This window comes from Xyrauchen texanus, chromosome 23 (genome assembly GCF_025860055.1).
Source record: "Xyrauchen texanus isolate HMW12.3.18 chromosome 23, RBS_HiC_50CHRs, whole genome shotgun sequence".
In the NCBI taxonomy this organism is placed as follows: Eukaryota; Metazoa; Chordata; class Actinopteri; order Cypriniformes; family Catostomidae; genus Xyrauchen; species Xyrauchen texanus.
In genome coordinates this window covers 4,912,291-5,056,469 of record NC_068298.1, presented here as the reverse complement: position 1 = coordinate 5,056,469, position 144,179 = coordinate 4,912,291, and the positions used below count along the sequence as shown (strand labels likewise).

General features: G+C 38.5%; 7 protein-coding genes and 1 pseudogene across 10 annotated transcripts; 4 read left to right on the top strand and 4 right to left on the bottom strand.

Annotated features, from left to right (window-relative positions):
- Nucleotides 1–30,542: 30,542 nt before the first annotated feature.
- On the top strand, nt 30,543–37,100 carry LOC127663028 (neurite extension and migration factor-like). The gene has a single exon (XM_052154419.1). It carries the CDS (start codon nt 30,543–30,545, stop codon nt 34,182–34,184), a length of 3,642 nt encoding a protein of 1,213 aa, XP_052010379.1. The 3' UTR covers nt 34,185–37,100.
- Nucleotides 37,101–42,128: 5,028 nt separating this feature from the next.
- Nucleotides 42,129–55,504, top strand: LOC127663031 (E3 ubiquitin-protein ligase RNF12-B-like). The gene is made up of 4 exons (XM_052154424.1): nt 42,129–42,261; nt 43,206–43,413; nt 48,528–48,632; nt 50,453–55,504. Exons 2-4 carry the CDS (start codon nt 43,245–43,247, stop codon nt 52,300–52,302), a joined length of 2,124 nt encoding a protein of 707 aa, XP_052010384.1. The 5' UTR covers nt 42,129–42,261; nt 43,206–43,244; the 3' UTR covers nt 52,303–55,504.
- A 979-nt stretch (nt 55,505–56,483) lies between these two features.
- Nucleotides 56,484–59,889, top strand: glod5 (glyoxalase domain containing 5). 2 transcript variants are annotated; one of them, XM_052154454.1, is made up of 5 exons: nt 56,484–56,554; nt 56,632–56,692; nt 57,960–58,118; nt 58,331–58,486; nt 58,564–59,889. In XM_052154454.1, the coding sequence occupies exons 2-5, from the start codon at nt 56,639–56,641 to the stop codon at nt 58,684–58,686; spliced, it is 492 nt and encodes a 163-aa protein (XP_052010414.1). In that variant the 5' UTR covers nt 56,484–56,554; nt 56,632–56,638; the 3' UTR covers nt 58,687–59,889. The 2 variants fall into 2 exon arrangements, with proteins under 2 accessions (XP_052010414.1, XP_052010413.1); XM_052154453.1 differs by having other exon boundaries at nt 56,495–56,525.
- Nucleotides 59,890–77,083: 17,194 nt separating this feature from the next.
- On the bottom strand, nt 77,084–82,674 carry LOC127663040 (cis-aconitate decarboxylase-like). Its single transcript, XM_052154437.1, has 6 exons — nt 82,604–82,674; nt 82,192–82,255; nt 81,087–81,274; nt 79,981–80,073; nt 79,280–79,485; nt 77,084–78,011 (listed from the first exon to the last, which is right to left on the bottom strand). The coding sequence occupies exons 1-6, from the start codon at nt 82,619–82,621 to the stop codon at nt 77,084–77,086; spliced, it is 1,497 nt and encodes a 498-aa protein (XP_052010397.1). The 5' UTR covers nt 82,622–82,674.
- A 6,950-nt stretch (nt 82,675–89,624) lies between these two features.
- Nucleotides 89,625–104,330, bottom strand: LOC127663259 (uncharacterized; annotated as a pseudogene).
- Nucleotides 104,331–104,710: 380 nt separating this feature from the next.
- On the top strand, nt 104,711–107,148 carry LOC127663048 (glutamine amidotransferase-like class 1 domain-containing protein 3, mitochondrial). The gene is made up of 5 exons (XM_052154449.1): nt 104,711–104,754; nt 105,234–105,354; nt 105,685–105,856; nt 106,279–106,480; nt 106,696–107,148. Exons 2-5 carry the CDS (start codon nt 105,247–105,249, stop codon nt 106,886–106,888), a joined length of 675 nt encoding a protein of 224 aa, XP_052010409.1. The 5' UTR covers nt 104,711–104,754; nt 105,234–105,246; the 3' UTR covers nt 106,889–107,148.
- A 1,291-nt stretch (nt 107,149–108,439) lies between these two features.
- On the bottom strand, nt 108,440–111,123 carry LOC127663047 (L-threonyl-[L-threonyl-carrier protein] 4-chlorinase-like). The gene is made up of 6 exons (XM_052154448.1): nt 110,975–111,123; nt 109,723–110,023; nt 109,542–109,633; nt 109,085–109,224; nt 108,853–108,957; nt 108,440–108,757 (listed from the first exon to the last, which is right to left on the bottom strand). Exons 1-6 carry the CDS (start codon nt 111,096–111,098, stop codon nt 108,665–108,667), a joined length of 855 nt encoding a protein of 284 aa, XP_052010408.1. The 5' UTR covers nt 111,099–111,123; the 3' UTR covers nt 108,440–108,664.
- A 167-nt stretch (nt 111,124–111,290) lies between these two features.
- LOC127663044 (TNFAIP3-interacting protein 1-like) lies at nt 111,291–127,285 on the bottom strand. Of its 3 annotated transcripts, XR_007972956.1 has the most exons (8): nt 126,922–127,285; nt 125,037–125,187; nt 122,764–122,907; nt 117,648–117,779; nt 117,365–117,571; nt 115,926–116,051; nt 113,037–114,008; nt 111,291–111,336 (listed from the first exon to the last, which is right to left on the bottom strand). XR_007972956.1 is itself a non-coding variant. In XM_052154443.1 (7 exons), exons 1-7 carry the CDS (start codon nt 127,020–127,022, stop codon nt 113,781–113,783), a joined length of 1,089 nt encoding a protein of 362 aa, XP_052010403.1. In that variant the 5' UTR covers nt 127,023–127,285; the 3' UTR covers nt 112,931–113,780. The 3 variants fall into 3 exon arrangements, 1 of the variants encoding a protein (XP_052010403.1); XR_007972957.1 differs by lacking the exon at nt 115,926–116,051; XM_052154443.1 differs by lacking the exon at nt 111,291–111,336 and having other exon boundaries at nt 112,931–114,008.
- Nucleotides 127,286–144,179: the final 16,894 nt, after the last annotated feature.

The window sequence follows — 144,179 nt, the reverse complement described above, 5'->3', positions numbered from 1 at the left end:
CAGGGCCAGAGCGAATTGCAATAATTGAGGGAAACATGAATTCTGCTTTCTACCACAAAATCTGGAGAATGTCCGGTTATCAGTCCGTGAGTTGAAGCGCAACCGGATTATGCACAAGACAGTGATCCAAAGCACAGGAGTAAGTCCACCTCTGAATGGCTCAAAAGAAGCTAAATTAAAGTTTTGGAGTGGCCTAGTCAAAGTCCTGACTTGAACCCGATTGAGATGCTGTGGCAGGACCTTAAACGGGCAGTTCATGCTCAAAAACCCTCCAATGTGGCTGAACTAAAGCAGTTCTGCAAAGAAGAGAGGGTCAAAATTCCCCCACAGCGTTGTGAAAGACTGATCTCCAGTTATCGGAAGCGTTTGGTTGCAGTTGTTGCTGCTAAAGGTGGCACAACCAGCTATTAAGTTTAAGGGGGCAGTTAGTTTTTCACACAGGCGATATACAGTAGGTGTTGGATAACTTTTTTGCTTCAATAAAAATAATATATATATGAAAACTGTATCTTGTGTTTACTCAGACTGCCGTTAGATCTCGTTAGAAGATCTAAAACAATTTAGTACAAAACTATTTAATATGAAAAATACACAAAAACAGGAGAAATCAGGATGGGGCAAATACTTTTCCACAGCACTGTACGTGCTGTGCTTTATATGCAAAATAGGATTCTCATTGGCCTGATCAAAGTGTCACCCTCAAACAGACATGAATGTTGTGTTTCAGTGATAGGGCAATGTATGTCAGCTATAGGTTGAATAATCAACCGATGTTTGACCACTTTGAGATTATCGGCTCATCGGGATGTCAAAAGTACCAGTACTTCGGTACCAAGTTGATACTAAAATAAAAAAGATGAAACAATGCCAATGTTTCTTTAATAGTTGTAGTACAGAACACAGATTTTTGGTCTGACTGACAGACAGCTGCTTTCAAATGCTCACACACTTATTAACATGTGCTGTTAATACAGAAATTGACAATTAATCAAATGAAAAAAAGTGATATTTCTTAGTGTGATTAAAAAAACCCGTCAATTTAATTAAATACATTCAAGCTGCATGATTTGAAAGAATGAATAATGTTCAACATGATAAGCTGCCAATATTATAGACATAACATAACACAGCAGAAATCAAATGAAATGAAAGCGTTCTGTCTAATATCGCTCTCAAGCTGTTGGGGGTTATTTTTGTCTTTCCCATTTATTTATGTATTAATCTAGTTTATGTTGTTGTTGTTCAAAGAGCACTATCAATCTTGGATCCTTATATAGTCTTTCTCGCAACATAAACAGATCAGTCAGTGAGGTAAAGTATGCTAGCATGATTTAGGTGCAAAACAGGCTTTCCAAAAAGGATGGAGCCAGTCAATGAACAGACATGCTTTATTGTGCGTGCATCAAACCGTACTATTTGAGTAAGGTTGCAAAAAATATTCACTATAGGCGTGTAAATGCACACAGCAAGCCTGATCTCATAATTATACGTAGAACATTTTTCTACGTACAATATAGAGGTTTTGAACACATAATTGTTTTTAACATTTTTAGAAACAAATCCATCATAAATATATTTGAATCCCTGAATCCATTATAAATATATTTGTATAAAAAAGTGGACTCTACTTAAATCTTTTATTTTAATTTTTTAAAAATTTTTCAGAATTCCACGTTTTAAAGTTTAATTTAATTTTATCATCAAACTGGTGTCTAATCATATTCATTTTTAAAACTTTGTAACGTTTAAACGTTTAACAACTAAAAAAAGAACAATTACAATTTCAACAAACCATTGCATTAAACAAATATGTGTAGTACATCAGCACTCTTGCTTGTTATATTGCTTAATTTCTATTATTATTATTATTTATTATTAATAATATCACTAAAGTGAATAATACTTTTTACTATACATTTTAAATGCCAGGTGCCTAGCTTTTATTTTGATGTGTGGTTTTGACTTCTTCTGGTGGATAGACAGTTCACTAAATGGCCCAGTGTGATAATTAAAGTGCAAATGCTGTGAATAAATTATATAAATATATAGTCTGCATGTGCTGGGTGCTTCACACTGGATTAGTGCTCTGCTTTGTCATCTCCTACAACGCAAATGATTCTCAGTGTCTGTAGTTTACAGTGGTTGGCTTCACACATTCATTTAAAGCACGCAGCTCATGCAGACAACACCTTTCGTGATTTAATAATCACACTAGTATATTTTACAATTTTTATTTGATTAATTGCACATTTCAGTTTAAAAGAAGTAACAGAGCACAGGCTCAAATAAGGGTGTGAGCATTTAAAAGCAGTCGTGTGCCAGTCAGACAGCGTGCATGAGTACTCAATACTACCGGAACTGGGCAAGGAGGAGGCGGGAACCGGCTGAACAGTCAACATAAAGTTTAATGTAAAACTTAAAACAACATAAAACAAACATAGATATATACAGCACGGCCGCGTACATCTCCCTCTCTCGAACTGGCATCTACAGCCCCCCTTTATCTCGCTCTCCCGCTGATCATCTGATTCAGTGCCGATCTTCAAATGTGTTTAGGCTATTATTATTTTTCATAACAAATAAACAGTTTATTTTTTAAGAAAGACTACCTAACCAACCACTAACCACTGAGGAGCCAACTATGGTAAAGACAAGGGCAAGTATGCTACAATGTAGAGTAAAAGCCTGGACCTTTATAAATTATGAAGAAAGTCTTGTGTAATATATTTCCTGTTTTAATGATGTTTGATATCAGGATATAAACTGCCCTGGTTTTGCTTCAAATATTCCACAATGATTACTAAATATTCCAAAGAGTCTGATAAAAGAAAAATAATATCTGTTATGAAGTAGGATACAAACATATTTACTATAAAAGTACAGTCCCAACATTAAATGCAATAAAATATCTTAAATATGAATTGCAATTATGTAAAAGAAAAACTACTATGTGATGGACGTGTACTTCTGTCACCACCGAAGACAATTTTTGACCCTAACAAGTTAACAAGTGCTAAATTGATGAGAGCAACGGCTGTTTTCCCCTCATCGTGCAATGAATGATTAGAAATAATATTTATTTTTATCTTTACTCGCCATTGGCTAATAAAATACATATTTTAGTCCAATAGCACAAAATTTGGTTGCATATGTGAGTGATTTACTCGCCATGATAAGGACTGATATATTTATACTAAATAAATATATTAGGAATTGTTTGACTCTTTTATAGATATGTTAGATCAATTAACCCTACCCATAAACAAAACCACTTTTCAACAATATATAATTCGCTAATCCCACCCAACTCCTAAACTTAACCATAACCATTTAAGCATATAAAAAATGTAACTGGCAGATACATTTTATCAATAGTTTATTCAGGAAAAGGGCCAAATTCAGTAGCAAAGTAGTCCAAATGACGATGTGCTGCATTTTATGTGTTCCCTGTTGGCATACAACAGCTTTGTTGAGGTATAGATTGAAATGTAAGTTATTAATCGCTGAAAATCTTGTCCTGATCCACTTCTTGATGGCGCTGTCATATATAATCTAAACGGATACATAATGGAACTAAGGCTGCCCCCGACCAAATATTTTCCTAGTCGACTAGTAGTCGTTAGTGTAAGCCATTAGTCGAATAGTTGTCGCACATTTATGATATTAATTTAATTAGTTTATATATTTTTTGGGGGCATCAGAAAATGGTTTGAGTTCCAGGGATGAGAAAGAATGTTATAAGTAATATTGCTGGGGAGCCTGTGTAGCTCAGCGAGTATTCACGCTGACTACCACCCCTGGAGTCGCTAGTTCGAATCCAGGGCATGCTGAGTGACTCCAGCCAGGTCTCCTTAGCAAACAAATTGGCCCATTTGCTAGGGAGGGTAGAGTCACATGGGGTAACCTCCTCATGGTCGCTCTCAATGAGGCACGTGGTGAGTTGTGCGTGGATCGCGGAGAGTAGCATGAGCCTCCACGTGATGGTCTCCGTGGTGTCATGCACAGTGAGCCACGTGTTAAGATGCGCGGATTGACTGTCTCAGAAGCGGAGGCAACTGAGACTTGTCCTCCGCCACCCGGATTGAGGTGAGTAACTGCGCCACCACGAAGACCTACTAAGTAGTGGGAATTGGGCATTCCAAATTGGGGGGAAAAGAGTAACATTGCTAACACTGTTCTACATTACAGAGAAATACTAAACTATAATAACGAGCCCGCCTGTTGCGTGTAGATGAGAAAAATTACCTGTGCATGAAATACCTGCATTTTGAGCTTGCAAACTGGATTCAGCCTTGTCACATTTGGTGGTTGGTGGGTGCTAGTTTCACACCCTGGCCACTGGTTAATATATTTGGCGACTTCCCAGATCCATGGTTTTGCCATTTGCCAATATTGTCGATCATTGTCTGTTTGCAGTCAACATTGGGATCTTTGTAAGACATTGTTTATATCCGATTAAATCGTCCAATTGCCAAGCCCTGATTTATACTATGCTGCTGGTTATATTGGATATATTGGATGCAGTATAGAGTACATCTTATTATATTATACTGGATATCTGATTAATAGAGAAATCATTTATCTTGTGTGTGTGTGTGACTGAGGAGAGACCATTGATCCCTCTCAGTGGAGAACACAGCAAGAGCTCTGACATGAGATTACACACACACACACACACACACACACACACACACACACACACACTCACTCACTCACTCACTCACTCACTCTTTCTCTCTGAGCTTGTCGCTGGCTAATGAATGACAGTGAACATGGAACATGTGGGCAGAATATCTGTGTTCTTGACTCTTAATTTAGATCTGAGCTCTGCCTGCTTTTAAAGGAACAGTTCACCCATAAATGAAAATTCTGTCATCATTTATCCACACTCAACATGTATGACCTGGGTGAAGAACCTTAATGCAGCTCTTTTCGATACAATGACAATTAATAGCTCAAAGAATCTACATAAAAGCACCATTAAAGTCCATACGACTCATTTGCTATATTTGAACTCTTCTGAAGCATACGATAGCTTTAAGGAAAGAACACATTGAAATTAAGTCATTATTCATTGCAAATCTTCCCCACCACTGTAGCTCTCAAATCTTATTTGTAGTTCTGCACACAGTTAGTTACGACACATACAAAAACCAATAGTTTTAGCATCACTGATGTCAAACCTGCAAGTGTGAATAATGGACATCCTTCAACAACAAAAAAAGTCTCCTTTCGAGTTCCACAGAAGAAAGTCATAATGTTTGGACCATAATGAGTGTGAGTAAATGATGACAGCATGTTCATTTTTTAGTTAACTGTCCTTTTAAGAGCAGGTGTAACCAGACCTACTCGTCTGCTTTGAGCGGAATTTGAACCGGGTTCTCTGGCATGGGAGGTGGGTGCGCTAACAAGTAGACTAAAGGCTACAGCCTCTAGCGTCAGTCGCTAGTGTGCCTCATGAGGCTAGGGGAGTGAGGTTTACACACTGCACAGCTATCTACCAGCTGGCTACCGTTACACTCACCCCCCTAAATCTCAATCCCATCCGGGTCACGGCACCACTGTAACCAGTCCTGCTCGACCTGCTCCGAGTTGGAATTGAACCGGGGTCTCTGGCATGGGAGGCAAGCGCGCTAATGAAGAGAATCAAGCCTACAGCCTAGCATCACTCGCTAGTGTGCCTCTTGAGGCCAGGGGAGTGAGGTTTACACATACCACACAGCTATCACGTACCAGCTAGCTCCCGTTACATGGGTAAAACATTTTCATTCATGTAGATTAGGATAATGGCATATACTGTAATTGTCTTGTACAGTTGTGGTTAAAATGTGTGTGTTATATGTAAATTTAAAGTCATGCAGGGTGGGCAAATTTAGCAGAATGCAGAATCTTCACCCATGTCAGTGTTTTCGGTTTGACGCAGGTAGCAAATCCTTTAGTACTGTGCAACCTTTTGTTTCTCATCTGCCCCCCGTTCTGCTCTCACACACACTGCACTCCCCACACTCCCTCCTGTCATCTCAAATGTGCTCTGCATAAACGCAGTCAGCTGCTTCACTATCACCAGAGAAAGAATCACAATTAGCAGTGCTTCCCTATCACTATGCGGCATCTCTCCACCTACCACAGCATGGAGTTTTACAAAAGCATTTGGCAAAATTGATCTCAACTGATATCAGTAACACAACTATGATGCCTTAAACTGCTGTCTAGGTAAGCAGCTCACTATAGATTTTGGAACAGGGCTGTAGAGTCTGTATTCAATTCAATGTACCAGTTATTCCACATGTACAGAATTCATGTCAGACCATGTTTCAGCTGACTACATATGTATAAGCACTGCTGGCTGTTTGTTCTCACTGTGTCATTCTCAAAACGGTGATTCAGATCGTTGCCGTGACTTACAGGGTGTTTTTATGAGCTGTCTGTCACAATAAGAGCTGCTGGATGAAAGGGGTGAGAGTGTGACAGCACAGGAGAGAAGAGATGAGCATTCTGTTACAAAGAACCAAACAAGGTCAATGGCTTTGTTCAGACAAGCACAGAGATGCGACGTTTTGGTGCATTTGACTAATCTATTTAGCTGTTTGTAGCATTAACCGCAAAAAACGATTTAATTTAAATAATTTGCATTTAGCGCTTTTTTTCAATACACACTGGTAGGGATTAGAGGATGGATACCCGAACCGAGCCCGACGGTACCCGACGGGCCGGGCCGGGTTCGGACACATATTTTGAAATGACGGTCGGGTTCGGGTTGGGTTCGGTCACGTCGGCGCGAATGCCTTCCAGTTGCTAAATAAAAGCGGGCTTTCTACACAAACAAACGTACATGTCATTAGTAGAGGTGTGCGATATATATCGTTTGCGATAATATCGTGACTGTTGTTTAAACGATATGCACAATCACAGGGTTGCCAACTCTCACGCATCTGGCGTGACACTCACGCATTCAGCCTCAATCTCACGGTGAGGCTGAATGCGTGAGTGTCACGCCAGATGCGTGAGAGTTGGCAACCCTGCAATCATATTATCGAGTATGTCACTCATGTTCAGAAACCAATCAAAACGCTGCATCAATTGTTCACGAATTGACGGCGCGCAAGGGTGCACACGTGACACACGTGCGTTCAGAGCGTGCGGTGCTTGACAGAAGTTAAAATGAGCGAAGAAACTAGGAGAGAAGAAGATATTCAAACACCAGCAAACTCACAATCCACGCTAGATTTAATTCCTAGACGTGGTTCGTCATCACTAGCATGGAGGTGGTTTGGTTTTGAAAGGTCAGATGTTAGTCAAAAGACGCCGATCTGCAAAATGTGCCGAAAATCGGTTACTGTCAAAAGCAGTTCGACGACCAATCTTTTTCATCATCTTTGAACTACCCACCGCACTGAATATGATGATTATGAAAAGCTTTGCGAGTCAGCCGAACACGACACGCCTGCAGCTCACAGGGTACAATTTAAAAAACACACGCAACAAACGTTGGTTGATTCATTTACCAAGAAAGTTCCTTACGACAGAAAAAGCGACAGATGGCAAGATATAACAAACGCTGTCACCAATTACATTGCCAGAGACATGGTGCCAATTCAAGCGGTTGAGAGAGGTGGTTTTAAACAGCTTTTAAAGACTTTAGACCCAAGATACACACTGCCTGGATGAAAATACTTCAGTGAAACAGCGCTGCCTAAATTGTATGAATCATGTCGCCAAACTCTGGCGCATGAAGTGCAGAAGGTTTTACATTTTGCCACAACAACCGATTTGTGGACAAGCAGAACGTCAGAGCCATACCTCTCCCTGACAGCACATTTCATTGATGAAACTTGGCAACTCCAAAGCTACTGTCTGCAGACATCGTACTTTCCAGATGACCACACAGGCGACATAATTGCTCAAGGTCTATAAGATGCGCTGGCATCATGGTCGTTGCCCGAAGATCGCATGGTTTGCATGACAACAGACAGCGGGGCTAACGTTGTCAGTGCACTGCGGATTAACAGCTGGCAGCGGCTTCCTTGTTTCGGCCACAGGCTTCATATTGCCATTGGTAAGCAATTTTATTTTTTGGAATGATTAAAAATACAAATAAAATAAGCAAAGTTGTTTTAGAACTGTAATATAGCCAAATAAAATGACAGGATATATATATATATATATATAGATATATTAGTAATATAAAATAATATAAAGTGTCATTCATACCTTCACACTTTGAATGTTCAATGGATGTTTTATTTTAAATGTTTTCCAGAGAGGAGCATGCGGGACCCTAGAATAGACAGAGCGATTGGAGTTTGCAAGAAAATGGTTGCTGCTTTTTTCCAGCAGCTGGAAAAAGAAAAAAGCTCTTGCTGATGCACAAGAGCAGCTGAAGCTTCCTCAACACAAACTGATCACAGAGTCACCAACAAGATGGGGCTCAAGACAGCGCATGATTGAGAGGTTTCTTGAGCAAGAAAAGGCTCTTCGTCATGTTTTAACTGCAGACAAAAAGCACAGGCACCTTGTGCCAACATGGCAAGATGTTGAGGTGCTGGAGGCAGTAAGCAAAGCACTTGGTCCTCTGCTAGAGTTTACTGACGCTCTGTCAGGTGAGCAACTTGTAACAGTTTCTTACTTAAAACCTGTGTTGTCCTTGTTCAACACTGAAGTTCTGGTGGTGAAGTCTGAAGACACAGAGCTTACCAAAAAAATCAAACAAACCATTTTGGAGTACCTGAACACCAAGTACTCTGAAGACTGTGTGGAAGAGCTGTTGAGTTTGGCATCCACACTTGACCCACGGTTCAAAAACCGCTATAACAACGATGGCAGGATCAAAACCATTAGGACAGCAGTGACTGCAGAACTCATAGCTATGGTGACCAAGGAAGACAGCCCTAACCCAGGCCCATCAACTGCTTCTGCTCAGGCTTCAACAGCGAAACCTGAAGCAGGTGACGCCACTGAGCCAGCAAAAAAGACAAAAAAGTCTTTTGGCATTTATTTCAAGAAACCACAGGAATTCAGAGGCGAGTCTCTGCACATTGCTATAGAAAAGGAGATCCAGAGCTACTTAATGATACCAGAGGTGGACGGTGACGTAAACCCACTTGACTGGTGGAAAACACAAGAAATAAATTTCCCCAGACTTGGGAAACTAGCAAAAAAGTACCTATGCATCCCTGCCTCAAGCAGCCCTTCTGAGAGGGCTTTCAGCACAGGAGGAAATATTGTTACATGTCACCGTGCAGCTCTCAAGCCAGATGCTGTGGACAGGCTGGTGTTTTTATCACACAACTTGAAACACATGTAGATCCAAAGAAGCCCAGTTAATGGCAAAAAATGTTCAAGCTGCTGATAGCCTGTTTCCTCTGTTTCAGTGACTTTTACATTATAGTCTATTTTACCTTTTAGTCTTTAAATCGTAGACTTTGTTCACAGTAGAATCATTTGTTTACATGTATATTTTTTTCTTTAGTGCAATATTTGACAAATCTGAAGGGTTTCTAATTTTACAGCTGTTACACCTGTTTACTTTTCGTGCAATATTGGACAGAACTTGAAGTCAGTAATTTAATTAAAAGGATACTATGGGCTAGTTTTTTGTATTTTTGACAAAAGTTTGCATTAGATACTTTTATTATGATGTGGTATTCTGCACAGTTCACCTTACAGCAGAGCAGTGATTTGTGTTGTTTCTACTTGAATGCTTCAGTTTGAAATAAATACCCTTTCCAACAATGTTTCAATTAGTAATATATCAATATACTATTGACAATGTAAAACGGAGCTAGTAAAAAAAAGACATTTACAAACACATTTTTGAATAATGCAAAATATCGTCTGATTATCCTTATCGGCAAAATCCCCAAAAATATCGAGATATCATTTTTTGTCAATATCGCACACCCCTAGTCATTAGTATGAGAAAAAAAACGAGATTTTTAACTGTGTCGGGCTCGGGTCGGGCTCGGACATAAATATCTTAATGACGTTCGGGTTCGGGTCGGGTTCGGTTACTGCCCTGTCGGACGCGGGCCGGGCTCGGACAGAAAAATGCGGCCCGATCCGCACTCTAGTAGGGATGTCAATAGTACCGGTATTTCAGTTCCAAGTCAATACTGAAATAAAAAATATGTAATGATGTAGCGCAGCCTTTGTAAAATTATAAAGCCAAACGTAAATGTGTAAAAACTTCTAACCGTTTAATGGGGACAATATTGACTGACTAGTAATTCCAGGGTCGACTAGCAGCATCAGTACCGTTTAGTCGACTAGGGACGTGCGAGAACGGTTATCTGAGTTACCGTAGACTTTGTCAGTTCAAACCAGTCTGGCCATTCTCTGTTGACCTCTCTCATCAACAAGGCATTTCCATCCACAGAACTGCCCCTCACTGGATGTTTTTTGTTTTTGGCAGCATTCAAAGTAAATTCTAGAGACTGTTGTGTGTGTGATCAGCAGTTACAGAAATACTCAAACCAGCCCATCTGGCACCAACAATCTTCCATGCAATGATACGGGCCAGGAGCTTCAGTTAATGTTCACATCAACCATCAGAATGGGGAAAATGTGATCTCCGTAATTTGGACCGTGGCATGATTGTTGGTGCCTTGTTGATGAGAGAGGTCAACAGAGAATGGCCAGACTGGTTTGAACTGACAAAGTCTACAGTAACTCAGATAACCCCTCTGTACAACTGTGGTGAGAAGAATATCATCTCCGAATGCAATTCTGAGATGCGGGTTGGCGCTGATTTGCTGCGCGAGGGGGACCTACACAATATTAGGCAGGTGGTTTTAATGTTGTGGCTGAACGGTATGTGTATATCAATATATATATATATATATATATATATATATATATATATATATATATATATATATATATATATTAGGGCTGGATGGTTTCTTCGATTATTTTGAAATGAGTTTTGACACAATTAAAAAAAAATAAAATATTGAGAAATCGAGGTTTTGCATAAAACACTGCGAACACTATTGTTAGATATGTTGTAAATCCAGTGCATGTGTCCTTCAAGTGTTTCTCAATCAAGTATACTAAAAATCTGTTTTTCCCAAAGTTCTGTGTTTTCCATGTTATTCAATTTTTTAGAACTCAATTTGATTAAAGTTGAATTTAATTTAATCAGCAAAATAGTGTCTAATCAAATTAATTCCTAAAACATTTAACAAATCAATATAGAACCATTACATTTTAGCATAACATTGTATTTTTTGTTTTACTTTTATTCAGTACAACATCACTCTTGCTTGTGATGTATTGCATATTTTGTATTAATATTGTTTTATTGATAATAACACATTTATATAATTACTATTATTATTTATTATTAATATTACTACAGTAAATATTACATATTACTATACAGTTGATACATATTTCTGTTGTAATTTCTTCAATTTCAGGCATCTATTTTTTGACGTGTGTTTTTGAGGAAAGATTCACAAGTCCAAAGATCTGTTTTCTACATGGCCCAGTGTGATCATTAAAATGCAAATGCTGTGATACAGGTCCTGTCATCTCATGCAACACACACAACGCTCATAAATCTGTGGAGTTATAATCGTTCTTCTTCACACATTCATTTGAAAGCACACATGCAGACCATGAAACGTGCTGCAGAAACTCTGGTATCACTTGCTAGCAGAGTACCAGTACTTTTGACATCACTAAAGCTGCGTTCACACTGCCAGTGACACTCAGAGACAAAACGACCTCATCTCATTCATTTTCAATTAGAGCTGGCGACTTCCGGCAACACGAGTGACGGCGACCATTGGGGACCCTATGTGGGCGTGTCCAGCGACGCAACAAAGTTGAGAAATGTTTAACTTTATGCAAATGAAGAGATGATGAGCCAATACGAGAGAAGATGGTAGAGCTCACATAGTCCTAATATTTTAATAATAATATTAATTGTAAAGAAACAGTGCTGTTTAGACTCTCCAGACACCCCACTAGCGACCTAACCGCCAGCCACTGGCGACATGCAGCGACAAAGTAGCTGGCAGTGTGAACACAGCTTAATACCTAACAATAAACAAATACAACCATTGTAAAGTGTAATGTGTTAGCAATAAAATTCTTACTGCTATATAATGAATTATAATTATGTAGATCTATTCTTAAGAGCATAGAAAGTATCGAAGAGTTCTGCAGAGTTGGACTGCACAGCATTCAAATAATTATAGATTTTCCACCCCACTTATGTGTCTGTTTATTAAATATTTATACTAATTTTATTAGGCTTTCAGCTAACTGTACAAATATTTATTAAGAGAATTTTACCATGCTTAAGTCTGCACATTTAGGTCCTTAGATTTTCCCACAAAATTAGATTTTGAGGCTAGTTATTGGGCTTCACTGTGCCACCATAGGGCTGCTCTCTGATGCGGTCCAAGTATCTTTATGGACCGAAGGCGAGGCCTACATTGTCACTCTCCCTCAGCAGTATTTCCCAGGCCTGCCAGCTTCTTTGTGTCAAATCTCACTCCAAGTAGGCGATTGGCTTGAAACCAGAGGCTATTGACAGTAGGCTGTAGTGGAGATTCATTTTGAGTAGCCAAATCTATTCTTCTGTATCAAGAACCGGTGCCAAGTAGAGCTCACCTCCCAAAGTATAACACATGTATACTCACACAATTTGAGATTTTTTTTTTTTAATTGTTAATTGTCTTTAATGACTTTTCATGAAGGATTGTGGGTGCCAGCTTGGGCTGATTTTATGCCATGTGGGTTGCTTTCTGGGAATTAAAAGATGTTGCAACAATTGCAATGCAACTAGAGACTCTTTCATGTTTTGTGGATGTGTGAAGTCAAGTGTTGGGGAGTAACTGACTAAAAGTAGCAATGCTGCCTTGCCTCCACAGAATTATGAATTCCTATTTAAGTTCTCAGGATACAGAGTTAATTGGTATAAATCTGAAGCTTTGGCTCTGACAGCGTAATGCCCAGTAACAGCTGTTCAGCTGGGCGTCTTCCAGTGGCCCAAACAGGGCATTAAGTATTTGGGCATTTTATTCCTAGCAAATTTGTCTGATTTAGTTCATTAATTGAGTTAATTTGGACCCCTTAATAAAAAGGTTTTCGAGCGATGTGGGGAGGTGGGCTTCATTACATTTATCTATGATTGGGAAGGTTAATGTTATTAAAATGAATTGTATTCCAAAGTGTAACTACCTGCTACAATCTCTCCCTGTAGATGTACCCCTCTCTTATTTCAAGCAATTTGATAGCATAGCGAAATCCTTCATTTGGAATGGTAAATGTCCCAGATTACATTTTAATAAGATTCACAGGCTGATTGACAAAGGTGGGCTAGGCCTACCCAAGATTTTGTTTTATTATTATGCATTCAGTCTCAGACATTTGGCTCATTGGTCGCTTCCTCCTGAGAGAGCGCCCCTCCCTAGTTTTGTATCGAACAGGAAGTTCTTGCCCCTATTTCGCCATTGCAAAGCCTTTCGATCAAACTAATCTGAGAAGTTAAGTTACACCCCGTTATCTCGCATTTGCACTCGGTATGGACAAAAGTGTCCAAAGTGTTTAATTCTGATTTTATTGAAATGTTGCCTCGAGCATATGGCAGAATCCAAAATTATATATTAATAAGTTCCCTTTCTGCTGGTCAGAGTGGATTGTGAGGGAGGTTAATATGCTCAGTGACCTTTATGAGAGTGGAGTGTTGAGATCCTTTGAAAATTTGGTTCAACATTTTGGGATCCCCAGATCTCAGTTCTATAGGTATTTACCGCTATGCCACCTGCTCTGTACTGTTTTTGGGAGTAGCATACACCCCCCTAAAGCGGCAGATACTCTGGGAGAGGTGATGACTGCTTTTGGAAAAGGTCATGAGGATTCAGTGTATTACTCCCAGTTAATTCAGAGTCTGGGGGACGGAGCTTTTACTTCTGTCAAGAGATTATGGGAGAAAGATTTAAACTTGGTATTGGAGGAGGGAGTGTGGGCTAGGATTCTAAAACAAATGTCAAGTCTACATCTGGAGATGCAAGGGTGCGCCTTGTGCAATTTAGGATTTTACATCGATTCTATTGGACCCCCTCTAGATTATATAGGCTTGGTTTTAAAGACACACCCACCTGCTGGTGATGCCAATCAGAAGATGGACACACAACCCATGTTTTTTGGTGGTGTGTTAATATCCAAGTATTTTGGTTGAAGGTTCAGAGTATTATATGTGGCGTATTGGGCACTCAAATTTCATTTTGCCCCATACTCTGTATTTTGAGCGATGGGGCGGTCATCAATATGGAGGATAAAGACATAAAAAATTGGGTTCTGACCAGTGTTATGATTGGTAGGCAGGTTATATTAAGGGGATGGAAGTCAGATGGAGCGCCCTGATTTCCGGAGTGGTATGTGGAGATGGGGTGGGTGACAGCTTTTGAGGAGGTGTCAAGTAGAAGGCTGGGGTTTTGGGATTTGTTTGATAGGATATGGGGCAATTATTTAGCATTTTGGGGGTACTCTCGTGGAGGGGCTTTTTAGTTTTATTTATGAATGATTATTATATATAAATATAAAAAATAATTTGTGTGTGTGTGTGTGTGTGTGTATTCTTATATGTAACCACAGGGGTGTTTGTTGGGGTTCAGGGTGGGGTTGGTGATTGGGGAGGTGTTAATTCAATGTTAATTCAATGTATATATGTTGTGTTTTCTTAGTTATATAGCTACGATTCCAAAAAAAATTGAATTGAAAAATAAAAAATAGTAATGTTACTAAATTAAATATATTTTCAGTAACGTAACAGTAGCTTCCTTCAAGATGCCACTAACTTCCTTTCTTAGCAGTAGCAGTTTAGTGCAACAAGATGCACAACTTTAGAGTTATATCGCTGTGACAGGGCGGAGGGTGGGGCCGGGTCATGATGCTACACAGTGGGACAGAGAGCGAGATTTATGGGCAGCTGTCCGACACCTTTGTGTGTTTGTCTTTTTGTTTAGTTCTTCATTAAACTATTATTTATATTGTCAAGCCGGTTCTCACCTCCTCCTTTCCATTATCCCTTTACACTGGTACACAAATTGTTTAATTTGTAAACAAATAATAATTTATTATTATTACTATTATTAATGACTTTTATTTTGACATTCTGAACTCTCCAGGAAGTCCTGTATGTGTCTGTTTGTAGGCAAGTTCACACTAATTTGGTTCTTATTCAAATTCTAGTAAAATTCACCTCTGGTGCCGTTCTAGATGCATATTATAAGTGAACCGAACTATTGAGCATCTACATCTGAGATGTTGTTCAAAGTGGCGCTAAATATTGCACACCACGCGAAGACTAAATATATCCGCAAATTTATGTGTGTGTGTCAACAGAGTAGCGGCATTCACTAGCGTGCTGGCTTTGTGCATGCAGTTTATATATTTACTAATTAAACACTTTTACCTTTTGTTATTCACAGAGCTATCACACGTCTTCAAGTGGCTTTGAATAAAATGCACGAGTCATATGAACTGCTTCGATGTTGTTTTTAAGGTTCTTTTATGGCATTTGTGGAGCTTGACAGTAGGGTTGGGCGATGTCCCCTAAGTTGGCAGTTGACGATGTTGACAGTAAAACATCGCGATGGACGATGTTATCGTCGGTGGGGTGGGGCGGGGGTGGATATAAATATGTGTTATTCATATTCAACTTGTTTCTTTCATTTGATTTGACATTATGGATTTATGGCCAAGGAAATTTTTCTTTAAAAGTATAACCAGACAAAAGTTATTTGACGTTCGCTGGTCTGGGTTTATCTTAAACTGCCGCTTCAGTGTATACAAGAGCTATGTGACAATGAGCACGATTTTCTGAGACACTACAACTACTAATAATTAATTACTAAAGGCTATTTTCTTGTAGCCTACAACATAAAATATTTTAATCTAAATGTACAGGGTAAGACATGTAAAAAAAAAGACAAGAAGCTAACAATGTCAAGATCAATATTTGTGTAGCCTGCCTGACACGGTATTTTCACAGACTAACACGTCACGTCTCTGGCATAAACTACAGTATTTAAAATAGCATATATGCATTAGTTATATTCTCAATTTAATTTCCAGAGCAATCCCTGCAAAGTTTTTAGGTTAACTATAGAAGAGACTAGGATTAGTGAGTCACACTAGCAAGACTTGCAAAAGGGGGCGTGGCATCACGATGGTGGCTCTACATCGTGATGTTGGTCAGCCATCACGATGGACGATGATATCGTCCATCGGCACAACCCTACTTGACAGTAACAAACATGATTACCCGATCTGTCTAAAAATTTTAGTATTGGAGCCGATACCAGTCCAGGTATCGGATTGGTGCCATGCCTGATTGGTGGTACTTCATCATGCTGATTAATGATCGGGAGAGTGGTGGCTCAGTGGTTGAGGCTCTGGGTTACTGGCCAGAAGGTTGGGGTTCAATCCCCAGCACCACCAAGATGCCACTGTTGGGCCCTTGAGCAAGGCCCTTAACCCTATCTGCTCCAGGGGTGCTATATCATGGCTGACCCTGCGCTCTGACCCCAGCTTAGCTGGGATATGTGAAAAAAAGTATTTCACTGTATGTATGTATGTATATATATGCAAAAGAATTTATGTAATGAATTTTGACATTATGAATTTATTAATGTGTGACCAAAATAAAGGCTTCTATTCTATGATGCCACCCTTGTTGTTTTTGTGGCAAATAAATTCTGCTTAAATAATTTATTCAGCGTCTTTCTATTAGTAACTTGTAATGTAGAGTTAGTTGTTAAAGTAGTTTACTATTATGATTAGTTTTGACATGCTAGTTTCCAAGTAGCACTGGTTAAGACTCTCAGAAATATAGCATTTCCAATTTATAAATTATGTGTCCTGTTCTTGAAGAAACAAAAATGTTCTGCCTATGAAAAGCAAATGACCCCCCCCTACCCCCACCCCCCGCTGTGTCACAGATGGTGGGAAGACCTTTGTAATGCTAATATAATATCAAACTGTGCGGGGACAGCTTAGCAGCACTTTTCATGTGCCAATCGCCTTTTTCCAGTGAGTGATTTAACTAGAGTTGGGTGAAAAATGACCGCCCTTGGATACAACTGAAAAGACTTTGCTGCCAGTGGGTTGATTCACACAGTATAACATGGAAAGGCCTGATTTTCCTCACTGCTAAGTGCAATTAATTATGTCAATGTAAGATATGCACCACAATGTATAACATGTCAGACTGACATGTTAAATACTTGTTTCTTAAATGAGGTTAAAAACAAGTTAAGCTCCGTTGACAGCATGCTGTCGATTAGCACAGATGATAATTTCGTCCCTCAGTTTGTAATAACAAACAAAAATGGTGTTTATAGTAATGCATTTACAATGAAGGTCTATTGGAAAGATTACTGGTGTGTTTAAGAACCAAAATGTGAAGCTTGTGTTAATAAATGTGTTGTTTTGTCTAAACTTGTCAAAATCGTCCTGCAAGCGTCATATCATATCTCTTCAATCTTATTGGAGCTCATTACTGAGATCATATTTTTACATGTACTAAATAAGATCACATTTGTTGTGATCAACCGTTTTAATTTAGAAAGAAGAGTAGTTTGTTGCCACTCTCTTGACACTTGAATATGACTGAATATGATACAGGAAGCTTGTTATCGCCCACAAGCTTTGTGCCATAGGGGTGTAAATAACAATATTCATCACAATGCCATTTTATATCAATTCTCTTAGCCAGCGATCCGATGTTTACCGATACCTCAAAATCTGCCACAATGCAATTTTGAGTCGATTCAGGGGCCTGTGTTCGATATTACGATATTATGTGCCTGTAAAGAAACACACACATGAGGGACATGTCCGTAAACTCTGTCTCTCTCCCGCACAATCCTCCGCAGTTTGCCTTTATCCCTCTCGGAGGCTTAATTAGCCTGATAAGGGACCGGGTGTGTATGATCACGACCCGGCCCCGCCCTCCGCCATGCCACATTCCTCCCTCGTTCTCTCAGGCACGGGAGCCCCCGGCATGACGTAAACCCCCCTCCCCCTCCTTTCCCTGGGGAGGGGCGTGCCTCTTGCCCCGTCTGCCAGCAGGTCATCCCCGTCTACCTGGACTAGGGAGGGGACAAGGGGAGGGAAACTGAAATGATTAAATGGGGGGGGTGGGGGTACTTCCTGTAACAGTGTAGTACCCCAATAACATTTTAATGAGAGGGAAAAGGCCAACGCGGAGTGGCAGTGAGAGGAGAGAGAGATGAAAAAACACTTACTCGCCAGTTCTCCGATACGCCGTAGCTTGTTTCTCGGCCACTCCTCCACCCTCTAACGGACGACAGCCGCACCTCTTCAGGCGGATCGGAGGCAGTCCTACAGCCCCTGGCGGACGGAACGCCACGTTCTCGGGGAACAGAAGGGGTCTCCCCCGCCCCTGGCAGCGGTTCTCCCGCTCCAGGCGGTCGGCAGCGAGCCCCTCCCCGCTTCAGCGGCTGGTAGGTGACTCCTCCGCCCCTGGCAGCGGCCCTTTCGATCCAGGCGGTTGGTTAGGAGCCCCTTCTCCCCTCGCGGTTGGCGGCCGTCGTCCTCTTCCAGGCGGCCGGGCTCCTCGTCCCCCGGCAGATGGCCGCGGCTGCTCCGTTGGGGTGGACTGTAGTGGCGAGAACTCTACTACGGCGTATCCCTCCTCCTTCCCGGATTTTGGCACCAGTGTAAAGCAGTCAATGGAAAGGAGGAGGCGAGAACTGGCTTGACGATGTAAATAATATTTTAATGAGAAACTTAAAAGACAAACACACACACATGTCCATAAACTTTCTCTCTCTCTCTCCCGCACAGTCCTCCACAGTCGGCCTTTATCCCTCTCGGAGGCTTGATTAGCCTGATAAGGGACCGGGTGTGTATGATCATGACCCCGCCCTCCGCTCTGCCACAGTGCCTATTTTACATAATGAATTGCATTTATCACACAAATGCAACCACAATATAATTTGAATATTTAATTGAGCTCACTTAAAAGTGCAAAACCAGTATTCACATTGGGATATCCACAATAAAATAAGGTCTTCAGTTGTTGAAAAAAATTATACAGATAAATAATATAAAAAAGTAAACGTCACTCACACAAGTGATCATCCATCTTTTGATGACAGCTCATTGCCTTTTGGAATGAGGGAAACACTACAGTGACAATTTGTCATCTCTACAACAGTCAAGCAAGTCTTTTAGCGAAATGTTAGTAAGGATGTTGATGTTGAGATGTGAAAAGTCTTGTAATTGATGCTGGTGCAGGGCAGGTGTTTTCTCAGTCCCTCATAAGTGCGTTCAGAATGTCGGGACTGTCTAGCCGTTTGACATGGTTGACTTGCTCCACAATGCTGTTAAATAGAAAATTCTTATGTAGAATTCAATGGGGTCACATGCACCACGATATCGAGGGAAGCCTGATGTAATCGTGCATGTGAGCAGCTTTGTACTATCCTGTCACCAGAGCTCGCATTTCGAGGGAAGACAGGTTGACGGGCGCTGAAAGAACGAGCAAATCTCGATCTGCTTCAATCACCCCGTGCCCATCCCTGTCCCACGTGAGAAGCATATTTAGCTCTTATAAAGTGAGATGAATATAATAAGGTTGCTGAGCCACAGCCGCCCCATGTACTCCCCCAACACACCAAGAGCAGGAACATGCATTAATAAAGTAAATAGGGTCAGTTTAGATTTCACATTGACTTCAGCTTCAGTCGGAGATGTGTGCCAGAACTAAAGATTTCAAAAGGCGACTAAAAGCTTTGCATTTCTCAGTAGTTTAATATTAAACTGATTTTGATTGAGTCGACGTTACTGTGGCCTGTTGGAGACAAACAGGCAGAGCCGACCACATACTCTACCAGCGATACCTTTTCTGTTTTCTCCTTGTCGCTTGCAAAAGGTTCAAAAGATAACAAGGAAAGCCAGGAACGGCACGTTAGGAGTGCGACACAGAGATACAAAAGGTTGCGCAGGCCGTGTCAGCAGAAGCAGGTGAACACTGAGACGACAGACGTTCTTCGTGCTCCTTGAGCACATGTGCCACATCGCTTAAAATCACTCATGTAGCCGGTGACTGTCAGTTGCGCCGCAGCCGATACGTGTGTGGCGAGTGTGCGTACGCTGATTTTCACAGTCTGGGATTAGTGCGTCACTCTGGTTTTGTTACTTTTCCTGATATTTTAATCATAAAGGGGGGCTTTCGTATCCTTGGTGGATGAAGCCCATTGCCTGTCAATGTAATAGTGCATGCTGGATTATGGGGTTATTTCCCTGGAGTGCAGATATTAGAGAGCATGTCACTCATCCGAGCTCGCTCTATCTGGCTCTTGCGTTGCCAGGGAGCCTCCTTGCACCAGAATTTCCGCAGCTGCGTTCCGTACCCTGTGCCATGCCGTGGAGAGCAGGATGAAATATGCCATTTGGAGAATTGTTGTTATTCCTATCACACTTCAGACGCATCGTCTCCAATAATATTCCCTCTAATTGGCAGGTTGCGGACAGACCTGCTCCAGCACACTTGGGGGTTTCACCGGGGTTTATTAAAATGGCTATTTCTTTAATTATCAACTCTAATATATGTGTTAGTCAGTATAGAGCGCTGCTTGAAAAAGTCACAGATTGCAAATGTCAGGATTACCGGTAAACATTAATTAGTGTTTTTTTCTAAGTATAAAAGATAACACATTTTATTTACCTTTCTTGACAATCAATCCTGCTGTTATTATAAATATAGAGGCGTAGTGAATAGTTAAGCAGTATATGAACATTTCTGCATTGCTTTGATATATATAACAGCTTTTGTGGAATAAAGATTTGATATGGAGTACATATGAATTAAGGCTGGGTAAAAATATCCAATTTCCAATAAATTTGGTGGTGGTGTAGTGGTCTAAGCACATAACTGGTAATCTGGTAATCAGAAGGTTGCTGGTTCGAGCCCCACAGCCACCACCATTGTGTCCTTGAGTAAGGCACTTAACTCCAGATTGCTCCGGGGGGATTGTCCCTGTAATAAGGGCTCTGTAAGTCACTTTGGATAAAAGCATCTGCCCAATGCATGAATGTAAATGTAATGATTATTATATCTCTTACATAAATAGCAAATGCAAAGTTTGAGCCCAGTTGTACCAAGCTAGATTTATTCCCTGGTTAATTTACAGCATAAGCTGAGACTTTTTTTCATTTGTAAGCATAGTGGACATTATAAACGAATTACACCTAAATGAATCCGAATGGAATTCAATCGATAGCTTTAGAATCAAATCAAATCAAATCAAATCGGAAATCTGTATTGATCCCGAGCCCTAATATGAATGTCATGATTTAACCATTTTCTAAAAACACTTAACAATCCCATTTGTAAAGCATTAAATAACTACAGTACATTAGCTACACTGAACAAATACTTTTAAAGCTTTTTTTTCACAGCATCATATAATTAATCTTGGTTAATGTTAATTTCAACATATACTAATAGATTATTTTGTTACTGAAAGTTGCATAGGTACACATTTGTTATTGCAGGATGAACTAACATGATGAACAATTGTGTTTTTAAACTCACATTAACCAAAATGAATAAATGCTGTAAAAATATAATGTTCATTGTTAGTTCATGACATCTAATGCATTAACTAATGTTAACAACTAGAACCTTATTGTAGCGTTTTTTCAGTCTAAAATGTATGATTAGTTTTTATTAATATTAGTGTTGCAATAAACAGTGTTGCAACCCTGGTAAATATAGTAGCTGTGCCGACTGCCTACATAGGTAGTTGCCTTTAAAGACAGCATCCTAACTGAAATGGCACTATTTCCAGTGATACTTTGATGTCAGGTGCCTAACAAAAGACTTATTAGACAAGGCTTCTACCAGGTCAGACGTCGCTAGAGAAAAGCTCTAGTTTAATGAAGAATCTTTGTCTCTGGAGACAAGATGATAGATTTGAGTGTCGGGCCAGAAGCTGATGATCAATTATAAACAGAGATGACCAGTAACCCGTCATGGAAAAATTGACACATTTTTTTCGGGGCAAATTTTATCACTGTCACACACTTTCAGTGAAGCACATTTGACCTTAAGAAAGTCCCTAGAGTACATCGGCAGTACACTGATGTTAGTTGAACATTAAACGTAATGCGTTTTCCCCCGGTTATCTTAGGCCAGCAGAACCATTTGCGTTGTTCTTTAAAGGAATAATTCACCATGAAGATTCGGTCATCATTTACTCACCCTCATATCTTTCCAAACCCAAGTGACTTTGTTTTCAACGTTGTTCACATTGTTCACACTGCTCTTTTCCATACAATGAAAAAAGTCAGTGACCAGGGGCTGTCAATTTCCAAAAAGGGGAACACGTAAAGTGATGTTAGGCAGAATCACTATCTCAGTCACCATTCAATTTCATTATATGGGGAAAAATGCAATGCAAGTGAATGGTGACTGAGGCTAATATGCTTCCGAAATCTTACAGGTTTGGAACAACATGAGGGTGAGTAAATGATGAGAGAATGTACATTTTTGGGGTTTTGGTCAAACTTGGGTAAATGCAATAGCAGGAATACTGATGCTTGCTGCTTTAGTCAGTTCCACCATTTAAAACAGCTTCTTTAAAGTGTTACAAAGAAGCTGCACAAAAAGAAAGCTGAACAAAGAAACGGCAGTTTAAAACAAATATTGATCACATTGAGCAATAATGCTTCAAAGCGATGTTGTGTGACACATTGTTGACATTGATTGAACACCTGAGCCTGTTTAATAAATCTACAGGACGTAACATGTTCGTGTAGGATGGCTGATCGCTGCCGTTTAATTGCTCCTGCACTTGATTAATTGTACATGCGATCAAACAAACACAACATTAAGCCTGGACAAGAAGTATGATCATTGCATTTCAGATTTTGACCTTTTTATTGCGCAGCAGGGCTCAGGACCTGTGTGAGAGCGTCTTTGGCCAGTGCTTACTTTCTTACAATCCAGCGATTTAAAAAAAAAAAAAAAAAAAAGGTGTCTAATCAAATGAATTAATTCAAACTTTAATCAATTTTAAATAATGCAATTTTGTGTCAAATTAATTGTTCTATTTTTATCCCATGAAGTGCATCTATACAGATGCTCACCGAACATTGATGTTATTTTTGTCAAATAATTTTGTCCTAACAGGCCACGTTCTTGCATTTTGTCATAAATGGCGCATTTGTTTTTATGTCAACTTCTGAAATCGCATCTCGAGATCCCTTCGTTCTGTTGTGTTTCGTCCAGCTGTCAAGAACGTGTCCCATGTGATCGCCTCTCGTTCTGTGGCTGCGCTGCTTTTGAGGTGTGATGAGGCACACTGACTGCCCCCTACTGACACGGCTCGTAAAAACACGAAGTAAAATGTACAAGCTAAATAGCTCCAATGATAGGAAATAAGTTATAAGTTATTACGTAATTAATATACGGGTCAAGAAGCATGATTAATTACGTTGCATTTTTTAACGCATTATTTTTATGTTATCACAAATTAAGTGCTGCACAACAGGGCATCACAGTAGAAGTTTAAACATTAATAAAAACATGTGTTCAGTACAACAGCGCTCTTACTTGTGAGATTAAATATAAAATCCTAAGGATAATGTAATTATTATATATTATTGTTATTACTAACAATTGCACATTCGAATGCTAAAACACAAGAGGCCATGTGAACGCTCGTGTTTTAGCATTCAAATGTGTATCTTAAATTCAAAATATTTTTGTGTTTCGAATTTTAATTAGACAGCACTACTGTGCACTTAAAAGTGGATAATGGCTCTGCTCTTTGTCATCTACAACTACACATACACTGAGCACGCATGATTCTAATGATGTGATGTTTTAAGCTTTGAACGGCTACATGCGTTCACTTTGAAGCGCACAGCACAAGCAGATTACATATTATTTTAATGACATATAAATAAGCCCTTTGCGGATCACGCTATTTTAATTTGATTAATTGTGCATTCAAACCTTGTCGAATTCCTTGAAATCCTGTTTTTATATTTAATTAAGTTTTTATGACCTGATTTAACGATTCCATCTGCATTTTCTGTTTCTTGTAAATCAGAGGGCCCTAATGTTTTTATGTCTTCAAACTTAAACATTTCGATTTTTTTGTGATGTTTTGAACATTGTGGTTGCAAATTGTGCTGATTTAAATGTCACCAAGTAATCCGTATGTTGCTGGCTAATGTTGGAAGCATCATATTCATAATGGAATTAAAGGTATAGCTGTTTATAGTTCCGGTATAGTCAGAGCGTATTTAGCAGAGATGGGACACTTCTATTAAAATGAATGGGAGAAACTGGAATGCTCAACCAAGACACTGGCGCCAACGGCCAACGGATGTAGAAAGGAAGTCCCACCTTACAGGTTAAAGAGCCAATCACCTTTTAGATGCAGATGTTACCTGTCAATCAGTTCGCTAATGCTCATGTGCATAAGCTATACAAATGGCATGTTTTAGCGTAATATGATATGATACCAATTTTGTCCAATTTTATTGCTGATTTGAAATATGTCCTGAGATTTCAGTCTTTCCCATTTCAAGTAGATAGGAGCTGCACTGTCACGACTGGAAATAGCCTCCCGAGCGCGTTCCAAACATGGCTGACAGTGGACTGACTTGCTAGAAAGACTTTGCTATAGTGTTTTGTTATTTTACAAAGAAAACATTTAATGCTAACGTTTTTTGACACATCTAAAAATCTAATGATAAAAATGGCAATTTATTTATATGGTGGAGCTATTGAAAAAATTGGCATGCAATTAAAAATCTGTTGTAACCACATATACCGTATGATTGCATAAGGTTCGGATTAGCAACATGATCAAGATTGCAACAGCTGTTTTCTGTCAGTAATCTTTGTCGCTACAATGGTTTGTCTCTGGGCCATTATGAGCAATGCGCTAGGGCTCCATTAAGTAAATACAGCAGGATTTGGCTCATTAAGTCTGTGACTGCAGTCCTCTGGGATAGTGACAGCTTCAGCTATATGACCTTTAGACACCTAATCAACTTTTAACACCTCACTGGATCTCATCAGCAGAGAGACCGTTAGAGGAAGAAGACCAATCGCCTGAAATCACCCAGTCTGCTTGATACGAGCGTGTCGGTCCCTGAGGTGTCACTTCAGTGAGAGAAATCTGTTGAGCAACTATATCTGCAAATCAAGAGGCTTTTTATAGGAGATGAGAGAAACAATCTGATCTGTAAAACAACTAAATAAACAAATAAAGGACCTGAACTGTCACAGGGTTGTGTGCCGTTCAGAATACACTACGCCACCACGAGGACTTAAAGAGCGCATTGGGAATTGGGCATTCCAAATTGGGGAAAAAAGGGGGAGAAAAAAAGATCTCTACAATACAAATACATTAACAAATGAGGTATTTCCAGAAACACAATTCAACATCCTGTGGGAGGCATGGCCTATTCAATTCAAATGCACACTCAAGAATTCAAGGGAAACCAATTCTTACAACTTGCCAACTCTGGAACAGTGACAAGATTCCTCATGATCTGTGAATTAATAACAATGTATATCCCATAGAACCGCTTGCGGGAAAGGTATGAAATTTGGCACACAGATAGAGGAGAGTCTGATGTGTCATCTACCTCAAACCCTCTAGCGCCACCAACTGCCCAAACTTGCACGCACGTTTATGTTAATAACTTTTGAACCATAAGTCCTAGAAACTAAATTTTTTCCACTAATTCCATGGCTCAAGACGATTCGACTGCACCCTATGACGTCATGTTCCATTTAGAATTTTCGGAAAAACCTAATTTTTCAAACTCGTCCTAGGCCTTTGTCTGATTTGCATGAAAATTGGCTTGCATCATCTAGAGGCAAGCACAACAAAAATGTTTTCACAGAATTTTGAAAAGCCATGCCGTTTTCCAATGACACTTTAATGAATTTGACGAAGAACGCGCAAAACTGAACTTGAGGCTGTATCGCCGTAACACTTTGAGGGATTGGGACGAAACCCAATTGGTCATTAGGCCCTGAGGTTTCCTGCAGCGTTTTGTCGCACCGCCCCCTACTGGTCATGCGATATGAAAAAAGCTAATTTTTGCTAATAACTTCTGAACAGTTTGTCATTAAATCATTAAATTGGTTTCATTAGATTCAGTAGGGTATAGCGAGTCCAGTGATATGAATAATTCCTATGTAGGCCATTTTGGACGTCGGCCATTTTGGATTTAGTCATAAAATGCTGTATTTTACGAACAACTTGTCGTATCGTTACGAAACTCAGTATGTGTCTTTGGCACCATAATTTCAGATTATAACTGTTACTGCACTGTGTTTGATATTATCTTGCTTTGAGTAGTTATTTTTCTTTTATTAAAATTAATACAATATAATAATAATAATAATATAATAGCAAAATCATTGCAAGGTATTGTCAATATTCTATATATATATATATATATTCATATATTCACTGTACACACTGCTATAAAAATCTGTTATGATAATAATTCAATGATAAATACTGTTATTGTTACTCCACCCAACATCTATAGTGCAACTTGTCAGTAGATCAGTTCATGATCACCTAGTTATTTTTGCCAGAGAGGAAAAAATCATGACGAGGGAGTGCTTGAAGTAATTACCATAAACAAATATGTTGAGCACTATATACAAAGTTTGCAGGGGATAACAACTGTAATATGGGTGTTAAATTGAGCCTAAAATAGTAGATTGTTGCATCCAGTTGCCGTGGTGATGGAAGCGCTGGTTCTTACTTACGTTTTACAGCTTTGAAGTTCAAACTGTAAATGTCTTGTTTTTGTGATACAATTAGTTTAAAAGAGAGAAATTGTTATCTCTTGATCTGTTTTACCTATTTGGGTACAACAGAAACCTGGATTTTCTATTTGCAGTGAATTTGTGTACTGTAAATATACTATATAAAGGAATAGTTCATGCAAAAATGAAAATTCTGTCATCATTTACTCACCCTCATGTGATTTCAGACCTGTATGACTTTTAGCCTATGGTGGAACACAAAAGGAGTTTTGAAGAATATTCAAGCTGCTCTTTTCCATACATTAATATTGTTGTCACAATAGTTTTCATGCTTTACCTTGATTGCTTTTGTCTCTGTTTCCAAATGTAGGTAAATGGGTACAAAGATGCACTTCTCAAGCAGATCATCCTCCCATTGATGGACAGGAAACAGACCCATGTCATCCTGCAGGATTTGGGCTCAACAGAAACCAATGAACTGGACCAGACGGGTAAGAAAACCAACCTAAGTGTTTTACTGCAACCTCAGTAACGTAGCGTCATTTCTTCTTCTTCATTATACCATTATGCCACTGATGTTTGATGAAAGGAATGTTCCGGGTGCAAAATAATTTAGATTTGTCGCTTATTTTGTAAAAACAAACAAAATCAGAATGAGCTTTATTGCCAAGTATGCATACACAGCCCTATTCAGCATTAATCTGCAGTCAAGGATCACTGATTTGCTTGTTCACTGTGCTCTCAGAGCAGGTATCTCCTCTGTGCTGTAACTCAGGTCCTGTCAGCTGCTTTGCAAGCTTTAGTTTATCATAACCAGACTCCTCTAGGTTCAAGCTCAGGGGTTTCATACAGCCACACTGTCACAATTACACAGATAATGTAAGTACTGCAGGATGCCCCAGTCTGAGTGACTGAAAAACAGATTCATTGAGCTGTGGATCACAGGCGATTTAGGTGGAGGGCCAATGAATCATCCAACAGTTCCTCTGCTCTCATTACCAACACCCGGTGCAGATAAATTGATCTTTCGCCTCCATTCACAAATGCCAGAGACCATTAGGGACTGGACTTATGTCTCTAAGCTGATGGTTCTCCTTTGATGCTACAGTATTTTCCTCAACTCAGGTATTTATGTGCTTTTGTGGAATAATTCAAGATGAATGGGTGGAGGGGACACATGTTTACTGCCGAAAAATGTGTTTAGTCAGCCGTATGACTTAGTGTTGCTTTTGAATAATTGGCAAATGGGCTGGTCCATATTGCTGCTTATTCTGGCCTTAAACCACCCACTTGAAGGCCATTCAGACAGCCAGCATCTTAAAGGAAGGCTCCGGGTTTAATACAAGCTCAGTAGACAATGTTTCTGGCATAATGTTGATTGCCACAGAAAATTCTTCTACTTAACCCTGTTTGTTTTTGTTTTGTTTTTTAAGCAAATACATGGTTATAGTAAGGCACTGACTGTGGAAGTGAATAGGGTCAGTCCATAAACATTAAAGGGACAGTGCACCCCAAAATGTATATTCTCTCATCATTTACTCACCCTCATGCTATCATTGTGTTTGACTTTCTTTATTCAGCAGAACACAAACAGAGATTTTTAGAAGAATACTTTAGCTCTGTAGTTCCATACATTGCAAGTGAATGGTGACCAGACCTTTTGCAGCTCCACATATCACATAAAGGAAACATGAATGTGATCCATAAGACTCCAGTGTTTAAATACTCATGGGAACAGTCAGGCCAGTGTGTCGGAAACAAAATGAAAGGAATTCGTTTTGCTTATATCAACACCACATGATGCTTCATCACTCGAGTCTATGGCCGCCCATAGAACCGCTTGCGGGAAAGATATGAAATTTGGCACACAGATAGAGGAGAGTCTGATGTGTCATCACAGCAAATTTGGCGTCTCTACCTCAAACCCTCTAGCGCCACCAACTGCCCAAACTTGCACGCACGTTTATGTTAATAACTTTTGAACCGTAAGTCCTAGAAACTATTTTTTCCCCTCTAATTCCATGGCTCAAGATGATTGGAAAAGGAATTAGTTTTGCTTATATCAGCACCACATGATGCTTCAGTGAGTCCACTGACATGAGCTTTATGAGATCATGCAAGCCTAAACCAAGACATAAGCACTGAACACAGTTATGCAAGTTAAGGGCAGTATATTACAGGGTTTGGTTCACAGAAATCCTGCCATTATTAGTTCACCGCTCAGTCATCAATCGCTTTCACTGCATCTTTTCTACATAGAAGTGAATGTTGACCGAGGCTAATATTCTGCCTAACAAGTCCTTTTGCGTTCCACAGAAGAAAGTAAGTAATTCTTGACTGCGCTATTCCTTTCATTTGTACTTCAAGTGGGCTCAAAATCCTATTTTTCATTATGGACATTTCTTTCCATAATGAGATAGGCAGGTGGATTTCATGTTGGTTATTTTGTTTCCGACACACTGGCCTGACTGTTCCCTTGAGTATGTACTCTGTCTGCCTCGGCTGCTGTAGACTAATTATTCAAAGCAAGCAAATCTATCTCTCTGTGCAAACTAGCCTCCTGTCTCTAATAGTCTGGTAATTTTTCTCAACTGCGAATTTGTCTTAATTTTTGTTATTTAATCTGCTGATTTAAAAATGGAAAATAAATGGACATACTTTAAAAGAAATATCCTTTGTCTAGTTTTTCAGTATATTTCAACAAAATGAAATTACTTAATTACTGCTGCTGATTTATTTTATTTTTTTGTAGGAACAAATTACATTTTGGACTACATTCCATTATTCAATCACATCATAATGGATAAAGTGAATTGCTGGCTTTCATTTCTTCCCAATTCATATTCTGTATCAACATTGCGGAGCTTAAAGGAATATTCCCGGGTTCAACAAAAGTTCAGCTCAACTGACAGCATTTGTGGCATAATGTTGAGTACCACAATACAAACAAAATTACAGTTACATATGAGTCAACATTATTATGGTAAATGGTCTGCACTTATATAGCGATTTTTTTTAACATTAGAGGTTACCAAAGCACTTTACACTGTCCCAATCACCCATCCACACTCACATTCACACACCAATGGCGGCAGAGCTGCCATGCAAGGTGCTAGCCTGCCATTGGGAGCAACTTGGGGTTCAGTGTCTTGCCCAAGGACACGTTGTCATGTGGAGTCGTGTGGGCCGTGACTCGAACCACCAACCCTGCGATTGGCAGCCAACCCGCTCCACCACCTGAGCCAGAGTGCCAGAGCCCCTAGTAATTATATATGTTGCAATCAACATTATGCCACAAATCCTGTCGATTGATCTTAACTAACCCCGAACATTCCATTAAATACAATGCAAATGGCATTTTATGATGTCTTTTAAAATAGCACTGTTGTATATAATGCATTATTGTAGTATTAATCCTCACTTTCATCAGTGTTAATATGGGCTTGTCTGTCTTTGTCTAGGATCACATAAGGTGAAGAGTTATCCAAACTCATATGGTGCCATAGATGTTGCCTTACACATGCCCTCCAAGTCTGCTAAATTAGCCTACACACTGCCACAGCATTGCATTGGCCTTAATGGACCAACACATCCCATGGCTACTGTCAACAAAAAACCTATGAGAGGACCACATCACTGATGAGTCCTCAAACCACAGAATATCCCTTGCACCCTGCACTACCAAGGCCTTGATCCCCCTGGGCCTTTCAGAGACGTCCGCATCTAAACCTGTTTCACTATGATAGAGCCCGCAAGTATCCCTGGGCTGACACAGGACTGTCTGATTCAGCAGAGTCGCACCTGTCCGGGCTGCTTCATTGAGACCAAGGATGTGTCTAATGGAGAGCCCAGTATCAACCTCAAAATGGTTGACATGAGCCGGGAGTACAGCAGCTGTCCGATCTCTGATATCAACATGCAGTGCATGAGCACAAGTGAGACGGGTTATGGAGACCAGCTCCTATCAGATCAGCTTTTGAGCTTTCCTGTCCCCAAAACCCAGTTGCTGGAGAAAACTGACACAGAGAAAGCAGACTTAGATGATTCAGCATCCAAAATCCTGTATGAGGGCCTGCTGTTAGACAAGTGCAATGGAGAGGATGGCTTGCTCACCAATCCAAATCAGGACTGGGGCTACTTTGAGTCTTTCATTAGTGAGAGTAAAATGGAATTGCTGGATCTCTGCTCTAAGAATGAGTTATCCGTAAACCTCTTCTCAGAGGAGGACGTGGACAATTACATGTTTGACGATGATGACGATTCCACTCTGAGCAGTGACGTTTGCTCGCTTAAGATCCGTTACGAATCTTTTCAGGACAACATGAGGGAGAAAACCAATGTCCTACAAGAGGAGACTCAGTTTAACTTTTTCCCAAGTGTCCTGGTGAGCTGCACAAAGAAAGACAGTGGTGTGGTAAAACGAGTTGATGAGCTACCACTGAAACCAGAGGAGATTGGATTTCAAAATGGCAGCAAAGGCGATGGAAGTGACAGCTCCACAGAGCAGACCCCTGATTACAGCCCTAAAATGAACTACTTTATAGATTCAAGCAACTCCGCTGATGACTCGGGTGAGTATAGTGATGACAGCTCCTCCACCGTTTCCTCGTTTGACACCTTCCAAGACAACGGGCCTAGAAACTCGTCCTCACAAAAGAATGCAAGCTGCTCCAACCATCTAAACTACGGATTACGGGCCAAAAGAAAAGTTAGGTACAGTGATGACTACTTGTATTACGTCGACTCTATTGAAGGTGAAAAAAACATGGAAAAGCGAGACAAGCCACCTATTGGTCCAAAGCAAGAAGTGGATGATGACTGGCGCCCTAAAAAGAGACGAAAGTGCTCTCGTAAGGATCCACCTGTAATAATCAAATACATCATCGTCAACAGGTTCAAAGGAGAGAAATGTATGGCCGTGAAGCTCAGCAGAATCGATTCAGCCGATGAGACTGTAAGCTTAGATGAGGACACAATCAGCAAATATGAGAAGCTTGCACCTCTGAAAGATTTCTGGCAGGAGAAAGAGAGAGAAAGAGAGGAACAGCTTAAGCTGGCAGCAGGAGATAAACTCAATTCCCAACATCGCACTTTTAGTTCCAGTCCCCCCAAACGAAGAAACAAGCCAGCCAACAGGCTTAGGATTCAGAGAATTCAAACTGTGGAGCAATCACCCAACACGCAGGGTCTCTTTGCCTCTGATCCCAGGCAGGAGGTTGCTTCTACAGATGAGACTAGCTCCATAGGAAGGCCATTAACAATAGCCACCAGCTGTGCCTGCACATTAGACCCAAATTACATCATACACACTGGCGCCCTGAAGAGCAGATCCCAAGAGAGGGAGGAAAGGAGAATAGGAAATAAAATATTCAAAATTAAGAAATTCAGAAGCGAAGCCAGGATTAGAAGCAAAAAAATGAGAGACCTCACAGAGAATAGTGGGAGCGTGACAGACCTGACAGAAGTTTGCATGCTGCAGAAAAACACAGACGCTGTAGGAGGTGCTGAAGACAAAAAAGGCAGCGCAGCTGCACACTGTCCCCATTTGCGTGAGAATCAAACAGCTAATAATGCTGAAAAATTTGCATTTGTCTCTACAGCCTGCTCCCCCAACAAAGGGGCATCGTCTGAGAATGTGGCCACAAGTGTCCCTGTTATCCCTGGGGGCTATCTACAAACATTACTAGATGCTTCGGATTCTTCTGGAGGTAGCACTGGCATCTCGTTTTTCCCTCAGCCGTCCCATTCTCAAATGGATCATTCTTTGGAAAAGAGGCAATTCGACTCAATTCAGCTAGCACAAAGCTGTGTACTTTCTCCACCATCAGAATCTGAGCTCCAACAGTCACCCCAGAATTGTCCAAATCTTGCCCAGATGTGGCACCCCCAACTTGGCTCCAATCGGCAATTTGCTGCTGCAAATATTGCAGACTCTGCAATTCAACACAATAGCTTCACTGGCGAGATGGCCATGCCAATGGTTGAGAGTCTGACAGTATCCGACTACAACCAGATGAGTCTAGAGAGCAACAGAATGCTTTATGAAAACAATTACTTGCCCGAGCAGCCATTGCCTCCTGATGCTGAGTATCAAGCTTGTCAGGGACAACCACAGTTTCAAAGAGCCACACTGCACACCAACAATGGCAGGCTCATCAGTTTCGACTCAGTCGGCTCACTGTCAGCTACTTCTAGCAATTACAGCTCTCTGAGTCTCAAGTCTTGCGAGAAGGATGGCGAGGAGGATGTGAACGAGAACTTTCTGGCCCACTGCAGTCCCAAACTAGTGATTCAGCAGAGTATTGATGCAATCATCCCCCTGAGGGAGTCCACAGACTTGCTGGATATCTCCAACTTCACTCCAGATAAATTCAGACACACTTCATTTTCTGAGCTCTCTCCTCCAGAGACACCCAGTTTATCCCCTCAACTTATGGCCCATGAGATGGTGAAGGCCAATGACCTCCAGAAAGGGGTTAAGATGTCATGCACCAAAGATGTGAATTGGGGATGCAACATGAAAGAGCAGCACAATTTGGCTGGTTACTCAGTGGATGGTCACGAGTATCAATTGAAGGTTTTTAATAGCGGAGACAACCTAAGCCTGGACAAGAAAGAAGCTAATCAAGCTGACTTTAATGCAAAGGGGACCAAGTCAAAGAAGAAAAATAGCAACAAACAGACTGCAGGGCAATGTACCAAAAAAAGTAAAGCCCCAAGAGCTCCTAAAACAGACAAGGGTAAAGTTCCACGTCAGACTTCACGAGTATCTAAAAAGTTTAAGGCCTCATTGGATGAGAAGGGTGGTAAAGGCCAGGCTGAGGGCGCAACTCAACCGCTGAAAGACAGCGGCTCTGAAGAATGGACTGGAAGACAAGTCCATGATGAGCAACGAGAGTTTGAAGAGCCATCCAACATCTTATCAAACATTGTCTCAGGGATGGCTGAGGTGCAGCGATTCATGATGGCCTCTGTCGAGCCAATTTGGGGTCCTGCTACAAATATGTGCCTACCCTCAGAGGCGAACAGCCTAAATTTAAAAACTCTCAAAATCCTTGCTGGAACTTCATCTGACTCTAAGAAGAAAGGCACTGGAGCATCTGGGGGTACAAAGAGCAGAAAAGGTGGGACAAAACGTGGCAAGAATCAGGCAAAGTGCAACGCCTCCCTTCCCTTTTTCCCTCAGTTGGCTCTCGGATCCAACATGTTCGACAAGCCTAACCTTGGCGCTTCTGGTATCAATGGGCCCGCACACAAAAAGATGTACCGCCACAAAACAAGTGCAAAATTCCCTCGGATTGAGAATCTAAAGGGCAAGCAACCTGAACAAGACCCAAATAAGGACAAATCATTAATGGCTTCTTTTGAGAAACTGAGGTAATATTTTATATCTAGCTGCTGATGCACGTTTCTCACTTTTCTCATTTCCTCCTGAGTTCCTGTGATACCTGACTCGAGATCAGAGATGCATGGCATTACTTTATCCTTTTAGTATCCCTACCTTCTTTTTGCCCCACTGAAGATTTTGATATCTTGCATGAGAAACTTCTTGTACTTGCAAACTACCTATAGATCCATTGTGCAAGGCTTGATTGAGATTTTCAATGACCATGGCTGCATTTTTTTTTTTTCTTCTGCAATCTTGTTTTTGATGTCTTTTTTTGTTTCTTCCTCACGGATGTTGATTCGTTTTTGTCTGAAGAAAAGGAAAAACTTGAATAAGTGCAAATTCTCTTTTTTTTGTACCTTTTTTATTTTCTCAAGTGAATCTTGCTGCCCTTTTGTAATTAGATATCTCTCTTCAAACATGTAGCTTATTAAAAAATTGTCTTTGTGTGAAGCAAGCTCCCCATTTCATTATGTATGCAAAAAAAGGATGCCCTTTTTACTGCTTGACTTTAATTAGAAAATGCTCAGCCCCTTGTCTAGGATAATCAACATCCTTGGTATTCCCCTTAATATCAATACCACACAATGGGACCATTTTGTATCAGATTAACTTTGTTCTAATTACTTTCTTACTGTTGGAATGTACTTATTTTCTCTCTATCTACTATGCTTTTTACAGGAGTTGTACTGGAAATTGTCTTAGAGGGACATTTCTATGCCATGGAAATCCCAAAATGCTTCATTCTGTGTCTTTTATTTTTACTTTAATTTAAATAATAATAATGATAATGATATATAGTATAGATTACAACAATATATTATTACAAATCGATTATTATTATTATTATTATTATTCAGTGTCACTGTACAGAAATGCACTGTTTAAAGCAAAACATGGATTCTATCAGTGTGCCAAATGTAAACTCTCTGTGCACATTAATTATCTGTATGAAAACTAGTCGTTTAATTTACTACCCCGATCAGTGCTGGCTGTTCTCTTTCAAGACTTAACAAGAGCTGGCATTTCTCTTTGGTTTGTGTTTTGTTTCCTTTCGGGACCCTATCGTTTGAAGAGCACCTGCAGCTGACAGTGGTACAACCACTCAACCAAAACTACTAGACTGAATTTTCTTACTCGTGTCACCTTACTTGCCAAATTCAATGTACCTCAGCACCGCTTCTGCTTATAATGAAAGAGAGAAGCAGAGATAGACTCTTCTTAACATAGAAGAGAACATGGAATATGTTAATAGAGGGTGGCATCAGATGGTAATAGAACATCATGTACTTTATTTTGTGTATTTAATTTGAAAGAGTAGTTTTGATGGTTGAAAAAAACTATAATGATTGTTGGATTTTCCTGTATCCCACATTTGAAAAATGTTCAGCCTCTTTGCCTAATATGAAGGATATGGTGAGGTTCAAAAGTCCACTTTGAAAAGTTTTAGGATTTCTAAAAAAATGTAAACAAATAAAAGTTATGACATACAATGAATGAGAAATGTATAAGACTCTGGACTATTTCTAGGTCACCAATCAAATGTATGCGAATTATTAAAGTGATGATCCTTGAAAACGTCAATTATCACGGGTTTTGCTGAAAGGGGGAAATATACACAGCCAATCCCAAATAGACTTTTGAACCCCACTGTAGGTCATAACATGTTTAAAGTAGTATCAACCTGTATGAACTTTGGTAAAATGCTGTTTTTCATTTGTTATTAGTGGCACATCATTAGAACATTAGCCCTACAGGTTAAGGTTATCACAAAAGCTCACGTTACTGTTGTACGAAAACATTTCAAACTAAATCAGTGCTTTTTAAAGCTTTGACTGCTTTGGCATTTACCACATTTTAATAGATGACACCTTTGATTTCAAATGAGTTGTTCTAGTAGAGTATCTCAGGTAAAGTTATGCCTTACCTATAGCTTTCACCTTACAAAGATTTCACTCTTCCCACTCTCCGCCGCCATATTTAGGACCAGGATTATGCTGATGTGGAACTGCACACGGGCTGTACGCCCATCTTGTCTGCCTTCTCTCATGTCTGCCTGTTGTAAACTGAATGTACTTCAAGTTTTTCACTATGTGCCACTGTTTAGCTGCCTCCTCCTACTGGTGCTAAGAGGGTCATTTTATTCTCCCACAAATTATGAAACAAGGAATACAAGAAGTGAAAACCCTTCTCCCTCTCTTTATGAATGTACAATATATGGTTCTGTTTGATGTATTCACAACATTGTCATTAATTGGAATTGCTTTTGCCTTTCCGTTGGAGAAATTATTGAGCTTTATAAATATTGTCTAGAGTTGATACCAGAGGGATTCTTAATTAACTCTCAACATGACAAAAATATTGTATATTTTTCTCCGTGCCAATTTGTAAGATATTTTGTAAGTGTTTATTTTTCTTAGAAAGTGCTGTGAAGTATTAGTGTGTGTGTGTGTGTGTGTGTGTGTGTGTGTGTGTGTGTGTGTGTGTGTGTGTGTGTGTGTGTGTGTGTGTGTGTGTGTGTGTGTGTGTGTGTGTGAACCTTTTTTATGCCTCTGTAGGCAGTGAAAAGGATGTATAATGACAAGGTTTTGGTTTTAAAAACCAAAATATTAAGGAACACAAAAAAGTTAAAAATCTACATTTTGTTGAAGTTTTGTAAGAGGGGAATTATCTTGTCGTGAGAGTGTTTGTGTTATTGTGGAAAACACATATAGGCAAAAAACGAATGGATAAAAAAATGTGAACTATTTGCTGTTTTATAGATTTTCTTGTAAATTATTCTTGTATAATTTTATGTTGTATCTGTTGCAAAGGTTTTAAATATTTGTGATCAAGCCTGTATGGTGAAATGTAATATTGGTAACTTGCTGAGTTTTGTAATAATGTTTATGGAGTACATATACAAATTAAAATGAGATTTTGAATGCTGCTTTTTGAAAGTTGGTAGATTTCTTCGCTCACTGTTCAGACTGTTAATGTATAGTGTAGATGTTAACAAAAATGGGTAGTTCATGCTAGTAAATGAGATCTGGCCATTGCATTTACATTTATGCATTTGGCAGACGCTTTTATCCAAAGCGACTTACAGAGCCCTTCTTACAGGGTCAATCCCCCCGGAGCAACCTGGAGTTAAGTGCCTTACTCAAGGACACAATGGTGGTGGCTGTGGGGCTCGAACCAGCAACCTTCTGATTACCAGATTACCAGTTATGTGCTTAGACCACTACACCACCACCACACCACCACCACACCCACCATTGGGTTTCCTTTGCCATTTTTAAGAACAGTTTGTGCGTGTTCAGCTCTCTAATTTAATGAAATGTACGTTTTCCCATTTTGGTTTTATGTGTGATCTCATCTGTCATCATTATCATGGTAAAGTTGCCAATCGAGAGAATAATGAGTTTCAAGAACCGATGCAGATCTTTGTATTTAGTATCAGGTAACAAATTAGATTAGGTTAGACCAATGCAATCTTATTGTTTCATCAGCATATCCTTGAGAATTTTATTTATCTTTATAGCCTGATTTATGAATGCATATAGAAAATTCCCTTTTTTTTAAAGACCATTTATCATCATGTGTTCCTTATAAAATATGAAGAGCTTCTTTCACGTTTTAGTTAATAATAATGAATCAAAACGTTTAATTGCTCCCGTGCTGTGACGAGTTTCAATCCTCCGAGTAGGAAGAAATCAGCTTGAAAGTCATCTTTTTGTATTTACTGCAATAGTGAAGAAGTAGGAAACTAGTCTATTTTGGATATGACTGCATGTTATTGCTGCATGTTAAATCTGGAATGTTTTGGTAAAAATAATTGCCAAGGATGGATCTCAGTCAGTTCTCTACATGAGGATATGAAAGTGTCACTATTTTCAGAGCTCTGGATTAATCTTAGCGGGAGTCTGTGACTGACACTGCCAGCCAGGTGCTTCATTTAAGTCTAATAAAACGAAGACTTCATTACCTTATCAGCGAGTTCAGAGAAGAACATTTCAAATTAAAATGGTTCTGTATTAACAGGCATGGTCAATATTTTAAACATGACTCAGTTACTGTAAATTGCCTGTGAACTTGTGGAGAAAAATGTGTTTCTGTTGCATAGTTTGATCCATTGCTAATATGTGCAGAATTTTCCCACTGAGATTACCACAATTTATAGTCAGCCAAAAGAGTGTACGACATTTTAAACATAACATAAAAAAGCACATGGAAGCCGGAAATGTCTTTAAATCTTAGATATGCCCCTGGAAATATTTGAACTCTTAAATTGTGGGAAAATAACAACTTTTACAGATCTAAAGCAAGGAAAAATTTGATCCACCCACACAAAAGTTTCTGTCTATGGTACTGTTTTGAGAGGCTATCATTTCAAAGTAGCTTCCTCTACACTGTTTACTAACATACACCGATCAGCCACAATGTTATAAGCTGTGTGTGAAAATCCCAGGAGATCAGCAGTTACAGAAATACTCAAACCAGCCCATCTAGCACTCCGACCGGTGCCAAAAACATCCAGTGAGTGGCAGTTCTGTGCATGGAAATGTCTTGTTGATGAGAGAGGTCAACAGAGAATGGCCAGACTGGTTTGAACTGACAACGTCTACAGTAACTCAGATAACCCCTCTGTACAACTGTGGTGAGAAGGATATCATCTCTGAATGCTATTCTGAGATGCGGGTTGGCGCAGATTTGGTGTCATGAAGGGGACCTACACAATATTAGGCAGGTGGTTTTAATGTTGTGGCTGATTGGTGTATGCAGGGGCGGATTATGATTAGCAAAGACCCTGGGGCCAATTTTCTTTTAGGGCCTCTATGGTCCAATTATCTTTTAAAGTTGAGATCTACGTAATCTAGTTTCATTTATTAAAGACTGTTCTGTTATGTACAGTCAAATTAGTTCAAACACACAGCACGGATGTGGTAAAGAAGACGCAAACATGTTTGCTGAACAGCCACTGTTCTTAAAGAGACAGTACCATTTTAACATTTGTTATACATAATGTAAACACCACAAATGATGCATGCAAAGTGCATATATTTACGAGGTCCATAATAAATTATTATCAAACACTTTAAAGGGATAGTTCACCCAAAAAAGAAAATTCTCTTATTATTTACATATTTTTGTATTTATATGCCATCCAAGATGTGAATGACTTTATTTCTTCTAACTGAGCACAAATTAAGATTTTTGGAAGATTATCTCAGTTCTGTGGGTCCATACAATGCAAGTGAATGGTGACCAGAACTTTGAAGCTCCAAAAATCACATAAAGGAAACGTAAAATTAATCCATAAGACTCCAGTGGCTAAATCCTTATCTTCAGAGGCACAAGAATCGATACAATAAGTATGGATGAGAAACAGCTATCTTTTCAATTAATCTGATTGGTTTGGGTGCGTTCCATTCAGAAGTGATCATCCCTACACTCAAAAGGTCTTACCCACCATTGTGAGAGCTTCGAATGGCTGAAAGATGTGGGGCTCAAAAATAGTTTTTATTAATGTACAAGAATACATTATTATTCTTCCATAGAAAAGGCCTGAGAAGGCATCATTTAAGCCTTTTCAAAGTGTTCTGAAATCCCCTAGACAACATAACATTGGCGGAATATTTAAATGAGCTACGAATCTATTTTGGAATGTTAGTAATTTCAAACGTCAGCTGTCAAAATGTACTCAAGTCCTTTAATCTGCTTTAAGATGCTTTCTTTATTTCTTTCTGTAAAACCAGTACAAATTTCTAACTTCAAGCATTTAAAACATTTGAAACTTTCAGACAAAGTTTTGTCTGACCAACATTATAGTTTGTCTCGACAAACTTTACGTAATCTAGTTTAAAATATCAATATTTTCTTTTTTCGCCCAACCACCTAAGCCACATAGTTTTTTTAATAATAGGGCAAACATGACAGCCCTTTTATACAAAGAATAAAGCAAATAAAGCCTATCATATTAAATAATAGTCTGAAAATTTGAAATATCAGTAGCAATATAAACGTTTTTGCTAATTTTACTATGTCAAAATAAGCAAAGAGTTCACATAAAAAGATGAGTGCTTCAAAACATGTTGGTAGCTATTTAGGAAATTAAATTATATTACAAGGTCTTCTACTTCCAGTACAGCATTTACCATGGAGACAGTAGACATCTCATACACATCAAGATGATGATATAGGGCTTTAGATAGTTATGTATCAAATATGATACGTGCAGCATTTTAAGTTTAAAGAGTTGCTCAAAAAATGTAATTAGAAACAGGAAGGCAAAAGGGTCCTATAAGAGGGCTGGGGGCCCTCATAATCACAGGGCTCGGTTGAGGGGGGCTTGTAAGCTCTGGGGCCCACAAATTTAAGCAAATATAAACATTTGTTTTCAAAGTTGATGGGACACCCTTGCAGCCCAGGGCCTATGGGTGTATGTAAAACATATTAAATGTAAACAAATGTAACATTAAGGCATGATCTGGACAGCTGCTTTGCATATATACATATAGAGTGAAAAGAGCTGTTTAAATGAAATTAACTTGACATAACTCGACCATGACTCAGTCTGGTCTTTAAACAACCCGAGAGGGATGTAGACAAGAATTTATTCATCATTCTGAATGTATTGCAAAAAAAAAATAAATACAATAAAATGTATATAATGTATAGTCATTGTTTTACATTAATTTGAATCAAGTTCTCCCATCATGACAGATAATGATTGGGTAAAGTATGGCGTGTTCAAAACAAATGCTGTATAAATAAAGTCAAAGAAGTTTCAAGGCCTACACAAAATCCATACAGAAACTGGTAAGATTTAAAGTTTTCCATTTCTGCACAAATCTTCTGGAATCTGGATAGATGTGAAGATTAACAATTTGATGAAAAACTAAGACTTGATGAAAAATGTATTTACTCAAATACTATATTCATAAGAGAGAAAAAATTCCGCCTTTTTAATAATAAACAAAAATTGTATAATGAATTCATAAAGTATGTTGTTCATACACTGAAACGGAATAGCAAATCTATCTTAAACGAAACTATTTTTCTTCTTTTTGTTTCCGGTGTCTATTACAATTTCAAATTAAAAGTTGCGCTCGTGATATTTTGCCATTTGAAAAAAAAATAAAGCTATTGATATTAATTTAAAAAAAATTATTATGATAATTTAAAGAGATAGTTCACCCAAAAATTAATATTCTGTCATCATTTACTCACCCTCATGCCATCCCAGATGTGTATGGCGTTCTTTCATCTGCAGAACACAAATTAAGATTTTTAGATGAATATCTCAGCTCTGTAGGTCCTTACAATAAAAAGTGAATGGTGGCCAGACCTTTGAATCTTCAAAATCACATAAAGCCAGCATAAAAATAATTCATAAAACTCCAGTGGTTAAATACAAAGCTCTAAAAAGCACATAAAGGCAGCATAAAATTAATCCATCCAAACGTAATCAAGCTTGAAATCATGATCGCCAAGAAGACTGCTGATGTCAAGATTTATAGTAAAAAAATATTTATATTTTGGTCTGTTTTTCACCAAAAATTTGATTGTTTCAGAAGACTTGGATTAAACCACTAGAGTCTTATGGATTGATTTCATGCTGCCTTTTTGTGCTTTTTATAGCTTCAATGTTTTGGTCACCGTTCACTTGCATTGTGAGGACCTACAGATAAATTCTGCATACATAAGAAAATCACTCACATCTATGATGGCATGAGAGTTAGTAAATGATGAAAGAATTTTCAATTTTGTGTGCACTGTCCCTTTAAAAATAATATGACATATTCTGTACTACCATTTGTAATATGGAACTTGCACATTAACGATAATAAGTGTATCATATATTAATACTGTATTTCTCATGGCAGCAGAGGGCGTCGACTTTAAATCAGGACTTTTAGGTTGTGTTCTGTTTGCCCACAATCCCTCACACCGGAAACAGACTCGCTGTGGAAGAGACGCTTGGGAAAATGAACTCCTGAATAGCTGTCAAGATTAACACAGAAAAACGTCTAAAAGACACACACGAAACTGTGACTACATACGCGAATTCATCGACACGTATAATAAGGTAGTATTCTGGGTTTGTTATTATTTCTCCTGTATACGCGCTGTGATCGTCGAATTGGTTTAATGCTGTCCGTCTGCTGTTTTTATCTCATAGCCGTGCTAACGTTAGTTTAGCGTTAGCATGTCTAGTGTTTCTCTATGGGATTTGCAAGCTAACTGAAGCTCGTGCTAAAGCTATCGTTAGCATTCTTGCTTTGCTTCAGTGCACTATTGCGAGAGGTTTGTCGTCGCACTTTGGGAAATACAACGTTAATGTTATATTGCTTGCATTGTTTTAGTGTCGTGGTTCATTCATAAATTATTTTGTATTAATGTGGCGTTTACTTTGTTCATTGTGTGTACTGTCAAAGGCACATTTTAAAGGGTTGTTTTTCGCGAACTCTTTAGGTTTAGCCTTTAGCCTGTTTGGTTCACTGATGCCATTTTGTTTTCATTCTCTGTCACGGATTTGAGCTCATTATATCTCAGCAGAAACGCGAAAGATCACTGATTATCTTCGATGTTACGATGCTGTTTTAGCGATTAAAGGAAATCAGCGATTGTTTTCGTGTTATAAACTGTTTAATATGCAGTCTAGCGGCGTACATATCAATTAATCCTATCGGTCCTTACTAAAAATACTGTGGCAGTACCATGGCACAGAAATGCTTTCAGATGGAAAAACAATGCAATTTTCTTATCATGATAAATATATCGTACTGAATGAGTACCGTATTCAAATCGAATAATCATCATAATAAAGCCAGGTTACCTGCCTATTACACCACCTTAGTTATTGGTATTGGCAAAATTCACAATCAGTCAAACTGTAGTACTATGGCTAAAAACATGTTACCATGCATGTCAAAAGTCATGCCATTAACATGGTACTGCTCTGTCGAACTGTCTGTATGTTTATGCATGCATAAGAGAGTGTTGACTAATATTTTTGACTCTTGTGTACAGTTGGATCTGACATCTTGGCCATAGTGAATCTGAGCAGTGATGGAGGGTCAGGATAATGCAGATCAAGGTGGCAGTGAACAGTCTGAAATACAGCGCTTGAGACAGCTGGATCGTCTGGCCAGAGAGGAGGCCTTCTACCAGTTTGTCAACAATCTGAGTGAGGAGGACTACAGACTCATGAGAGATAACAATCTGCTTGGCACCCCTGGTAAAACCTTTTTATTTATGTATATATACACTGGCGGCCAAAAGTTTGGAATAATGTACACATTTAGTTGTTTCGGAAGGAAATTGGTACTTTAATTCACCAAAGTGGCATTCAACTGATCACAAAGTATAGTCAGGACATTACTGATGTTATAAACAGCACCATCACTATTTGAAAAAAGTCATTTTTGATTAAATCTAGACAGCAGCATCACTCCAACACCTTATCCTTGAGTAATCATGATAAATTGCTAATTTGGTTCTAGAAAATCACTTGCCATTATATCAAACACTGCTGAAAGCTATTTGGTTCGTTAAATGAATCTTAACATTGTCTTTGTTTTTGAGTTGCCACAGTATGCAATATCTTAAGGTCAGTATTAGGTCAAAAATGGCAAAAAAAAAAAAAGTTTTCTCTAGAATCTCGTCAGTCAATCGTAGTTTTGAGGAATGAAGGCTATGCAATGCTTGAAATTGCAAAAAACTGAAGATTTCATACAAAGGTGTCACTACAGTCTTCAAAGACAAAGGACAACTGACTCTAACAAGGACAGAAAGAGATGTTTAAGGCCAGATGTGCAACTAAACAAGAGGATAAGTACATCAGAGTCTCTAGTTTGAGAAATAGACGCCTCACATGTCCTCCGCTGACAGCTTCATTGAATTCTACCCGCTCAACACCAGTTTCATGTACAACAGTAAAGAGAAGACTCAGGAGGTCTTATGGGAAGAATTGCAAAGAAAAAGACACTTTTGTAACAGAAAAACAAAAAGAAAAGGTTCGAGTGGGCAAAGAAACACAGACATTGGACAACAGATCATTGGAAAAGAGTGTTATGGATCTTAAACCCATTGAGCATTTGTGGGATCAGTTAGACTGTAAGATGTGTGAGAAGTGCCGACAAGACAGACACATCTATGGCGAGTGCTACAGGAAGTGTGGGGTGAAAGTTCACCCGAGTATCTGGACAAACTGACAGCTAGAATGCCAAATATCTGCCAAGCTGTCATAGCTGCACGTGGATGATTTTTTGATGAAAAGTCAGTAGTAGTGTAAAAAGTTCTGAATTTTTTTCAAGTTGTAATAGTAATTTTTATTATGTAATAATAATAGTAATACATTATGATCAGTTGAATGTCACTTTGGTGAATAAAAGTACCAATTTCTTTCCACAAGAGCAAAATCTGTACATTATTCCAAACCTTTGGCCGCCAGTGTATATAATAGCATTATGTTGTGAGACTAATGGCAAAAGTGTTCATCACAGGGGTTCTTTCCTGTGTAAATTATATTGAATTTGTGTTTAGCTTGTGAGCAATGAATAATGGAAGAACAACGTTAAAAGAGCACTTCACTTCAGTGTCAAACTATTTTAATTGTCTCACTGTTGTTTTACATTAATAAGCCTAAAAGGACTATATTTGTAGTAGATGTTGAGTTTCAGTGACGTCTTTGCGCTGTACAACTGCTATAAGGCGGCTTATTAGAGCAAAATTATATTCAGACTGGCATGTGATGTTTTGGTTAAATATTCCTTAAAGGATTGTTCCAGGCTTAGTAGAGGGAAAGCTCAGTCTAAAAAGTTTTTGGCATAATGTTGATTGCCACAGAAAAGTCATTTAGAAGCAAAAATCAACGTTACTTACGGGACAGTAAGGCACTTACAGTGGTAGTGAATGGGGCCAGTCCATAAATGTTAAAATACACCCTTGTTCTAAAGTATAGCCACAAGATCTATACAATATCCATTTTAACATGAATGTAGTGATACAGTTGCTTGCTAACCTTATTTGTGTAAAATTATATCCTATATATCAACTTGCTGATAACGCCTGTGAGGGATTTTAGCACAATACTTTCATGAAGAACAGAGATTTTATCAAACAAAAATCATGTTACTATGAATAATGTGTATGTCCTGTGGCTTTTCTTTTAAAAAGCGTGTGTTTTAACAATTATGGACTGGTAAAAAGGCTCAACAATCTGTTGAATGCCGTGAACTACGTGTTGCGCCCCCTTAGTATTTCTAATCCAACAGCTGTGCACCTCTGATTGTGGAGCGAGGATGTGACTTGAAGCTTTCCAGTTGCATTGAAGTGAGTCATTCTGCGTCAGGGATGCGCATAAGCTCTTTTTTGGAGCTTTTCGTGTTTCTTACTTTTCTTACTTTTATTGTTTTGTAGGATAAGTGGTTATAGTTATTTAACCTCTTATTGGTTTTATAATATTGCTGAATATTCGTTAGTTCATGTACATTGGGAATAACAGGTAGATGATAAAATATGATGCATAATATTAAAAGAATATAAAAGAATACCCTGACTATCCTAATTGCAATTAATGCTTTAAATATATTACACTTGCAATAAAAGTATTGTGTAAAGTGTCTTTTTCAGGGATTTTACGACGAGCTTAGTGCAAACAAATTGATGAACCTCGCTGCTGATTTTAATGCCATGAGTATATAATTTTCGGGGGTGTCTGAGCCGCACATCCAAATGCCATTTGATTTGCACCACCAACATGCTGCATTGAGCTGCAAAGACAAAATGCTGTTATCTTATTGGTCAGTCAGTTTTCATCGCAGCCCAAAGAAAAAATCATCAGAACACTCTCCGTAAAACAAAAAACCTTCGGATGGTCTGCAGACGATTTGTCATACAAGATGTGAATTGCGTCCTCAGAATCCGTTGTTAACGTACAAAAGCTCATTCAGAACGACCATTCGCACTGAAAAAACAGACTTGTTGTGAATATGTCTTTGCCCTGTTAAAGGGCTGTGCTTAGCATCCATATATGGAGTGGAGGTGGCGGCGTTGTGGGCTAAAGCACTAAACTGTTAAGCAGAAGGTTGTCGGTTCGATCCCCACAGCCACCACCATTGTGTCCTTGAGTAAGGCACTTAACTCCAGGTTGCTCCGGGGGGATTGTCCCTGTAATAAGTGCACTGTAAGTCGCTTTGGATAAAAGCGTCTGCCAAATGCATAAATGTAAATGTAAATATATCCCTATAAAAACACGTCTGATTGGGTAACTTTGACATAATGCAACCTTATACATGGGTTCCTTAACATTGTTTAGTCAACTAATATCTCAGACAATGCACCGACTGGTCGATTAGTAGTTTTAGATTGGAAGTTTTGCACATCCCTTCCTTTAAACCTGCAAATTCTGCATTACAGGGTGAAACAGTTGTTAATACAGACACAACTGTTCTTCAATAGTTGCTTCTTTCTGAGAAAAAGGAGTTAACTCTAAATAAGCTAAGCTAAATGTATTAGAATATCGAATCGCAATATTTACAGTATCTCAATGCTTTAAAAATCGCAGTACATATAGAAAAAAATACCTTTAAAGTAGCCTTTGTGTTGTGTGCTATAATTTTGAAGCCATTTAACAGCTTTTTGTTTGGTACAGACTGATATTTAGGTAATGAATTTGTGAAAATTGTGCTCTCCATTGAAACTCTCAAATCTTTTTACACTTGTACATATGCAAAAGCCTCTAGTTGAGTCATGCCAAGTTTTTGACATCAATGATGCCAATCATCGTTGGTTGTCACTTGTGTTATAATGGTGCAACAATTTGTTTTAAATTGATTGCAAGAATTAATGATATATAAGAGCTGCATACATCTTCATTTAACTCTCCAGAACATTGTACCATCCATTTGATGATCTTGAAATTGGGCACTATTGCCCTCATTTCAAGGTCTTTTTATAAGCGCACACATTCCGATTTAGTTTGATATTTAATTCTTTAAAGAGGCACAATCCACAAACTTATGACGGCTCCCAATCCATTTCTGTCCCAGGACAGTGGAAAGGAATGCTATTTTGGAGGATCTTTTAACCGTGCACCCTGCCAGGAGATGGCATTGAATGGACATTTCTTGTCCTGGTAAGTCTGGTGGTTTTGAGTACTGTCCTGTTGCTGTTTTACGAGAAGTCTCTCTGGACTGCTACTGTATAAAGAATAGATGATAACTGATTTAGGCCTAGTTTTCTTAAACTTCATAAGTTAAATTGTGCATATCCGACTCAGTCAAAAGAATTCATACTGTTAAGAAAAACATCAGTTATTTAAAACAAATGCATTTGAAACATAGGTGTTGTAAACTGCTATACATTTTGTTCATTGTTTCATTGTAACATTCTACAAATATAAGTTATTTGTCTTAAATATAAAACAAATATCATATTGATGTTGTTTAAACTGTATGATATTCATTTGTATTGTGCTCTGTTTTAAGAAATGCATAAAAATGCAGGAAAATTAAGATGTTCTTTGATAAAGAAGCATTTAAAGTGTATTATTTTATTTTGTTTAATGAGCTTTGGACTACCGGCGTTGTGCTGGAGATATCGATTTTTCGTTTTGATATGCAGCATGATATGGTGCTATAATCCTTCTTGATTACTTTTCCTGATGGTCAACTTCTGTTATTTTCCAAATCTGTGGTGTTGTCAGCCTGCTTAATTGTAAATTGAATATGGACATGCATGGTATGAACTTCAACCAATAAGTCTTAGCATTTTGCTACATAAAAGCTTTCATTATTGTGGGCGGCTGTGGCTCAGGTGGTAGAGCAGGGTTGGTGATTCGATTCCTGGCCCACATGACTCCACATGCCGAAGTGTCCTTGAGCAAGACACTGAACCCCAAGTTGCTCCCAATGGCAGGCTAGCGCCTTGCATGGCAGCTCTGTGGCCATTGGTGTGTGAATGTGTGTGTGAATGGGTGATTTGGGACACGGTGTAAAGCGCTTTGGTAACCTCTAAGGTTAAAAAAAGCGCTATATAAGTGCAGACCATTTTAAATGTGTAGGTTTTTTAAAAGCAGTATTCGATTAATCAGGTTGTTTTCTGTGTTGAGTAAGCTATGTAATTCTTAATAACAAATATTTTATCTTGTTGATTCTTTATTTAAACCCCTGTCCCACTGGAGAAACATGGAACGTGTTGTCTGTAATTGACAACAAAACTCAATGCATTTATAAAAATCAGCTTGACATTACGCAAGTTTGCACACTCCAGCAAAGTCTTTATTACCCTTTCTTTGGCATTTGGTGTAAACAAATTTCTAACCTTTATATTTCTTTGCCTTAATTTCAGGTGAAATTACATTAGAAGAACTGTCAAGTCGTCTTCGGCAAATTAAGGATGGTCCTGAGACGCCCAGCAATGGCACCATTGAGGACAGAAGTGAAGGTCCTAGTGGTAAGCTGACTATTTTTTTCTTGTTTGTATATTGACGATATCATCCAGATGTTGTCTCTGTTATGGAGCTGTTTAACTACCTCCAGGCCAGCCTGGAAGGCTAATTTGCATTGGCATTCCATGGGAATTTCATATGGATTTTTAAGATGCTAGTTTTGAATTGGGATAAAAAAAAAAAGAACCTTGTGCTGTAAGTGATTTTTATTTATTTATTAAATTGCATGCAGAAAATGTCCTTGTTTCCTGGCTGATATTGAAATAGGTGCCATCAGAATACTTTCTGCCTTTCAAAACACCACAGGGTAGCTGAAATATGCTTGTATAAGTGCCGGTATGGTGTCCTGCTCCCGTGAAATGGTTGGTTGGACAAAATGCTCAGGGGGATGCTTCTCCCTCCATCTGCCCCAATACAACAGTCTTCAAGTGTGTCTATGTGTTTGTCTTTGGAGTGCAGGGTTTTGTTAAGAGGGGCGAACCAACGGCTAAGTCTGGTGGAAGTTCCAGAATGGCTAAAATCACCTACAGTACCGTTAACCTTAATGTTCCAATAACAATTGTTCTTGAACTTTTGTGGAAGAAATATTTGGAAATAGAAAAATGCGGTTCTTGTGATTTTACTTCCCTTAGCAGTCTGTTGCCAAATTATGAGATAATTTCAGGTCTCAAAAAGCATATATAACCATTCGGAAATAAACTTAATACACAAACTTTTTACTGGCATAAATGCATAATCCAGTTATTGCTTTCCTATTAAACAAAAAAATTATGACCTATTTCATTTGATTGATTATTTTATAAATTCCACTGATAACAACAAAACTAATGTGTATCTTTAACTACTTACTGTCGTATGAACCAGCTGGGATCCAAAAGTAATGGAAATCAGATGGTTCCGGTAATTTTTGAGAATATATAACCAGTTCTCGATTCCCAAAACCTTTTTAATGAATAACATAAGATCTGTGGTTAAAATTACCTTTAGAGACCTAATTTTGTTAAACATAAATGACTTAAAATAAATTACACACAGTCATACATCAAAAGTAAATTTAGAAGCAACTGTTTTCTTTAAAAAATGGTAGCGGGATGCTAATTAAAAACGACAATGGTGTACTGCCCCTAGTATCTAGTTCGAATCCAGGGCATGCTGAGTGACTCCAGCCAGGTCTCCTAAACAACCAAATTGGCCCAGTTGCTAGGGAGGGTAGGGTCACATGGGGTAACCTCCCTGTGGTCGCTATAATGGTGGGGTACGTGGTGAGTTGTGCGTGGATGCCGTGGAGAATAGCGTGGGCATCCACGTGCTACTTCTCACCGGTAACGTGATAAGCCATGTGATAAGATGTGTGGATTGACTGTCTCAGAGGTGGAGGCAACTGAGGTTCATCCTTCACCAGCCGGATTGAGGCGAGTCACTACACCACCACGAGGAGTTGGAGCGCGTTGGGAATTGGGCATTCCAAATTGGGGAGGAAACGGGAGAAGAAAAAAAATACAATTGTAAAGCTTGTACTCTCACATGCTTGTAGTCATTGTAGTCCTTATTTAGCATTTTGTTAGCAACAATTAAAAAAATCACAATGTATTTTAAATTAACATTTGATGCATGACTGTAATTTGTTGTAGAACAAAACTTGAAAGTGTCATCAAGTAATTTTAACCACACACGTTATCATGCACATAAATACTTCTGTAAATTCCCTACAAAAACCTGAGGGAACCCATGGAAAATATTCTTCTGGGATGGGATTTAGGACTATAACCTGACCAACTCTATTCTGTCCTGTTTCTTTAAACCAGTTTTTTTTTGTTATTCACAGCAACAGAGTCAGATGGCACTGAGGAAAACCCCAGTGGGGAGACCCTTCTGGACTGGCTTAACACAGTACGACAGACAGGTAATACGACAAGAAGTGGGAACCGGGGTAACCAGTCATGGCGGGCTGTAAGCCAAACTAATCCCAACAGCGGAGATTTCCGTTTCAGTTTGGAGATCAATGTCAATCGCAACCTAGCTGAACAGCAAACGCAGACAGAGAGACTGGAAGGTGGCCAGGAACAACCAGATGGCCCAATGTCTGAGCCTGATAGTCTAATGGACACTACCGAGGTGGTTGTGGAACCAGTGGTGAATGAGTTGGCTGTTATAGTAGAGCCAGATCTGCAAGTTCCCAGCACCCAATCTTTAAACCGGGAAGTTAGTGTGCATAATCCCCCGACTTCAGCTCCCCCGACTTTAGTTCCCCCGACTTTAGTTCCCCCGACTTTAGTTCCCCCGACTTTAGCTCCCCCAAATTTAGCTCCCCCATCTTCAGCTCCGCCAACTTTAGCTCCCCCATCTTCAGCTCCGCCAACTTTAGCTCCCCCATCTTTAGCCCCCCCAACTTTAGCCCCTCCAACTTTAGCTCCCCCAACTTTAGCTCCCCCAATCTTAACTCCCAGAACCTCAACTTCCCCAACCTTGCCATCAGTGGAGCAACAACGCAGGGGTCAAGTAAGAGCTCGCAGCAGAAGCCCAGAGCAGCGACGGACGAGGGCTCGCACTACAAGAGGTCGTTCGCCTCTTAACCTTGAAAGATTGGATGGACTTCCTCCTACTCAGCATGGCCTACCTACTCGCAATTCGGAGACCCTTTCTGAGCCCCAGGTGGAGGGCAGCTCAAGGACTCGGCAACTGTTTTTGTCCCGGCAGAGTACTGTAGAAGCTGAACCTCAAGAAAATGTACCTGAAGTCCCAGAGGCACCACAGGAAAGAGAGGCACTTGCTGGAGAAGCAGGAGCTTCAGGTCGACGTCCTCCAACAATAATGCTGGACTTGCAGGTGCGTAGGGTACGTCCCGGAGAGTACCGCCAAAGAGACAGCATTGCGAACCGGACAAGGTCTCGATCACAGACCTCCAATAACACTTTATTATATGAGACTGAGCGTGGGGGCTTCCGCCGAACCTTCTCCCGTTCTGAACGAGCAGGAGTGAGGACATACGTCAGTACCATCCGCATTCCCATTCGCAGGATCTCAGATGCTGGACTTGGGGAAGCCACTTCTATGGCTCTGCAGTCCATGATTCGGCAGATCATGACTGGGTTTGGGGAACTTAGCTACTTTATGGACTCAGACTACTCTGACTCGAGCCGTGAAGACAACCCATCAGCAGACCTTGCGGATGCACTGGGCAATCCTGATGCTTCTACTGAAATGGCTTCTTCTGAAGCAGATTCCTTTGTTCCTGGAGCTGGAAGCTCCGATCAGGAAGGTTTGGAAGCACGGACAGAGGAGAGGGAAGTGGAAGGTGGAGTGCCTGGCTCTGCAACTTCTCGGGAGAACCGAGCCAGACCACGTGCACCCATTAGCCTGGACGAGACTGGATCTCTGCCCTTTCTGCGACTCGCACACTTCTTCTTGCTCAACGAGGATGATGATGACCAGCCCAGAGGCCTCACCAAAGAACAGATTGACAACCTCTCAACGCGAAACTTTGGCGAGAACGATGCGCTCAAAACCTGCAGCGTCTGCATCACGGAGTATGCCGAAGGCAACAAGTTGCGGAAGTTGCCCTGCTCGCATGAGTACCATGTGCACTGTATTGACCGCTGGCTTTCAGAGAACTCAACCTGCCCCATCTGCCGCAGGGCGGTTCTTGTTTCCACCAACCGAGAAAGTGTCGTCTAGCCAAAATTGGTTCTGTGAAACTCCATGTTTCTTGCCTCTCTTTCCTTCCATTTACATTTAGTTCCTAGTTATGTGAGGATATGCAGAATTTTCAGTACATCCTAAATGAATCCATCAAGTTTTACCAGATTTGCTGGAGTTGGCCAAGAACAAGTTTGTTTTCAAACTACAAATGAGTGTATTTTGACATCTTGCTCTGAAATTAATTTTGATGCAAGACAAAACAGACTGCTAGACCATGCTGCAAGCCCTGATCATTCACTTGTAAGATCAACAATGTCATTCAACAAAGTTATATAATGGACTATGTACATGTATGTACAATGTACATACACTTTCATACATTTGAAATGTAGTATTCCATATCAGATTCCAACAAAACAACCTATTAAATAAAACGTAAAAATTTGAAAACACCTGCAAGTTTAAAGAATTGTGACTTGTAAGCAAACGTAAATCACATACATCAAATGCAGTTGAATTGGAAAATAGTGCAGTAGTAAATTAAGCAATTATTTTTGCTTCATACAGTGTTGGTTGTGTTTCAGTATGAAAGCATGATCTGTTTTGTACCAGTTCCCCCATTCTCATAAATTTCCACGTGAAGATAAACGGTATGAAATTTCAAGCAGTAGTTCTGAATGAATGTGTGTCATCCTGTACAGAATTGAATAGGATGTGATATTTTTATGTTCTGTTATGCTGGTTTTTAAACCATATGGTCAGACACTTTCCAAACACAAAAATAGGCTGTAAATATGCTACACAGATGCATCATTTTGTTTTCCCCATCTTTCCAAAATTTGACCATTATATCAGATGGCTGACTCGAACAAGTGTATTTCATATATCTCAAGAAATACGACACACTTGGCTACATATAGGCAATGTTGTGCAATGCTAATAGGGAAAATGTAAAGTTTTGACATTGACGTTGTAGTCTGTAAATATTAACATTCAAAATGAAGACTTAAACTGAAGTTTTTCTAACAGTTCTGTACATGAAAATTAGCAACATTTATCTTTAATGTGGAGGAAATTATTTTTCTCATTATGTAATGGTTGGTTTATATGGGTTCTAAGGTCTTTAGTCCAATGAGAGTAAAGAAATGCAGTGTTATTATTTAGAATCAATATATGAAATATCGGTTTTCATTGTTTGTGTGTTGACTTTGGAGCCCGACCCTAAACATAACACCCCCAACCTTCAATTACATCAGCATTTCATATATTGTATAAGCAAGTGAACTGTTGTCAATGCATATTATTGCAAATCAGTTCTGAGGTCAATAGAATTTATTAATTTTGTCTTAATATTTATAGGTTATATTTTTGAGTCATTTTCTTAGTCATTTTTGACTAGCATACAATGTTTAAAAATGAATAAAATGATTTCCTCACCTGATCTTTGCTTTGTGGCCTCACCAGTGTCTCGTCATGTAAAGTGCTGCTTTGGAATAATAATAATAATAAATAATCACAGCTGTGTTCTCGCAAAATTATGTTTAGCAATACCTCCCGCTCTTGAACAATTCAAGACTATGCTGTGAAAAGTTTAATACACAACACTGGTTCTGCACATTCTTTGCATGCATATAATATATCTATACAGTACTGTGCAAAAGTCTTAGGCACACAAGATGTCTTAAGATGGTTATTTATATTTTCAGCTTTCGTGTCAATAGGAAATTTACATTTATGCATTTTGCAGACGCTTTTATCCAAAGCGACTTACAGTGCCATTATTACAGGGACAATCCCCCCGGAGCAACCTGGAGTTAAGTGCCTTGCTCAAGGACACAATGATGGTGGCTGTGGGGATCGAACCAGCAACCTTATGATTACCAGTTATGTGCTTTAGACCACTACACCACCACCACTCCTATATACAAAGTTTTGATTACACGACACAGATTTAGGTGTTGTTTCAACTTAAAGATTTTAAATGGTCTGCATATAGCTTTTATTGCGCCTTTTTAACCTTGCAGTATTCGAAGTGCTTTACACTGCATCTCGTTCACACATTCACAGCAGAGCTGCCATGCAAGGCACTAGCCTGCCATTGGGAGCAACTTTTGGTTCAGTGTCTTGCCCAAGGACACTTCGGCATGTGGAGTCATGTGGGCCGGGAATCGAACCGCCAACCCGTGCTACCAGCTGAGCCACAGCCGCCCACAATATAATTTGAGTAACAAAATCACTACATAAAAACAATATTTTTTTTGTGTTCAGTAGACTGTTAAATGATATGCTAAGTGCGCAATATATTTGTTGTTAATTGAACTTGAGCACATTAGGCTTTATGTGTTTTATATAGCTTAGTACATTTAACTCAAAAATGAAAACTTGTTGACATAACATTAAAAAATATGTGCAACTAACATGATGTGTTTTTGTGTCAAGTGAGCATAACGTCTTTATGTTGTTTTGACATTTCTGACCATTTTTGTAGACTACACTAAAGTTTTGTCTCATAGATGAGTTGGGATTTACAGTGACAGCCGAAATAGATAGAAGAACAGAGGCAAATTGTCCAAGAAGCTTGGAACATCCTGTCCAGGTGTATCTAGGAGAATTAGTGCTGTTTTGAAGGCAAAGTTGGTTACACCAAATATTGATTTAGCTTTTATGTTTACTGGACTTTGGATGATGTTAATTGATCAATCCAAACTATTTATGGAGACATCCTCACTATGCAACATTCTTCCCAAGTGCCTAAAACGTTTGCACAGTACTGTATGGATGTGTGTGTGCGTGTGTGTGTGTGTGTGTGTATACATATATATATTTTTTTTTTTTTTGTGGCTAGGTCTGGTTAAAAGTTTGTGCTTGAAAGAATAATTGATTTTCCAGAAGTTTTCCAGTTTCGGATTGGATATGTTATCTTGGTGACATTTGCTTCTATCACTCCACTGCTTACTGCACAGATATTGCACACTTTCCACAGTCTGCTTGGCCGAGAGACGGCTACAACTTAATTAGTCTGTTTCTGGCTTCATCAAGCCATAATGTTATTTGTACAGTACAATAAAGATATGTACAGCAACATGACTGGAATGGTTTATAACGTACTCAATACTACCTTGATATATATTTACATTTGGAGTTTACAAACGTTCTTTATGGTGTAAATAATAAATAGGTTTTTACATTTCTGTAATAAGTTATCACAATACAGTAAGCTACAGTATGCTAATTGACATGACATGCAAAAATAAAAATCTTAATTATGGATAATTTACATTGTAAAGTACACGTGTTGTAGTTTTTTTATTAAATTTGTTGATTTAAAGAAAAATTGTGTCGAGACAGCATGATTATTACTATAGCCATTTTGTTGGACTGCAGACATTTTATTAAGACGTCTTATGGTAAAAAAAGATTTACTAACAGTGACGCAAACTACTCACCTTTTCTGAAGCTAATTTGTCAGAATTGTTTGGTAACATTGTCTACATTTCATTCATTCTTTGCTTCCAATTTTAATTTTAGACTTGAACCATCAATCTGTTCTTTTAATTAGATTATTTCATATCATATGGACTTGCTCAGTTCTATGACTTTATAAACTAAGGACGATTAGTTGTAGTTGTGTAGTGTACATTGTAGTGTTAGCTGTAGATTCCAATTGGAAAATGACTAGTTTTCCTCAAGGGGGTGCTGCGCGGCTCTGAAAGTCGAATCCTCCATTGAACGTCATTCAAATCTTAGGACGTTTTTTATTTATAATTATTATAATTTTTTCTTAATGCAAATATGTGTTCAACAAATACAGATTTAACCGTTTAAACATATTAATTCTATATATTGGTACATAATTACAAATTAAAAACCGTTGCGATTTTTATTAAATAATAATAATAAAAAATTATTCTAAAGAATTCACAAACGACTCCTGTTGGTCCGTGCTAAACACCGCGGAGAAAAGTAACACAGACCATGTGACAGCGCAGTAAACGCGGCGCTTTAGTAGTGCAGCGATTTGAACAATTATGTACATATTAATAACAAAAAAAAAGGATATTTTATGTCCAGTGAATGCAGAATGCACACTGATAAATCGAAACAGAAAGGTTTTATTAGACTTCTCGTAGCTAGCCAAATATAGACAACTTCCGGGTGTAAGCCCCGCCTATTTGGGGATACACGATGTATTGTATCTAAATATTTTTTTTACCAAGTTACTCATGACGTATGTACCCGGGTGATCACAGCACCTTACGGTAAAGTGATCTACGCGCATTATTCTCAAGTTAGTCTTGCTTTTATGATTCTGTTAGTCCAGAGAAGTTATAACAAGTGATATAAGCGGTTATATTTGTCTTCCAGCGTAATTATGGCTCTACGCGTATGCAGCACTTTTCTGCGTTCTTCCTCGACCTACTGCAAGGTAATAACCTTTATATGTCTTGAGTTTGATAGTACTCCTTAGTTAGTCTCTAATCTGTCATTGTGGCTGTTTCGCGTGTTACGAATTGTGGCAAGAATGTCAGAAAACAAATCCAGTGTATGTCAACAATTGTACACAGATTTAAAAGACCAGTGTGTTAATATAATGGTGTAGCAAATTTCGAGAACCCCACAAAAAGTATAAAATCGCAAATGTTTCCTGGTAGCGAATTCACGTGTCCTACTATGATGAGGCTGGCTCATGAATATTAACTACGTAACCTGACTGTCGGCCAGTAGGGTTAATTGATTGGCTTAACGGCTGACGTTGTTGGCTAGACAGCTGACCAATTAACAATCCTATTATGTGGAGGGGAATACGATTTAGACCACATGGCAGGAGGCTCCTGGAAAGTTACTAATCAAGCTTAAAGGAATATTGCGGGTTCAGTACAAGTTAAGATCAATTTGCAATATTTGTGGGATAATATTGATTACCACAAAAAAATTATTTTGACTCAGCCCTAATTTTCTTAAAAATAAAATAAATAAAAAAGCAATATCGAGGTTACAGTGAGGCACAATGGAAGTGAATGAGGCAAATGTTTGGAGGGTTTAAATGAAGACATATAAGCTGCTAATTTTATAAAAGCACTTACATTCTTTTGTTAAAACTCGTGTATTATTTGAGCTTTACATTTTTTTTAATTGTTATTTGTTCAGTCATTTTAGGGTTTGTTGACATTACATTGTCATGGCAACGAAGTTATACAATTGTCTATAACTTTATAAATAAAGGTAATAAGTGATTTTATCACACTAAAATCATATTTACACGCATATCGTTTATGTTTTGTGGCTATAATTCTGAAACAGTGAGTATTTTAACTTTCCAAAATTGGACCCCCATTCACTTTTGCTTTTTTTTTTTTTTTTTAGAAAAGGAGGGACAAGTCAAAATTAGTCTGTGTGGAAATAAATTTTATGCCACAAATTCTGTCGACTGAGCTGAACTTGTATTGAACCCAGAATATCCCTTTAAGATGTGCTGTTAATATGCATTAGTTAAGCCTTCACCATAGTATGACTGCAGTTTTGTTATTTGTTGTTTTATTATGAACCATAATAGTTAGGTTTAAGGATACTTGCCATATACTAATTATGATTATTATATAATGTATTATTATGTTTTATTATGAATATAAAGATATGATTAATTACTTTGGGATGAAATATGACCTGAACAAGTAAAAAATCCATATTTTCAGTTTCCATCAGTTCTTAATGGACTCACATCAGTGCGGTTCAGAAGTTCCTGTCCAGTTCACATCAGTCGTTTGGACCACCTTGTGCTCACGGTTCGGGACCTAAACAAAACTACTAACTTTTACACCACAGTTTTGGGGATGGAGGTCGTCACTTTTAAGGTAAAATGCCAAGCCCATGTAAATATACACCCCACAAACAATACCACTTGGTGGCAGCAATGTATAAGTATTCTCATCTTGTCAAGTCTATCCTTGGCATTATCCTTTAACATTATTAATTATTTTTAACAGCACAACACATACTATTCTATTAACATTGGTTTAAGATAGGAACTGGGATGTTCAGTTAAGTGCATAACTGTGCATTTTAGGGTGATCGTAAAGCTTTGAGTTTTGGAGAGCAAAAGTTGAACCTGCATCAGGTTGGGAAAGAGTTTGAACCTAAAGCCAAAATCCCAACACCTGGATCTGCTGATCTGTGCCTCATCACCAAAACCCCCTTGGCAACTGTTGCTACCCACCTCAAGGTAGAGTATATTGCATTTGGGAGCATGAAACACTATATATAGGCTATAGATTTAATTCTTTGATCTTGTATTTTTAGGCATGTGGAGTGACAATAGAGGAGGGTCCAGTTAACAGAACCGGCGCAGTGGGTCCGATCACCTCCCTGTATTTTCGGGACCCTGATGACAATTTAATCGAAGTCTCCAACTACATACAATAGACGGAAGGGGAAGCAGTTTCATTACTTTAAGATGAATGCGACTCTGTACACAAAAAGTTATTTTGAATGTAAAAAGATGCAGCACTTCCAACAAGCCGTAAATAGCCCTTAACTGGTTGTATCGGGTTTACTGATGTTCCTTATTCTCATTATTTCCTGGTGTGCCTCCCTCAAACAATTTCATTCCAAGCACACTTAGACCCAAGTCTATACATGATATAAAGTAATCTTGCTGTGATGTTAAATTCAACTTAAAGCCATTGAGGTCTGGAAAGTAGTTCTGTCCATATTTGCTTAAAAAGCACCTTAATCCAAAGAAAATGCCTTATATTGTAATTCCAGTGAAATAATTGAGTAAACGATTCATACAATTTTAGAACACTATATAATGTCTGAAAATTATTTTGTTCGCTTTTTTATTCATCAAGTGACATTGTGAACTTGTGATTTATTCATATGCTGTCTTTAAATGTATATCTCATCTAGTGGTTTTGATATTGATGTAGAAATGGGTAGAATGTCATTTTGAATTTGTGTTATAATGGGCACACAGTATTTATGTTTCTCAGTATCTTAAAAACTTCTTGAGCTAAAGGCTGATGCTTAAATGCTTGAATCAGTTCAAATTTTGATTTCAAGAACTGATTTGAACCTGTACCCTTATTGCTCCCAAGTCCAAGCAGCTGACTAAACTGAAAGCATCAAGTAGCATCAAAATGAAAGCATTTTCAAATGTGTGCTCAATATGTTCAAATTGAAAGTGGTCACTGGATTATGCAGTCATAGTCATGGTATCTGTTTTGTGTATTTCTGGGACTGAGCAATTGTGTATTTTCAAGGATCAACAAGAGGATAGATCCTGTTAAGTATGTTCAGGAAACATGACAGGCAATACCACCAACCTGATTGTCTGCCATTGTGTGTCATGTTATTGCATTCTGTTTCCTGGAGACACACCTTGTCTAGTAATGCACTTAGAGCTGCAGTGTCAGCAATGGCTATCTATCCAGGAGAATACTATGGTCTTAAAGCTAAAAATGTATTACACTGATCATATAAAAATTACCAGAGCAAGTTTACATGCACATTAGGCAAGCCGGTAAGAATGCCAGTAAAACTGTTTAACTGCAACACATATTGAGGTAATAGGCTAAATTTTACCTGTGCTGAACGGTTTATACTTAATTTATTTATCTTAATCTCATAATCTTTTAAGGTAATGGTTGTCAACCAGGGGCCAGGGCCCTCTGGGGGGCCTCAGCAATCTTCACGAGGGGGCCGTGAGATGACTCATAAAATAAAAAACCATATAAAAAAGTGGTATAAAAATAAGTTATACTAAAATAATCAAACTTTGTTCAATTGCCAAAAACAGATGCAGGCCTACTCCACAGAAACTGATAGATATTGAACCTTTATAGTCCTGAAATGAATCATGATAAAGTGTTTTAATCGACTGATATTCCAACATTTGAGGCTACCTATGGCTCTAAAAGGCTAATTCTCTTCCAGGTTTTTGGACTACAATTTGAACAGCTTTATATTGTCTTTAAAATGGGGGCAAATATGTATTAAAGGTTGAGAACCACTGGTAGGCTTTAAGGCTTTTCAATGACCACACATGTCAACTTATAGCCTTAGCATAGGCTAATCTGTGGAATGCTCCAATCGGAATTATCAAACTTCCCACTTCTGAAGTAGTAATTAAGAGCACGTCATGTTCAAGTGTTTTGTTGGAAAGATGGAAGAAGCCAGGTTCATTCATGTACAATGTTTGAGCATATAAATGTTATTTTGACCAGTAATACATGCTAGCTAGCCAACTAGCTTATGATAATGGAATTGGTCAAATACATGCCATTTTCCTGCGTACAAATGCACAAAAAGCATCAAATAGTTACTGATATACATAAATGTATGTGACTTAAAAGGCAAGCAATGGTATCAGCGTTTAGAAAAATTTATATCATTAATTTTTGGCACTCTCGTCCGCCATGTTGAATGTTTACGTGAGATCAAGAATCTTAGTTTCACGGGCAACTTCCATGTAGGAAACTCTTACGATAATTCCGAAAGCACTTGAAGGCAAGATAGCACTGATTTTTCAAATTAAAAATTATCTTTCTCTCTTTCACCCTCTCCTGCTGGTTTTTGGGACATGTATCCAATTCGCTAATGCGCTAATTTGATGTGGGTTGATTGACTGGGCGATTTAGTGAGCACAGGTGTTGCAGGTCACTAGTAGGCTTTTAAATCCCCAGTTTTTGGTTTTCGAGATAAAGGAGTGTTGGAAGTGATAAGCGTTTGAGTAAAATCTTGATATGGGACACATTGTGTGTTTAAGGAATGAGTGGGACTATTAAGAGATTGGGAAAGTGGGGAAGGATATAAAGACAAAGAGGAAGAAGCTTCCCTTTGTTCTTTCTTTTTTCTTTCAGTTTTGTTTGTTTTTAAGATATTCTTTCTTTGTGTTTTGGGGGGCTTTTGCGTGGTTTATTAATTTGTTTGGGAAGTCTGTGGACCAGGGCTTGAAGAAGCAGTATCTAGTAAAAATGTTTAGTAGCCTAGGTCAATGCTTCTGGTGTCTTAAAGCATTTTCCATTTGTGGAGACTTCTGAAATGTTAAATTAGACTCAAGACACCCCTTCCATCCTATATCCTACCCCATGCAACCTTGACATTAACTGACACAAAGAATACAAACATTTATGTTATGGCACACTGCATTGCAATTTCAATGAAGATTTTTATGTCAAATTATATTATTTTGCATCGTTCACAGGTGTCCACATTTTGTAGAAGCCACAACTGTGTTTGTTAGGAAGTCAAAGGCTTTGGCAGATCATAGAACAGTAATGTAAAATAATTTGGCTGGTCTTGTAGGTCCTGTGACCAATTTTGGGGCCTGTGAGCCTCCATTATTTTAAATGTTCACCAACATGTTCTACATTTGGTCAAACCACATCATTGTTTTAACGTCAGACCATGCTGTGTAAAATTGACCAATTGGATTAATCATATTCAAAGATGTACACCAGCGATAAGTTAATGAAGTTCACATTCTTTTCCACCATACTGCTTCTTGCAACTACAGTGTATTTTTACTTCATATAAAAATTGTAAACATCTTTTTGTCAGAAATGTTAAATACGTTGAGTCTTTTTGCTTTGGAAAATTTGACTGGGTTTGGCACTTCAGCTTTTACATAATGAATTGGAATAATACAAATGAAGTGTGACTTGAGCAGTATTCGCTGCACCATTTTTGTCTTCCTTAATCCTTTCTAATGACAATCAATGTTCTCTAAATGTAAGTAACAGGAGGAATTTAAGTAATTGACAATTCTGTCAATCTTGCTATGGGTGCAGACAACCGTATGAAAATTTCAGTTTCGTCTTGAAATAAATTCATTTGTTTAAGCAAATACTGTCATTGCATAACATTTTTGCACACATATTTACACACTTGGTTTGAACAATAGAGTCTTTAAACTTGAAAAATGCAAAATTACTATGGAAACTGCAACTTTCATAAAATTGGTCACTTTTCTGTTTGCTAAGGGTACAATGGGGCTAAAGGTTCCATGAGGTAAAAGACTCCTTTTATTTCATTTTCTCCCAAAACACTTAATGGCATCAAAAACTTCCACAGGACTTTCCTAAACACCTGTTTGTTACTATGCACTGCAAAAATGTCCTCTTCCATGAGACCTTTGCGTGCGATTTCTAAAGGTTGATTTTGAGGCAGATTGATCTAATATTTAATATTTTTTTAAATGTTGTACATTTTTGTAGCTAATTAATATCCTGGAAATGATCACATTTATTTGTAAACAATTTACTCATTTTTAATTTTCAGTTTTGTTCAAGGTGATTATATAAAAAATTCAACAACTGTCCAATAAGTGAAAGATAGTATTTGGGGTAAAAAGCCCCCCTGTTGCAGGGGCTAAAGGACCCTATTAAACACGTCATTTTTATTAAGTTGGGGGAATAGATTTGGTATGAAAATGGATCAGTCAATGTGGGCCCACTTTGAACAATCACAATGGATATGTTATGAAATGCCAAATGTGATTGAAATTAACAAGAAATGATGCACCATTTTCTGAAGGGGTTATTCTGAATAAGCGTTATCCTAATTTGTTACTAAAAACAAATTAATATCTTGCTGTCTACAAAATATTTGCATAAGTTGACAAATTGTGCCCTATTACTATTGCCCCTGTCTCTACACAATATCAATATAACCCCCTTGGTGGCCTTTTACCCCATGTAAGTACTCGCCACCTGTAAAAAATTTTTTTATTCAAAACAACCTTCTGTTGTTATTTATTTTCTCACTAATTATCTTGTTCCATCAATATTCAATCAAAATAAATGTATATGTGAATATTGAGACACGTTGTGACCAGAAAAAACAAAGATGTGCCTTTAGCCCTGTTGAAAACTGTAGGGTCTCGTGATAACATTTGACCTGAAATATGTCGAAACATTTACTCTATTTTGTCTCTTCATAATTATTTCATCTACAAATTGAATCTCATAAACTCAGTTGGAAATATCACATTATAATTTAGGTGTCTCTCTGACCTGACATAAAAATAGCCTATCCATACAGTTCCCTTCTGTCAACTTTACTGATAATGAAATATTTTTATCATCATGTGTAACTTACTAGTTATCATTTTCTTTTAAATTTGAGGAAATGCTCTCAACCATGACTTTTGAACGAATTAATCTTGACAAAATAATCTCTGACGGTTTCTGACGTAAGAAAAGTGGACAAAACTGATATGAAACGTACCATCATTTCTGTTTAAATAAACCACTTCATTTCCACTTTCATTAACATTGTACTGCACACACAATGAGACCATTCTAAAAAGTCTGATAAGCTTAAACTTGCCAGTGTCAGGTTAGGTTGCACAATTAGAAATGAAAAAGATTTGTTTGAAAAGAACATTGAGAAAAGCCTCTTAAATGTTTTAGGGAAGGTCCACATGATAAACCTGTGAGTTTTTAATAGTTTAATATCTGAAAGATCCAAAGGTCAACCTGTGTGAGATAAGTTTAATTTCCCAAAAATTAAATAAAGTAAAAATACTGTCTACAATGAGAGTTTTATGCAGTGGTGTCTTAAGAGGCCACCCCCCCCCAAACAAAATGAAAATAATTTAAATTAAAACATGTACACGGACTCAAAAAATCATATATTTAAATGTATATACAGTACATATGTAAAATGTGTAATGAATATATTTTTTTCAATTAAAAAGTAAAAGGGGTGTTGTCATGTAGTCCCACATGAACCTACAAAATGTTTATCAGCGTAAGTTTGTTGATGGCATGGTGTACAATACACTAGTAAGAATGATAAGGATGGTAACTTTTTGATATATATATAAGTTAATATCTAGGCCTATAAATAAACTAATGCATACGTAATATGCAATAAACTATATATATATATATATATATATATATATATATACTGATCAGCCACAAAATTAAGACCACCTGCCTAATATTGTGTAGGTCCCCCTCATGCCACCAAAACAGCGCGACCCACGTGAGAAGATGATATTGTTCTCTCCACAATTGTACAGAGTGGTTATCTGAGTTACTGTAGACTTTGTCAGTTCAAACCAGTCTGGCAATTCTCTGCTGACCTCTCTCATCAACAAGATGTTTCCGTCCGCAGAACTGTCGCTCACTGGATGTTTTTTTTTTTTGGCAGCATTCAGAGTAAATTCTAGAGACTGTTGTGTGTGAAAATCAGTTACAGAAATACTCAAACCAGCCCATCTGGCACCAACAATCATGCCACGGACAAAATCACTGAGATCTAATTTTTTCCCCATTCTGATGGTTGATGTGAACATTAACTGAAGCTCCTGACCCGTATGTGCATGAGTTTATGCACTGCACTGCTGCAAAGAAGATTAGCTGATTAGACGATATACTGTATATATATATATTCTCATGATAATTACGTGCTATTGCAACATTTTTGCAAAATGACATTATGTGGTTAGTTACATGTGTTACATGAGGGTAAGGTTAATGCTTTTTCGAGTTTTAAATCAACAGGCCGAGTCGGATTCAAGACCAAGTCCATAACAGTCCGAGTTGATTCCGAATGAATCTATTCATCATTCTGAATTAAAAATGTAACCGCAAACTCAACATCAATATTTTAAGCTTATTTTAACCTTCACAACTAAGAAAAACTATTAGACAAAGATGGGACACTGTTGACCTCAATCAATAAGGTTATTTGGCGGTGGAAGGAACACTTTGACGAACTCCTAAATCCCAATGTTAGAGGCAGAGCCGGAGGCTGATTGAGGATCAGATTCAATTTCCCTGGGGGAGGTCACTGAGGTAGTCAAATAACTCTGAGGTGGCAAAGCCCCAGGGATTGATGAGATCCGACCAGAAGGGGGACAATGGAGCGGGAGGTTGGCCGGAGTATCGGGGCAGCGGGGGGGCGGTATTGCACTCGCTCTATCGCACTGTTGTCACGAAAAGAGAGTTGAGCTCTCGATCTACCGGTCAATTTTCATTCCAACCCTCACATATGGTCATGAAGGCTAGGTCATGACCGAAAGAACTAGGTCGTGAGCAAAATGGGCTTCCTCAGAAGGGTGGCGGGCTTCTCCCTTAGAGATAGGGTGAGGAGCTCAGTCATCCGTGAGGATCTCAGAGTAGAGCCGCTGCTCCTTTGCGTCGAAAGGAGCCAGTTGAGGTGGTTTGGGCATCTGGAAAGGTTGCCCCCTGGGCGCCTCCCTAAGGAGGTGTTTCAGGCAAGTCCAGCAGGGAGGAGGCCTCGGGGAAGACCCAGAACAAGGTGGAGAGATTACATCTCCACACTGGCCTGGGAACGCCTTGGCATCCCCAGTCAGAGCTGGTTAATGTGGCTCGGGATAGGGAAGTTTGGGGCCCCCTGCTGGAGCAAATGCCCCCGCGACCCGACTTCGGATAAGCGGTTGAAGATGGATGGTAGTGGGATAAACATTGACTGACAAATAAAAAAAATCCTTTAAGTGCAATATCATATCAGGGAATGCAATTCAATTTAACTGTGCAGCTTTTAGATTAATCAAATGTTTAATAATTAACTTTCTAGACTATTCCGAATTTCCTTATAGGCTTGATGTGTGTCAGTAAGGAAGATGTCAATGTATATATATATATATTGACATACTGTGCAATGAAACCATTAGCAGAAACTTGCACAACTTTGTAAACAAGACCTGAAGAAATTCTATTGACCTTAAGTAAGCAGGTGTTTTGTGTGAAAAGTCATACAGCAGTAATTCAAAGAGCATAAAATCATTGTCCACCAGTCAATACTACAGTGATGTCTGTACTTTAGATTTCCTCATGATAAGACAAAACAGGTTTTTTGACCCATTACTGGTAAAAAGTAAAGAGTGTTATAAATAGCACATAGTTTTACTGGAACCCGCCATCAAGACCATCCAGATAGAAATGACTTTTATTAGTATTATTGTCCCATCTGTGAACATAATGGATCAAACATACATATGTGAAGGACCCTATGGCCTTTCAGGATGTTACTCTTTAAGTGTGAAGTCTATGAATCAGATTTCAGATGTAGCCCATGACTTCGTCCCGCACACTTACTGTTCTCCATCCCTGCAGAATAATACAGACTTTTCTTTTTAAAATACAAGATATTATGAAACGCTAAAATTGATTTAAATAAGCAAAAAGATCTTCTTTAACATTACTTTTACACAAATAGTGCATCTTTATAAATATTCAATGCATTTTTGTTTTGTTATTTTCAATCGTAATGCAATTTAGAACAAGAAAAAAGGGAGGTCTTTAGCCCTGTTGTACCCTCATCATGAACTTTAAATGTTTCTTTAGTGCAGGTAAAATGATCCCATTAACTTTTTATGAAAGTATTAGACTTAATACTCTGAGTTTTAATACCTCAACTTTTGAGTACAAAATTGAGGCTATGGGGAATACCCACAATGCCTTGCATTTTAATTATTTAATTATGTTTTCTTGGGCAAAGGGAACATTTTGTTGAATTTAAATAGTTGGTATTAAGAATTCATAGAGGTTTTAGGTCTTTTGCAGTATTATTTATGTTTTTTTGTTGAAAATGCTTATTTTGTGTGATGTCACCATTAGGTTGATCAGTGTCCCATTTGGTCAAATGGACCCTTTTAGAAAGATTACTGTTCTCCTTGTGCATGTTCGACTGAAGTACAGAATTAATTAAAATTGAATCAATTCAATTAAAATGATTGACAACAGTAGAAAAAACAATATTAAAATAGCAAATCTGAGTTAAGTCTACTTACATCTAACTGAGCTTATATATTTAAGTTCATTCTATATGAACACCAAATTAAATGAACTTAAATACTCAAGTTTTGGGAGACCCCCATTACTCAATGGAATTGAAGGAACGAGTTTACTCATATATAATCATTCATTCATGACAACTTCTTCGGACCGCCAGACGCGGCCTACGCCAAAGAGAGACATTACATTTCTGTTTAATATTCATCAAATAAATGTCATCTTAAATGACAGTTTTCCTGATAGAATACCGGTTTTGACACTTTAGCTTGGACACATGAGAGAAAACACATAAAACTTTACTTTACACTGTATATAACAATATTTCAATCATCCTTAAGTTGGTGTCAACAATAGAAATATGTCATGTTGTGTGATTAATTCGCTATAGAGTTATATAAAGCATTAACGAAAACAGCAAGTGCAGTACAAGGAATTTTGGTGAATTCTCAACCTCTCTTCCTTCTTCCTTCCAGGACAGTCTTGTTAGTTCGACAAATCATTTGTTTGTAGGCACACTAACTTCAGACGTTATACTGTCACAATCTCATGAGCACAAGGTGACATTTACAGCTAATGTGTCATACGTTACAGCTAACTTATATAAATAGCATTATTGTTTCCTCTACAATTCTTGACAATCTTTATTGAGGTGACAAATATTTCCTTATTCCTTAGTTTTGGGGATTACCATTGTGGTCAGGGCCAGATTAAGACTCCATAGTGCACCTGGGCTTGAACACATATAGTGCCGTCCAATACACATACACAACACAAATAACACTCTGTAAGGGGGTTACGATGGGCAAGGAGGAGGCGAGAACCGGCTTGTCAATATAAATAATAATTTAATTAAACTCAAAACAAAAGCACAAACATAAACACACACATGACGGACATGCCCGTAATACTCTCTCGAACCGTCGTCACCGGCCGCCTTTATCCGTTGCACGCCCCATCAGGCCGATTGGGGACCGGGCGTGCGACATTCCAGCCCGGCCCCGCCCCTCCGCTCCACACACTCAATAACTCTGACACGACACATGGAGTAATGCATGGTGCACACAAGACCACACAATATTAAGTAATTTTATTATCAATTTTCAGAAATCACAGGACTAGTGTGCAGCCCTAAACGATAGTAGTTACTAATAAAGTACGAATAGTTACAAATAATATAATATAACAGTCTAACCATCTTTTCCAGTGTGAGATGTAAACAAAGTACACAATGAAATATGAACAGTGATTGCTCACCATAAATTCTAGCATTTTTCATTCCAACCTTTATTAATGTTTTCTAAATTCATAAGACATATGATAACTATTGCAAATCTTGTCTGCTACTAACTACAGTACAGTACATCCTATGAGACACAAAGTTTTCATCCTGCAGGTGGCGCTCAACAGCTCAGAAAACTGAATCCCCCTTTCATTTGCTTGTTATTAGAGACATTTTATCACTGGGTAGTGATTTGTAATAAAAACTGTTCATTGCAAGGATTCACACCTGTGAATGTAAATCTGCCTCAGCAGTATCTAAAAGCATGTTTAAAATCCTCATCCAGTAATAATAAGCAACCCCGAATGGCCCATCCTGACCAGCTTTGAGAAAACTAACAGTTACCATGTGACAGCACCGTCGGAGTGGGGGTGGTGTAGTGGGCTAAAGCACATAACTGGTAATCAGAAGGTTGCTGGTTCGATCCCCACAGCCACCACCATTGTGTCATTGAGCAAGGCACTTAACTCCAGGTTGCTCCGGGGGGATTGTCCCTGTAATAAGTGCACTGTAAGTTGCTTTGGATAAAAGCGTCTGCCAAATGCATAAAATGTAAATGTAAATATAATGATTAGTACAAATTTTATTTATTAAGTTGGAAAATGTTTTTGTTAAACCATAGTAAATTGTAAATGTATGAAGAACTGTTGCACATTAATTTGAACTAATCCAACTAAATGATGTTGGCTCGATCGCCCTTTAAATCACTCTCCACTCTCACTGCAAACACAAAACAGCTGTTAGAGGTCATTTCCCACAGGTGCCAACCCTTAATGCACTCACTCTGTCGACCCGGCTCTCCACAGACATCGCTCGGCCTTGGGTTTTAACATCAATTGTGGTATTTTATGAATCTTGCGGTCTTCCACTTTGACTTCCATGGTTGAAAGTAAAGCACAAGAAACTAAATCAGATAATGTTTTCTCAGATTGCATATTTGTCTCAGGGTAGTAGGCAGGTGTTTTGCTCCACAGGGGATTTTGTTTTACTCATAAAAAGTTAAAGTCACTGTAGAGCGGGGGAGGGCAGGGCCGGGCTGGAATAATGCATGCCCAGTCCCCAATCAGCCTGATGGGGGCGCGCGAGGGATAAAGGCAACCGGTGATGATTCCAGGCGGTCGGGGAGTCCAGTCTCCACTCGCCTCGCGGACGGCGGCCGTTCTCTGCGTCCGGACGGTCGGTCTACTCCGTCCCCCGGCGGATGGCAGCGGCACTCCCCTGGGTGGACAGCAGTGTCGAGGACTCGGTGACGGGCATTCCTCCTTACAGGAGGAGGCGAGAACCGGCTTGACAATATAAATAATAGTTTAATGAAAAACTGAACCAAAAACACACAAACATAAACACAGAGCATCTGCCTGTAATTCTCTCTCTCTCGAACCGTCGTCACCGGCTGCCTTTATCCCTCGCATGCCCACATCAGGCTGATTGGGGACCGGGCGTGCGTTGTTCCAGCCCGGCCCCGCCCTCCTCCGCTTTACAGTCACTTAGCCATAGCCATTCTTATGTATAGTCACATAAAAAGTTGTGTTATGGAAGAGCATTTAGTGAATTTAAAAGATTGTTACAATCCTGGATGCTGATTGGTAAAATGAAAACCATTCACCCTAATATTTTCATTACGTGATTATCTCAAAAGTAAAGAGGCACTTGAGGTTATGCTTCATTATGAATACAGTCACTCTGCGGCACGTCATACAGAAATATTATAGAAAATTATAATGGTGTAATACAATCAGTAAATAACACAAGCCTGGAAGACAATAAATGAGTACAGAGTTCCTGTGAAGCAAATATTAAAACATTAAAACTGAAATCTGGCATGTCACAGCTTTTCCTTTCCACTTAGTTTGGGATTATTGTGAATCTACATAATAGATGATGATGTCAGATAAAAATAAATACATTTATGACTTCAAATCTTTCAGTGCTGTTTGATTTGAAAAGATTTTTCTGCATGATAAGACAAAGTCATTATAACTGCTGTGCTGCTTCATGAGGATTTACAGACACTTCAAAACTGCAATTAACGATGCACAATCTTTCTGTCTTTCTCTCTTTAGTAACAATTATATTCCCCCCTAGAAAATGATAACTAAATTTCACTAAATGTATTTTCCCAAAACAGTATTCCAGTATTCTTTATTTTCAAAGGTGTCAGTGAATATCACAGACAACTATGAAAATACACAAATCTTGCTGACTGTGTCTCTGTATCATTAAACAGACAATGAGTTCATTCACGCATCTGCCAGTTTTCCGGAATAGTCTTTTGGTGTAAAACATTAACTGACACAGTCATGACAAGTACGGAAATAACCTACATGTTTAGACATACAGAGCAGTGGCCCAAAAACGTATATGGGCACGTTTGCCACACTTAAAAATGTACATGTATGTGTCAAAGTCATTGCACACCTAGATAGTTTGCCCCCCCAAATTAAAATTCTGTCATCTTTCAGTCACTCACATGACATCCCAAAACATTTATTATTTACAAAGCTTGTTTAAACACTTCCTGCTTGACGCATGCACCGAGCGCTGTACACGGACAACACACAATGTTGCCAGGTTTGCGGTGTGCACACCCTGTTTGGGCTATTTTGAAAATGCAGGTGAATGATCAAATTATAGTCACAGGTTCTGTTTTTCAAGGAACTTTAAAATGTTCCACAGTCACCAAAGGTAGGCTAAACACTAGAAACACTAGAAAATAAAAGGCATTTTCTTTGTAAATCCTGCACTGTGTACAAAATCTTTAGCTGTTTCTACACCCAAAGTGATCATATCGTTTCAGAAGACATGGATTAAACCACTTCAAACATGACTTTTTTGCTGCCTTTGTTTTGTTTTGGATCCCATTAACTCACATTGTAACGGACAAAAACATAATGTCATATATTCTTCAAAAAGAACATGTTAACTAGAAGAAACAAAGTCATACGAGTTTAGGATGGCGTGAGGGTGGTTAAATGATAAGATACTAAGTGTCTAAAAATTACTTGGGTCCAACGTTATATGATCACACATCCTTTTCAGTATAATTTTCTTTGCCTGAGAATGTGACAAAAGAGTGGAAAAATATAGGAAATCCAAAAAAGTCCCCTACTGCAGAAGAACTTTCACATGCGACTTAACTTACAGCAGCATTGTATGTATCACTTAAACCCTAACCGAAATTTACTAAGCACCAAATACAAGGGTTCTCTCAGGTTTTACACTCCTTTCAATAGATAGCAATGCACCTAAGCAGCTGGTGTTTCCAGGAAAACAAAAGTCTTATGGTTGGGGATCACTGTAAGTTGAGAGGTATGAACTTCACGACAGAATGAAAGCAAACAAATTGATAGCAAGTGGGGCAATACAAGCATCAACTGAAGAGTCATGGAAAACTCAATGAGCCCAAAAAGATACTGAAGAACATCAAACTATTGAGGTCTTCTACAGTACACAATATTGAAAAGGCTACACATATTGCCTGGAAGAGAGGTTTTAAAATGACTCACCGTCCTAAATGTTCAGACAAGGCAGGTCAGTCCTATAGTATGAAACAAGAGGTGCATCTCGTCAAAACCAGAGTCTTTCAAATGACTCTCGTTAGCGTTGTCCAGCACATTGAACCCTATGGAGTAAAGTGTTCTGAAAAGCATTGAAATGCAACGGTCAAATTTAAAATATTTTCAGCTTTAATCCTGTTGCCGCTGACCTTTCAAAGCAGGAGTCAATGATATTCACGCAATTTGCATAATGCATTGCAATGATAGGTCTGACTTGCATCAAAGTTTGTACTTTTTAGTTTACGGTTTCATGTGTTTGTCTTCTAATAAGGTCTTTTAGAGGACAAAACAACAATAAATTGGCCTATTTAAAATCAGCCAAATTTAAAGTGATGGTTCACCCAAAAATGAAAATTCTCTCAGAATTTACTCACCCTCATGCCATCCCAGTTGTGTAAGACATTCTTCTGCAGAAGATTTTTAGAAGGATATTTCAGCTCTGTAGGTCCTTAAAATGCAAGTGAATGGTGACCAGTGAATGGTGATCAGACCTTTATTGCTCCAAAAATGAAGGAAACATAAAAGACTCCAGAGATTAAATCCTTATCTACAGAAACGATATAATACTGTAGATGTGGGTGAGGAACTAATACTAAAAACAATAAGACATTTTACTCAAAATCTCCACTTTAATTTTCACTTTCAGATGTGAAATTGAAACTAAACAGGCACCACATTTGACTGTCAGATTTAGGTTTATTACTTTATAGGTTGCTGTAATTAACAATTGCCAGGACTATTTTCTGTTCTAGCGCGACTGCATGTTTTCAGTGTTTAGCATACCTCTGGCTTGCCCTGCATGCTCGTAAAATCTGCCTTTGTCACGCCATCTGCAACGCCATGTAATGGCATGGACACATTTAAAGGGATAGTTCACCCAAAAATGAAAATTGTCCCATAATTTATTCACCCTCGTAATATCCCAGGCAGGGTTGGACTGGTAATGTGGTATACCGGGCATTTTCCCTACGGTCAGGTGGTTCGCCTGTGAAAAGTCCCGATTGGGGCGCGATAAGCATCAATGAGCCGACACATTATGCAGAACGGACCACAAAGCTGCGCTGCGATATGCAGAAAACAACAGCGAACAGTCAGACAGTGAAAATACTAGTAATATGCCAAATGTTATGTGCAGTCCAAGATTTCTTGCTTATATTTATGTTTATTTTATATTATTATTTGAGGTGTTGTGATTCCATGTATAGCCCTGTTTAATTTATTACATTTTGAAAACATGAAAAATGAATGCCTGCATGAAAGTGTTGTCAGAGAAATTGTACATTCTGTGGTACCGTGTTGCTTCACCCATTCTGCTATCTGGTTTTAAAGATAACTTGGTTTGGAGTGCATTGCTCAAGGATATAATTTTCTACTTTGTTTAATGGGTTGTTCCTGCTTGAGTTCAAAATGGTACCCTTTGTTCTCTTAATCCAGATCCATTATGCCAGTAAGTAATTATTTGGCAAACACTTTTATCCAAAGTACACTTATTAAAAAACCTGAAGCCGTAGGTTAAAGGCCTTACTCATGACTCACTCCTTGTGGGGATTTACTGTAACCAACAACCTTCCTGTTAACAGCCCTGAACTTTAACCCTTGTGCCACACTGTCTTTGCTTTGCCCCCTCTAAAAAACTAAAAACTCATGCTGTATTAAAATTAAAGTGCTCTGTCGAGAGCTTCTGTTGATTCAACTGTTCCAACAAGGACACCATGATGTAAAAAATATCTATTCCCAAAATTATTCAGCACTGGAATTGTTTCACCCCAAATGTTTTATTTAAATTTACATTTTCATTCCTACCCTCACCTATGGTCATAAAGGCTGGGTCATGACCGGAAGAACTAGGTCACGAGTACATGAGGCCAAAATGGGCTTCCTCAGAAGGGTGGTGGGCTTCTCCCTTAGAGATAGGGTGAGGAGCTCAGTCATCCGTGAGGAGCTCGGAGTAGAGCCGCTGCTCCTTTGCATCGAAAGGAGCCAGTTGAGGTGGTTTGGGCATCTGGTAAGGATGCCCCCTGGGCGCCTCCCTAGGGAGGTGTTTCAAGCACGTCCAGCTGGGAGGAGGCCTCGGGGAAGACCCAGGATCAGGTGGAGAGATTACATCTCCACACTGGCCTGGGAACGCCTCGGGGTCCCCCACTCAGAGCTGGTTAATGTGGCTCGGGATAAGGAAGTTTGGGGCCCCCTGCTGGAGCTGCTGCCCCCACGACCCAACTTTGGATAAGCGGTTGAAGATGTATATAGATGGACATATTGACTCTCTAAATAGCCAATGTTCTCCTGTGGAATTGGAATAAGGAACAGTTTCCTCTTCAGTTATCTATTTTTGAGTCCCCATTCCAAATGCATCACTTCTCCTCAGTTTGTACAAAATACTTGTAGTAAAATGGTTTGTGTGAACCATTATATATTCCTGGGTCAGAAACTTGATCAAAATGAGCTATGGGCTATTAGCAAAAATGTCCCTAAAATAACAAAATTACTGAATTCTTCTGTCTTTCAGCTGTTCAGTGATTTATTTCTGTTTGTTTATTTCCAAACAGGCCTCTTCAAAGACACACTCAGTAAGATATATGCTTGATCATCAGAAATAATTGTAGAATAAAATGGCTATATTTACATTGATTATACGTGATTAATTTATATTCAACTTGATAAAAATATTCCACACTCTCTTGAGAGCATGGGTGTGATCATTGTACCATGGTGCAAGGCTTTTTTCTTAAATTTTCTTTAATCAAAGGGGGTGACAATATCAAGACTGCTAGAGAAGACTGTATTTATATTTTCTGTTATTTCATCAAGTCAACTAGACTTTTTTTGCCTACTGAGTATGTTAGACAATTCTGGAAGATTATTAGTAAAGCTATCTTTAGTGGTTGAAAGAATAGTTCTACCTTAACGATAGCATGGTGTAGATTGAGTGACATTAGCTGATTGCAACAAACAAGAGACGAGATAATGATCTGAGATGTCATCGCTCTGAGGTAGAATTTCTATAGTACATCAACATCAAATCCATATGACAGAATTAAATCTAGCATATCATTATGGTGATGAGTTGGTCCTGTCACATTTTGTCTGACTCTAAGAGACAAAATATATTGATAAATGCTAATCCCAGTGTATCATTTTCATTATCTATGTGAATGTTGAAGTCACCAACAATTTAAGCTCTATATACATTAACTACTAGATCTGATAGAAAATTTGCAAATTCACCAAGGAAACCAGAGTAAAGCCCGGGTGAACTATATACTGTAACAAGGGCAAAAGTCGACAGAGATTTTTATTTATATCTGACTGTGTTACATTATGCATTGTTAGTTCAAAATACTTAAAATGATATCTCCTCTAAGTAACACCAAAAACTTCACTGTAAATTGTAGCAACACCTCCTCCTCAACCCTTCAGATGAGGCTCATGTTTATAACAATAACCTGGTGGAGTAGATTCATTTAACTAATATATTCATCTGGTTTATTTCAGGTTTCAGTCAAACAGAATGCATCCAAACCATGATCTGTAATACTTTCATTTACAATTAGTGCTTTGATAGAAAGAGATCTAATGTTAAGTAGCCCTACCTTCATATGATGTTTATCTTTCTTTATCTATCTTTTTCAAGTTTGACCTTTATCACATTTTTCTACATGATTTAGTGAGAGTTTTGTGTTTGGTAGTTCGGGGAACAGACACAGTCTCTATGAGATATCTAGGTGATACCGTTTCTATCTGTTGTAGTTTATGTGAACTATGTGACGTCTCAAGGCAGCTAGCAGACGTTCGGATTAACCAGTTTGTCTGCTTCCTGACCTGGGCCCCAGTTATTCAGATAATAACATTATTAAATCTATGAGCCAAATTATTAGAGAGGAGAGCGGCACCTTCCCACTAGGAATGGAGTCTGTCTCTCACTTTAACAGGTCAGGTCTACCACAAAGACTCTTACAATTGTCTATAAATCCAATGCTATTCTCCCAGACGCTACTCAGACATCCAGCCATTCAATTACACTAATATTCCATAAACCTCGTCACCACGACGTGTAGAAAGGTGGCCCGAGCATATTGCAGTGTCTGACAACGTTTTTGCAAGTTTTCACACCTCTTTAACATTATCTCTAGTGATCTTCGACTGGCGAAACAGGACATCATTAGTGCCGAAAATCTACATTTAGCAATAGCCAGCACTTGTAAATTTGATCTGATGTCAGATGCTCTGGCACCTGAAATGCATTTAACAATAGTGGCTGGAGTCTCTATTTCGTTCCATACAGTAGACTCACCAATTATGTGCTGTACATAAATTGTTCCCATTCACTTTCATTGTCAGTGCCTCACTGTAACCCACATTTTTGCTTTTGTTTTTAAAGAAAAGGAGGGATGAGTCGAAATTAGTTTTTGTACTAATCAACATTATGCAACAAATGCTGTCGATTGAGCTTAACTTGTATTGGACCCAGAATATTCCTTTAATTTCTCACACTGCACAGCCCATTAAAAATGCATTTATCCTTAAATAATTAATCAGTTACAGTTCTTAAAAACATGGCCAATCACTAAAGATTTTATTTTATTTTCCAAAGGAAACTACCAATTTGCTATCTAACATTTTTACTTGGAGAAGCATTAACTTTATGGATTATAGATCTTTGGGTCAACTATTAAAAAAAACTGCTTACTCAGAAAACGTATTTATTTATTTTTTGTTCCTTTCTTTGTGAATTAATGTGTGTGTGCGCGTGCATGTGTTTTGACTATGGAACAAAATGGTGGACAATAAATAATGTATCAAAATAAATATTGAAATTTATTTGAGTTGTAAATGTATAAAAGATCAAACATTGATTAACCACAACTATTAACCCAAATAGAGCAAAATTCATCAAGAACTTACTATACAGATACTAAAAAGACAACATTCAAGATGAAAACTTCCATTTATATTTACAAACTAATGTCAAACTCTTACCATATTATAAAAACTCACATGAAAACAGACAGCAGAATAAGCAAAATAAGATAATTCAGAACTGTTAATTTATATACATCACTTTTGGAGAATAAGTGTACAGTATATTGCTCAACTACTACATCTAATTAAATAAAAATTCTAAATGCTTCATTGCATTTCATGAAAAGTTCCAAGATTTATGTTACATCAATGCTGTGGTATGTTATGCTATAACAAAAGCACCATGTTGTTTACTGCAGCTGTGCGAGCAGTGGTTTGCAGTCATCTAGATGTTCCAGGCCTTCTACAGCATCAATGAGCCTCTCCGCTCTCTCAGACGTCAGCACCGCACAGGCATTATTACGAAACTTCTTATGAAGGCTTTCCTCACTGAGCGGATTCCTCCAGTGACCATAGAAGGTGTCGCAGCGCCCCCGCAGAACATCTCCACTTACCAAGGTGACTTCCACCTCACCATACATTATGTTGAAATTTGCCGGGTTGTCATGCGGGTGCTCCAAGCGGACTCGAGACAAGAGCACATGGAGTTCAGGCCGGTGGAGGGCGTCAGAGTGGAACGACTGCACCGTCACCTCCCCATCCAACAGAGCAGTGCAGGCGTTGAACTGAAATGAGTGTCGCGCCTCGTGCTCCGACTCCGGGAAGGGACGGTTGATGTACTTGGAGATCGGCACCCTTAGCAAGATGTCCTGCACCAAGTCTGGAGAGATGCTGCCACCTCTGAGGCCAACCATGGCCTTGTGCACAATGGCGGCAGCATCCGCGACCCAGTGCATTCCCAGGTGGGCGGGAAAGCGCTTGAAAGCAATGTCTTGACTTTCCAGAAGGAAGCTGTGCTCTTCGTCCTCCAGGGAACTGATGGGGTGTGGGGCATAGTCTTCGTAGAATGCACTGAAACCAGATACCCCGGGAACCGCATCCAAGACCAGAGGACTTGCTTCGAGCCCACGAGATGCTAGCAGGGCTGCTTCAAGACCCAGACGAGAAGCATTACCAATGTGGAGTGGTTTGGACTGTGTTGCAGCGTTAGCCATTGGTGCACCTGCCAGCGATGCAGCAATAGCTAATGCATTACTGCACTGATTGCGGTCCAGAGAAAGGAGGCGGGCACAGGCAGCAGCACTACCCAGGGTGCCCACTACACTGGGTGGATGGAACCTTATAGTACAAAGAGAGAGAGAGAGCAAAGTCAGCATTTTTAGAGCTTTGATGAAACTTTGGATTCCAGCAACATATCTGTTTCTTGTCAAGGAAAACTGCCATTGTCTATTTTCCTTTTTTCCTTTTTATAGTAATTTTCAACTGTACATGGATAAAAGTAATAGGAAAACTGCTATTATGGACATGGGATTTTCAAACGTTTTTATGTCATGGATTACCATATTTACATGAAATGATAAGCAAAATATTTGTTTTATTTCTTACTGTTGCCTGTCAATATTACTCTGGCTGCCAATAGAATAAAATAATTGTGATTAATCGCATGATTTTAGAATGAAACGGTAATAATGTCAACATTACATTTTACACTTAGATTTTTAGGTAAAACATTGTCACGGACCCCCAAGAACCCCCCTGCGGCCCCTGGGGGTCCCAGTTGGAAAGCCCCAGTGATAGACTATCCCAATAAAAAATGTTATTGCTAAAAAGTTGCTCTTTCATATCTCAGGAGATTCAATGGTGTTCTTGGTTTTGTTTTAATTAACTTTGTCTCTATAATTCCTTGGGATGAAACGAGACAATTGTTGACATACTGTAAGAGTATACATAGAAAGCTATGAAATGAATGTGGATAGCATAGCTTATATAATTTGGTTTTGGGATAATTTGATTGGATTAGAAATACTTGAGTTGTTTTGAATTATAACTAGTGATTGCAGACATTGGTCTCAACATTGAGACATTTGTTGACAGAAAAATCTGAGAAGCAGGTCACTTTAACAAAAGTCTCAATTTGCTCCTCGTTTAATCCCATTGATGTCTAGGAGAAACAATTGAGATATTTAAGAAATCTCAATTGTGATTCTGATTGTGATATTGGCCATTTTCTCCAAGATGGTGTGCATGCAACAATTTTCAGCTGTATTAAATATACAGTATCTTAATGTTCTCTTTTTTTGTCACAGCCATCGATTTCTGACATTATTTTTTAAAACACCGTTGGATTCTGTTTTGCATTAATTTAAGAAATAACTCATTACCAGCCATTTAACTCCATTCTCGGAGCACAAAGATTCATTTCATAAACACCTGAATGAGTAGTTTCATTTCACACTAAATCAGCATTTCCCTGACCCTCCCAGTTGTATGTTTTTGACTTAAGTAGAATGCTCAACCTGTTCTCACGACATTTGCTCTACTTTTAAAATATAACTATTGCTCTTGGTAACTTTATTTGAAAATTAGACAAAGATGGGGACTCTAACCTCTTAGGGATGTTTTGAGCCTCATTTGAGAATCTCATGAGTCGACCCTGTATTTCGATGCCCACATTGAAGGCGGTGAGAAAGTCAAGGCCACTTGGTTTGCTGTTGGTTGGCAACATGTCGCTTATAGCTAGCAGGGCGGGCAGTACTGCTCCAGAGGGGTGGGTCGCAGGATGCCAAGTGTCGTCAAAGTCCATTGAGTGAGCCTGTGGAAATCCAAACCAATTATATCATAATGTCATAAAGTCTAGATATAGATCGCATTTCCCATCCAAGGCCCATTGCGCATCATTGCCTTCAGACCTCATAATGACTAGTCTTGTCATAACAAAGTAGGGAGAAAGAAACAGCTTGTACACGACCGCAGGTGGTGTGAGCAAGCCCTTAAGTCTGTCTAGTTTCGAAATGTCGAATATAAATTCTAGCATTGGTCAAACACTATTTTTAGAAGGTTCACTTGAACTATACATGGATGTTTCTTCAGTCTAAAAAAAAGTCCCACAGTGCTAAATTTTAATGATGCTTTAATTTGTTTTTCCCCTTATAATATTTGACCATATAACTTTATTGTACCCAAAATTGTGTGCTGAATGGTACAAAACAAGATTATGAGGCATTGAGGGTCTCATGTTTCCCCTCACTAAAATTTTAATTAAACTTGAAATATCTTATTACATTCTTGAATACAGGCTAATACTCACCGCTACTCCATTGACAAAAGCTGCAAGGGTTGGAGAGAGCTTCAGGCCTTGGCGCCCGTAGATGAAGCTGATGTCATCGGGAGCATACATGTGCTTTGTGAAAAGGAGTAAAGGACTGGTCAGTTAATCCAGTGCATTAATACACACATACACATAGCAGAGACAGCTTACATCACTGAAGCACAGAAGGCAACCTGTCCTCGGTCAGCACAGAAGGAAAAATATGCTTAAACTCGAGTCATGAAGACGCTATACAGACAAGCTAACTACTATGTGCAACGAAGAAATGTACTCAATAAATGTTACACCATTACTCAAGGGACTGCCTGAAATGAATGCCTGTACTTATAATCCTACAAAGAAATTGTGCTCATACTGAATTTGACTAATGAGATGATGAAACATGTTTACTCTCTCGCTTGCACTTCATCTTTATAAGTCTCTCATTTACACACGGATGCTGCTTAACATTCCCAAAAACATGAATTATTTGAAAATACGTATTACACTAAACTAACTTGTGTTTCTGAATGCTGATATTCTAGATGCAGCACAGATATATAACTACTGTAGATGTTTCCATTTTCTGACAAAAATGTGAGGGGTACTTTCTTGTGCAAAAGTTGCCACCACAATGCTAAGGTGTTAGCGGTAGTTGCTAAGGTGTTCTAAGGAGTAATTTTTAGCATACTGCTATGCTGCTTCAAGGGTATTGCTAGGTGGTTGCTTGCTGGCCCATGTCAAAAGAGCCCACCCACTAGTCTCTTCTGAAATTCTGACCACCAGATATCACTCGGGTCCCTCTTCAATGTATCTTATTATTAGCCATGTGATAACCATCAGTCTGATTGCTTTGCAAATAGCACACCTCTCCTGGCCCAATATGCTGTACTATTGAGGTAAGTAACATTCTTTAGTTATGCACCTAAGTTTAATACTTGGTGTTAGGGGTTGGTTCAAATCACCTAATAATCACCTAAGAATGTGCAATTGTAATTGTGACACTTGCTTAGCAAACACAACTAAAAATAACTGTCAATCATATCCGGGTCATCTCATGTTAACACCGTAACACAGTTCTATTTAATCCTGGCGCTGTGCCGTACCTGGCAGTGTTGCAGGGCAAGTTCAAATACATCGGTAGTGCTTCCCAACAGCCCAACGCCAATGCTGTCCAACACCATGCGTTTGCTGCGGTGCAGCAAGGTTGGGGACAAATGTCTTGGCTGTACGCTCTGAATGAACCTGGCAAAGCTGTTGGTCACGGTCTCCTCAGGGGCAGTTCGCTCGGCCACTACAAACAGACAAGACACTGTAAAATAACACTAAAACTTTACATATCTGGACAGCACCATTCTTTCTTAGTGCCAATGACTGTAGATAAGATTAGTCACTTTAGATAAATGTTTATCTAAAATCCAAGCCCAAATGCCATGTTGGCCAGTCAAGCTACAAGCTATGCTAATCATTGAAAGTTGTTTTACACAACAAGCTATTAAGCTATCCACTTCAGGGTGCAATATATAACTATACAATGTTGCTATTTAGAATTTATATAATATGGAGTAGTATTTTATTGTACAAAAACAATTTCAATTTGGGTGACAGGAAACGTGTACAGATATATTTTCACTTAATACAACAAAAACTACTAACTAGAAAAGACCATCATTTAAATAACAAAGTAATAAACAAATAGGTATGAGCATCAGCATTTAACTAAATATTTCACCCAAAAATATAAAAATAATAAAAAAATAAATAAAGCCAAAACCTACAATACTGTGTATGGCGTGTGCACAAACACTGGATTGCTTTGAATGGATTCATATATATTTACATCCAAACTACCCAATTCAATGGGATAAAACATATTTTCCAAACCAGCACACAAACGTCTGCGCAGAGACTCAAATCAGTGGATCGTTTCTTTGATTCAATTAATTTACATGAACTGTCCGAAAGAACCGATTCATTAAATTGACTGGTTAATAAATTCACTCAAATAAATCCGACTTTAACGATACACAGTGAGAGAAGGCGGTTAGGATAGCATGGTTAATAAATTGATTGAGCTTATTTGCCTGTAACGCTGCAAACCCAAAATAAAGTGACATAAAACAGTCTACTTTTAGTCAATTACACCCCTACCTTGACAAGCAGCACTTTAAAGGAAGTAAGGGTGTGTGTTGAGAAGTAGAGCTTACTCACCATCTAGTGCAGACTTATGGAGTCCTCGAGCAGTAGAAAAAACAGACAGGTATCTGGTTGACTTCTGTGTACAAACAATTATGTTTGAGTGAATTATATATACTGTATATACCGTTTTTGATCAATTGTTTTGTTTAATAGTTTTATCCTGTTTTAGGCTAAAACATGTCATTAGACATGTTTCACTGCTTTGTTTAAAACCATGCAAAGGCCAGTTTTCAGTTTTCTTCAACAAGTGAAATTATGCATCTTATTTCTTCCATCTATGAAACTTATTGTAAAATGTCCCGAATACTCTTATTTACAAATTTTGTACTGTTTTTTCTTACTTGGTTTTACTTTATAAAACTAGCAAACACATATTAACCTGGAACTTATATTGACACAACATGATAACATAAATGTCCTCTACCTGTACGGTTGAAAGCATGTTGTCTTCTTCTCTCTTGTCTTTTAGCCGTGGATATCTTGTAGATAGATGATGCTCATGTGCTGGAGTCTGGTGTGTGCACAATCTCCTTTTTATACAGGGCCATGAAAGACAGTGATACACCCACTTAATACAGAAGAACCAGGGCTGGAACTTCCCAAGTTTTGTTAATTTTAGGTCTATAGGTGTGATTTCTCAGAAGGAAAGAATTTGTATTTTGCAAGGGTCAGTGATGTCATCATTGATGAGAGGGCATAGGCTCGATGGCATCACTGTAGCTCCTCCTATCTCAGTTGAGTATGTTTCTATAAACTTAAAGCATTCTGAACACTTCAATACAGATCAGCAATCTTCATTAGGTACGTTTCTTCTTTCTGTAATCTTTGTAATAAGAGAACATGGGCATTATGCTTTTTGAGATATCACGGTATTATGAATTAAGGTAGTTAATGCAAAATGGGTCCATGGGCTTAATTATTATTTTCGTTTTTTAAGTCAAATTTATATTCATGTATAAATGTTTAATGTACTAATGCATTTTTAGTTAGCTCAGACCACAAATTTGTCCTCAAGTGTTATCCACAAACAGCTGTCTGTTTATGTTGACTGCTGTCTCCTGTTTGAGATGAAAGAGTCTCTGTAATACACTCTGTAAATTTCCTAGGCTGAAACATTACAATTCACCAGCTCATGAGGGCAGCTCAGAGTCACATTTGACTCAGAGAGGCAGTGCATAATTGAGGGTTGACATTATTTGAAGATATTATCTCCCAACACCATGTGTTGATTACCTGTGATAAAGTGAGAGATTATGACGCTAAACACAACTACAGTATAAATAGACTATTTTCTACACACCTGAAATATGAAAAGACTTAGAGGAAAGACTGCCAGAGAAGGGGAAATGAGGCTTTGACAAAAGTCTGTTTTATTCTGTAAATGTTTAGCATTACATTTTAACACATCATTATCAAACATTGACCATTTGAATTCTGTTTTGTAGATACGGGTTTGGAACATACTTTGAACAAATTTGGAAACACCTGAATTAATTGCTGTTTCTCACGATCCCTTTTGATACCCCTTTGATCTAAAGGCTAAAGATTAAATGCTTGAAATTAGTTTTACAGGCATAAATTGTGCTATACATTGAATTTCATTACAACAGTGACATTTTTTTTATTTAAATGAATGTGGTAGACTGGATAGTGAAGGTAAATCATCCAACTGTGACTGAAGTTGGTTGATAATGCATACAGCATAATAACCAACATACTTCCACTTATATTATTATGCTATATTATCGTTTTAATGATTTTAGTATTATTATACAATGTTGAGAATATTCATAATTATAGGGAGTTTAGGTGTTTTGAGTGATAGTCTACCTAGACCATCTCTAAATGCACAGATCGTGGCAAGTCAATTATGGCTGATATCCAACAATTATATCAACTTTAACTGGGGCTGATCGAGTCATTATTTATTTGAGCACACTGTGAAATAATTAATGATGATTATGATTTGAATGATCAAATAATTGCATCACCACAAATGTCACAAATCTTTTCTCTTTACCTCTTAAGCCCTATTTAGGCTACTTAATCTTTTCAGCTAAAAGTGACGATTTAAAGTGAAAGAGTTCATGGCTGTAGCAAGTGGGTTTCCGGCAAGTTTTTACGGAGAACCAGGCGTGCTTGGGCTCCTGGCCAATGGCATCAGTGCTTTTCTTGTACTACTGCAGAACTTCCATGGTGCCAGGACCGGCATTCCTGCAGAGGGAGTGGAAAACATTTTAGCAGGTCTGTTATCACACTATATACACATTGAACCTATTGAACCATTGACATTTATATGTTAAAGTTGATGAGTGTAAAATAATATTTATTTTATGGTAAAATACTTTCTCCTAAATCCCAGTTTAATATGCCGACACAACTATAATTAGCCCATTTGTAAAGTGTAAATATTATAGCTCTGTGGCACTATTAAAATTTTTCCCTTTGTTTGAACATCCTGACCATCCTGACATGGCAACATTGGCAACATTGGCACAACCAATGGTGGGGTTTGGGTTTAAGGCAGGGCTATCTGATTTTCCATCTCGTGCAGATTGGGGAAGATTTTAGGAAGCATGTTTGAAATGGTGATTATATTTGCAGTTCTATTTGGGGGTCATTCGTTGTGCAGAACTTACACACTTCACCTTTAATATTACCAAATAATTCAAATACTTTCTCATTGTGTATTATTTGCTGGTTCAATTTAGTTGAGTGTTCCAGAGTGTGATAGATATATTCAGAAATTTAGCAGATGCTTTTATTCAAAGCGACCAAGTTCCAAGAGTGGCCTCACAATACCTCATATGTTACTTTCTTTTTATCGCATGTTAATTTATGCAGGTGTTCATCTCATTCTAATTGGCGGAGTGTGTCAGCTTGTGGCAGGCTTGCTGTCTTTCCGAAAATATAACCATCTAAGTGGCACGTCATTTGTAGGGTATGCAGCACTTTGGGGGAGCTATGGGGCCACAAGAATCTTTCTAGGTGCCAACCAACAAAGTCCAAATTTTTTCAATGAATCAGCGATGATGAATAGCACATCCCAAGAGCTTAACATGAACTATACTATCAATAAAACCATCACTTCAATGTACATCAAAGAATCTGCCATAGCTGGACTTGTACCTTATATCTTTCTGTCCTTTCTACTGGCCTTCTGTTCAGCAACAGTAAACTACATCATGCCCTTTGTGTTTGGAGCCATCACCCTCACACTGATATTCGAGGCTATAGGTCTGGTGGCAGGGTGGGCTCTTGTGGTTTCTGGCATTCTGGAGCTCCTCATCCTACTCTTTGCCATTTACGGCTCATCAGCACTGCTAATCAAGGGATTAGCTCAACGATATGTGCTGAAAGGTTTTGGAAACCCTCTCTTTAACGTGCTGCTCCTAGGAACCACCAATGCTAGCAGCTCCCAAAGCTTGGGCCAAGAGAAGAAGAAAAACACCAAGTATGCTGAACCTATGGCCTTGGGATTCTTCTGTGACACAGTCTCACCATTTATCTTCACCTTCTATGCCTTTGGCTACTTCCCATCAATCCAAGTAGCTGCCATCTGGATATCTATCAACTCCGCTGCGCAACTTCTGTCTAGCTATTATGCATACCTGCGTCAAGACTGCTACCATGCAACCAAGTATGGCCTGCATTGTGTTTTTTGGTTGGTGAAGACCTGGGAAGAGTATGTGGTGTCTGCATCTATTGGCAGGACTGAGGCTGGTCAAGTAAGGCAAGCCATGGTTGGGAACTGGTTCTTCCTATGTGCTGCCTTGATTTTCTGCATCGTGTGTCTCAACAAAGACACTCTTGAGCTGGTTCATAATTCATTTTTCGTCCTGGTGACCATATCAACCATCTCCCAGATCCCGATTAATGGATACTATGTCTTTTTTGGAGTGACCTGTTCCCTATTCACTGTCCTGTCCTTCTATGGCACCTTTGCACGGCTCATCAACACCATTGCTGAGAAGTCCTTGATTCCAATAGGACCCCAACCGGTCTCCACTGAATCCCTCCAAAGATGTTTTGGTTACCTAAAGAGGTCTAAACTGGATGATCCTGAAGATAAAGGTGCACAGCTCCCTGATGCTTTATTTTATCTCACCAATGGGGTGGCCGCTCTCTCAGCCATTCACAGTGGTCAATCTGGACTGGCATTCTTTGACCTGACTGTTCCCTGGGTACTCATCCCAGGAGCCATCATCCAGACCTACGTCAGCCGGCTTCAGGTACAAGGAGGCCAGAGGTTCGGCTCTGTCATTCCCTCGTTTTATGTAGCTATTTGGGCTACTTGGAGCTGGTTTAGGTTTGCAGGTATGACAGTATAATACTTCATTGATAGAATAAAAAAATACTTAATGTTGGGTAGAATTGCAAGATGAGATATTTTTCTTATGCAGGACATCGGTTGCAAATATCTGCTGAGTCAGCAAATGGATTTGCAGCTGGGGCAATAGCCTTCTTGGTCATCAATGCTCTCTTGATTTTAGTTGGTAGGTGTGTGTACTAATACATTCCATAGATAATCAGTATAACTCAAGTTTCATCTTGTAATTTGAGAAATTGTCCTCCCTTCTTTACAGCTGCCTATGACAATCTTGTTCTGTTGGCATTGACCACAGTTATGGAGGTCATCATAGTCTGTTTTCTTCTCTCTGTTTTTGGAAGACTTCCTTATGAGTTGGAAGGTACAGTACAGAATTTATCTTCACATGTCAGCTTGTGCTTGTTTCCATGCCATTACATATTTTATTCAGGATTCAACCAAGATGCTATTACCTAAAATATTGATGACTGTTATTTTGCCTAGTTGGACATGCTCCTGTATCTTTTGTTGATCCTGGAACATTTTTGTCAACAGAAGAAATGTTAACTCTAACCCAAACCCAACCTTTATCTTAACCAATGAACTACCCCTAAAATCAGAAGTAAATAATAGCTTTAGATATATGTTGTTCAAGGCCCAACCCTTGCCTCTAGCCTAGCCTTAGCCCTATCCCTATCCCTATCCCTAACCCTAAAATATGATTGATTCATTGGAAGGTTGTTTCAGGACCAACAGGGATTTAATCCAGGAACACGCCTGACTATGTTGAAATTAAATATCATATCTAAAAATCACATTTCATTTTCCTCAAACTTTTTTTTTAGTTGCTATGCTTGCCATTTTTGCCATTATTTGCCTGTATGGCATGCTAGTATCCCTTGTGAACAGTATCTTCTCAAAGACATTGATACCAGTTGGACCTTCTTTAATCAAGGTAAAAGATGATTTACCAATGAGAACAACACTTTTATTAAGTTTAATTAAGTCATACATTCATAGTTATACAGAAAATTAGTCCAGTTGATCTGATTCCCTAAGGCCAAGAGGAAAAAGGAATCTTTGAGCACACATCCGTGTGTCACTGCTAATTCCCGGGAAACCAGTGGACTTCTCAAGATTACCAAATTGCTGGAAAACAACGGAGTGTGTGGTATCCCTACAGACACGGTCTATGCCTTGGCTGCTTCCTGCAAGAACCCCAATGCAATCGAGAAGATCTACAGCATCAAAGTTTGTGCTTTTATTCCTGCAATGCAATATTCTATTGAAAAGTTGTAAAGCTTGTGATCTGTCAACTGACCCAATAAATTCTCTCTGGTAGGACCGTCCTGCAGAGAAACCTATTTGCATCTGTATCTCAAGTGTGGAGCAGCTTGTGGCCACGAAACCTCCTTTCAGTCCTCTTCTGTGGGAGTTCATGAGAAATGTCTACCCAGGAGGCATTAGCTGCATCGTTCCAAAGGGGGAATGGCTCTTCAAGCTTGGTAGGGTTGGTAACAGATACAGCAGTTACCGATAAAATATTTTCAGGTTTTAATCTGTGATTTTAGCTAGTGGTTCTCCACTGGATTGCTTTAGGACCCAATTTCTATATTGGACATCAATTGGCGACCCAACAGATTTCAATTACATTTTTAATATTGTTCAGAATTAATTTAAAATGTCTGTACAATCAAATTTTTTATTCATTTTATGGTCTTTGCCAGACAGGTGAATTTATTTCAAAATACTTTAGAGTTTGATTGGTTACAAAGCCTTTGACATCATCAACAAGATATAGGAAGCATATTCTCCTCCATTTAAAATGTTGATGTGCCTATATATTTTGTTATCTTAATTATTTGGATATTATAATTTTAGCTTTGTTTTTACCCTGATGTCTACCAAAACCCAATGAGAACCACTGATTTAAGCAGGTGTCATTTTCTCCGGTCATGTTGTTCTCAGGTGTGGGACCTGCATATGACCGTGTTGGGACTAGAGACAGCATTATGATTCGAGTACCTGACCACACAGTTACGGCTCACCTTTGTGAATTCACCGGCCCTTTGGCCATTACATCAGCCAATCCCAGTGGAGAAGCTGACAGCATCCACCATGACATGGTCATAAAGTAAGTTATCATTTATAAAAGCCCCAAGAAGTAGTAAACTGTACGTAAAACTGTTGTGTAGCAAGGACTGGACTGGTAATCTGGCATACTGGCCATTTTCGTCGTGGGCCAACGCACTTTGGGGCCGATCAGGGGTGGACTGGCCTTCGGGAGAACAGAGCGGGCCAGTGGGTCGGCCGTGAAATGGGCCGAATGGGCCGCGATAAGCTAAAATGAGCTGCCGCGTTATGCAGAACGGACCACAAAACGGCACCACTATATGCAGAAAAGGACAGCAACACCCCCCCCCCCCCCACCCCCCCACACACACACACCTCTCAAATGTTTGGCCAGTTGCTGTGTAAAATCCCAGGCAGATTTCTCTTCCCAGTCCAGCCCTGTGTGTACCATTCAGTAAATGAGAGTTTGTGAATAATCTGTTACCTTCAGACGACCCCAAACAACATATTAAACACACAACTCTGTGTTCTGTGATCAAAGGTTTTTTCGATATCCTAAACTGAAACCTATTCTGAAGCCAACTTTATTATGAGGGAGGATGTTTTCTCCACTTGTCTTGACATTTTATATTAAAACAAGAATTAATTTGCAATAGAAACACATCTTAATCTTGGCAGAGTTCCTTGAATGATGGTAACAAGGTATAATCAGCCCATTGTTTTCCTTCTTCAAACAGCCGTCTTGGGCACAAAATTGAAGGAGTTTTGTGTGACGGGGAATCAAATGAGGTGGTGGCTTCAACTGTAGTGAACTGCCTGAAAATTGATGAAGGTAAAATTATACTACAAATAGGTTTTTTTATATCACTGATATACTGTATTTATACCATTATAATATTAATAATTACACATATGTTAATTTCTCAGGAACTATTGGCATTTTACGTGAGGGTTGTGTGCCTGCATTGAAGGTGAGGCAGATTTTTGAACGGGTGAAAAACAACATGGTATAAAAACTGCTTCTCCAGCATCTGTAGGTGCTTAATTTTATGTGAAGGATCGGTTAGTCTGCACACATGAAGAGAAAACATTGAAATAACTGCACTCAGTAAATAGGCTACTTTATAGCATCAGCAGCAAATGCACACGTTAACAAGAATGATCATGTAACATATTAAGTGAATATAAATACATGACTATGCTGTGCATTTGCACTTCAATATTTTGCCAGTGGGTTTGCCAAGAGTTTGGTATCACATTGTAATTTGGTGAAGTTACTGAACCATTCTCTTTATTTATTGCTATTTATGCATTCTTTCACTGTATCACATTGTAATGTGTTTGTTGCTTAATAGTAACTAAATGTAAGTGTTGTTTTATGAAACACAAGCAATAGAATCAGTATGACAATTATATTTAATCTTTTTAAGATATGTCTATGTATGTACAGTATTTTTGTATTGCACTGGGAAACTGTAAATATATTCTGCATGTGTTCATGTGTAATTGTTTTTCCAATGTACTTTATTACTGGCTAATAAAAGATTGGTTTGTTAAGTTTATTGGTCACATTTTTATGTAAAGTCACTGAATAAAAAAAATACAAATTCCACAAGCATGCATACTGTTTGTAGTAAAACCAAATAAGAATAAATGCAATAAAATGACACATTTACTAAATTAAAATACAGAATTCAATGATAAAATACTGTATATTATGCATAAACTGTATACACAGGTATATATACAAATGCTCAAATCACATACATCAACAGTAAACAAAAGTATACAAAATAGGAAGATTACATATAAATTGTGGTGCAATTTGCAGATGTATAATTATGTACAATTAGCTATTCTGTAACTATTAGAGGTGTTCATAATTTACATTTACATTTATGCATTTGGCAGATGCTTTTATCCAAAGCGACTTACAGTGCACTTATTACAGGGACAATCCCCCCGGAGCAACCTGGAGTTAAGTGTCTTACTCAAGGACACAATGGTGGTGGCTGTGGGAATCCAACCAGTGACCTTCTGATTACCAGTTTACCAGTTATGTGGTTAGACCACTACGCCACCACCACTCCATGATAATTAGGATTATTTGCCATTTTAGTGGATTCTAATTCTAAAACACAAACTTACTTTAAAAAATAGAAATGTAATAGTTCTAACTTTTAAGCACGATATATTTCAGTTGAAATGTCAGTGTTAAGGAATGTAAACAGGCTTTATAGCACTGTTTTCTTAGGGAATAATAGCATGGAATAGCGATTTCTGTTTAGCTTTAATGATGGCCAATGTGGTCATAATTACGTAAACACAAGCCATATGTTGAATTATTCTCAGTTTTTAGATATAAAAGACATGTGCTTCATTCACTGTAGTATCTAGAACAGATATCGTTTAAAAGTAGCGTTACTTATAAAATGTATTTTGCTTTTTAGTTTTGTTTTGTATGGCAGAATTACATTTTTATTAAAGCTGATGAAGTTTGGCACAAGTGAAATGCATTATTAAACACAATGTTGTTGTAACTGTACCGTGAGTGTCACTCATACTGATCTGTGTTTGTGTTGTCACAAAGAAAATGACTAAGTATTAATATCAAATGAGATAAATACCTTAAATTTAATGGCATTCAATTATAATTGCATTTATTATAAATGCAATCAAATCAATCAATACATTCATGAACTCAGTCTTCCATGAACCCAATCAGAGTCTTCATAATTATGTTTATGTTTCTAAAGCTATACATGCTGTAAGTAAAGGATTTACATTTTAGAAGCTGTCCATATGTTAATATTAGGGCTGTCAATTTATCACGTTAATTCAGTGTGATTCATTTTATTAAAAATAACGCATTAAAAAAATTAAACGCAATTAATCGCAATGCACCCGGACTGTAATAAGGAAGATTCCTGAGAAATGCAATCTCTACTATTTTTAACCTGTCTAAAAATATGATGTATCAAATTTCGTCAAGCATCAAACGTTTCTGTAAATGGAATGACTGAACATTTACACCTTACAGAAAATTTGTATATCAAAAACAGTAATTCGTTTTTTTCCTTTCACCTTTTTTGCTTCATCATTCCAAATGTTGTAAAACATAGTAACTCCTATATTGTCATGGTATCAGATGGTAAATGTACGTTGATATATACCGTATGATTACCATATTCATATACCAAGGTACATGTTACATGTACATGTTATTATAGATGTTTTGCTATAATAAAACTATTATATGTAATAGACACATTTGCTAGATATAGCTGTACTTATGTGCAACATAATTGGTTGCTATTAATGGCTTTCTAGCTTTTTTACTGCAATTTCTTCACCGTAACTGTCATTGTTAGAAAGGCTACGGGTCACCTGTGGGATTTCCAATGAAAATGTACTGTTGTTATATCTTTAAGTCATCCAAACCCAGTGGCAGGCTGTGCATTTAAAGTCTAGGCCTTCAGTGTGATTCATGCCATTAAGAAAACATAGAAACTTGAAGAAAGCCAGAACTTGAAACAACACTTAATGCTCAAGAAAGCCTAATTTAACTTTGTTAAATTTGTGAAATGAACGTCTCCCGAACAGACATACAAAAATCATATTCTTTCTATAATACCTGGAAAAATCTATCTAATAATGTTTGTGATTTAAATGTGGCCTGCAATACATTTAGTTTCATCAAGGTACACGGTTATGCTGCATTCCATTCAAGTTGGATGTGGGATATTCCTACTTGATATCTCCGACCATAAATGCATTCCATTCCCAGATATTCCGAAGATGACGTGTAACAAAACTGCACCACTCCTTTAGTAGGGTTTTGACTCTCATCAGAGATGTCTCCTAGCAACCCAGCTGATAAACAATGCTGCAGCTCTGTCTCCTAGCAACCCAACTGATAAACAATGCTGCAGCGCTATGTCTGCTAGCAACCCAACTGATAAACAATGCTGCAGCGCTATGTCTGCTAGCAACCCAACTGATAAACAATGCTGCAGCGATATGTCTGCTAGCAACCCAACTGATAAACAATGCTGCAGCGCTATGTCTGCTAGCAACCCAACTGATAAACATTGCTGCAGCGCTAGCATTTGTGCTTTAGGTGTATGATTAACAAAAGAGGTTATAATGTTTTATACATCTGTTTCTGCAGGCGTTTGTTAAACAAGCTTTAATATCATGCAATTTATCATGCAAACTAATTTAGCGATATTACATAATAAAGTGAATGTTTATCACTTACTTTGTATATCTCCCTGTGTGTCGACATGTTTGTGTGACATCATGCCCCTGCATCTCGGCAAAATTGGAGTTGATAATTTCTGCACGAGCCTACAAGTTGTAATTTTGACTTCAAGATGCATTTCATTGCACTTTTCCAATTAGGAATTTGTAAAATCCGACTTTCCGAGGTGTAATGGAACGCAACACTACTTTTCAAAACTTGATCCGACACTGAATGCTCCAGCAGCCGAATTTACACTTAGAAAATTCCTGATGTTTCTATAACAAGGCAGAAAGCACTTAGCAATTTATTTGAAGTGAAAATCATATCCTAAAGATCACACTCTCCAAGAACAAATACATTTTGTATTTGCAATGTTGAGGGATTCTGTGGGAAATTCTGAAGGCCTGAGGGGGTTGAGCTCAAACTCACGTGCTGCTTCAGCTAACAAGCTTGGCTTCAGGCATGTGATTTGTGAAAAAGTTACGTTTACATTTATGCATTTTGGCAGATGCTTTTATCCAAAGCGACTTACAGTGCAATTATTACAGGGACAATCCCCCAGGAACAACCTGGAGTTAAGTGCCTTTCTCAAGGACACAATGGTGGTGGCCGTGGGGTTCGAACCAGCAACCTTCTGATTAACAGCCCTGTGCTTTAGCCACTATGTCACCACCACTCCAAAGTTGTCAAATATACATAGTCAAAAAGGTGATTGAGAATGAAAGGAGAAAAAAATGATTTATTTGGCATGTTTGGCCAGCAGAGAAAGCTTTGCTGGCCCTGAGAATTGTGCACTGTTCAAACCTTTTTAAAGCATTGTGTGTGATATTCTACCCCAACGTATGCCATTTTCAACCAGATTAATTATCCCGTAGTACTACAGCCACCCTGCAGTCTAGAGACTTCTATGGTTACAGTACTTAGCTGCTCAGTGTGAAGGCAGGCAAAGCTTGAGTTACAGAATGCATGTGTGACTGCTTCTCCTTGAAAACAACAATGTATCATAAATTGAATTGTGTAAGGAAAGTTGCTGGCTTAGTGCCAGTGGAGAACAACAGAGGTTCCGGAAGAAAAGAATCCCTTTCATTTTTCCTATAGAAAATAGATTTTTAACAATAATGTATAAACCTTTCAAGACAGACTTCCCTTGAGCTTGGAAGTTTTAAAGGTATAATATGCAAACTACTACTATTTGACCCAGAAAACACACTTTGAGTTTTATGCACTGAAGTAAAAAAAAAAACAACAAAATTATTTACGGAACAAGTCTCAGCTAATATTTAAATGATTATATCTTGGCAACAATTTGGAGAAACATGATTATACTGTTTAATTTTAAATGATTGTATCACTAGAAATTAGAGACTCTTCTTTTTAATTTAGTGCATAAAACTCAGTGGCAGTCCTGACACACGTGGAGTCCAGAGCCGAGATTAGATATGAGATGAATAATCAAACAATCAACCAATCAACCAACCAATCAACCAACCAATCAACCAACCAACCAACCAACCAACCAACCAACCAATCAATCAACCAACCAAACCAAATCCAACCAACCAACCAAACCAAACCAACCAACCAAATCCAACCAAACCAACCAACCAATCAACCAATCAACCAACCAACCAATCAACCAACCAATCAACCAATCAATCAATCAATCAATCAATCAACCAACCAACCAACCAACCAACCAACCAACCAATCAACCAACCAACCAACCAACCAACCAATCAACCAACCAACCAATCAACCAACCAACCAATCAACCAACCAACCAACCAATCAACCAACCAATCAACCAATCAATCAATCAATCAATCAACCAACCAACCAACCGACCAATCAACCAACCGACCAACCAACCAATCAACCAACCAACCAATCAACCAACCAATCAACCAATCATCCAAACAACCAATCAACCAACCAACCAATCAATCAATCAATCAATCAACAAACCAATCAACCAACCAACCAATCAATCAATCAATCAACCAATCAATCAATCAATCAATCAACAAACCAATCAACCAACCAATCAACCAACCAACCAACCAACCAATTAACCAATCAATCAATCAATCAATCAATCAATCAAAATAAGTAGCAACTAACATTGAAGCTATTAAAGGAAGAAAAGGTTTTAATGTTATTTTCATTTTGATTTTTCATTTTACAATAAATATGCTCTACATTTTACAGAATTGATCTGGCACAACAACAACGACTCAATTAGGATAACATTGAACAAATAGCGGCAACATTAAATTGAACAAATAAATTGACAATAAATAAAATGGTAACACTTTACAAAAAGGTTCCTAACAATGAACTAACAATGAATAATATATTTTAATACAGAATTAATTCATCTTTGTTCAATTTAGTGAATAAAATTGCAATGGTTTATTGTTAGTTCATGTTACTTTAAAGTGCATAAACTATGGAATAGTCTTCCTAACACTGTTCGGGACTCAGACACACTCAGTTTAAGTCTAGACTAAAGACTCATCTATTCAGTCAGGTATACACCTAATTTAACCATCAACTCTCAGCTTTAATTATGTCCGTTGGAAACGGAAACACTTATCATATTTTATAACATATACGCTAATATTATTCTATTTGTTTCCCTGTCTCAACCTCGGGATTCCAATGCCAGATTGAACTCCGTTCCTGCTTGATTTCAAACTCCATTGCTACGTGTCGCTGAGTGATGACAACTAACGGCAGTCTGTGCCAGCCAGACATCTCTTCAGTCTACTACGATGGACTTCAGAGAATGAACTGATGCCAACTCCAACCGTAAGACATGGGATACTTCATGTGCCACTGCCTGAACCTTGGACTTAGGATGGACATCACCGAACCTCACCGAAATGACCTGCCATTTGAACTACGATGCACTGCTCTCTGCCTGCGTCACCTTTACTACTGATGGACTGCAGTCTTAAAACGGAATACATAGACTATCAGTTAATTGCCAACAAAAGACTTCATCAACCAAATAACCAATATATAATATATATACTGTATAATATATGTATGTAAACTCAAATTTTGTAATGTAAGTTTGGTTCTTCATAACTCTTTATTGAAGAATTTTCTGAAATGCCTATGGTGAAAATTAATGGGACAAATACCGGAACCCAGGCCAATAGATGGGCAAACAATGTTGCCCATCTGCTCTATTGACAGCATGCTTGTATTGTAAAGCAGTATACAATTTTCTTGTAGGGTGGAAAATTAGGACATGGCAGTGGTGAACCTTTCTCCCTGCACCATTCTATTGCATTCATGTAACTATAAACAGGATGTTCGGGGAACATCATGAGACAGACTAAGAATTCATGAGACAGGTTTTTCTCATCATAGACAGACAGGTAAATAAACTGACAGGGCAGGTCATGAAGTTTGGGTTTCCTCCTCAAACAACCACACAAAAGCCCAACACATTACCGTCATATTTTCATTGAGATTTCCTGGAAAGAATCTCTTTTCTGTCTTGGTTACTTACTCTAAGGAAACAATTAGTCTTTGATGACTCAGAGTCCATTTAATGTATAACTAAAAAAAATCTCTCTTGTACTTCCTTAAGGATCAACCTGCAGTAAGTCCAAATGGACCTGAGTATCAATTACTTTTGCTCAGTAAATGAGGAAATTTGGAAAAATCCCACTGTTAACTGTTTATCTATAGTTAACTTAACTTTTAGTCTTCAGAACTGACCAGTTGCATGACAGTTCCTTATCGGCCCAAAGCTGATTGAGAATTCAAAAGCACCAAACCAGGAACAGAGCGAAACTTGTGAAAAATGTGCAAAGAATATTTCCTCATTGACACTGAAATACAGTATACAAACAAAAGCCTCAGGAATGTAGTATTTAATTCAAATTCCTGTTTTAGCTTTGGACTGATATTGCCAAGGTGCTAATACAATCACAGACAATATACATACGTACATATCCTTGTATATAAGTTAAATAACATCTTACCAACAATCAGGGCCAGTCCTACTCCATTTGACACCCTAGGTGAGAACCCCCCCTAAAATGATTAGAGAGCTATCTATTACTTTTTACACAATAAACAAATTGACACAAAATACATCCTAATGTGTATAAACCCAACTAGCAAAACATTAATTATAGCAATGTTGGGAAGAAATGGCTTCTTAAGTAGGCACCATAAATGGGTATCACTAAATATAGGGATAACTTTAATGTAAAGTGCACATAAACCAAGTCAAGTGGTCTAAGATGTAAAAAAATAAAATAAAGAAGGCACACTGTACGCAAGTACATGATCTATTGTTCTAAGATTTTTCAGGAGGGTTTAAAATTATTTATTTTATTCATTCATTTTGCAAAAACAGCACCAAAGCATAAATTTCTGGTGATTTTAGGAGCATAATTTGAAAATTTTCTTAGACTATATACAGTATATTGTGTAGCATTAAAGATGCTGTGGCTCAGGTGGTAGAGGGGGTTGGCTGGCAATCGCTGGGTTGGTGGTTTGATTCCTGGCTCATTCGGCACCACATGCCAAAGTGTCCTCGGGCAAGACACTGAACCCCAAGTTGCTGCCAATGGCAGGCTAGCGCCATGCATGGCAGCTCTGCTGCCACTGGTGTATGTGTGTGTGAATGGATGATTGGGACACAGTGTAAAGTGCTTTGGTAACCTCTACAGCAAAAAAAAGCGCTATATAAGTGCAGATCATTTAAAACCTTGGTACTTTTATTATATACAATAGGCCTATATCATAGTATTTATATGGAAGTCTACCCCAAAGGACATGTCCAAAAACATGGTATTGGGTTGGTTTTGGTACTTTTAAGCGCTTTTATGTAATTTAAGTGTTTTGATAAACTTTTAAATTACAAGTATACTTTTAAAAGTATTTTTACCTGTAGTCAGGGCTGGGCTGGGAAGAGAAATCGGCAACTGGCCCAACTGTTGAGGGGAGTGGGTTGACCCAATAGTTGTTGAGCAGGGGGGGAGTGTTTGCTGTCCTTTTCTGCACATTGCGGCGCCAATTTGTGATCCGTTCTGCATAATGCGGCGGCTCGTTTTTGCTTAGTGCCCATTCGGCACGTTTTGCGGCCGCCCCACCGACTCAATAGACAAATTAATTCACGCATCAGGCATCACTTTGATTCACAATAGCATACTATCCATACTACTGGTTGTAAGGCATTTAGTACACAGTCTATTTATTTTGTGGGGGGCGCCACAACACGTCATCAGAACTAACAGGATGCATTTTATTTGACACAGATTGAACACTTAGTAGATTGGCACCCCCGAAGCAAAGTCACACTAGGCACTTGCCTATGTCACCAAATGGGTTGAGCAGCCCTGCCAACAATAAAGGAGCTCTACCCAAAATATGTTAAACAAAACAATATCTGCTTGATATGACTTATCTTAGAGTATGTTTCAAATATTTAATGAAAATAGTTTTATTAAGATTTACACAGACTTTCTTTGGAATTAAAAAATCGAGATTCACTTGTTTGTGTTAAATGACTCAGTTACACATTTAGTGATACATAGCTACAGTAAATACGGTAGAATCACCTCCAATTGCTCAAAATCTGCTTTCTTTTAATTTATTAGTCCTTTATTGCCAAAAACATGTGAATGTCCACGTTTTATTCAATGACTTTGGACAAAAATAATTGTAATATCAGCTTTCATCTGTAATGTAACATAAATTATTTAGTTTCATTTCAGGGAAGGAAGTGATTCCAGAAGTCATAAAACAAAACAAGACCTGCCTTATCTACCTTATCTGAAAGGATTATGTGTCATGTTTAAACAATGGAGCAAATAAAGATGACATATTCACTGCATAGCCATCATTCTGCATTGTTGATGGAAGCCATTTTATTTAGGGCATGATTTCCTCTCTTATAAAGTTAAGAATAACAATGCAACAGACACTGAAAATGATTGGTTATTGCTATATATATAGCAATATATATATATATATATTACTCAAGATTGCATTTTAATGACAACAGTAGATTTTTGAAAACAATCTTTTTCTTTTGTTCTTAGTCTTGTCTATCATTTCTCTGATCAGTTGTCAATTATTTGAAATATGATCTACTTCCTTTTACTTAGTAACAATGAAGTAATTCCAAAAGTCATATGACAAGACAATAGCTGTATACTATAAATGAATGACATATCCACTTTATTACGCAATCACTTTGGATGAATTTAATGATAATATTAGCTTTCATTTGTTGTTACGTTACATTACATTTCTTTTTTTCTGCTTCAGTGCTGAGAAATCACATCATTTTATCTAATGGTGAAGGAAGAAATTCCAAAAGTTATAAATCAAGATCTGCTTTATGGAGCGTAGCTGTAATTATGACATTTATGGTTTAGTGGAGCAAACATGTAATGATCAAACTTAATAACCATCATCAAATGTCCTATAGGCCAATTGCTTCTGAATTGCTATAGGCCAGTTTTTTCATCTGCTCTTTGTTATTTGTTGGCACTGTCTATAATTGCCCATTAAATGCCCATGTCTCAAAAATCCATTGGAAAACAACTTGTGCAGTTTTGTCTGAAAATCATCAAAAGTCAACTTTGGTGAAGATTGTGCAATATTTATGAGTAGTGAAAAACCAAATAGAATTTTGTTACAAATTCAAAATGGCAGTCAATCTAGCAGGTGAAAATTTGAAGGTAAAATATATGGGAAATAGTCGAAATGGGACACTTGTTTACTACTCACCGAAGTTCACACTAGAGGTTGACTTAATCGGATTTTGCTGATAGTCGATAGATATTCGGCTGATAGTTTTTAAAATGGATTTATAGATTGTCAAAAAAAAAAAAATCTTATTCTTGCCATACTATGTTGGGCACAGACAAAGAGTCCTAAATGAGGCATCACACCTGTCACAAACTACAACATATAGAGGCTATATCACCTACAGTTTAAGTCAGAAGTTTATATACACTGTTGCAAAATACATTTAAACTCAGTTTTTCACAATATATGAATATTTTGGATCTAGTCGCGATCTCCAATTCCCCGGTCCTGTCTTTCTATGTTCATGCCCAGTGAGGTGCAGTCGTGAGTCTGAGTCTCTGTAGACTTCGCGAAGGAAGTAGAAAGAACGACAACACAGTTGGTCCGTATTCAATCTACTCAACATTTATTACAGCAAGCATGTCTTTTATATTCTTCATGACAATTAACAGCCAATAGTAAAGCGACAACAAGGCTTATGATCAAGGGGGAGAAACTGGGTACTCTGGAGTAATACAGGAACAAGGCCATATACAGATGCACCAGTCGTTATGCCATATGGTTGACCCTGTTCACCTCAAGAGGACAAGTATGACCTAATCAACTCACAGGAATAAGTATGCTGCATAAAATGCAGAACATCATAAAGAGGAAGAGAGAAACGGTCAGCAATTGCTAAATATATTGACTCAATACGCGTGCACTGCAGCCTGCATCTGGGGTCAACCGAACACACATGGAAGGCCAGAAACACACACACAGAGCAGAACAACATGCACTTATTACAGGGACAATCCCCCCAGAGCAACCTGGAGTTAAGTGCCTTGCTCAAGGACACAATGGTGGTGGCTGTGGGGATCAAACCGACAAACTTTTGCTTAACAGTTTAGTGCTTTAGCCCACTATGCCACCACCACTCCAAATTCCTGGATGTCTTGAGATGTTGCTTTAATATATCTACATAATTTTCCTTCTTCTTGATGCAACCCCCACATTTCATGGTTGGGATGGTGTTCTTCATCTTGCAAGCCTCACCCTTTTTCCTCGAAGCATAAAAATTGTCATTATAGCCAAACAGTTAAATTTTTGTTTCATCAGATCAGAGAACATTTCTCCACAAAGTAAGATCTTTGTCCCCATGTACACTTGCAAACTGTAGTCTGGATTATTTATGGCAGTTTTGGAGCAGTGGCTTCTTCCTTGCTGAGCAGCCTTTCAGGTTATGTCGATATATGACTCGTTTTACTGTGGATATAGATACTCGTCTACCTGTTTCCTCCAGCATCTTCACAAGGTCCTTTGCTGTTGTTCTGTGATTGATTTGCACTTTTCACACCAAACTACGTTCATCTCTAGGAGGCAGAATGCATCTCCTTCCTGAGCGGTATGATGGCTGTGTGGTCCCATGGTGTTTATAATTTTGCAGACGGGTGACAGAAATTCCCAATTCATCCACACTTAAGTTTTACTTTGCCAGTGTCCAAAGAACGCAAAGTTGTCAATTTATCTTCTTTGTAATTGGGTTGTTTCGGTTAGTTGGAGAGTCAACTGTCTAACTTTTCAATCATGAAAACACTGCGATTTATACAATATTATTATGTTTATAACAGTGGTTCCCACAATATGTCATAATAATATTCTATTACTTTGTTTTTAATGTGGATGGACGACAGCAGACATGCTTCGGATCATTTGTGAGTCACTCTTAGGAGGGTTAGAAGTCTGCCTAAGCTGCCTTTGGTTTAGTAGCTACTTTTAGCATTAAAATGCTTCATGAATTACTCTTAGATGAGTCCTACAATTAGGAGTGACATGCCCCTAATTTTTAACAGTTGCCCCTAAATTTTTGCGTTAGGAGCTACTTTTAGCCTTAAGATTTTTTGTGAATAACATTTATTCTATTTTGGCCACGTCTACACTAAATGTTTGAAAAAGAATTCATTTCGCTAAGTTTACTTCTGTCACAGTTCCTCCTGACACTCCCAGCACTTACACTCCACGATCTCTCTCTCCCGAATACTAATCACCTGCACCTGAAACTCATTCCCACATCAATCAGCTTCACATCATATAAGCTCTACTCTCCTGTCACTCTTTGTCTGGTCTCCACGTTGATCACAGACTCACTTACATGCTTCCTCCTCTAGATGTTTCTTGGTCTTCATCCCGAGCTCCGACGTCCCAGCAACGTTCTTCGAAGTTCTCCTCTCCAACGCTCCAGCGTGTTCAAGCTCCTCACTTCATCGCTCCATTGTCAAGTTCCCGTGATCTCCTCTCCATTGCACTGCACTCAGGTTTACCAGCTCCCCTATATCCCTCAATAAAATACACCTCCGGGTTTAACACTACCATCAAGTCTGAGTATCTGTTACAACTTCATCCCCAATATAACAGCATTTCCTAATCTAAAAATGGAGTGTCGGTGGAGGAAACAGCATTCTCGTGTGGATGAGAGAAGTAAACTTAGCGAAATGAATGTATTTTCAAACATTTAGTGTTAGAGATTTCAAATGAAAATTGATTATTGTGGATGTGGCTTTTGAATTTGAGACTGAGTTGCTTTAAAAAAATCGGTCGCTCATGCTCGTGTCACCAGAAATAGGCAACTCTCTATGAAAATGAATGACTTCTAATCACTTTATCGCTGTCAGTGTTAAAAGGGCTTAAGTTTTGGACTTTTAAAATATCAAACAGGGATATTTCTGACCTATATGCTTTTCAACAGCCTCTGGATGATTGCAAGCTGCGACAAGTACACGGACCGTGTCTGTGTCTGTGAAGACATTATACATACACATTCCCTATATATGCAAATATATTTGCCAATATATACTGTACCTTAAATACATAGTTCATAACTATCCTTTTAGGTTTTGCTACTCACCTGCAATCTGCTGATCGGATGAGGATTTCCTGGCCGAAAGGTGCAGGCAGCTGTCTTTGCCCCACTTCAAAGCCCCTCAGCTTGATCAGAGGATTTCAAAATGGAATTTGTGGGCTTTTAAAGGTGCAGTTGAAAATGTTGGCCAAGATAAAAAAAACTCACCCAAAGATAATGGTTAAACCAATATCATAACCGCAGGGCAACATGCCAACCGCATCCAGTAAGAAGCTAATGAAGATGAGCTGGAACGTGAAGGCATAAATTAACCAAGCCTTGTTGAGAAAAAGAGTGCCAACTGTCACCAAAACATTAAAAAGCTTGAAGCTGATGATTCCCACAGCTATGTGCAGGCCACAGACGTCACCATAGAGGCCAGCAAAGTGTGTCTGTCCCCACACTGTCCACATGGTACCATAAAGGATGAAAGTGTTGGTCTCCAGGGTCTTGCCACTGGCAAACGCAACAGAACCAAATAACAAGTGCAACACACCACCTGACACCACAGCACAGGGTACAATCAGAATTGCCAGTGGGTTTCTACTAGTGACAGATCACAGATGATGTTATTGAAAAAGCAGCCTGGATGCTGCAGCCGTTGCCTAAGACTTTAGCATCTGCATATAATAAAAAGCCCAGATAGGGAGCGTGTACATCTTTGTCACAGGTTTGGAGGACGAATTTATTACTGCGAGCCACCAGGTTCTTAACTATACCCGTATCTGTTGGTTTTTCTTTGGGGAAACCAAGTTATAAAGGGTAAAAAAAGCACAAAGCCAGAAGTAACAAAAATAGAGGCCTGTGCACCTTGCATTCCCCTCTGAGAGAAGCTTCAGGGTATGGCTGTAATGGCTATACAGTACGCCACAATGAACAATTGGTAGATGGAGTTCACAAATCCTCCTTGGGAGCTAAACAAAACTAGAATGGAAAACATCAAAGACAATACAACTGGAAAATGCATTGGGGAATAGGGTACTTGTCAGGTCCACAGCTAGGGCAGTAGAACCTTCGGTGAACCGTGAAATAGAAGTGAAACCATAAAAAGTGGCCACCAGAGTGTCTATCGCTCTGTAACTCCTAACACAAATGACCAACTGGAAAGAGCCTGCGTTCCACAATCATGGGACATGGCCAGAGAAAAGTCTAGGGACTCCACCAAGCAAAGGACAGGCTAGCACACTAGCCGACAATGAATTCATGACTATTCCAATTGCGACAACATCATTAGCTTTGTGATTCGGTAACAGTTTTGCACTATCTTTGCAAAATAGATATATATATATATATATATATATATATATATATATATATATATATATATATATATATATATATATATATATATAATTTTTAAATATTTAAAGATAACTATGTATAATTATATATTGATATAAATATGTATAATCATTATATTATTGTTATATGAGGGCCTTTCTCAGCAAATATTTGTATCTGCGATTAATCGCGATTAATTAATAAACCATGTAATTAATTTGATTAAAATGTTTAATCAATTGACAGCCCTAATATATATATATATATATATATATATATATATATATATATATATATATATATATATATATATATATCAGTGGTTATCACACTGTATGTTTAAGTTGTCACAATTATAACCTGATATTTATTGAAATTGATTTGAGAAGAATACCCTTTTTAAATAAATAAAATAAATACTTTTTTTTTAAGGTAACCCCCCCACCCCCCATGTATTATGTGACATCATAGATTTCCAGCTAATTTTAAACTGTAAAAAATGTATCCTAATTTAATACACTTTTGAACTGTGTTTATAACAAAGCAACATACAAAACACTGCTAGAGAAATCACCCATTTGTGCATTTGGACCCATTTCTATTTAAAACCTTACAGTTACTGAGACATATTGCCTTTGTGACAACTAGCTCCGGTCTCCCCTACATGCATGATATTTTTATTTCCCCAATTTACTTAATTAACAAATAGTACATCTTTAGTTATTACAGTGCTGTGGGTATTGCATTAATATAAACACTGGTGAGGTGAACGAATGAATGAATGTGTGCTGTAAGCATGACTAAGCATCTGCATGTGTAAACAGAGATAATCGTTTCTTCTTTTCCTTCAAGGCAGCTCTCACAGGGAGGTTGTGTAATGCACAGTTTTACACGCCTTCATGGGAGGGACCTTAACCTTAGAATATAAGACGTCCCTTTTGTTAAGTGAGCCATTCATTCAAGAAGAGGTTGTGCACTTCACTGTAAAGCTAACTCCTCAAGGTAGGTACTGCATTACATTTAACTACAATGATAGATGTTATACATTTCTTCGGTTACAGATATTTTAACACACTGAAACATCGTATCATGTTTGAACTCAGAATGCAAATATATTTGGATGAAAGACTTTTACTGAGGATGAGCAGTTTAACAGGGTGTAGTAATGAATTTTCCCACAATGATTTATAACTTAGATGTTGAACTTGTCAAGGAACATTTTGCAAATACTCTGTTCAATGGGACTTGTTGACTATAGCAACTGTAGCAACTGTGTCTTGCCTGAGTAAAACTCTCTGGAGGATGCTAGTCATATGTTAATATTTAATTCTGTAGGTGTGTGTGTAGTTGTCACCTGTTGTTTACTCTAGATATATTAACTTTCACATATATTCTTCAAATTAATCTAGTAATGTAAACAGTCAGAATTAGAGCAAAGCATGTCATTCCTCACTGTTTAATATTAAAATGTTTGTGTTTAGTGTACTAAATAAGATGGCAAAGAGTGTGGCAGTGATCCTCTCTGGGTGTGGCGTGTATGATGGCACAGAAGTCCATGAGGCATCAGCTGTAATGGTACACCTGAGTCGGGCAGGTGCCAAGGTGATGCCATATTAACACACACACATGCACACCAGGGTTTTGTGTAATTTAAGCAATACGCCTGTAATATGTTGATGCGCCATTTGAAGTAATTACAACTTGACTTTACAAATGTTCTGGATCCATTTTTATGCATTACTTGATAGCAGTGAAATATAATGAATGTCTGCAGATACTTTTATTTTGGAATACAATAAATGTGCAATAGTTCTTCTATTTAATATATATTGTTGCATGAAGCTGGGTGATGCAAATAGACTGTAATAAGCATTAGCATAGTGCTTTGCATCATTGAGACTTGACTTTAATGGAGCTCACTTTGCATTATAGGTTTCAATGTTTGCACCTGACAGTGAGATGATGCACGTGGTGAACCATTGTGAGGGTAAACCTGTGACGGAAAAGAGGAATGCATTGCAGGAGAGCGCCCGTATCGCCCGTGGAGACGTCACTGATCTGGACAAACTAGATGTCTCTGCTTTTGATGCGCTCATCATTCCAGGTAATCGAAACTTCTCTAGTATCATAATATTGCACTAGTAAAAGATTCCTGTAGAATATATAGACCAGAATATCATAGGGACTGGTTTTGACTTGGGCCTGTAAGCAACCCCCCAGAAGACCATAGAAAACACCTAGCAAATCCTTTGTGACTATTAGAACACACTAGCTACCTCCTTGCAACACCCTAGAAACCACCCAGAACACCTTTGCAATCACATTAAAAAGCCCAAGAAGCCACCTACATCACCCTAGCATCATGGCATCAAGATCTGCACAAGCAAGCACCGCACACATTTTCTTAATTTTAAAAATCCAGTAAATTTCGAATCAATATGCAAGTAAAATATGGAGGTTCTTTGTGAAATATTTGAAATGCAACTGCTTTATTAATAAAGATTTAACTCACAATGGACCATACAGGTGGGTTTGGCGTGGCTAAAAACCTGAGTGATTGGGCTACCAAAGGCAAGGAGTATTCAATCAAACCCCAGGTGGAGAAGGTCATCAAAGGTTTCCATCAAGCAGGAAAGCCCATGGGCATGTGCTGTATCGCCCCTGTACTCGCAGCTAAAGCTATTCCAGGATGTGAGCTCACCGTGGGCCATGACAAGGAGTGTGAGATGTAAGAAAATCGATATTACCTGTTTTTACAAGTTACAATTTTAGAGTCATTCCATGAAGTCATGGAAAGAATGTTTAAAATGGTAAGGCCACCGTTTCTCATAAGAGAAATTAAGGTTTAGGCCGTAGAGTTATTAAAAGGGAGCCCTGATGAAGTTACCTTATTAGATGCATGACTAATTAACACTAATAATACTCTCTTTGTTGCGACTGCAGGTGGCCGTATGCTCAGGTTGCAAAATCCATGGCAGAACTGGGGTGCAAGCACTTGAATAAGAATGTTGGCGAGGTGCATGTTGATAAGAAGAACAAATTGGTGACTACCAGCGCATTCATGTGCAACGCTCCCGTCCATGAGGTCTTTGATGGTGTGGGTGTCATGGTCAAAGAAGTTCTCAAACTAGCCTAACTTTGTCATTTCAACTGTCTAAATTAAATATGTTTATATATTCCAGTCTTTTAACCCATCAAGGTTAAATATGTGTCACAATTTATATCTCGCAAAACTGGTGAGACCAGTTCATGTTCACTAAAGGAACATTAATGTCAATTATTTAATAGAATAACCTTTTGCGGGACTTCTGCACTGACTGTCAATGTTTGTTTTTGTGATATTATACCAGTAAAGATTCCAGAGTTTCTAAAAACCCTTCCTTGTTCTTGATTTCATTTTAAGTCAATAATTATTATTCATATCACAGGGCTTTTGATATAATGTTTGGTCTTTCGCCAATAATTCTGATACGTTTTTATTGTTGTTCTCACTAGGATGCTAAATACATTTATTATTTAATTATTTATTTTTAGAGACAATTTACAATCATATTTAATCATAATACACAATGATGACTGTAAGACTTTATAGCTATTACAGTTTCATTTTCTGTTAATGCATGATTTTCTGTAAAGCTGCTTTGAAACGATATGTGAGAGGAGAAATTAAAAACATGAAATGGGATAAAACACATGTTGGCATATCAAACATAAACATTAATCTTGTGCATATGAAAAGTAAATAATATATTGTAATCATAGAGAAAATAGCAATGAAATGGATTTCATTCATCCAGTAAGGACAAAGCAGCAATTTGAATCGATCGACAGGTCTCAGATATATACAGTTGGTATTTAAAAGTTGATTGATCGATCACAATCAAGTATTCCAGAGAGCCTTGCAATTGATTGAGTTGCATTAGATGTAACTGGGGAAAATGTTCAAGGGATGCAATTATTGATATTCACACACTCTCTAACAATGAGCTTTTCATGAGTAGCTCTAAAATGGTTTGAAGAATTAGCATTGCATCCATTGTTGTGCTTTAATGCCCCAACCAACTTGGTGTGGATGGTGACAATAACATGCCACTTAGTAGCTAATTAACACCTTTAATGGATATAACCAGTGGCCTGTGACACCGAGCAATAAGACCCAGATCAAGGCAGAGTTTTGTGGTTTCAAGACAACAAGATCAAGACACGTCTGATGACTATGTCTGGTGTATGGTGCATTATAGTATACAGTATATGATCATTTGTTCTCTTGAATGCTTTTACACTTCTCCTCATTCAATACACTAAACCCAAGTAATGATCCTAATGAGATGCGGCATGAGCAGGCAAAGCTACACTCTAATTGGACACAGATACATTTTGTATATTGCATGAGCCCAGTTTAACATGCCACCTTCCACTTTCATTTTGTTTAGAGCATTACCTCAGACATTCTATTCTATTCTATAAATCCTAAAAGAATATAGTATAATATTCTATTAATAACTATAGTATCTTTTTTTTGCATAGAGTGAGGCACTTATATTAGCCTGATGCCACACGTGTGTAATACTGCAGCAATGTATTCTGAGAATGTTTTTCACATTTTTGAATGAGCTGCAAATGAATCGACAATCATCCAGAAGTAATATTAAACAATTTATTTAATATTTCAAATTTAAATGACAGGTTTAGAATGTGAATTCAGCTCAAGGCTCATACTTAAAATCATTAAGTTTAAACCCCACAGCCACCACCATTGTGTCCTTGAGCAAGGCACTTAACTCCAGGTTGCTCCGGGGGGATTGTCCCTGTAATAAGTGCTCTGTAAGTCACTTTGGATAAAAGCGTCTGCCAAATGCATAAATGAAAATGTAAATGTAATATCTTAAATACAGAGCGTAATATAAGTCAGTTACAGTTTGCAGGTTTCAATGGAGAAATGGTTGTATTTGTCAAAGCCGCTGACCAGCACTGTGGCAGGGAACGTTCTGGGTCGCTCCGGATCCTGTCAGGAAAACACACATGTTTATGCTTATTCCAGCTTTAACAGTGTTTATGGCTAAATATATCGTCCTCTGTATTTGAATTGGGAGTTTTTACCTGGATTGGATAAGTACATGTGGGGACGTAGCGGATCACATAGCCACAGCGCCTTCGATCAGACAAGTTGGGATCACTGGCATGAACCAGAAGTCCATCATGGATCTAAAACAATGAATGAATGGACATGCAAAGATGACATAATATGCAGATCACATGCAAACTTGTGCATATATTGTTGTTTCTGAAAGTGATAAAAAAATGCAATGATCATTTTGAGAATGATACTTACAGAAATCTGACCAGCTTGAAGGGGGCATAAGATTGCATTCTCAGTCTGCACCAGCTCCTCTGGGATTTCTTGATTGACACTCAGCATGTTGCTGACTCGTTTTGATTGGTAATGGGGCTGGAGGCCAGAGTGGTGACTTCCTGTTAGACAAGTAAGTAACTTTAGACACTTCAGATTTCAAACCTATCCAGAAATAGTGATTTAAATTGGTCTTTTTTTTGCATTTAGCCATTTACACGGCACATCTACTCTGAAATGCATACTGCACGTCATGACGGTGAAAAAAAAGCAGCATTCCATATTCGTAGGACCAATGCACCCAAACTTTCCTATAACTTTAGCTGTTGCTTTGGACTTGCATTTCCTTCAAGAAATGCAAATCTAGTAGACTGTGTATTTATTATAGAATGCCAGTTCTTTTGATTAAATAGAAAAACTTCTAGAATAGTTGTCACACCTGGAATAACCTGCAGTGCTCCATTGTCCTCAAGTGAGTCATCCAGAGCAAGCCAGACAGACAGAACTGGACCTCCATCAAAACCCCAGTACCTAAAGACCAACATATGATGGATTACAATGTCATTTTTGACAGTCGAGCAAATATAAAACCAAAATGACATATTGGAAATGTTGCTTACTTCATGTCCTGATGCCAGGCCACAAATGACATGCCATCTGTCTTCTCATTGTTGTTTGCCTTCTTTTCCTTCTCGCAGGTATTGCTCAATTGGCTGGAAAGGATTATTCCACCGTTCTCTTGCTTTTTGGCAGGTCTGTTACGCACTGGATATTTGCAAATGAATCTGGAGTCGAGCATGATGACATCAGGTCCCAAAACTGCTGTGACCACCTCTAGAAGCCTTGGGTGTTTGGCGAGGCCCATCACCCAATCAAACTCCATATGGACATTATGAAGACTGTAAGAGGTGTATTCTTCACCTGTAAAATAAAATGCATTATTTCAATCTGAAATTCAGGTTTCAACAATAAATATTAAAATCCTGATTTCCAGGCTTGGAAATGTATAAACAACACATGCCGAAGTGTCCTTGGGAAAGACACTGAACCCCAAGTTGCTCCCAATGCCAGGCTAGCACCTTGCATGACAGCTCTGCCGCCAATGAATGGGTGAATGAGTCACAGTGTAAAGCGCTATTAATACCGTTAAGGTTAAAAAAGTGCTATATAAGTGCAGACCATTTACATACTGACTTTACTAGAGTATAAACATTTTTGATGACTTTTCTTTACTACTCTTTGAATAGAAAATGTATACTTTTACTCTGATACATTTCTCCAAGCCATTTTTTTTATTTTGCGATTGGACAAAGCAGAAAATAACACAGCCGTAAATGTAAACTGCTGCAGATAGTGATGTCCGATTCACGAATGACTCGCTCGAGTCAAATCTTGCGATCAATTCGATTATTTTCCATCTTTTAATTTGGTTCAAATAAGTGATTTGAATGTTTCAATTCGCAAATCAATTCCGGATTCTACGTCAAAAACACTGGGAACCAAGGAAAGCACGAGTTGCAGTGTCCGGGAAACCAGTTTGAAAACAACAATAATTTTTGCCATTTTTTTTGGTTTCATTAGAGGCCTAGAAATTACACACATCACCTTTAATAAGTCATTTAAATTACTTTTGTGAATATACAGTACATTTCAACAGTAGCTCTGCTCTAAATATTTCTTCAGCTAAACATGTTTTTCTGACTGCAATCAATTATAAAATAGTTTAAAAAAATCCTCATAATGGTGTTATTATGAACGACAGGAAAAGTCATGAAAATTCATTGATCAAACCTGTAAATATATACCTCAATTGAAAGGTTTCCTGTACACTGCAAACAAAACTAACATAAGAAACAAACATGCACAACTCACCGTGTTTTTTCTCCAGCTCAGCAAAGGCATCTCGGGCCTGTTGTAGCTCTTCAGGACTCAGGATAGGAAGAGCTGATAGGTACCCCTGCTGCTCATACAGAGCCTGAATGTGTGCCACGTCCATGTCTGGACGAAATGCAAGAAATCTTCGGCTTGTTCGCTTATGCAATGGCACAGACAATCTGGTCTCTCGCTTTCTCTGTTTCTTTTAAAAACAGGCACAAACTCAACTGTCCAAATTCTTTGGTGAGTCTGTTTTTATAACCTGCAATGTGTTAGGAGAGAGGAAAATGGGATAGAGGAATTAAAACCAAGTCCATGCTCTCCTTGACAAGGTCTTTTTTTTTACGACATCTGAAAACCTCCTTGTCTTGGCTTTACTCTGTTCCCTCTCTTTCCTACCCACTTATTCATGGCAAATTTATTCTGGGTTGTTTTTGCAGGAAAAGAGAGCTCTATATTGCCTGGATGGAAGCAGAGCTTCACAAGCCATTTGGGTGTAAATGGGCGGAGGTGAGGCCCCTTTATGGACTCTGTTAAACGCAAATTCCAGCCAGAGTGCATTCTCAGAGATTGCCATCTGAAAATTACAGAGAAGCATTTCCTTTTATGAGTAAACCTCTTTGTGTTTATCTTTGTGAAAGTGAGTCTAAGACACAATGGTAATCTGTGACACCTAAACAGATGATGCTCGTGGTGAACGTGACCTGTAATGTCATCTACTGCTGAGAATATAATGGCAATGGCGACTCATGTATCGGAATGATAGTCATACTGTCCATATTGTAACCAGAGGCTTAGCACTTGTAACAACCATTATAAAGCTAGTGTCTCCATCAACAGCTGGTGTGTGGTGAGTGTACTGGCGCACTATGACTGCTGTCGCATCATCACATCATCCACTTTGAGTGCCTAGAAAAGCTCTATAAATATAAGGAATTAGTATTATACCATCTAATCAAACACACACACATAAATCTGGCTTACACTTAAAAATGGTAAATAAATAAATCACAAAACATAACATAACACTCTGAACGGTATCACAACAACAGTTTTGGTGGTAAAAAATGTACATATTGAATGTCACAGCTTGCTAAAGTCACTCTATCTATCTATCTATCTATCTATCTATCTATCTATCTATCTATCTATCTATCTATCTATCTGTCTGTCTGTCTGTCTGTCTGTCTGTCTGTCTGTCTGTCTGTCTGTCTGTCTGTCTGTCTGTCTCTCTCTCTCTGTCTGTCTGTCTGTCTATCTATCTATCTGTCTGTCTGTCTGTCTGTCTCTCTCTATCTATCTCTCTGTCTGTCTGTCTATCTATCTGTCTGTCTGTCTGTCTGTCACTCTGTCTGTCTGTCTATGTATCTATCTGTCTGTCTGTCTATCTATTATCTGTCTGTTTATCCATCCATCCATCCATCCATCCATCCATCCTTCTATCTATCTATCTATCTATCTATCTATCTATCTATCTATCTATCTATCTATCTATCTATCTATCTATCTCTCTGTCTGTCTGTCTGGCTATCTGTCTATCTCTCTGTCTGTCTGTCTATCTATCGATCTGTCTATCTGTCTGTCTGTCTATTTATCTATCTATCTATCTGTCTGTCTGTCTATCGATCGATCTATCTGTCTGTCTGTCTGTTTGTCTATCTATCTATCTATCTCTCTGTCTGTCTATCGATCAATCTATCTGTCTGTCTGTCTGTCTTTTTGTCTATCTATCTATCTATCTATCTATCTATCTATCTATCTATCTATCTATCTATCTATCTATCTATCTATCTCTCTGTCTGTCTGTCTGTCTGTCTATCGATCGATCGATCTGTCTGTCTGTCTATCTATTATCTGTCTGTTTATCCAGCCATCCATCCATCCATCCATCCATCCATCTCTCTGTCTGTCGGTCTGTCTGTCTGTCTATCTATCTATCTATCTATCTATCTATCTATCTATCTATCTATCTATCTATCTATCTATCTGTCTGTCTGTCTGTCTGTCTGTCTGTCTGTCTGTCTGTCTTTGGTGAGTCTTTTTTTCGACATCTGAAAACCTCCTTGTCTTGGCTTTACTCTGTTCCCTCTCTTTCCTACCCACTTATTCATGGCAAATTTATTCTGGGTTGTTTTTGCAGGAACAGAAAGCTCTATATTGCCTGGATGGAAGCAGAGCTTCACAAGCCATTTAATGGGAAAAAAAACCCATCTTACTCTTGTGTAAATGGGTGGAGGTGAGGCCCCTTTACAGGATTTTTTTCTGATCTGATAAGACACAGAAAGGGCTTAATTGGCTTTTGATTACACCAACTTATTTGATTTAAATACTATTAATTTATCGTCCTAGACATTCCATAGTTGGTTTGCATTAATATATACATTCCCTTGTAATCATCAGTAACCCAGAACTAGTGCATGAATCAGAGTTGTTCTGTCAGTCTGATAACAATGCAAGACAAAAGATGGATTAGCTTGTAAAGATAACACCATTTACTCTCGTGTCATGGCTTATCTTAGTTTCACGTTCTCAGCCATTCAGCCGTATCAGATTGACTGATAATGAGACAATAAATAAGTGTACTGTTTGCATTTACTGCAATTGTAAAATGCAATAAAAATAAACAACAACCAAACAAAAAAAAACAATACAAGCATGTATTTATTTAATTGTGAAAATAAAAAATTCCAAGAAAAAAACGTAAATAAATATATTAGTTACATACAAAACATACCACATTTAAAAAAAATGTTTTTTTTATTTCCACTGCTTTAATATGATAAATCCTCAATATGTGAGCTGTTCATGGGAAGTCCAGCTGCCCGTGATGTTCACAGTGTTTGGGGCAAACGTATCCGCCCTTCTGCTCTTCCCTTTGTTTCCGTCTCTCTGTTCTGGACCGGTCCTGCTCATTGTTGCAGCGATGCACCAGAACCGGGTCCTTCACGGCAGGAGCTTTCTTCATCAGCAGTCTCTGGAGGATCTGTTTGTCCGAGCGCTCCTTCTGAAAGTCATCTTCATACACCTTCAACTGAGACAAAAATCTAAATCAAAAATGTTATACAAATTGTCACATTAAAGAGATGGTTCGCCCAAAATTAAATTTGACATGTGCTATTTATTCTATCTATTAATTAAGAATTAAGGGTGAAGTTCCACATTAGGCAATCAGGACACACAAAAATGACAATAAACCCAATTCTACAATATAACAGGTAAGGGATGGGCAAGGAGGAGGCGGGAACTGGCTGAACAGTTTAATGACATAAATGAACTTAAAACATCATAAAACATAAAGACACACAGACACACACAACGCGGCCACAACATGTGTGTGTGTCTCTCTCTCCATCAGGCGGCTCCGGCTCATCTTTATCCCCCTGCTGGCTGATTAGCCCGATTCAGGGCTGGGTCTTCCCCACCTTTCTGGAGCTTTGGGAGAGACGGGGGAGGGAAAGGGGAGAGGGAAAGAGCGAGGGGGAGAGAGAGAGAGAAACTTGCTTGCCGGTTCCCGGACACCAAGTCGCCTGGTCCTCAACCGCTCCTCCGCCCTCTGGTGGATGCCAGCTTGCTCCTTCCCCGGTGGACGGCAGCGAGTCCTCCAGCCCCTGGCGGACGGAACCGCTCCGCCCCTTCTTCGGGGGCAGGCAGAGGTTCCTCCGGCTCTCAGAGGCCGGCAGCAACCCCTCCGTCAACAGGCAGATGGCCGCAGATGCTCCCCTGGCGGATGGCAGCGGCGAGGACTCCGCGGCAGCGCATCCGTCCTCCCTCCCGGGTTTCGGCACCACTGTAACAGGTAAGGGATGGGCAAGGAGGAGGCGGGAACAGGCTGAACAGTCAACATAAAGTTGAATGATATAAATGAACTTAAAACAACATAAAACATAAAGACACACTGACACACACAACGCAGCCACGGGCATCTCTCTCTCTCAAACTGGTGCCTCCGGATCGTCTTTACCCCCCTCCAGGCTGATTAGGCGATTCATGGCCCGGCCCGGCCCCGCCGCCCTCCTTGTCACATACAATTTAAACATGATAGCTTGAAATTGGATCTTTTGAAATAATGCTTAAGATGATATTCATGAGGATAATATTGTGCTCCTAGTCACTGACAAAACACAATCCAGTCCTGTTATTGCAGGACTGATACTGAGATTAAGCAAGTAGTATTCAGCTGGTCATGTGATCCTAACACAGCTGCCCCCATGAGGCCCCCCCACCCTCTGAAAGTGTTCAATAACAGGGCTGTAACCAATGGTAACTGAAAACTACTGTGTTTGAATGGTGCATCTTCCAGGGCACTAGGTGTCACTGTTAGGCAATGTAAGTAGCTTAGTGCATCTTTAATGCTTTCCTTAGCAAGCTAACTAATGATTACCCAAAGAGGTTTCCCAACCATTGCCCCAAGCCTGTAAGTGATTTTTATTAGATTTTATTAAATGACATGCAAAAAAACATCCTTACCTGTTTGTTTAACAAACCAGAAGACTTTCTTCCTGATCATTTTTCATGTTGCCGGTATGGTGGAAGTTTCAGCATGGCTTAAAATTGCTTACAGCAACTTAAGCATTAGCATTCAGCTAATATTTCTGTAGAGTACTTGGCATCGCTTATAATCGCTAGCTACATTCTTTGACTAGCCTCACACTTTATTAGTCAGGTAATAATATTTGTGCATATTTTAATGGGATCTGGTTTTGAAAATGTTGACAGGGTTTAAGTTGGCTATATTTTTAAATATCAGTTGCATTTGTTTCTGCATCAATATAAAAACTTGGTGACTGTGATGGAGCATGCATAGGTAGAAGTAGGTTTATGCATACTATGCTTGTGCATACTTTCTGCACATTAACCTGGTATACACACAATAAATGTCTAACAAGTGCACCCTGGTCAAACAACAATAGTCTTTAGTGTGTAGTGTCCACTTTGCTCCAGTGCTCACCTGCTCCTGGAGCAGCGCCATATGCTGACGCATCTCTCCCTCTCCGCGCCGCAGTCTCTTATTCTCCTGCAACATGCGCTTATGGTCTTTATGCTCTGTTTTATAATCAGCTTCATACATTTTAGTCTGTGGTTGAATAGAATCAAAATGGATCACAGTTTAAACAAGTGTGTTCTAGTGTAGATGTTTTTAACCTTACTGTATAGCGTATTTAAAATGAACTATTTTTCTGTAGTAAATATTTTTGTAAAAGCGTCAATGGCAGTCAATGGAAATCTCTGGCTAAACATTCCCCCAAAAATGAAATTTCTCTCATTGTTTACTCACCCTCAGGCCATCCCAGATGTGCATGACTATTTAAGCTCACGTCAATACAATGCAAGTGAACGGAAAAGAACTTAGAAGATCCAAAAAGCACATAAAAGCAGCATAGAAGTAATCCATAAGACTCCAGTGGTTAAATCCATGTATTCAGAAGTGATATGATAGGTGTGGGTGAGAAACAGATCAATATTTAAGGCATTTTTACTGTAAATCTCCTCTTTTACTTTCACTTTCACATTCTCAGCCATTCAGCTGAATTCACATTCTTCATGCACATCGCCACCTACTGGTTGGGGCTGGTCAAAGGTGAATTTTCATAGTAAAAAAGGACGTTAATATTGATTTGTTTCTCAAACACCTATCATATCGCTTCAAAAAGACATGGATTTAACCACTGCGTCAAATGCATTACTTTTGTGCTGCCTTTATCCGCTTAACTTGCATTGTATGGACCAACTGAGCTGAGATATTCTCTAAAATTATTTGTTTTTTTGTGTTCAGCAGATGAAAGAAACACATCTGGGATGGCATGAGGGTGAGTAAATGATGAGAGAATTTAAATTTTTGATTGAACTATCCCTTTAAAAATATTTTGTAATAAATAATGCAGCCTAAATTTGGAGCATTAGGATTTTTTTAAATATGCATTGTGTATTATAGTTGTAAAATTACATTTGTATTACAGTAATGAGAATTCAAAAAATATTATTTATTTATTTATTTCATATTGAGGTGAAATATGACTTAATCATTTCTTTATGAGATTCACCTGTGCATGTTCATGTGCTGTATGTAATTTAGACAATAAAGCTTCGGCACAAGTATTTAAAATGCAATATACGCTCAAGTAAAACAACCATGACAATCAACAGCCTTTTCACATAAGAATTAATCCTAAAAAATAACTATCAAGCAAATGAATGCCAAATAGGTCTTGCTTTAAAATTGCAGTTGTTCTAATGTCCACTAGGGTGAGCTGTTTACCCACTGTTATTTCAACGACCAGGTCTTGAAATAAGCCCATTATAAACTCAGCATTAAGCAACAAGACTATGTGAGATTCCCCATCCACTCTGGAATATAGCCGTGAATGTTATGATGACATGTGAACGCACCTGACACCGCAGCGCCTCCAGCTGTTCTTTAAGATCCTGTACCTCTCTCTCTGGGTTGGCCTGGTGCTCCGTTCCCATGCCAGCCAGTCTTTGGCTTGACTTTGCACCGTGAGACACTGGAAGCTCTGGAGATGCTCGTACCTCCACAGATGGCTTAGTTTTCCTCTGGAGAAGGTGAGCCTCTGAGGTGATATTGATGTCTGGCATCTTAATGAAAGAAAAGTACAAAAATGTTTAAGGCGAGCCACATGTAAAGCTTGCATTATTGACTTTGTTCACTCACCCGTGTCCCTATAGTCCAGTGGGTCAGGTCTGTTTGGTGCAGACGGCTCTCCAGTAGTCTGATATACTCCTGAAGATGCTGGTTCTTCTTTAGTTCCTGCATCAATGTATGTTCATAATACTCCCTCTTATTCTGCACAGAGATACAAGTAAACATTTACATTTACATTTATGCATTTGGCAGATACTTTTATCCAAAGCGACTTACAGAGCTCTTATTACAGGGACAATCCCCCCGGAACAACCTGGAGTTAAGTGTCTTACTCAAGGACACAATGGTGGTTGCTGTGGGGATCGAACCAGTGACCTTCTGATTACCAGTTATGTGCTTTAGACCACTACACCACCACCACTTGCAGTAAACAAAACATGTCCGTGTTTGCAACATATTTATCTATTTTTGTACTAACTATGCACTAATGCTTAAAGGGAAAGTTCACCCAAAAATAAAACTCCATAATTTACTCACCCTCAAGTGGTTCCAAACCCGTATGATTTCTTTCCTCCACGAGACATTAAAAGAGTTGTTTCAAAGAATTTCTGCTGCCCTTTTCCACACAACAAAAGCCTATTTGACCAGTAACGAAAAATACCATTAAAGTATCCTAAAAGTATTCCTCATGCGCTCTATTCCAAGTCTTCAGAAGCCATACGAAAGGTGTTTAAGGAACAGTCCAAAATGTAAGTCGTTATTCACTGAAAATATTCCCCTCTCAAATCTGATGTCAGATAATATTAGTTCTCATGCATCTCGTGACCGATTGCAAGTTGACCCATTTGAATGTTATGAAACAAAGCAAGTGCAATTGAGATTTAATAGCTACAGCAGTGGGGAAGATTTTTAGCAAATGTCAATGATGAACTAACAATGAACAATATAATTTTTTATAAATTAATATTTAGATTAATAACACTGTTAAAAATATTGTTAATTGTTAGTTCATGAATACTGAATGGATTTAACTAATTGAACCAAGCTATCGTATGGTTTCAGAAGACTTGGAATATAGTGCACAAATAGTATGGCCAACTTTTTTGGTACTTTTATGATGTTTTTTTGTTGTTGTGTGAGCTGGACAGTCCAATTCATTTTAATAATATGGAAAAGTGTGAAGTTCCTTCACAAATTCTCCTCTGTGTTCCATGACGGAAACAAAGGCATTTTGGTTCGGATTCACATTAAGGTGAGAAAATTATGACAGAATTTTCCTTCATAGGTAAACTTAAACCTTTAAAAGAACTGTAAAACCAAAAACACTGATTAGAAGGACCTAAAATGCAACGTCATTTTTATTTAATCTTCAAAGTACCAAGCAACCACGCTTGAGAACCCTACACAGGAAAAGGGGTTCTTGATAACAAGAGGGTTCTTTGCTGATCTAAGGTGCTGCAAAAAGCCATTGAAGAGACTTTTTAAGAGTATGCTTTGACATAAAACCAGCCTGATAAGAAATAAAAATAAAATGAAAAAGTGACTGTGGCAACATTTCTGCTAATTGAAATTATGGGGTGTATTTCAACGTACTGCGGCAGTTCCGAGGGGAAATTTCCACTTTGAGGCACTAAAAGCGAGTTAAAGTTTCCAAACCAATGATGTTTTGAATAATAAAAAAACTGACCTCTCTCTCTCCTAAACCTTAAACCTAAATTTAACCAATAGTGTCATGAAATCAAATGTGAGATGACCCCCCCCCCCAAAAAAAAAAAATTTTTTATATTTTTTTTTATGGTAATTCCATAGTTCTCCATTGATCTATGCCATAGTACTGAAACATTACCATATTCATATAAGTGCTGAGAAAAAGTATTTGCCCCCTTCCTGATTTCTCTATTTTTTACTAAGTTTTAGATCTTCTGCTGAGATCTAACATAAAACAAAGGCAACGTGAGTAAACTCAACATACAGTTTTCAAAAATATGTATTTTTTTATTGAAGCAAAACATTTATCCAACACCTACTGTTTATCACCCATGAGAAAACTGCCCCCTTAAACTTAATAGCTGGTTGTGCCACCTTCAGCAGCAACAACTGCAATCAAACGCTTCCGATAACTGGAGATCAGTCTTTCACAATGCTGTGGGGGAATTTTGTCCCATTCTTCTTTGCAGAACTGCTTTAGTTCAGCCACATTGGAGGGTTTTTGAGCATGAACTGCCCGTTTAAGATCCTGCCACAGCATCGGGCTCAAGTCAGGACTTTGACTAGGCCACTCCAGAACTGTAATTTAGCTTCTTTTGAGCCTTTCAGAGGTGGACTTACTCCTGTGCTTTGGATCACTGTCTTGAGCATAATCCGGTTGCGCTTCAACTCACGGACTGATGACCGGATGTTCTCCTCAATTATTTCACTTCGCTCTGGCCCTGAAGCTGCAAAGCATCCCCACACATCCCACTACCACCACCATGCTTGACTGTAGATATGATGTTCTTTTTGTGGATTTCTGTGTTTGATTTATGCCAGATGTAACGGGACCCCTGTCTTCCAAACAGTTCCACTTTCGACTCATCCGTCCACAGAACATTCTCCCAAAAGGTTTGAGGATCATCAAGGTGTGTTTTGGCAAAATTAAGACGAGCCTTAATGTTCTTCTGGGTTAGCAGCGGTTTTCACCTTGCCACTCTTCCATGGATGGCATTTTTGCCCAGTGTCTTTCTGATAGTGGAGTCATGAACAGTGACATCTATTGATGCAAGAGAGGACTGCTGTTCCTTTGACGTTGTCCTTGGCTTTTTTGTGACTTCCTGGATGAGTCGTTGCTGTGCTCTTGGAGGAATTTTGGAAGGTCGGCCACTTCTGGGAAGGTTCACTTCTGTGCAAAGTTTTCTCCATTTGGCAATAATGGCTCTCACTGTGGTCCTTTGAAATAGCTTTATAACCCGTCCCAGACTGATGTATTTCAATCACCTTTTTCCTCATTTCTAAAATTTCTTTCAACCTTGGCATAGTGTGCTACTGGGTGAGACCTTCTAGGTCCTAACTAAAGGGCAAATATATTTTCACAAAGCCCAGCTGGTATTAGATAACTTTTTGCCTTAATAAATAACATTATTATTTAAAAACTGTATTTTGTGTTTACTCAGATTGTCTTTGTTTTATGTCAGAATTTGTTAGAATATTTGAAACAATTTAGTATGAGATATACACAAATACAGAAGAAATCAGGTTGGGGGCAAATACTTATTCACATCACTGTAGCGTGGTATTTACGTGGTACTCCAAAGTTCTTCAAAACATGCCATGGTATTATTATGGCACATTACCATGATGCCAAATGAAATATTTTTTGTTGTTGTTAAATAGCCTTAAAAAAGTGCTTCTTTTGGTAACATATTAATTAACTGGTTTTATTCAAGTCTAAAATATGTATCATTTATATGACTGGATCAATGCGATTACATAAGATTATCTCCTTAAGGTAACCTGTCTTAACTACAGTGTAAAAAAAATCTTTTAATACCTCACTAATGGTGTTCAGGGCCCTATTTTAAGAGCGCTAAGAGCGGCACTATGCCATAAGTCATATGCACAAGTCAGTGGGCATGGCCATGAAGTTTTTGTATTTTCGGGCAAGCACGTGCAAGTGGCTAAATGGCTAAATCGCGCACGCAACGTGCTAATGGGCTGGGGCAAGAGCAGTTTAATAATTGAGGTTCTTCTCCATTTATTGGACCATCTGCATCCTATTATATAGTCCATTACCTCAAGCTCCAGCAATATGAAGACAGCACCTTCATAAGAAGTTGGTAGTGTAAATGGTCTATATGCAGTGAATTAGAAAAACACAATAATAAAAATGTTATTGCTATCAGGATTTGGGTGTTTGTTCGATTAAATTATAGAAGTGTAAGTATAATTAATCATTTCCATCTACTGACATGCAAATCATGGCTAGCCTTAATAGTAACACAACTACACAATGATGACTCTAAGACATTATAGATGTTACAGTTTCATTTGCTGTTAATGCATGATTAAATTAGCTTAATTACCACCTGCTGGTGAAATCTCCAAACTGCAAATGTAGGAACTGAGTTTGGACTTAGCGCTGAAAACAGACCTGCTTTTGAAACATCTTTGAGCATTGACCAATTTCTCAGGAAAATAGCAAATTGCGATTTGCGGTACTTCATCACCATGCAATACACCCACGGCATGCCCACATACTCCCACCCACGGCCACTTGCACGGTCATTGCGCAACGCACTTGTGAAAATTGAGCTCTTAGTGTAGTATGAAATTAATTAAAGTCCATTTATTGAGATACCTTGAATAGATCATTGAATTATTGAGGACTGATCCAAATGGCTGCTATTGAGATGCATACTTTTTTAGTTCACCTTTAGTGGCATCAACCTGGTTTCATTTCACGTGTACTTACATTTTTGCTACATGGATTTACATGCCTAGTTTCCAGTTTCCTGGTGAAATGAACATTAGCGGCACTACAACAACAATAATGATTTAAATTCCTTTCACACAAATCACAAATAAAATGACAGAGTATCAGTTCAGAAACACTTACTTTTCACCCTGTTCCCCACACAATGCTATCTTATGACTTCTAAACTCTTTCACTATTGTGCATGACTTGTAAGACGATACATTTGAATGTTTGCATTACATAACCGTATACATTTACAAGCTTATTTGATGCAATCAAATTGTGCGGTTGCTCAACTGTTAGAGCATTGCACTTGTGTTGTGTAGGACCAAGGGTATGAGTCCCGAATTGCATGCGAATCGATACGTGTCATAGAACAGCCACAAAATGACATGGTTGCTTCAGAAATTGCACTTTTCATCTCACATTCGCATTTTATGACTCTATCGATTACGTTTAAGTATTAAGGTTGGCAGATCAGTTTTGTTCATTTAAAACTCTATAAACCTTAAAAACCTCATCTGTTTGGGAGAAAATGTAACTTGATGAAATGAGCATTTTGCCTCAGAATTGCCGCAATACATTTAATGAACCACATAATGTCATCTTGCAAACCTGTCTCCACAGTCATGTTATTTTCATGAGATCAGGCACAATAAGTGTGTGTGTGTGTGTGTGTGTGTGTGTGTGTGTGTGTGTGTGCATGCGTGCGTGTGTGTGTGTCTCGCCACATACCTGCTCATGGTCGACTTTGAGCAGCAGTCTGCTGTTGAGCTGTTTGAGCCCTGATCTCTCCTCTTCTAGAGCTTCTACACGCTGCTGGAGACCCACACTGGTGCTGTGATAGATGTGATCCCACTCCTCATTCAGCTTCATCAGCTGACACACACACACACACACACACACAAAGAGAGAGAGAGAGAGAGAGTCAGTATTACATTCACTTTACCCTCAAGTTCATCTCTATTTTTCTATGTTCTTTTGTGCTGGTTTTGTGCCGTGTTGCTAAAATGAAATAAAACTTCTAGCTTGACATACAAATTGGTTCCAGTTTTACAGCCTGTAAAGTTTTGTAGAATTAAAGTCTAAATATGCAAACTTAATATGAATAACTTAAATTTCAGTCTATTCCTTACGCAAAACTTAGGTTTAGTAGACTATTAAAGTCTATTGTTTAAAAGCAAAAATTGCAGTTACTATGGAAGTAAATGGGGGCCAGTCCAGAAACATTGAAATACACACTGTTTCAAAAGTATAGCCATCCATCCATCCATCTTCAACCGCTTATCCGAAGTCGGGTCACGGGGGCATTTGCTCCAGTAGTGGAGCCCCAAACTTCCCTATCCCGAGCCACATTAACCAGCTCTGACTGGGGGACCCCGAGGCGTTCCCAGGCCAGTGTGGAGATGTAATCTCTCCACCTAGTCCTGGGTCTTCCCCGAGGCCTCCTCCCAGCTGGACGTGCCTGAAAAACCTCCCTAGGGAGGCGGCCAGGGGGCATCCTTACCAGATGCCCAAACCACCTCAACTGACTCCTTTCGACGCAAAGGAGCAGCGGCTCTACTCCGAGCTCCTCACGGATGAGTGAGCTCCTCACCCTATCTCTAAGGGAGAAGCCCGCCACCCTTCTGAGGAAGCCCATTTCGGCCGCTTGTACTCGCAACCTAGTTCTTTCGGTCATGACCCAGCCTTTATGACCATAGGTGAGGGTAGGAACAAAAATTGACCAGTAGATCGAGAGCTTTGCCTTCCGGCTCAGCTCTCTTTTCGTGACAACGGTGTGATAGAGTGAGTGCAATACCGCCCCCGCTGCCCCGATTCTTCGGCCAACCTCCCGCTCCATTGTCCCCTCACTTGTGAACAAGACCACGATGTACTTGAACTCCTTCACTTGAGGCAATACCTCCTTCCCTACCTGGAGTACGCACTCCATCGGCATGTTTTAGTTTAGCCACAAGATGTAAATGTTATAAATATTAACATGATTTTAGTGATTTTAACATTCTTCTTCCTTCCTAGCTATTTGTCCCACGTGGGGACAGGGTCCGCTTCACATATATATTTGATTTGGCACAGTTTTTACGCCGGATGCCCTTCTTGACGCAACCCCCAATGGCTGGGAGACTCTCAATCACACATACGGGCAATTTAGAGACTCCAATTCACTTAACCTGGATGTTTTTGGACTTGCTGGGGAAACCGGAGCACCCGGAGGAAACCCACACAAACACGAGGAGAACATGCAAACTCCATACAGAAAGGCCCTGGGTGAGCCGGAACTCGAACCCGGGACCTTCTTGCTGTGAGGCGACAGTGCTACCCACTGATTTTAACGTAAAATCTCTTATTAAACCTACTAGTGTAAATTACTAGTAAAATAATTAGAAAAATCTGTAATATGTTAATGCCAGTAAATCCTGGTTTTATATTAAAATCAAGTTTACATGTAAACATTTACCTCTTGTGGCTGCACTTTTGAAACAGTGTGTATGTTAATGCTTATGGACTAGCCCTATTCACTTCCATAGTAACTGCAATTTTTGCTTTTAAACTATAAATAAATGACAGACGGCTTTGAAAAGAGTTTTGTGTATCAACATTTTACCACAAATGCTGTCAGTTCAGATTTACTTGCATTGAACCTGGAACATTCCTTTGATGTATGCTTCTATTAACTTTTTTTCTCTACTCTCGGTGCATTTCAGATGTAATTTATTAGACACCTTAATTAAAAATGCTTTTATCATCCAAGTATAAAAGGAAAAGAAACCTCCTGCCCATATAATATACAGCTGGATAAATGATGAAACTGAAAGTGTGTTTGTTTTCAAACTCCATAAGTGGATTCTGGTGTCAAGCCCAGGTCAAACTGGTTTGGATCTGTTGCAACTGGGGGAAATACTGTCTTTCTTTTTTTGAAGGTGGTAAATTACACAACAGTTGCATCATGTTGCAGTGAAAGTTCTAAGGGTCATATGACAGCCATGCGACAGTAAGTGATTTTCTACCTCTTTGTTGAGTCTGTGCAGTTCAGTGTTTTTGTTGAGGAGTTGAAGTTTCTCCTCATCAGCCGAGGTGATGGACATGCTTTCTGTGATGAGGGTCACCTGCTCCTCTCCAGACAGGAGTGACTCCTCCTGTGCAGTGTCCTCCACCTTCCTAAAACACACACACACACACACACACACACACACACACACACACACACACACACACACACACACACACACACACACACACACGTTGTGTTTCCATGTTTTATGAGGACTTTCCATAGACATAATGGTTTTTATACTGTACAAACTTTATATTCTATCCCCTAAACCTAACCCTACCCCTAAACCTAACCCTCACAGAAAACTTTCTGCATTTTTACATTTTCAAAAAACATAATTTAGTATGATTTATAAGCTGTTTTCCTCATGGGGACCGACAAAATGTCCCCATAAGGTCAAAAATTTCGGGTTTTACTATCCTTATGGGGACATTTGGTCCCCACAAAGTGATAAATACAAGCTCACACACACATACACACACACACACACACACACACACACACACACACACACACACACACACAAGAATTTGTAAATTGGTAGTTATAATGTATTTTAGCAATATAATAAAAAAAACTGTCATCTGATTGACCCAAATGTGAGAGGTCATACATTAATAAGTTTGGGTTTTTGATGTCAAGCACCCGATGATATCAGAATGAGCCATTTTAGCAGATAATAAGATTAAATCAAACATCTGTTTAAAGTTTAAAACAATTTTTTCCCTTCATAGCATGTATTTGTTTTTCCATACCCAGATAGCAAATTTTTTTTTGGCCCAAAACTGGCTGCATTCTGCCTGTGAGTTTGGTCCACATCAGGGCTGGACTGGTAATCTGGCATACCGGGCATTTCCCCGGTGGGCCGACGCACTTTGGGGGCGATCAGGGGCGGACTGGCCATGGGAAGAACCGAGCGGGCCGGAAGGCCGGCCACGAAAAGTGCCGAAATGGCCACAATATGCTAAAATGAGTCATCACGTTATGCAGGACGGACCACAAAACGGCACCACGATATGCAGAAAAGGACAGCGAACATCCCCCTTTGTTGCCATGTAAAATAAGGGGGCAGATTTCTCTTCCCGGTCCAGCCCTGTCCCACATACTGCATGAAATTGCGGTCCAAAATTGGCCCAAAAGCCTCTTACCGAAAGCAGGCCATATCCACCCCAGAAAGAGGCCAAAACTCAGCCATACTTTTCCTGTTCCCCCCCAGCAGCAGTATTTGGACCACAACTGCGCCAGAATCCCCAGACATCAGCCAGAAAGCAACACTGTATAACACTCTAGTGTACAGTATTGGGTGCATAGACTAACAGAAATGTTAAGGATATTATGCTAATTTCCCCCACGTTCCCATTCACTCATTGTAGCCTCATCTAAAGTGAATCCGTGACACAATACAGACGAAAACAAGTTGCCATGCACAGAAATGCATCAGCGACACCATGAAAATAATTCATTAACATATAAATTCTCGGGGGGAATTTGAGTTGGATGGGTTTCTGTTCCTATTGCCCCTTATCATGTGAGACACGAGCTCTTTTGTTTATATTCCCCGAGGACGTCAGACAAGTGTATATTCAAATGATGTGTGTAGATGGTTGTTGCTGCTTGCTGTCAGTGTGTGTTAGTTTCATGTTTCATGTACAAATATAATAAGATATAATATACTATAATAATATAACCCTTTATAATGTCTAATAGGCCTACTATATACTATGTGCATTTTGTAATGACCCTGATACTTTACAACTGTGTTTATATGCTTCTATAGTTAATACATTTTTAAATAAACGTATCAAATGTGACATATAGGACTGTAAAATAATACCCACTCAGACTGAATTGATGTCTTCGGTTCATGCTCCTCAAATAAAGAGGGATGTTTGCTAGAAGATTCCTCCTCGGACAGTGATGACTGTGCGCTTCCATCCATGATTTCAATTGATTAGTGCTTGTAGTCCTGGGTTACTTGAAGTCTTTTAGTCCTAAATCCAAATGATGTAACAAGTACAGCGTACACAGGATAAACTGTGACTTTAAACCACACTGCTTTTTTAGAGGGGAAGTTCAAAAAGAAACCCGTTCATTGACGTGCAAGGCATCACATCAAGAGTATGTGTTTTTTCGAAGATGATTTTTATATGACTTTGGCCCGATGGTGTTTTTAAATGGCAAATGTAAATGTAGATATAAAATAAGGAAGTGCTATGATGATACGCAGTGGGGGAATTCCGCTTTAGCATCATCTGATTTCGAAGTGGGCGTTCTGAACGACTGCCAAAAGCAACACTGTTAAAAACCAAAACCACATGTTCTCGCTGTCAGTACAGAACTGAAAGTCTCTCAGGGGCGGAGTGGGTAGAGAAATCGGCCCTGAATTTTTACATAGAAACATGTGTTTGGGTGTGGGGGTGTTTGTCGCTGTCCTTTTCTGCGTATCGCTGCCCCCTTCGTCATATCGTAGCACTGTTTTGCGGCCCTCTTCAGCCAGTTGCAGCCCATTTGGCATAATGCGGCGGCCCGTTTCATCTTATCGCCGCCTGTTCAGCCCCATTTTGCGGTTGGCCCATATTCTCCCTATTGCCAGACCGCCCCTGTGTGTGTGTTTGTGTGTTTGTGTTTGTGTGTTTGTGTGCGTGTGTGTGTGTAGGGAGTATTTTCCATCCTCAAAATGTCTGTTAACACCTTTTGCTGTTACAAAATTGACTATGGCATTGGTAACTATATACTTTTCACCAACATACTTTTACTACAGTTATCATACTGGGATAGCATAAAAGAGTGGGATTTATTATTATTTAGTTTATGTTGTTTTGATGACAGTTTTGGCTAATAGTATAGTTACTGTAACTTGGTAAATCTACCATTCATATTCAATTTGTGCCACAGTGTGTTACTACTCTCTTTGTGCAGTATACAGTATATATTAAGTCTAGTTAAAATATTTTTCATTATGTCTGTCTGTCTGAAATGCCAAAAGTGACCATCCGTCTGTCCGTCCATCCCTTCCTGTCTGTCGATCTTTCGTTCGTTGATTTTTCTGTTATTTTATGTTTTTGACTACTAACAATGTCCAACAGTGTATGTACATGCACCATAGGAGTCTTTTTTTTCTGAAAGTAATGAAAATTCACACCACAGTGACATCGCAAATTCGGTATTGTGTTTAACAGAATTCTGTGGTGGAAATGATGCTGATGGAAATTACATTTTTAAATAAAATGACTTCTTTGTCTTGCTAATGCTAATTTCAAAGCTAACATTTTGTGCTCCCTAATTGCATGCAATTAAATAATATTTGTACACTTTTTAAAATCACTTGTCTCTACATTTCATCTCAAGCATGCACTTCAGTGACACTTTTGTCGACTTTGTGAAAAAGTACAATAACTTCTGAAAATGACTTGAAAGGGACAATGTTTGTCCACAACTGTGGGACAGTCATATTTTTTTTGAAAAATGTATTAAACATTATTTTTTCACAATAAATATTCAGATGTTTTATGTTCATTTCACTCTGTTTATATAATTTTTATATTATAGTTTTAATTTTTGTCATAATTTGTGTTTTTATTACGGATTTTCATTGAAAGTCTAGGTCTGGGACAAGGCTAAAAAAGTCAAATCTATACATAAAAGGTATTTGCAAAGTACCAAAAATAGAACATAAAAGGCTGGTTCAAAATTTCCCAATCAGTTTTAAAGTGACATTTATTTCAAAAATAAATAAAGTTTGTTTGAGTCCTCTTTTTGTCTTTCGGGTCATTTTTAAGCCCGTATTGAAAACCATTAAAAATGCATAAATTCCTGATTAGTGTACAAAGGGCCTAAAGACCAACTTAACAAAAATCTTAACAAAAAACTTAACAAAAAAAGTTTTATTGTGGTATAATGATATGGAAAAAAATTATACATATTGAATATTAATGAAGTATTTTTTTTTTTTTTTTTTCTATGCCATCTAGCAATAACAGTGACTTGACCAGCAGCTGATTGGACAGATGTGACCCAAGTCAAGTCCCACAATGTAGTGCGTACAACTTCACCTTAGATTTCCAGCATGATTACAAGTGAAATCAGCCATGATGTTTAACATCTACTTAACTCACCATGTGAGACTGTGAGAGATTTGACAAAAACTGGATTGAGAATGTTAATTAACTTTTTATTTTTCATATGATACATGGACACTTCTCGCTGAATTAAACACGAGGTTATGCGACAACAAGAATAATGATCAAATCTGTTTCATAATCTGTACAGTTTCACATACTATTAAAAAAATAGAGTAGGTATGGCTCAGTGTATACAGCTCAGTATGCAGTGAGCAGTACACTAGTATTCTATTCCCAGCATAGCAGGTGTGATAGGAAGATGGATTAACACATTGACTGCATTAGCGTTCCAGTGACTGCTCCACTAGTCATGCCTCCTCCTCTATTCAATATGACAACATCATGCTGGTCAGTGCATTGCTGAGTCTGGCATTAGTTAAATCATTAGCTCTAGTCAGCTAAAGGCTGTAGAGACCGCTTTAGCAATGGATTTATTGACCCAAACTGCTCTCAGGATCATGGGCAAATTACGCTCCGAAACACACAGATGTGAGTTCCCTCCCTTCTGAAAGTAAAATGTTGGGTTTGCTGGTTAAGTATGACCAGGTTATTGCTGCAACAGTGTCAAACCATTCAGCTCAGTCATTAAAATCTACAGGAGTATAATTTCGATGATAAGTGCATAATGCACTCAGAATAAGCACATATGAAAAATGAAAAAATATTGTCATGTAAAGCTTTGATTTCAAAGTCAAGTTTATTTTGAAAAACAAATATCAAATAAACTCTTCACTTGGGTTTTTTTTTTGGTTGTTGCATGATCTTCAACTAGATTTTTGGTTTGCCAAGTCATTCTGGTCATGTTGCTATGCAGGTGGGATGACATTCTGAGTGGTTGCTAGGTGGTTGCTCACTGGCCCAAGTCAAAAGCCAAAAAATGCAAATATGAAAGCACCATCAGGATAGCACATTTGACAAAAAGAAATGCAATAAACAACATGAAATGTAACATAATACACCTCAATGTACACGGCTGAAAAATAAGAAGAAACATTGCTTAAATATTAAAATATGTCATTTCACATGTGATGGGGATGTGAAGAGGCTTCTGGGTATGCCAAATTCTTGTTTTTCACAGTAATTTAAAATGTAGTTTACGGTAAAAGTGCATGTATTGTCCTGTTAAACATAATATACATTTTCACTGTTAACTTCAAGGTACATTTATTCATACTTTGTATTTCTAAAGCCTTTACATGGTGAAATTTCATGCATTTAAAAAAAAAAAGATGTATAAAATTTCATACTGTTATGAATTAAATTTTTCACTTTACATGGTATGCAGTTTATCATTTAACAGTATTTTTTTTACTATAGAGTTTTTACGTTCTTTTACCGTTTAAATTGCAATGTTTTTATTTTAATTTTATTTTTTATACTGTGAATGACTCTGGTCCCTTCTTGAATGTAAGTCTATTGAATTGGTTTGCCTGTTTCATCATTTGCCAAGCAAAAATCGTTAGACAGATCACTAGTAAAGTAATAGCAAGCCAGGTCTCCTAAGCAACCAAAATGGCCCAGTTGCTAGGGAGGGTAGGGTCACATGGGGTAACCTCCTCGTGGACATGATGAGTGGATCTCGCTCTCAATGTGGTGCGTGGTAAGTTCGTGGAGAGTAGCATGAGCCTCCACATGCAGTGAGTCTCCGCGGTGTCATACACAACAAGCCACGTGATACGATGCACGGATTGACGGTCTCAGAAGTGGAGGCAACTGAGACTTGTCCTCCGCCACCCGGATTGAGTCGAGTAACCGCGCCACCACAAGGACCTACTAAGTAGTGGGAATTGGGCATTCCAAATTGGGAGAAAAGGGGATGAAAAAAGTAATAGCACACTTGTTTTCAACAAGCTGCACAATTTGAGCAATAGGCTAAACACCACTAATATTAATATAATATGAAATCAGATTGAATTCTTGTATATACACAACAGAATTAGGGTATTGTAGTATACACTAGTAATTGTGAAACCTTGCAGTCCAAACCCACGCTTGTCCTTCTGTGAATCATATGATCCACATGCCCACACAGTTATACTCTGTTCAGCTGCCTTGTGTTACACAAAGATCATCTCTTGTTTGATGTCTTAACCAAGCTCAATTTCTCCCACTAACCAAAGCTAAACCCTCTCAAACAAACCAATGTCATTAGTCTAATCAGCCTTTTTTGACTTCTAGGATTAAACCTAACTGTAGAACAACAGGTACTGTAGAACAGGAAGGACATGCCAAAAAATAGAAGAAAAAGATGTCAAAATATAAAGATAGATGAATGTGCTTAAATAAACAACAGGGAAAATCAATGCAAAACTGTACAAAATAAATAATAAATAATAAACAATTGTTTTTTTTATACAGAAACAGTCTCTTCATTTATCCTTGTGTATATAATCCCCTGATGTCTGCTCTGTCTTTGTCAGTTGTTATGTGTTTCTCTCTCGTTCATTTAGTGTCCCGTCACGGATGTTTTGTTTGTTTTATTCCCCAGTTCTTTGTTCTGGCATGTTCCTCAGTTTTCTATGTTAATTTATACCACAATTTGTTTAAGGCACACCTTGTGTTTCCCTTTGAAATGTTACAGCTTAACATATATTTGCCATTTCAAAGACAATGCAAGAAATTCATTTAATTGAACCCTTGTGTTCCTGTGTCAAAATTACCGACCCACTTTAAATGGTTTATGAATCTCACATAATCCATATATTATCTCTAAATATTGCATTAGATCTTTTATTTCAACTTGATTTCTAATAACTACAATAGGTTTTGTACCTCTTTTTGGAATTTGTTGTCAATAGGCCCAAAATACCTGAGCTGATGCAACTTAACCTTTGTGTTAAAAAAGCGTTTTTTGCGATATTAAAAAATACATGCAATTTTATGTCATGTTTATCACACTACTTTGTTTTAATGTTTAACCAGAAAATATATATATATTTTAATCTTTTATATTGTAAAAAATGGCAGAAAGTCACACCTGTTCAAAAATGACATGGCCCATATATAAATCTCTCATTATGAATATATTTTCACTAGATATTGAATTAGATCTTTTTGTTAACTTGATTACTAGTAATTAGAAAAGATTTTGTACATCTTGGAACTTGATAGGGGGCTTTGTTATAGTGAAACAAATTTGTGCGTGCGTATGCGTGCACGTGCGTGAAAATGAAAATTCCCAAAACACATCGTCATAATATTTTTTTCCAATGTTCTTTTGTTCCTACAGAAGCAAGCACACGTGTGCTCATCTAATGGTTGAACAGGCTCCTGAAAACTAATTTTATATTTTTTGTAACCTAATCCATTCCTTCTTAATGGCTGGTCATTTCTGACTGGGAACATCACGTGTGTGTGTGTGTGTGTGTGTGTGTGTGTGTGTGTGTGTGTGTGTGTGTGTGTGTGTGTGTGTGTGTGTGTGTGTGTGTGTGTGTGTGTGTGTGTGTGCGTGTTTTTGTGATTTACGAGGACAATTTTGTAAGTTACAAACTGGTAATTACAAGGGTATTATGCTATAAATGTGATTTATGAGGACATTTGTAGTGTCCCCATAATTCAAATCGCTTAAAAATCATACTAAACAATGTTTTATTGAAAATGTAAAAATGCAGAAGGTTTTCTGTGAGGGTTAGGTTTAGGGGTTGTGTTAGGTTTAGAGGATAGAATCTATAGTTTGTACAGTATAAAAGTCATTATGTCTATGGAAAGTCCTCATAATGATAGGTAGACCAACATATGTGTGTGTGTGTGTGTGTGTGTGTGTGTGTGTGTGTGTGTGTGTGTGTGTGTGTGTGTGTGTGAGCGTGTATTTATCACTTTGTGGGGACCAAATGTCCCCATAAGGATAGTAAAACCCGAAATTTTTGACCTTGTGGGGACATTTTGTCGGTCTCCATGAGGAAAACAGCTTATAAATCATACGAAATTATGTTTTTTGAAAACGTCAAAATGCAGAAAGTTTTCTGTGAGGGTTAGGTTTAGGTTTAGGGGATAGAATATAAAGTTTGTACAGTATAAAAACCATTATATCTATGGAAAGTCCCCATAAAACATGGAAACACTACGTGTGTGTGTGTGTGTGTGTGTGTGTGTGTGTGTGTGTGTGTGTGTGTGTGTGTGTGTGTGTGTGTGTGTGTGTGTGTGTGTGTGTGTGTGTGTGTGTGTGTGTGAAAATGAAAGTTCCCAAAACACATCGTCATAATATTTTTTTCCAATGTTCTTTTGTTCCTATGGAGTCAACAAGGGTTCAGAAGCAAGCACACGTGTGCTCATCTAATGGTTGAACAGGCTCCTGAAAACAAATTTTTTATTTTTTGTAACCTAATCCATTCCTTCCTAATGGCTGGTCATTTCTGACTGGGAAATCACGTGTGTGTGTGTGTGCACATGTCCGAGCTCACACACCCCACGCATCCCCATATGCAATTTGGATTCCCAGGCAGCCTCTGAACCCTTGCTGCATTGTTAAAAATCATGCAAAATTTCAGAGCTTGCCTAGAAAACCAAATGGTGTTTCTGTGAGGGTGTGGGTGTGTTTGTATGAGTGTATGTATGAGTGTGCACACATGTCTGAGGACTTTACATGTGCAAGTACAGGTAAAACTTCATAAAAATGGTCCATCATTAACAGGTAATTATGCAGGAATGAATGTAGAACAAATGAGTACATTAACACTTTAGTTACTACTATTAACTAATATAGAAACACTATTAACTAATCAGTAAGTATTAGTGAACTGATGACTGAGGTCGATAATTGCTGAATTTTATTTGCCTCATTGAGAACTATTAACCAACTATGGCTAATTTAATTACTAATCAAAACATTAACATGTGTATAAAATGTGAATATGTTTTTATTGTGAAAAAGATCATAAAATGCACCTGTATGTGCCCAACCTGTGTATTCATTGGCATATCTCTTCTGTTCATTACATATTATTAACTTTGGCATGTTAGATATTTCTGGAGGCCTTTTTAAAATAATTTTAAGTAATGAATCAAGTGTTACCACATAAATAAGAAGGAATTACTAATGATCTGGACCCTTAGTTTAAACTAAAGTGTTATTGTAGTACTACTCATTTGTCCTGCATTACTTCCTGCATTATTACCTATAATAATAGTCCATCATTAATTAAGTACCCAAGTACATATGAACCTATGAGCTCATAAGATGGCTGGACAAGTTCCTGCACAGTAATTATTTCTTTTATTGTAACCCCACACATATATACACATATATATATATATATATATATATATATATATACACTCACCTAAAGGATTATTAGGAACACCTGTTCAATTTCTCATTAATGCAATTATCTAATCAACCAATCACATGGCAGTTGCTTCAATGCATTTAGGGGTGTGGTCCTGGTCAAGACAATCTCCTGAACTCCAAACTGAATGTCAGAATGGGAAAGAAAGGTGATTTAAGCAATTTTGAGCGTGGCATGGTTGTTGGTGCCAGACGGGCCGGTCTGAGTATTTCACAATCTGCTCAGTTACTGGGATTTTCACGCACAACCATTTCTAGGGTTTACAAAGAATGGTGTGAAAAGGAAAAACATCCAGTATGCGGCAGTCCTGTGGGCTGAAAATGCCTTGTTGATGCTAGAGGTCAGAGGAGAATGGGCCGACTGATTCAAGCTGATAGAAGAGCAACTTTGACTGAAATAACCACTCGTTACAACCGAGGTATTTGTGAAGCCACAACACGCACAACCTTGAGGTGGATGGGCTACAACAGCAGAAGACCCCACCGGGTACCACTCATCTCCACTACAAATAGGAAAAAGAGGCTACAATTTGCAAGAGCTCACCAAAATTGGACAGTTGAAGACTGGAAAAATGTTGCCTGGTCTGATGAGTCTTGATTTCTGTTGAGACATTCAGATGGTAGAGTCAGAATTTGGCGTAAACAGAATGAGAACATGGATCCATCATGCCTTGTTACCACTGTGCAGGCTGGTGGTGGTGGTGTAATGGTGTGGGGGATGTTTTCTTGGCACACTTTAGGCCCCTTAGTGCCAATTGGGCATCGCTTAAATGCCACGGCCTACCTGAGCATTGTTTCTGACCATGTCCATCCCTTTATGGCCACCATGTACCCATCCTCTGATGGCTACTTCCAGCAGGATAATGCACCATGTCACAAAGCTCGAATCATTTCAAATTGGTTTCTTGAACATGACAATGAGTTCACTGTACTAAAATGGCCCCCACAGTCACCAGATCTCAACCCAATAGAGCATCTTTGGGATGTGGTGGAACGGGAGCTTCGTGCCCTGGATGTGCATCCCACAAATCTCCATCAACTGCAAGATGCTTTCCTATCAATATGGGCCAACATTTCTAAAGAATGCTTTCAGCACCTTGTTGAATCAATGCCACGTAGAATTAAGGCAGTTCTGAAGGCGAAAGGGGGTCAAACACAGTAATAGTATGGTGTTCCTATTAATCCTTTAGGTGAGTGTACACACACATATATACACACATATATACACATACATATATACATATATACATGGTACATATACAGTGAGGAAAATAAGTATTTGAACACCCTGCTATTTTGCAAGTTCTCCCACTTGGAAATCATGGAGGGGTCTGAAATTGCCATCGTAGGTGCATGTCCACTGTGAGAGACATAATATAAAAAAAAATCCAGAAATCACAATGTATGATTTTTTAACTATTTATTTGTATGATACAGCTGCAAATAAGTATTTGAACACCTGTCTATCAGCTAGAATTCTGACCCTCAAAGACCTGTTAGTCTGCCTTTAAAATGTCCACCTCCACTCCATTTATTATCCTAAATTAGATGCACCTGTTTGAGGTCGTTAGCTGCATAAAGACACCTGTCCACCACATACAATCAGTAAGAATCCAACTACTAACATGGCCAAGACCAAAGAGCTGTCCAAAGACACTAGAGACAAAATTGTACACCTCCAGAAGGCTGGAAAGGGCTACGGGGAAATTGCCAAGCAGCTTGGTGAAAAAAGGTCCACTGTTGGAGCAATCATTAGAAAATGGAAGAAGCTAAACATGACTGTCAGTCTCCCTCGGACTGGGGCTCCATGCAAGATCTCACCTCGTGGGGTCTCAATGATCCTAAGAAAGGTGAGAAATCAGCCCAGAACTACACGGGAGGAGCTGGTCAATGACCTGAAAAGAGCTGGGACCACCGCTTCCAAGGTTACTGTTGGTAATACACTAAGACGTCATGGTTTGAAATCATGCATGGCACGGAAGGTTCCCCTGCTTAAACCAGCACATGTCAAGGCCCGTCTTAAGTTTGCCAATGACCATTTGGATGATCCAGAGGAGTCATGGGAGAAAGTCATGTGGTCAGATGAGACCAAAATAGAACTTTTTGGTCATAATTCCACTAACCGTGTTTGGAGGAAGAAGAATGATGAGTACCATCCCAAGAACACCATCCCTACTGTGAAGCATGGGGGTGGTAGCATCATGCTTTGGGAGTGTTTTTCTGCACACGGGACAGGGCGACTGCACTGTATTAAGGAGAGGATGACTGGGGCCATGTATTGCGAGATTTTGGGGAACAACCTCCTTCCCTCAGTTAGAGCATTGAAGATGGGTCGAGGCTGGGTCTTCCAACATGACAATGACCCGAAGCACACAGCCAGGATAACCAAGGAGTGGCTCTGTAAGAAGCATATCAAGGTTCTGGCGTGGCCTAGCCAGTCTCCAGACCTAAACCCAATAGAGAATCTTTGGAGGGAGCTCAAACTCCGTGTTTCTCAGCGACAGCCCAGAAACCTGACTGATCTAGAGAAGATCTGTGTGGAGGAGTGGGCCAAAATCCCTCCTGCAGTGTGTGCAAACCTGGTGAAAAACTACAGGAAACGTTTGACCTCTGTAATTGCAAACAAACGCAACTGTACCAAATATTAACATTGATTTTCTCAGGTGTTCAAATACTTATTTGCAGCTGTATCATACAAATTAATAGTTAAAAAATCATACATTGTGATTTCTGGATTTTTTTTTTTTAGATTATGTCTCTCACAGTGGACATGCACCTACGATGACAGTTTCAGACCCCTCCATGATTTCTAAGTGGGAGAACTTGCAAAATAGCAGGGTGTTCAAATACTTATTTTCCTCACTGTATATGTATATATGTATATGTGTGTATATATTATATGTGTATTATATATATTAAAAAAAATGTTTTGGGTGTATTTAATCATGCAAATGTGAAATAAACTAATAGCTGATCTCATGCTGGGCTTGGAGTGAGAAAGAACTGGCCTATGTGCATTGTTACTACTCCGTGGGATAACAGCCCAGATAAACACAAACACGATGATTCATTGTGAATACAAGTGCTGTTGATAATATTATGCATTATTTTCTTACCAACACACTTGGAAAACAGCCTAGATATTGTACTGAATGAGTAAACATTTTATACCACTATCACATGTATTAATTTATTCATTTGATAGGTGGGTTGTAGAAATGTAATCGTAATTTGCTGTTATTGACCACAGGGGTAGAATCTCACTTATGTATTTTTGTGTATTTTGCGTATTGTGTACGGGTATTTAAAGTAAATAACCAGAGTGTGCATTGTGTTTTTTGCATCGGCAAAGATTTATGATGAGAAGGCACTCTCAGAGTAGACTAATAGCCCATCTTCATCAGAGCAAATGGAGTGACAAAATATCTGAAGTAATTAGCATTTGTCTTTGTTTTTTTCTTCTTTTTTTGTATGTTTCCCTTGTAGAAGATTTGACATTTTGCCACTTCCATTTAACAAATTATGAAAAATATTGATTTAAAAATTGATTTTATGTAATGGCTTATTACATACAGGATAGCTGTCCTTTTAAAGGGGTCTTGACATGAGGAATACAATTTTTCAATGTTTCATTCAAAGAGGTCATTGTAACTTACTGTAAGTTTCAGAACTCAAAACTTCCTCCTCACTGCAAAAAGAGCATTTGTTTAAACCAAGTTGCCAAAATGACTTGTTCTCTACGTCCACATTGTCACACTGTGGTAGACATTTACATCTGACCACCTCCACAACAACACATCAACGTCTACTTTACCTTATCACCTCCACAGCCCTCCCACCTCAGTTGCCTCCACTTCTGAGACTTCATGACGCTGTGCAGGAGAGTCCGCATGTGGAGGCTCATGCTACTCTCTGAGATCCACACACAACTTACCACGTGTCCCATTGAGAGCGAGAACTACTAATAGCGACCACAAGGAGGTTACCCCATGTGACTCTACCCTCCCTAGCAACTGGGCCAATTTGGTTACTTAGGAGACCTGGCCAGAGTCACTCAGCACGCCCTGGATTCAAACTCGCGACTCCAGGGGTTTTAGTCAGTGTCAGTACTCACTGAGCTACCCATATATATATATATATATATATATAAATCAAATGAAGGTCTCAAGCATTTAGTAGACATTTTTACTTATTATTACTAATACAAATTGTTATCCCTAGAGTCGTGAATTAGAATCCAGGGTGTGCTGAGTGACTCCCTGGGTCACTCAGCCCAAATGAGTTCATGAAGTCCGTTTGCCCGTGTCTGTGAGTGAGAGTGTGTGCACGAGACAAGTTCGGTAGGCCCGTTTATTTTTTCATTAATTACAAACCTGAACCCGACCTGAACCTGAAGTCCTACTTGAAATCCGACCCGAACCCGGCCCGAAACCCGTCGGGTTCTTGGGTCCCGTCGGGCCAGTCAGTCAAGAGCAGAGAGCCAATCATATCAGTGGGCATTTATTTTCAACTCTTAAACGAGAGGCAGCGCCAAAACAGTGTGTTTCTGACAGAGGGTCAGAATAAGGGTAAAACATGATCACGTTTTACAAATAAATGCCTGTTTTTTAAGCAAAAGTTGAACCTCAAGGAACATATTAAAATAATAAAAAAGGCATGTCATGACGCCTTTAACTCTACATGATATATATGTATTTTTTCATGTATTATTTTTGTTTTTGATACAACACACTCACACATTGTCATAAAATCAAAGATTAAATAATATACTGTAAAGCTATGCTACTCTCATTAGTAAACGGACCAATCACAATTCATATATTTAAATGATGCAATGTAATTTGCTTCAGTCTAAAATGTGTCCAAAAAGGCAAAACGGCACTTAGATGTAATTTCCATCTTTCCACATAAACAACCAGTCATTATCAGTGGCAAACTTTCAAACCAATCAGCTTTCACTAACACGTCACTGCATCATCAAGCCTGTTTGTGGTTCACGCAACAGTTGAGGAGTATCGATGAAATTGATGCACACATAATTTAACAGGTGTTAAAATATAATGCAGGGAGAGATAATCTGTGCATGCTATATCAACTAAAAGGATAATAAAACCCACTTCAATCTGTTGTTGTTTGTGTCCAATTTAGTTTAAAAATGTGTGAAAAACCTTTATAGCATTTTCTACAAAATAATTGATTTAGTGTCCTGGTTTAACCATCAAGTTTTAAAATAGTTTCCTTACAACTTGAAGACATGAGTGTTTTATTTTATTTACATTTTTACATAAAAAATGTACATAAAATTTTTAATCAAGAATATCAAGTTTTTTAGTGTTACTCAATTAGACCTGAACAAAATGTGCCTTTTCATACAAAACTCAACATATCAACAACATATCAACAACTACACATACACTGCTTTTTTTTGTCACATCACAGCAAAATGATTACATGCATGTTGATTGCACCACCTGACTTTTATTTGGTAGACAAAAGTTTCTGTAATTCTTTTTTATTATTATTATTATTATTATTATTATTATTATTATTTTTACTGTTTCCGGACAGTTTGACCACATTACATTTATTTATAAAAAAAAATCTTTAATCTCCAGAAAAGATAAAAATGACTTTGAACTCAGTAATTGAAATCATGCTCATCATTGATGAGGTTTATTAAAATAATGGTTTTTGTGAATTTTTAAATTTTTTTGTATAACTTAATAGAGCTGGGAGGAGGCCTCGGGGAAGACCCAGGATTAGGTGGAGAGATTACATCTCCACACTGGCCTGGGAACGCCTCGGGGTCCCCAGTCAGAGCTGGTTAATGTGGCTCGGGATAGGGAAGTTTGGGGCCCCCTGCTGGAGCAGCTGCCCCCGCGACCCGACTTCGGATAAGCGGTTGAAGATGGATGGATGGATAACTTAATAGATCTGGACAAAAAGTGAGCATCGCATCGACCCATTATCATGATAACACCTTTTTGTTTTTTTGACCCTGTACCATGGATTTACCATAGTATTGCAAATTGGAGTTCCATATAAATACCATAAGAAATGAATATGGTAATCATTCAGTAACACAGTATACAGTATATCTAATGTGTACTATGGTATTACCGTCTGAGACAACTGCAGTATTTATTTATTTTTAGTACAAAATTTTATATAATCGAGAAACGTTTCTATATTCCATATTTCATAATGCTGTTAAAGACTTATTTATGTCTGTAAAAAATAAAATATATGCTTCAAACAACAGTAGAGTTCAATCAAGCTGCCAGAGCACAAATATATTGCTGCAGATAAATTGACAACTTCTATCTGTTCAGCTGAACAAAGTCTTCTGCTCCCTCCATGAGCTCCATTTATCTCAATAGCTCGCTGCTACACAGGCCTAATGCTCCTCTGTTACGAAGAGTCTAATGGGGTCAGCTTAGTTTTAATGTGACAGTGTCTTTATTCATTCTTGGAGTTAATCACAAAGTACTTACAATTCCCCATTAATTGGGGGTTTAATGGCCCAATGAAGAATTAATATGACCATGTGTTATTATTCAACATGAAAAGATTCATTCAAAGAAATCTGATTGTAAAACATTCTGCAATTGCATAGAAACACAATGCATTGGAAATAATAGACACATTTTTGTTAGGGTTTTTAGAGTGTTGCTATGTGGTTGCCAAGGTGTACTTGGTGGTTGTTAGAGCGTTGCTTGGTGGTTGTTCATTGGCCCAAAAGGGTTTTTAATGATATTCTTGATCCTATATATGCCTCAGGTCCCTGCTTTAATGTATTTATCGTTTTTTCCCGCTTGTTTTATCATCTGTAGCAGCTTAATCATCGTATCATCAATAATTATTTTACACTTTTATTGTTTTTAAGAAACGCACACTATACAGATATTTTAGGAAAGCATGATTATAACCAGGTAAGGAAACGAGTTATTAGAATAGCTATAAGCAGGCTCTTCTTAAAATGCAAACCATGAGCTTCACATCCGAATTTTATGAAAAATGTAGAATTTGACGCTTAATGAAACATTTAGTGTGGCAACTTGGGGCATATAAATGAGATTTTAGTGACAATTATTTCCCTTTCCCTGCCCCCGGGCTCCTTCTCAGTCTCTTTATTTATTCTATTCATAAACATTGCAATATCCGGCATAGAAAGATGACGGAACAGTGAAGGCTTGATTTCAAGCATCCACAGCGAGCTACTGGACTGCAGTGAGTCACAGTCTTAGCCGCCAGCTACAGACGGCTCTTATAGATCAAGACTTTCAAATGAGAATGGCCACAGATTTCATTCATAGCCTTTAATTGGAAAAGTGGTCAAAGTGGTTCTTGGCTTTTTCTTTTTCGAGGGAGCAGTTTTGCTCTCGGGGCTTGTAATATCACAGTACACTGCTTTTCAGGAGTTTCATTTGATGAATTGTCTTGCTCTTGATTAGAGTAGATAGATCACTGAGCCAGGTACAAGGCCAGCTGTCTAAAACAGACTGATTTCAAAGTGAAATTGAAAACAGTAGGTTGATATTTCATTACCTAAAATCGGTCTGTGCATACTAAAATGCAAAACACTGTCCCCAGTGGCCAAAGCAGCAAGTGATGTTGGGCATGTGGGGCAGGTATGCAAGAGGACCTTGATGTGGACTGTAGCGTGATGACGTAGTGAATTTCATCTACTTCGTCAAGGACATCCATTACATAGTGGATTAAATCCATGTTTTAATGGATACAAAACATTCAGAGCCATAATATACTGGATGTTTTTAATGCAAACATTTTATTCATACAAGGAATTTGTCTTGGTAACAGAAGCTTCCAGTGCACAAACAATACAACAAGATAGAGATAATAAAAAGATAGAATAAAAATAAAATGCAAATTGAAAATAGAAGTATATATAGAAATACACAATAAGACAAAAAAATATATATATCCACATATGTACACATACAAATCTGTTATATGCAGATAGTGCAAGGGAATGTAATGGCAGTTGAAAGAGGTAGTGGGCAGGGTGAGTGGGATCCAGAGTGATTTTTCCAGCGCTTTTCTTCACTCCGGAAGTGTACATTTCTTGAAGGGAGGGCTGGGGGCAACCAATAATCTGCTCAGCAGTCCAGACTGTCCTTTGTAGTCATCTGATGTCCAATTTCGTTGCTGAACCAAACCAGACAGTTACTGAAGTGCAGAGGACAGACTCAATGACTGCTGAGTAGAACTGTATCAGCAGCGCCTGTGGCAGGTTGAACTTCCTCAACTGGTGAAGGAAGTACAATCTCTGCTGGGCCTTTTTTACAATGGAATCAATGTGGGTCTCCCACTTCAGGTCCTGAGAGATGATAGTGCCAAGGAACCTGAATGACTTCACTGCTGCCACAGTGCTGTTCAGAATGGTAGTGGGATCGTTGGGGTGTTCCTCCTAAAGTCCACTATCATCTCCAATGTTTATACTAGACAGCCAGCCGTTCAGCCTCCCTTTTGTATGCAGACTCATCGTCATACAGGATGAGGCTGATGACAGTAGTGTCATCTACAATCTTCAGGAGCTTGACAGATATGTCCTTGGTGGTGCAGTCATTTGTGTATAGGGAGAAGAGTAGTGGGGAGAGCACAAATACTTGGGGGGCACCAGTGAATTTCCCAAGTCTCACTAAATGCTGCCTATCTGTCAGAAAGCTGGTTATCCACTGACAGATAGAGGTGGGAACAGAGAGTTGGGTTTATTTAGTCTGGAGAATAGATGGGATATTAGTGTTTGAAGCGAACTGAAGTCCACAAAAAGAATCCTTGCATATTTCCCTGGTCTGTCCAGATCTTGCAGGATATGATGCAATCCCATGTTAACTGCATCATCCACAGACCCGTTTGCTTGATAAGCAAATTGAAGGGGATCCAGAAAGGGTCCAGTGATGTCCTTCAGTTGGGCCAACACCAGTCTCTCAAATTAGTTCATGACCACAAATATCAGAGTGATGGTTCTGTAGTCATTAAGCCCTATGCTTTTGGGTTTCTTTGGGACAGGGATGATGGTGGAGTGCTTGAAGCAGCAAGGAACTTCACTCTGCTCCAGTGATCTGTTGAAGATCTGTGTGAAGATGGGGGCCAGCTAGTCAGCACAGGATTTTAGACAAGTGAGTGAAACACTGTCTGGGCCCTGTGCTTAACTTGATGGTGTCTTGTAGTTTGTAATGTCTTTCAGGCCTCTCCACACTGATGCAGGGTAGTTAGCTGAAAACTTGTTTTTCTTGTTTCGCTGAAAACCATGGTTTGTCATTGTTGAACGTTAAGGAATGCACATATCCTCACAGAAACTGATATATTATGTCACAGAATCTGTTAGCTTGTCCAGATTGGTATCTGCAAAAACACTCCAATCAGTGCAGTCAAAGCAGGCTTGTAGTTCCAGCTCTGCTTCATTGGTCGTTTTTTTTACAGTCTTTACTACAGGTTTAGCTGATTTTAGTTTCTGACTGTAGGTCAGACAAACATGAAACAGACAGTGATCTGAGAGTCCCAAAGCTGCTCTAGGGACAGACTGATATGCATCCTTTAATGTTGTGTATCAGTGATCCAGGATATTTCTCTCTCTGGTGGGGCTGTAATATGATGTCTGTATTTTGACAGTTCACGGGTGAGGTTGGCTTTGTTAAAATCACTGAGAATAATAATAATAAGAGGG

Bases quoted from the DNA above. Each gene is read 5' to 3' on its own strand.
- LOC127663044 (XM_052154443.1), bottom strand. From the start codon at position 127,022: ATGGATGGAAGCGCACAGTCATCACTGTCCGAGGAGGAATCTTCTAGC. The intron at 122,908-125,036 runs GTAGAAAATCAC...TGTGTGTGTCAG, and splicing joins TGCACAGACTCAACAAAGAG to CTGATGAAGCTGAATGAGGA. The intron at 116,052-117,364 runs GTGCGTTCACAT...ATTCAACCACAG, and splicing joins TGGAGGCGCTGCGGTGTCAG to ACTAAAATGTATGAAGCTGA.
- LOC127663028 (XM_052154419.1), top strand. From the start codon at position 30,543: ATGATAGAGCCCGCAAGTATCCCTGGGCTGACACAGGACTGTCTGATT.
- LOC127663047 (XM_052154448.1), bottom strand. From the start codon at position 111,098: ATGGACGTGGCACACATTCAGGCTCTGTATGAGCAGCAGGGGTACCTA. The intron at 109,225-109,541 runs GTGTGACAACTA...CTTGTCTAACAG, and splicing joins AGCACTGCAGGTTATTCCAG to GAAGTCACCACTCTGGCCTC. The intron at 108,958-109,084 runs GTAAGTATCATT...TCATTGTTTTAG, and splicing joins TTCAAGCTGGTCAGATTTCT to ATCCATGATGGACTTCTGGT.
- LOC127663031 (XM_052154424.1), top strand. From the start codon at position 43,245: ATGGAGGGTCAGGATAATGCAGATCAAGGTGGCAGTGAACAGTCTGAA. The intron at 43,414-48,527 runs GTAAAACCTTTT...CCTTAATTTCAG, and splicing joins CAATCTGCTTGGCACCCCTG to GTGAAATTACATTAGAAGAA. The intron at 48,633-50,452 runs GTAAGCTGACTA...TGTTATTCACAG, and splicing joins CAGAAGTGAAGGTCCTAGTG to CAACAGAGTCAGATGGCACT.
- LOC127663040 (XM_052154437.1), bottom strand. The intron at 80,074-81,086 runs GTACGGCACAGC...CTTTTCACAAAG, and splicing joins TTGCCCTGCAACACTGCCAG to CACATGTATGCTCCCGATGA. The intron at 79,486-79,980 runs GTGAGTATTAGC...GGATTTCCACAG, and splicing joins CTTTTGTCAATGGAGTAGCG to GCTCACTCAATGGACTTTGA.
- glod5 (XM_052154453.1), top strand. From the start codon at position 56,497: ATGTACCCGGGTGATCACAGCACCTTACG. The intron at 58,119-58,330 runs GTAAAATGCCAA...TGTGCATTTTAG, and splicing joins TGGAGGTCGTCACTTTTAAG to GGTGATCGTAAAGCTTTGAG. The intron at 58,487-58,563 runs GTAGAGTATATT...TTGTATTTTTAG, and splicing joins CTGTTGCTACCCACCTCAAG to GCATGTGGAGTGACAATAGA.
- LOC127663048 (XM_052154449.1), top strand. From the start codon at position 105,247: ATGGCAAAGAGTGTGGCAGTGATCCTCTCTGGGTGTGGCGTGTATGAT. The intron at 105,355-105,684 runs GTGATGCCATAT...TTTGCATTATAG, and splicing joins TGAGTCGGGCAGGTGCCAAG to GTTTCAATGTTTGCACCTGA. The intron at 106,481-106,695 runs GTAAGAAAATCG...TTGCGACTGCAG, and splicing joins CATGACAAGGAGTGTGAGAT to GTGGCCGTATGCTCAGGTTG.